Source organism: Manis pentadactyla, chromosome 5 (genome assembly GCF_030020395.1).
Source record: "Manis pentadactyla isolate mManPen7 chromosome 5, mManPen7.hap1, whole genome shotgun sequence".
Taxonomy (NCBI): Eukaryota; Metazoa; Chordata; class Mammalia; order Pholidota; family Manidae; genus Manis; species Manis pentadactyla.
Genome location: NC_080023.1, coordinates 103233762 through 103377940, shown reverse-complemented (window position 1 = coordinate 103377940; position 144179 = coordinate 103233762). Strand labels below are relative to the sequence as shown.

The 144179-nt window shown below is 37.8% G+C and overlaps 1 protein-coding gene and 1 pseudogene across 1 annotated transcript; both read left to right on the top strand.

Annotated features, from left to right (window-relative positions):
- The first annotated feature begins 30359 nt into the window (after positions 1–30359).
- LOC118930979 (heterogeneous nuclear ribonucleoprotein A1-like 3) lies at positions 30360–35961 on the top strand (annotated as a pseudogene).
- Positions 35962–92897: 56936 nt separating this feature from the next.
- QRFPR (pyroglutamylated RFamide peptide receptor) lies at positions 92898–141886 on the top strand. Its single transcript, XM_036922993.2, has 6 exons — positions 92898–93598; positions 129626–129784; positions 132615–132676; positions 136223–136458; positions 137930–138027; positions 138768–141886. The coding sequence occupies exons 1-6, from the start codon at positions 93259–93261 to the stop codon at positions 139106–139108; spliced, it is 1236 nt and encodes a 411-aa protein (XP_036778888.2). The 5' UTR covers positions 92898–93258; the 3' UTR covers positions 139109–141886.
- The last annotated feature ends 2293 nt before the right edge of the window (positions 141887–144179 follow it).

The window sequence follows — 144179 nt, the reverse complement described above, 5'->3', positions numbered from 1 at the left end:
CCTGCAGCAATGTTTTCTGTGGTATTTCAATAGTGACTTCCATTACCTTCCTTTCTTCCCTACATATTAGCTGGAATTCTTCTTCAAGGAACATTTGTGCCTTCTCCCTCACTTACTTACTTTTTCAATTTTTAAAATATGCATGACTCATGAATATTTATTCTATTCTTTAGTTTATAGTAAATATAAATTTAAGTGCACTATTCTTTAAAATGTACTTTTAAAATTTAAGTTTTCATTTGTTACAGAAGCCGTATTTTATTTGGCATGGAATCTGCTTGCTCTGTATGATCTTTGTCTTTCTGCTAAGTCCCCTTGGATGGGGTACTATTTTTCATTTAGGCTCATTGGGATTCAAATAAAGTTGATGGAAAAACATAATTATTGTGTAGATAGTGGTTGTTTTATATTAATAATTCTGAGCTTTCACTTAACTAAATAACACAAAGGTCTTTGTATTCACTTTTATATTGGTATACTCCCAGGTTATTATTAATATTTAGAATAGATAAATATGAGGCTGGGGGCTCTATATAAAAAGCTAATATATATTAAAGCTAAAATAGTCAATAAACATTTTAATGTTATATTCTGACCAACATGTTGAATTAGTAGGACTGCCGGCTCTCTCCCATCCCCAAGATCATCGGAAGAGGAACTATGAAGAAAACAGTAGGAAACAGAGAATTTGGGAGAGGCCCCTGGGGCAACCAGTGTAGAGCTGAATTAGTTGTCCTGGGGGTTACAAGGTAGTCAGGAAGGGGTGGTAGAAACACAGAAAAGGAGAATAGTTGGAGATCTGTTCTTGCGTCCCGCTGGTCTCTCCCATGGGACCAATGATACCTTCTCCCATACCTGCAGCAAATCACACCCTGGTCCTCGTATTCTTGGGAGTAAAATCGGGTCACTACAAAAACCCCATACTTAAGAGGAGACAAGAAGTAAAACTGTAGTTTAATCAACTTGGTTTTGTCACTTCCCTAAACCTCCAAAACTGACAATATACCATCGTAATATACAGTATAAAATATGAGTCTCCTCTACAAAGTGTGAAGCCTTGACCTGAGGAACTGTTTTGTGGAGTAAGGCATGATGGCTGTGGCGTCCTGGTGGTGGAGGCTGTCTGCCCTGGGACTCATCCATGCTACCCCATCCCCACACAGGCACATTTTGAGCTCACTGACAAGAACTGAGGCTTGGCTTCCCCCCATACACTGCCTGACAGAGTAGCACATTCTCTAGGGGAAAATGTATTTTTATGACAAAAGAAAAATGACATACTAGATTTCATATTCTATCAGAAGGAGAAACATTAAAACAGATGAGCTAAGAATTTAAAATTAGACCAAAAAGTCTGCTAGGAGAGATAAGGAGACATGTCCCTAATATGTAACTAGAAAAAGAAAACAGAAAAGAATAAAGTACAAAATTAGGTATAAAAATATCTAAAGGAAAAGATATAATAGATAGGCTAGAGAGCAAGATGGATATGGTTGAGGAACAAATTAGCAAATTGGAAGATCAGATACAGGAAATTTCCCTGAAGGAGAAGACAAAGTAAAGGATTTTTTTTCCATGTAGAAACACTAATCTCTGGATAATATAAATCCCAGAAAGAGGGAGAAAGAAAAATGGAGAGAAGGTAGTATTTGAAGAACTAATGGAGAAAACTTTCCTGGAATTAAAAAAAAAAGATGAAGACCTTCAGAATGAATAGATCATAGGGGGTAAAGGAGAAGCCACACCTAGCAAACCACCCATAAAGTTTAAGAACAAAGACTAAGGAGATCATATAAAAGCTGACAACGTATATACAAAGTAACGAGTATCACATTTCCAATAATACACTGAAATAAGAAGACAATATCACCTTTGCAAAGAATTAAAGGAAAAGAAATTTGAGATTAGAATTGTACATCCATTAAACTATCGAAAGTAAGAACATCACAAAAATATTCTCAGGTCTATAAAGCATCAGAAGCTTTGCTACACTGAGACTTTCATTGAAAATGGTTTTTGATGAAAAAATAAGAGATGATTCAAATCCAGGAGAATGACAAGGAAAAACCATATACCTAATATATTTTACTTGATAAAGTTTATCTTTAAAATAAGTATCCAAGACCAAGAAAAAGAAAAAATTATCTGTAATAATCCAGAATGAAAAGTCTAGAAAACATCAACATGATGTGACTTGGGGAAGAGGGGAGAAAAAGGGATGTGGAATTAAACTATTGCTTTTCTCTTAATATGGTGTCAGTGTAAATCAAAAGTTATTTAGATATAAGATAGAATTCAAAATTAACAGAAAATGGGAGACTAAAGAAATATATACATTTATCCTCTGCTCCTCTCCTTAAAGGGACATGAGACTTCATCCCCTCTCATTTTTGAAGTTAGTCCTATAGTTTGCAAGAATACTAAAATGGGAATGGAAGTGACATGAATCACTCCCAGCCAAAAACCTTTAATTTTCAGGGTGAGACACCGCAATTTCCTTTTCCCTGTCTCAGCAATTGATGATGTTTGTGTTGAGATGGAATCTTGGTCAACCTGGGAACCTGAGTGGCTATGATGTGCAGAGCCCCACTGCCCACTGGTAGACTTTGTTGGCAGCAAATAAACTCTGTACATAGAAAATACGGCCTTGGAGTTGGTGGTTAATGCATTGTATCCGAGCCTCAACTGACTAATTCAAGGAGTCTAGATCTATCTTTAGGACCGTTCCACCCATTTGTTTCTATTCTTCAAAGGCTGTCCTAGAAAAGAAATTGTGGTCTTGCCAGGTCCTCTCCCTAGTTATCCAACTTCAGAGACTGCCTGATGTAGTGTTGGGCTATAACTAGAAACTGTTTAGATACTTTTCCAAGGAGCATGTGAGCTCTTCCTCAGCCAACAGGTGGCAATGAACTTCTATCCTTAATAACTAAAAAGCAAAAGAAATTGAGGGGACAACTAGAAACATAGTATTATGTGCTTTATGAGATGCAACAGGTCTCTGGATGAGTTCCCCAGAAGAGCTGTGTGACAGTGCCGTCTGGAGGGGACACTGAGCAAGAAACAGGGAATTGGCTGTCTTAGACTGAGTAGGGGCCAAAGGTGGGACTGGAGAGAATTCTTGGGAGCCACTGACCAGATGAATATTGAAAGAAATGAACATTAGAAGATTCTGCTGCTGGTGGGATTACTTGCTGCTAAGGATAATTGCTCAGGTACATTGCTGGAAACATCCAGCTGAAGCAGTTGTCTCAAACGAATGTACAGATCAATCACATGGGGACCTTATTAAAATACAGACTAATTCAGTACATCTAGAGTGGAAGTAGGACAGGACTGAACATATTTAACAGGTTCCCAAGTGATGCCAAAGCTGATGGTCCTCCAACTGCACTTTTAGTAACAAGGAACTGGTGTAATTGTTCTGTACTATGGCTGCTTATTAGAATCAGAGAGCTTTAAAAATTATGATGCCATCCCTGGATTTAATTGGTCTGGGAGTGGCCCACCATCAGGTTCTGTAGGTGCTCCCAGTGCAATTCTGATGTGCAGCTGGAGTTAAGAACCACTGAGCGAAAGCCTGTTTGTTGGGGGTGCTCTTTCCAGTAGGGACAGCATCAAGGACATGGTCAGACATTGCTTACCCTGTAGTCCTTTCTCACAAGGTTCTGCACTGTCATTTGTAGGGGAATGTAGATATTTCTAGCACTTCAAAAATAATGATAATTGCAATTAGTGATGACATTTCACGTACACTTATTATATGCCAGCAACTTAACAAATTACATTAATTATCTCATTTAATCATTACCAAACATTATAGGGTAGGAAACATTACTATACCTATTTATAGATGAGGAAACTGGGATTTAGAAAGACTAAGTAACTTTCCTGAAGCCACAAAGCAATTTAATTAAGAACTGGAAATAATACCAGGCAATCTAAAACCTGAGACCATATGCTTAATCATTCTACTGCTTAGTCCTTTGCAGTAAGGGAAATACATAACCATTTTCTCTATGAAACTCCATGGAGACAAGCCCATAAACTGTAGGTTGGGACAGAAATACCCTACAGAGAAAGTCTAAACACCAACTAGGCCATTGTGGGAAAGAATAAGAAATCTCATATTCTAAGTACTTCTTATGAGCCAAATGTCTATGGAATTGTGTAATTAGCCTTCTTCCAAACATTGGCCCCTCCCTGCCCCATGTTTCCATCTCTTTCCAGGTGACTTTTTCAGAATCATGTGTTCCTAGTTATTTGGGGAGGAGAGTTGTTTCTCATATCAAGCAACACACAGTAGGCTGCTTCCTTGGGATGACATTGCTCCTGCCAGTCTCAGGTATCTGGTCATTGTATAATTTCTTCCTGCCTAGAACTTTTCAGTATGCTCTTCTGGGTGCTGAGGGGCCTGGGGAAACAGTACACCACCCTTTACTTAAACAAGCATAGTGACTACATGAAATATCCAAAGCATGACTTTCCAAAACAGGGCTGGCACAGGAAATAGACTTTACCAGGCAACTACTGAAGAATAACTAGAGGAAATTACAAGAAGAGAGGGAAACAACTTAACTTTTGATGCTAAATAAGATTGATTCTCACCAGCCAAGGAAAAGTTAAGCCCTTTGGGATCTTCTCTTGGGTATATCAATTTTTGAGGCTTAGGGTCTTCCTGCTTTGTCTCTCTTCAGAAATATCATCTCTTTGTTTTCACAGAATTAATCCTCAATCAAGTGCAGAAAAATCTTATTGTCCTACCCTGGAATACTTTTCTTAGAACCCACTTCCTCTTATCTTACTCCCAACCAGGACTATGGGACTCAATAACCTATGACAACACTTCCCAGAAGATCTGGTTCCTATTCCAAAAACTCTTGGGATGGGTGGGGTCTGGCCTTCTCCAATGCCCTCTGCTCTATGGATTTGATGATGTATTGTCACCTGCTTCTGTGGCTTCCAGATCTACTCCTGACTCTTGTGGTAATCCTTGCATAGCTGTCCAACTCTCCATTCTCCTATCCTCCTCTCCCATACACACAGACAACCTGCAACCTCTCAAGTGAAAACAGTATTTCAGAATGCAGTGTAAACAACAGCAAGACAAAGGAAACACCTTCCTGCAGGGCATGCCACAATAGGCAATCTTCTGCTAATTAAGGGTAGTAATATATAAAGATTTCCCTTCCCCAGTAAGGAGATCCTTGCCCACAAAATCATGCAGAGCAGTTTCAGTTCCATTTGCTTTCTCCCTACCACCTCTTCAGGGCATGATAAACAGGTCTTATTACAAAACTTAACCACAAGCCTCCTCTCAGAGAAATGCTACATTTCCTGAGAAGACCAAACCACACTATTTTGTTTGATAGAAATGTTTCTTGCTAGCATACTGGCTTTTTTGATACAGCTTGGAGAAAGAGCACCTATTCAAACAGTCTCTGTGCTATCATCATTGGAAGAGGATATGCTTTAATTTTAATAGCAGGTTGGGAAGCTGCATGACAAAAATTGAAGACTTATTTCAGAGACAAAGATTGAACTTCTTTCCACTATTAGCTATCTCTGGGACCTGGGACAACTTATTTTACCTTTCCATTTTCTTGTCCAAAAGGTTGCTAATAATTTTATCTTATAAGGAGGACTGATATCAACAAAATAGCCAAATAATATGTTCCTGGCATCCTTCCCTTCCCAACAATTTAGCATCCATCCACAGAAAAAGTGGAACTGCGAAGGAGCCAGAAAATAATTAGTAAGATGTTAGTAGCAAGTTCTCACCTATCAATAATTACCCTTCATGTTGATGGACTGTATTTTCCACTCAAAAGGCAGAGTGGCTGCATGGATAAAAAAACAAGACCCAACTATATGCCGCCTACAAGAGACTCATCTCAGCTATAAGGACACATATAGACTCAAAGTGAAGGGCTGGCAAAAGATATTCCATGTGGAAACCAAAAGAATGTAGAGTCAGTTATACTAATGTCAGAAAAAATATACTGTAAGCTAAAATGATAAAATCAGATAACGATGGTTATTAAACAAGGGGCCCAAGTAATCAAGGAAATATAATAATTATAAATACATATACATCCAATATGAGAACATCTAAACATACTGAGCAAATACTAGCTCAGTATGCTAGTTCTGAAAGGAGCAATAGACAACAATAACAGTATGGAACTTTAATACACCACTATCAACAATGGGTTGATGTTCCAAACAGAAAAATCAGTGGGCAAGGAAACAAGGAAACATTGGACTTGAACCATAGTTTAGACCAAATGGACTTAATAGACATATACACATTTCATACAATAGTAGAATACACATTCTTCTCAAGTTCACATGATATATTCTTCAGGGTGATCATATGATAGGTCAGAAAATAAGTCTTAGCAAATTTAAGAAGACTATTATCAGACCAATGATCTTTTCTAACCATAATTATGTGAAACTAGAAATTAAACAAGAAGAAAGCTGGAAAATTCACAAATATGTAGAGGTTAAATGAAATGTGTCAGAAAACCACTGGATCAAAGGAGAAATCAAAAGGAAAATCAAGAAATATTTTCAAAGGAAAACTGAAATACAATGTATCAAAATTTTTGAGGTGTTAAACAAGCAATTCAGAGAGGGAAGTTTATAGTAATAAAGACCAAATCCAGAAACAAGAAAGATCTCAAACATCACTTTACATCACAAGGAGCTGGAAAAGAAAGACCAAACAAAGCCCACAGTAGAAGGAAGGAAATAAAGATCAGAGCAGAAATAAATGCAGGATATAAATACATAAAATATATAAATATAAATCAGAAATAACAATGAAGAACAGAAAAATAATAGAAAAGATCAATGAAGCAAAAGGTTTTTTGAAAGCAAAGAAAATTGACAAACCTATCACCAGACTAACTCAGAAAGACAGCGAGCTTGAATAAATAAAATAAAATGAATGGAGACATTAAAACAGATACCACAGAAATAGAAAGAAGCATAAGAGACTACTCTGAACAATCATTCACCAACAAACTAAATAACCTACAAGAAATAGACACATTTCTAGACCTATGCAACTTACCAAAACTGAATCATGAGGAAATAGAAAACCTGAATACACCAATATTGAGTAAGGGGATTGAATCAGTATTCTAAAACCTCCCCCACATAAAAATCCCAGGACCAGATGGTTTCACTGGTGAATTCAATAAAACATTTACAGAAGAATTAATGCTAATCCTTCACAAACTCTTCCAAGAATTTGAAGAGGAAGGAACATTCCCAAGTTTGTTTTATAAGCATTACCCTGACAGAAAAACACAAGATAAGGATCCTGCAAGAAAGGAAATTATACCTTGATATCCCTGAGGTACCTAGATGCAAAAAATTGCAACAAAATATTAGCAAACCAAATTCAACAAAACTCACCATGATCAAGTTGGATGCCAGGATGGTTCAACATAGGCAAATCAATAAATGTGATATACTACATTAACAGAATGAAAGATAAAAACCACATGATAATCTCATTAGATGCAGAAAAGTCTTTGTCAGGAGAAGGTGGAATACAAGGTAACTATGATAACCCTCCATGTATACACAAAGGAAGCAACTACATCAATACAACTAACTCTGAAAATGACCCAAAGAATTCAGAGCTGACCATTTATACCTGGTGAAGAAGGGAAGACCACATTGAGAAGGATAAAGGGACAGAGCCATAGTTGATTGGGATCCAAGCCTTCTCCCCATCCCAGCCCACAATGGTAAGAAGAATGGAGTGGGGAGGAGATAAATGCTTAGGAACCTGGTACACCTGGCCCTGGGAAGATGAGTCCTCATTGTACTGGACTTTGAAGATTGGTAGGACTGGAAACCAAGGAGAGTTGGAGCACTGTTGGGGGCCAAGACTCTGGTCACTTGTGGAGGACTGGCATATCCTGTTGTACCACAGAGACCCAACACAGAGGCAGGAGTTTGGAAGATTTCCTAGCCTTGGGAAGGGTGCTGGAGAGGTGGGGCTCTGAGTGGTTGCTCTCCAGAGGAGAAAGGGCAGGGGGACACTTTTCCAGCCCTCTCTCCATTCAATTGGCCAGATGCTTGCAGGAGCCAGCTCTGAAACTCTCTGGCTGCTCTACTGACTCAGCCCCAAGCATGCCTCTATGGACCTGCCCCACTCAGAGTGCTCAGTCCAGCGGGAGTCAGTCTTTACTGAAGGGCAGAAGGCAGCCCCACCCACAACACAACCCAGCAGAAATGCCACATGTCACACAAAAGGCACACAGAGGCTAATATTGGCGTACACCACCTAGCACACAGGCACACAGAGTCTAGCTATGGTGACCTGCCATTCCTAGCAGACAGGCAAAAATGTGGACCCCATTAATGGCCCAAGAATAGCAGTCACAGCTTGGCCACAACAGAGAACTGGCTCTGGTGAGCAGGGGTTTTGTGCTTCCTACTATATAAAGCTACATTTTCAAGACCAAGAAGCATAGTGTATCTATCTAATACAAAGGAAGAGACACCGAGAACCAGATAAAATAAGGAGGCAGAGGAATATGTTCCAAATGAGAGAACAAGACAAAACACTGCAAAAATTACTAAATAAAGCAGAGATAAGCAATCTTCCTGATAAAGAATTCAAAGTAACCATCATAAAGATGTGTGAACTGGGAAAAATAACTGACAATCTCAGCAAGAACTTCAAAAAAAAGACATAAAATATGAAATATAAAAAGGAGCTATTCAGAGCTGAAGAATACAATTACGGAAATGATAACTATAATAGATGGATGAACAGCTGGCTAAAGGAAGTAGAGGAATGGATCAGTGAGCCAGAAAATAGAGTAGTGGAAGTAACCAAGTTGAGGAACAGAGAGAAAAAAGAATTTACTAGGAAAGCTATGTGACAACTCCAAATGGAACAATATTTGCATGACAGGGGTCCCCAAAGCAAAAGAACAGTTACCTACAAGGAAAACTCTATAAGGCTATCAATAGATTTCTCAGTAGAAACTTTACAGGCCAGAAGGGAGTGGCATGAAATATTCAAAGTGCTGAAAGTGAAAAATCTACAGCTAAGATTACTCTACCCAGCAAGGTTATCATTCAGAATTGAAAGATTAAAAGTTTTCAGATAAACGAAGGTTAAAAGAATTCATTACCACTAAACTGGCCTTAGTGGATATTTTAGAAGGATTTCTTTAGATGGAAATATGTTTTTCATCAGTGAAAGTAAACCTACAATAAAAGCAGTAGACTAATCACAAAGCAAGTATGAAGCTCAAAAACAAAAATAGTAAAATCGATGATACACAAAATTTCAAGGGATACACAAAATAAAAAGATGATGATGCCATCATATATATAAAATGTGGAGGAGGAATAAGAATAAAATAGTACTTCTAGAATGTGATTGAAATTAAGTGACCATCAACTTAATATCAACTGTTTTATATATGTAGGAAGCTATATATGAACCTTATGGCAACCACAAACCTAAAGCCTACAATAGATAGACAAAAAATTGTTTTAAAAATGCTATCACAACACTAAAGAAAACTATCAAATGACAAGAAAGGAACATATGAGAGAAAGAAAGGAATAGAGAGGAACTACAAAAACAACCAGAAAACAATTAATAAAATGGCAATAATTACCTTTAATGTAAATGAACTGAATGCACTACTCAGAAGACATAGGGTGGCAGAATGGATAAAGGAACAAGACCCATCTATATGCTTCCTACAAGGGAAAAAAAAGGAGTGGCAGTACTGTAAAAACACAAACACATAGAGGGTAAAAGACATGCTTCCAAATAACCAGCAGATGGATGAACAAATCAAAGAGTAATCAAACAATACATGGAGACAAATGAAAACAGAAACATAATGGTTCAAATATGTGGGATGCAACAAAAGTGGCAATAAGAGGGAAGTTCATAGCAATACAGGCATACCACAAGAAACAAGAACAATCTCAAATAAATAACCTAATCTTATGCCTAATGGAACTAGAAAAAGAACAAACAAAGCTCAAAGTTAGTAGAAGGAGGGACATAATAAAGATTAGAGCAGAAATAAATAAAATACAGACTAAGAAACAATAGAAAAAAATCAATGAACCCAAGACCTGGTTCTTCAAGATACACATGAAGACTCATCAGGAAAAAGAGAGAGGACAAAGATAAGCAAAGTCAGAAATGGAAGATAAGTCACAACCAACACCACAGAAATTCTAATGATTGTAACAAAATGCTACACAACCAAGTGGGATTTATTCCAGGGATGCAAGGATAGTACAATATCTGCAAATAAATCAATGTGATATACCACATCAACAAATGGAAGGATAAAAACCATAAGGTAATTTCAAAAGATGCTAAAAAAGCATTTGACAAAATTCAACATGCATTCATGATAAAAACTTTCAACAAAGTGGGTACAGAGGGAACATACCTCAACATATGAAAGCCATATACAACAAACCTAACAAAGTCAACATCATACTCAATGGTAAAAAGCTGAAAGATTTTCTTCTAAGATCAGGAACAAGAATGTCCACTCTCAGCATTATTATTCACTATTATAGTACTGGAAGTCCTAGCCACAACAATCAAACAAGAAGAAGAAGAAAAAGGCATCCAAATTGGTAGGAAATAGGTAAAACTGTCACTGTTTGCAGATGACATGATACTATAGATAGAAAACCCTGAAGACCTCACCAAAAAACTATTAGAAACAATTAATAATTCAGCAAAGTTGCAGTATACAAAATCAATATACAGAAACCTGATGCATTTTGACATATTAACAATGAAGTAACAGAAAGAGAAATCAAGAAAACAATTCCATTTACAATTGCATCAGAAAGAGTAAAATACTTAGGCATAAACCTAACCAAGGAGGTCAAATACCTGTATTCTGAAAACTATAAGACACTAATGAGAGAAATTGAAGTGGACACCAATAAAATGAAAACCTATTCCATGCTCATGGATAGGAAGAGTTAATACTGTTAAAATGGCCATCTTGCCCAAAGCAATTTACAGATTCAATGCAATCCCTATCAAAACACCAATGGCATTTTTCAATGAACTGGAGCAAATGATCTTAAATTTTTGTGTAACCACAAAAGACCAAGAAAATCCAAAGTAACCTTGAGAAAGAAGAGCAGAGCTGGGGGTACCATGATCCCTGATTTCAAGCTCTATTACAAAGCTACAATAATTAAGACAGTATGGCATTTTCACAAGAATAGATATGTGGATCAATACAACAGACCAGAGAATCCACAAATAAATCCACATCTATATAGTCAATTAATATATGATAAAGGAAGCAAGAATATACAATGGGGAAAAGACTGTCTCTTCAATATGTTGTTCTGGGCCAGCTACATGCAAAAGAATGAAACTGGATCACTGTCTAATACCATACACAAAAGTAAACTAGAAATGGATTAAAGACCTAAATGTAAGACATAAAACCATAAAATTCTTAGAAGAAAACATAGGCAGGAATCTCATGAATATCATCAGAAGTATTTTTTTTCTGGATACATCTCTCCAGGCAAGGGAAATAAAAGCAAAAATAAGTGGGATTACATCAAACTAAAAAGCTTCTGTTCACCAAAAGACACCATCATGAAAACAAAAAGGTAACCTACTGAATAGGAGAATATATATCTCCAATAAGGGCTAAAATCCAAAATATATAAAGAACTCATACAACTTAATACCAAAAAACAAATAACCCAATCAAAAAAATGTGCAGAGTACCTGAGTAGACATTTTTATTTTTCCAGAAAAGACACATAGATGGCCAACAATCACATGAAAAAATGCCCAACATCACTAATCATCAGGGAAATGCAAATCAAAACCGTAATGAGCTATCACTTCAAACCAGACAGAATGGCTACTATCCAAAAGACAAGAAATAACAAGTGCTGACTAAGATGGGAGAAAAAGGAACCCTCCTCCACTGTTGGTAGGAAGGTGAATTGATCTGGTCACTATGGAAGGCAGTATGGAGGTTCCTCAAAAAATTAAAAACAGAAATACCAGATGACCCCATAGTTTAACTCTGGGAATTTACTCAAAGGAAACAAATTCACTGATTCAAAAAGATATGTACTTCTATATTTTTGACTCTATTATTTACAATAGTCAAGAAACAGAAGCAACCAAAGTGTCCATCAATAGATGAATGGGTAAAGAAGATGCAGTACATATATATAATGGAATATTACTCAGTCATAAAAAGAACAAAATCTTACCATTTGCAACAACATGTGTGGACCTAGAGGGTCTAAGTGAAATAAACTATTGAGAGAAACACCAATACCATATGATTTCACTTTTATGTGGAATCTAAAAAATAAAACAAAATGAACAAAACAGTATAGACACAGAGAAGAGACTGGTGGTTACCATGGGGGAGGGCTTGGGGTGGGTGGGTGAAATAGATAAATGTGATAAAGTGACAAAAAAATTTCAATTATAATATAGTCACAGGGATAAAGTACAGCATAAAATATAATCAATAACACTATTTTCTTTCTATATTGACAGTAACTATACTTACTGGGATAATAATATAGATAACTGTTGGATCATTATGTGTATACTTGAAACCAATATATATTGTATATTAAGTATACTTCAATTAAAAAAATGATGTGCATGTTAGTGTGTATGCATTTGTATGTATATACATATATGTATATATATTTATATTGCCGAATATTATTAAGCCATAAAAAGAAGGAAATCATTCCATTTGTGACAATAGGGATGGACATTGAGGAATTATGCTAAGTGACATAAGTCAGAGAAAGACAAATGCTATGTGATCTCATTCATATGTGTAATCTTAAAAAAAATAATAAAGCCAAAATTATAGGAACAGAAAATAGAATGGTGGTTGCCAAAGGCTGGGTGAGGAGTGAGTGAAATAATTATACTTCATCAGGTATGAGGAATAAATGAGATATGCATATAATTTGCATGGTATATAGTTGACAAATATAAATATCAGTGTCCTTCTTTGTCCCTTCTAATTTATGGGACATTTCTAAGTATTTTCTAGGATTTGTATATGGAACTTTTGTTTTCTTATAACAACATCCTGATATGAAATCAAGTCATGCTAAACAATTTCTATGGATTTGGTACAATAATCCCTATCTCACAGGTTAGGAAACTGAGGTTAAAGTGATGCATTCCAAGTTATTCAGAAGGTATGAGTTTGCACATAGAAACTAACAAAGGAGTGAGAGGCACAAGACAAGTAATAGCAAAATGGAAAGTTTTTAAAGACTGTGAAAGAAAAATAACCTTTTTAATTATGGGCTCCTGAAAGACTAGAAGCTATGTAATACTGATTTCCTTGAATAGACCAAAGCACTCTGTATGCGTGTGCCCTTTAAGTTTTAATACCTGGGATCCAGTCTTGCTCCATCTGAAGAAAAATAGAAAACATGGCCTTGAGGGAAAACTTGAATGTAACCAAAGTTAGCAAGACATAGTAGGGTTTGTAAGTAGTTTAGGATATATTTTGTACAGACATAACACTAAATATCCCCCCAATAAGCTATATTTATATTTTGTTAATATCTAGGTTTTAATATCAGATTTTTACTTCTAAGGAAATAGAATCTAACTGACTAGACTTTTCTTTAGAAAATCTATTTTACACCACTTACCCAAGTGCTGGGTGGCTCTGGCCCAGATTTTTGGCAGAGCACTTACTTCTGGTAATGGCTTTTCCAAGGAGGATTCTAGTTACCTGGTCAAGAATTATCAGAAAAACTTGCTCTAATCATGTCAGGATGAAATAATTATTATAAGTGCTGCCTCTGCTGAGTTGTCCTGGACAGGTATTTCAGAGCTGATTCCTCACAAGTGCTACACTTTCTGAACATTAAGATTTTTCCATAGCTGTTTTTCTTTATGTGCTTACAAAAGAGAAATGTAGTTTTTATAAAGAAAGATTTGGCTCAAAATTTAAATAGCTGTTGTTCATTTTCATGGGGATCCTTTAAATTTCTCTAATACTTTAGAAGGGGATATGAAAGACTAGAAGCTACGTAATACTGATTTCCTTGATTAGACCAAAGCACTCTCTGTGTGCGTGTGCCCTTTAAGTTTTAATACCTGGGATTCAGTCTTGCTCCATCTGAAGAAAAATAGAAAACATGGCCTTGAGGGAAAACCTGAATTTCTTTTAAATTTCTTTCTTTTAAATATATGTTTGTAAAAATTAACACATTTAGTGACTGACTTGATGTGGAGAGGGAATGCTTACAGCCCAGCTTTCTTGGAGGCTACATGGCTTCAGTGATATAAAAGATTCTAAATTGACCAGTTTGTGGAATGGATTTTCTTAATTGGTCAACCAAGGAAACACATGAGAGTTTCCCCTTCCCAGGCCTGAGGAAATATCACAGGGGATCTGGTGGACTATCAAGTGTATCCAAAAAGTAGAGACTAAATTCCATGGGGGCCACCATCCTGTGTTTTATTATAGTTCTGAAATTCCCTTACGTTTAAAGGTTTTATTCCTGCTGTTTGACTTGCTAGCACAGTTGTTCTGTAGGTCGTATATGTCAAATCACTGAATATTTCTGCTCACTGTAATCTGTGTCTTTAGACTGAGACAGAAGAACTTCAGCTATTTTCTAATCCAACTGTGGTATTTTATAGGTGAGAAATTGACATAACTAACCAGCCCAAAGACCCACAAGCAGCATTTTAGTGATAACCAGAACCTGGCTTGACATCTACTGCAATGCTTTAATTTCCATGCCATGGTATCTCTGACTTAGTTGCAGATGTTTGCAAATACAATGGCAGGTGATTAAATTTGGATATTAGAGCCCTACTTTCAGAGTAAATAGTGGGAATTAGTACTAGTTTCTGAAATTCAGAGAATCTATTTAGGACTGATGAAGTAATTGCTTAAAAGGAATATATTTTCACACTTAAGTTTATTCCACAGCTCTAATAAGAATCAATCAGTTATTCTTGCAATTATTATTACATCTACCACCACTTGGTAAGATGGTAATTGTTCTTTGTAATGCTTCTTTTGCCCAAACATATATATTTTTCTTTTGATAAAGTTCTACCTACTTTTGAGTTAAAATACAAACTTCCTTTAACTTGTAAGGAAACCTAGCAGTATTCTGTTGTTTAGTGACGGAAATCATAAATCCTTTAATATTCCTCTCAGAGATATGTCAACTTCCTAGGATCTGAGATTATTTTAAGTACTTTATATAACCAGGATGTCCCCAGGCTTCCTCAAAGAGAGGTTATGAATGAGGCCACATTAACAGTACAGATCTGAATTTCCTCGGTTCATTAATTCGCATCTGCGGCCTAGGCTTCAGCCCATCGCTGAGGCCACCTCTGCATCCCTTCCCTGTCTCCAGGGTGTGTCTTAATTGTCCTCCAATGTGGCCTCCTCTCAGAGCAGAAGGGGGAAGAGCTTCCCTCCCACACTCAAGTCTGTGTTACATTTGGTTTTTCAGTCCCCCAAAACAACACTTGGTTATCCAAAATTTGATAAAGTTCCCCAGAGATCTGTTAGCTGCTTCTCTGTCCTGTCCTGTGGAGTTGAGGGACAGAAATGATCCATTTTCTCCATTTCTCAGTCTCTCTATCCCAGGAACCAGCACAGGTCTTGCCTATATGCATATCAACTAATGTGGATAGGTACTGGGGCATGTGGTGCTGTCAGACCTCAGGCTTCACTGGGGCCACCTTTCTACACCGAGATTAGTAACTGCCTGTTAATTTAGGATCATGATGACTGACTGTTAAGTGGCAGGAATCAAATGCCTTCACAACAGACCCCCAATCTTATGAACTCATTTTAGCTTGTTATTTAACCACCCTCACTTTTACCCATGACTATAAATTAACATCTTTTAAGTAGGAAACATTAAAAAAATTACTTTATTGAAAATACCTTTAAAATAGTGGAATCCAAGACAAAAATTACCCAATATCCTATTGTGAATTAAAAGCATTGTTTTCATTTGCTCAGGTTTCCATCCAGTGCCATTTTTAGGCCCTTTGTGACATGTTATTACACATAGAGAGGTGCAGAAGGAAGAACGCTGTGGGATCAAGATGTGCTTTGACTCTATTAATTTGCACATTTTTTTCCAAACAGAATAAATAGTTTGGGAACTTCCTTTTCTCTTTCTTAAACTCTAGCTCCCAAAGATATGAAACATATAGACTCCTTCTAACACTTCTTTTTAAGCCACACATTTATAACTTTTTCTTAATAGCTATATAGCCTGACTTTCCAAGGAACTGCTTGTGGCCAGGCTGCACTGTGCATGTCTTTTCTCAGCCTCTGGGTGCCTTCTCTGGGATCCTGGCTCCTCCTAGTTACAAAAAGGCTGATCTTGGTATGTATAATGCATAATATTAAAAAGTGTTACTTCCCTCTTCAGTTTCTTTTATTCTGTCTTCATATTTTATGCTATTTTGAGATTCTGCAGCTTTGTGTTCTCTGCAGCTGTGTCTCTCAGGTTTTCTGTGTTCCTCTCACAAAAGCTTTTAAATGGCCTTCATCCCTACACTCATCTCAGAGGAAGAAGTGACTTCTTTGGTAACTGGTTTGTTTCTGACATATTTTGTTGCAATGTCTTATTTCTACTTTTTTGATATTTAATTCAAATACAGAAGACTTTTGAGTTGACTAGAAAAATAAAGTGAAAGGGAAAACATTCACTTGTCCTTATAACACTATTCAAACATAGAATCTGGCAAACACCAGTCATATCGATGCATAAGGAAGTTACACTCTTTGCTCTCCCCCATGGTACAACCTGAGGTGGGGATGGGGTGGGTGCAGCTCTGAGTAAATGCAGTTTAGTAAGAGAAGGTGTGGGATGTTTTCAAGAATATAGGCAGGCATTCAGCCAGGTTCTGGGAGTCAGGGAATTCTGCTCAGTCTGAGTGTCAGCTAAGTGGAGACCCAAGAGTTGATTTAGGAATTAGCTTGGCAAGGTCAAAAGGACTGTTCCTGGAGAAAGATACTCAGTGTGAGAGTAAGCATGACAACTAATTTCTGAAAGGAGTGCAGTGTGGCTGAAGCATAGATTGTGAGGTAGAATGGTAAGCAAAGAAGGGCCTGGTAAACAATGTTCAGAGGATAAGGAGAAACTACCTCTAGTAGAGAAACAGAAAGTGTTATAAGTAGGGAAGTGACAGGATCACTATTTTTTTGCACTGAGAATAAAAAGTGGGAGGCAAAATGATAGGAAACTTTTAAGTAATCTAGGTAAGAGATGGTGGTAGTGTGAACTAAAAAGGTGGCAGTGGTGTTGGGAAACAGTGAATATATGCTAGAGAGATAATTTGACAGTAAGATTTACAGGACATAATGACTAATTATACATATAAATGAGGAAGAGGGATTTTCTCAGGTGACTGATGGGTCTCTGGCTTCAACAAATAGGTAGATGTTGATGCCTTTCTTTGAGTCAGAAGACCTGAGAAGAGTGAGTTTTGAATTTAGTTTGGGAAATGCTGAAGTTTATGTATGTGAAGGATGGAAGTGCAGATAAGCAAATAAAAATCCGGAGCTCAGGACTGGAGGAACAGATGTGGGGATTCTTAACAGTAATTGGTACAAATGCACAATTTCAAATCCCAAAAGCTCTGAAAACTGAAAGTGTTGAAGTTTCATGCAAATGCATTTTTAAGCAAAAAGCCTGAAGAACTTACACTTAAAAAAAATCGTTATCCCAATATTATGATTATTTATCCCTTAATTGTAAAAATGTTAATATATTCAGTTATGTATTCATTGCTGCCCAAATCCTGGTTTTAGTAATTTACAGCACATGTAAGTGTTTTAGATTTCTAAAATCCAAAAAGAAAATGTGAATCCTGAACCATCTGATCTCAAGTGTTTCGGACTATATTTAAGTCCTGTGAGTGGGTAACATTCCTGAAAGAGTATGTGAAACTGTCATTCCATATCCATTCCAAACTTCACCCTGTCTTGCAGAAACTTCAAAGTTAGAATTCCATTTTCTTCTTGGAAGCTCCCGTTTGGAATGTAATATCACAAAGCAGATGCAATTCTGCAAGATTCGGAAGATGAAAGTGAACATGGATGTACACTCCTTCACTTGGCTGCTGGGGAGCAGGCTCACAGAGAGTAGGAGAGCCTAGCTGCAGTGGGAATGACCTGAATGTGCTGCTCCTCATCACAGGCACTCATGACTATGGTAGTAGAGAAAGTTATAAATATCAACTAAAGCCTTGTGAACAGTTGTAGACATAAGGCCTATGGTAGCTACTCATTAATATATAATTTAGTATAATGAAGTATAAAGCATACGTTTGTGTGTATATAGTTTTCTTAGTCCCCTTTCTTTCTTCCTTCCCATTTAATACTTTATAATTTTATCTCTAGGTACAGGATAACAAAGGAGTACTGTGACTGGACTGAAGAACTGCGTGTCACACCAGGGTGGATTCAGTGGCTCATAGCATTTGGGGTCTCCCCTGTGTGAGGGAAGAGGAGCTTGTGTATGTAGCATAGTTACATCATGTTTGGTGGGAACATGTTTTTACTACTGTTGCTTTTCCAACTTTGAGGAATAATTGACAAATAAAAGTTGTACATATTTATGGTGTGCCACATGATACATACATATATATATATATATATATATATATATATATATATATATATATACACACACATTGTGAATTGATTACTATAATCTAGTTAACAGATCCTTCACCCCACACAGTTTTTCTTTTGTGGTGAGAACATTTAAGATTTATTTCTAAGCAAATTTCAAGTATATAATACAGTATTATTAACTATAGTCACTGTGATGTACATTTGGTATCAGAACTAATTTATCCTGCATAACTGAAAGTTTGTTCTCTTTGACCAACATCTCTCCATTTTCCACACTTCCCAGAACCCTGGCAACCAACATTCTACTCTGTTTCTGTGAGTTTGACTTTAGTGTCCACATATAAATGAGATTATGCAGTTTTTATCTTTCTGTGCCTGGCTTATTTCATTTAGCATAATGTCCTTTGGGTTTATCCATGTTGTCACAAATGACAGGAACTGACAGTATTCCTTTATTTATTTATTAAAAAAAATTTTGTTACCATTAATCTACTATGACATGAAGAACATTATGATTACTAGAGTCCCCACTTCACCAAGTCTCCACCACAAACCCCATTACAGTCACTGTCCATCAGCATAGTAAGATGCTACAGAATCACTACTTGTCTTCTCTGTGTTCCACAGCCCTCCCCATTCATCCCCCTCACATTATACATGGTAATCGTAATGCCCCCTTTCTTCTTACCCGCCCTTATCCCTCCATTCCACCCCATTCTCCCCTGTCCCTTTCCCTTTGGTAACTGTTAGTCCCTTCTTGGTTTCTGTGATTCTGCTGCTGTTTTGTTCCTTCAGTTTTTCTTTTTTCTTATACTCCGCATATGAGTGAGATCATTTGGTATTTGGCTTTCTCCACTTGGCTTATTTAACTGAGCATAATACCCTCTAGCTCCATCCATGTTGTTGCAAATGGTAGGAACTGTTTTCTTCTTATGGCTGAATAATATTCCATTGTGTATATGTACCACCTCTTTTTTATCCATTCATCTACTGATGGACACTTAGGTTGCTTCCATTTCTTGGCTATTGTAAATAGTGCTGCGATAAACATAGGGGTGCATATGTCTTTTTCAAACTGGAGTGCTGCATTCTTAGGGTAAATTCCTAGAAGTGGAATTCCTGGGTCAAATGGTATGTCTATTTTGAGCTTTTTGAGGAACCTCCATACTGCTTTCCACAATGGTTGAACTAATTTACATTTCCACCAGCAGTGTAGGAGGGTTCCCCTTTCTCCACAACCTCACCAACATTTGTTGTTATTTGTCTTTTGAATGGTAGCCATCCTTACTGGTGTGAGGTGATATCTCATTGTGGTTTTAATTTGCATTTCTCTGATAACTAGCGATATGGAGCATCTTTTCATGTGTTTGTTGGCCATCTGAATTTCTTCTTTGGAGAACTGTCTGCTCATCTCCTCTGTCCATATTTTAATTGGATTGTTTGCTTTTTGTTTGTTGAGGTGCGTGAGCTCCTTATATATTTTGGATGTCAAGCCTTTATCGGATCTGTCATTTGTGAATATATTCTCCCATACTGTAGGGCACCTTTTTGTTCTATTGATGGTGTCTTTTGCTGTACAGAAGCTTTTCAGCTTAATATAGTCCCACTTGTTCACTTTTGCTGTTGTTTTCCTTGCCCGGGGAGATATGTTCAAGAAGAGGTCACTCATGTTTATGTCTAAGAGGTTTTTGCCTATGTTTTTTTCTAAGAGTTTAATGGTTTCATGACTTACATTCAGGTCTTTGATCCATTTTGAATTTACTTTTGTGTATGGGGTTAGACAATGTTCCAGTTTTATTCTCCTACATGTTGCTGTCCAGTTTTGCCAGCACCATCTGTTGAAGAGATGGTCATTTTGCCATTGTATGTCCATGGCTCCTTTATCAAATATTAATTGACCATATATGTTTGAGTTAATGTCTGGAGTCTCTAATCTGTTCCATTGGTCTGTGGCTCTGTTCTTGTGCCAGTACCAAATTGTCTTGATTACTATGGCTTTGTAGTAGAGCTTGAAGTTGGGGAGTGAGATCCCCCCTACTTTATTCTTCTTTCTCAGGATTGCTTTGGCTATTTGGGGTCTTTGTTGTTTCCATATGAATTTTTGAACTATTTGTTCGAGTTCGTTGAAGAATGCTATTGGTAATTTGATAGGGATTGCATCAAATCTGTATATTGCTTTGGGCAGGATGGCCATTTTGACCATATTAATTCTTCCTAGCCACGAGCATGGGATGGGTTTCCATTTGTTAGTGTCTCCTTTAATTTCTTTTAAGAGTGACTTGTAGTTTTCAGTTTATAGGTCTTTCACTTCTTTGGTTAGGTTTATTCCTAGGTATTTTATTCTTTTTGATGCAATTGTGAATGGTGTTGTTTTCCTGATTTCTCTTTCTATTGGTTCATTGTTAGCGTATAGGAAAGACACAGATTTCTGTGTATTAATTTTGTATCCTGCAACTTTGCTGTATTCCGATATCAGTTCTAGTAGTTTTGGAGTGGAGTCTTTAGGGTTTTTTATGTACAATATCATGTCATCTGCAAATATTGACAGTTTAACTTCTTGTTTACCAATCTGGATTCCTTGTATTTCTTTGTTTTGTCTGATTGCCGTGGCTAGCACAGGGACCTCCATTTTTAAGTGGGGAAAGAGGAAGATCTTTTCATTGCTCTATGCTTGAGAGACCAGGGGATTGGCAAGAATCTCCCCCTCATACTTCACTCTCCTCAGGCTTGCCTTTCAAGTTAGGAAATAGTGAGAGGGACAAAACAGAAAACAAAATGAAAAGGGATACAGATCCCAGACAGTAATGAGCTGCTAGTTAGTACTGATAGGTTTTTGTTTTTGAGATACAAAAATATTGAAAATATTCTAAGTTTAAGTCATTAACTTTAACACATCTTACGTTTATGGAACATATTCTAAGCATCTGAGATCAGATGGAGAGACAATAGGAATATATATGATTGCTCTTTTTACTGTAAAAAATAAACTAAAAAATGAAAGTTGCTTTAAAGATGTTATTTTTCACATCTTTAAGCAATGCATAACAATGAATAAAAACATGAGTTTTTTCACCAAAGTGTACAGAACTGAATTAATGTGCCAGTTAATAATCTTTAGTCTCAAAAGAAATGAATTATTCCTATAATAATTTAGGTTGGAAGGGTTTTGATAGACTTCATTTTAGTTTTGTGTTTTTGGATTCGTAAACATACTGAACTGTTAATCAAAATTTTATCAAGTCAGAGATTATGTAGTCACAGCCATTAAGTTCTTCCCACAGAGAAGAAAGCATCGTATTTAATTTCTGATTGCTCCTTTAATATTTATCACAGCTTCAAGTATGTTGGGACCACAGTTGGACCTTGACTAATAGTCTTTGAATGAAATGCATCAAAAATGTTTTAAGAATAGCTCAACTCAAAATAAATTTAAGCAGAATTAATTAATGCATTAATTTAATACATTTAAACAGAGTTGCACAATCCATAAGGTTGAATGATCAAATCCCTGTGTAGGTTCCAATAGCCATTCCCAGCTGAAGGTCCACAACTTTGAACTAGACAAAGTTGTAATTTTCAAATTTTATTTTCATTTTGTGTATTTTGTCCCAAAGGCTTAAAGATTCTGTTGTAATGATTTTCCCCTATTTTTCTATGGTAGAATAGGGAAGGTTTTGATATTCATTCAAATACTGATATTTATTTTCCTTTTACACCTTTAATTTCTAATTCTATACAGTCTACATTGGTCATCTAAACGTAGGTAGGAAGATGTTTGGTGAGGCAGGCAGGATTCATTGAATAACGTTTGTTCTGTGATTAGAGAATTAACAGATTATTGGAATTAGAGATCAGTTCCCAGGAGGTACAGGAGATAAAGTCATTTATTTCCTATGCATTTTGAAATTTGAGCTTTCTTTCCCCACCATAGTGCTTTCTTTCCTCTTCCTAGATCTTCTGCCAGCCTCTTTCCCACTTCAGCAGGGGAGGCAGTGTGGTAAGATGGAAAGGGCTTTGGGGACCACACAGACCTGGGTTTGAACTGGATTCTGAGACTTGGTTATTTCAGCTGAAAAGAAAATAATACTTTCTGGCTTGAGAGAGAGGGAATGTATGTAACCTCTGACACATCATAGACAATAAATGTCAGCTATTAATATTGCACATAATGCAGATACTCTTTTACTTAATGTAATCCATTTCTCTGCCTCAAGATTGCCAGCTCACATTTTTGCTTCCCAAAGCATAGGAATTGTTAGTATTTAATCCAAATTTTCTGAACTCTTAGAATGTATTATTATCTAGCAGTATTTTACCTCTAGTAATTAAATTTCTGATCATTAATTTATCTGCGAGTTATTTTCATTAACAGAGAATGAGTATATTCCTATCCTTAAGGATTATCTGAATTCAGTGAACAAAATAGACTTTGCTGCCCTAAGCAGAAGAGGATGATAAAATATCTTTAGGGAAGAGAGATGAGAATAGATTCTCCTTTTCTCTTTCTAAATTGTAAATTTGGAACAGATATTTTGGAAACAGTTTATTCCCCCCTCGGATGTAGAAATGGTAGCCTGGTGAGCTGAATTGATTTAACTTGTAAAACTAGCTCTAGGAAGTTCCCTGCTAGAGCCAGATGACCTCCTAGTTTGGTTCCAATACTAGGGTTGACAATAGGCATCACACTGTCTACTATAGGTGGTTCTTTCTTCCTGTTTAATACATTTCCAAAGTGTGACTTAGAGATCAAAATGGGAGTAGGCGCTAGTCCATCTTTGATCCCAACATTTGTTATATGCTCCAATATTCTGCATAAACATCCTTCACCTTTTTGAGAATCACAGATTAATTTAGAGAAACCAAAAAACTCACTGGTATCCCTTTTTTCCTTCAAAGCTGTTTGTTTTTATCTTCTTTTGTCCATGGCTGCCTTGACTGTTCTTTTAGCCAAATGTCATAGCACATGTGAATATTGTGAATGTGAGAATGTTCTTCTTGTGGCCATGAATGGTTATATTTGCTTTATTTTGATTTTTATTAGTGGGCTGGTAGGTCTAAACTATGCTCACTTTTTCACATACAAATTCTCTGAGAAAGCTCAACTGTTTTCTTTTTTTATTGAAGTATCATTGACATACAATCTTATGTTGTTTTCAACAGTGTAGGAGGGTTCACGTTTCTCCACATTCTCACCAACACTTGTTATTTCTTGCCTTTTGCATAATGGCCATTCTAACTGGTGTGAGTGATATGATATCTCATTATGTTTTTAATTTGCATTTCCCTGATGATTAGTGATGTGGAGCATCTTTTCATGTGCATGTTGGCCATCTATATTTCTTCTTTGGAGAAATGTCTGTTCAGGTCCTCTACCCATTTTTTAATCAGGTTATTTGCTTTTTTGGTGTTGAGTCCTTTGAGTTCTTTATATATTTTGGATGTTAACCCCTTATTGGATAAATTGTTCATGAATATTCTCTCCCATACTGTAGATTGTCTTTTTGTTCTACTTATGGTATTCTTTTCTATATGGAAGCTTTTTAATTTGCTATAGTCCTACTTATTCATTTTTAAAATTTTGTTTCCCTTGCTTGAGGAGATGTGTCCAGGAAAAAATTGCTCATGCTATGTTCAATAGATTTTTGCCTATGTTTTCTTCTAAGAGTTTTATGGTTACCTGTCTTATATTCAGGTTTTTTAAAATCCATTTTGAGTTTACTTTTGTGTATAAAGTTAGACAGTAATCTACTTTCATTCTCTTGCATGTAGTTGTCCAGTTTTCCCAACTCCAGTTATTGAAGAGGCTGTTTTTTCCCCATTGTATATTCGTGGGTCTTTTATCATATATTAATTGATCATATGTGCATGGGTTTATATCTGGGCTCTCTATTCTGTTCCATTGATCAATGGGGCTGTTCTTTGCCAGTACCATACTGTTTTGATGATCATAGCATTGTAATATAGCTTGAAGTCAGGGAGCATAATACACCCAGCTTGGTTATTCTTTCTTAGGATTGCTTTGGCTCTTCAGGGATTTTGGGGTTCCATATGAATTTTAGGATTATTTGGCTCTACCTAATTGAAAAATGCTGTTGGCATTTTGATAGGGATTGCTGAATCTGTAAATTGCTTTGGGCAGGATGGCCATTTTGACAATATTAATTCTTCCTATCTATGAGCATTGGATAGATTTCCATTTATTTGTGTCTTAATTTCTCTCATGAGTGTCTTACAGTTTTCAGAGTGCAGGTCTTTCACCTCCTTGGTTAGATTTATTCCTAGGTATTTTATTCTTTTTGATGCAATTGCAAATGAACTTGTTTGCCTGATATCTCTTTCTGCTAGTTCATTATTAGTATATGGGAACCAAACAGATTTCTTTGTATTAATTTTGTATCCTGCAACTTGGTTGAATCAAGTTATTAGTTCTAATAGTTTTTTGGTGTAGTCTTTAGGGTTTTCTATATGTAATATACAGTGTCATGTCATCTGCAAATAGTGACAGTTTTACTTCTTTCTTACCAATTTGGGTGTTTTTTATGTCTTTATCTTGTCTGATTGCCATGGCTAGGACCTTCAGTACTTTTTTGAATAAAAGTGTTGAGAGTGGACATTCTTGTCTTGTTTCTGAATTTAGAGGAAAAGCTTTAAGCTTTTGCCATTGATTATAATGTTAGTTGTGGACTTACCATATGTGACCTTTTATTATGTTGAGGTAAGTACCCTCTATACCCATTTTGAGTTTTTATCATCAGTGGATGTTGAATTTTGTCCAGTGATTTTCAGCATCTATTGAGATGATCATGTGGTTTTTATCCTTTTTGTTAATTTGATGTATCATGTTGATTGATTTATGAATACTGTACCATCCTTTCTTTCATCCCTGGAATAAATCCCACTTGATTGTGATGGATGATCTTTTTAATGTGTTTTTGAATTTGGTTTGTTAATATTTTGCTGAGGATTTTTGCATCTATGTTCATCAGGGATATAGGTCTATATAATATTCTTTGTTTTAGTGTTTTTGTCTGGTTTTGGTATTAGAGTGATGCTGGCCTCATAAAATGAGTTTGGAAGTATTCTGTCCTTTTCTACTTTTTGGAATACTTTAAGAAGGATGAGTATAAGCTCTTTAAATCCTTGGTACAATTCAGCTGTGAAGCCATCTGGTCCTGGAATTTTGTTTGTTGGGAATTTTTTTGATTACCAATTCAATTTCTTTACTAGTAATTGGTCTGTTCAGATTTTTTTTCTTTCTGGTCAGTCTTGGAAGGTTCTATTTTTGTAGAAATTTTTCCATTTCTTGTAGGTTGTCCAATTTACTGGCATATAATTTTTCATAGCATTCTCTAACAGTTCTTTGTATTTCTGTGGTATCTGTTGTAGCTTCTTTTTCATTTCTGATTTTGTGTCCTCTCCCTTTTTTTTCTTGTTAAACAAAAGAGACACACCCCTAGCCAGACTTATCTTTTCAAAGAATCGGCTATTGGTTTTATTGATTTTTCTATATTGCTTTAGTCTTCTTTATTATGTCTCTCCTTCCACTAACTTTGGGCTTAATTTCTTCTTTTTCTAGTTTCTTTAGTTGGGAATTTAGGCTGTTTATTTTGGATTGTTCTTGTTTCTTGAGGTAGGCCTGTATTGCTATGTACTTTTCTCTTAGAACTGCTTTTGTGGCATCTCACAAATTTTGGACTGTTGTAGTTTTGTTTTTGTCTGCATATATTGCTTGATTTCTGTTTTAATTTGTTTATTGATCCATTGATTATTTAGAAGTATGTTGTTTAGCCTCTGTGGGTTTTGTTTTCTTTGTGTAATTTATTCTAGTTTCACTTTATTGTGGTCTGAGAGGTTGCTTGATACATCAATCTTTTTGAATTTACTGAGGCTCTTTTTGTGATGTAGTATGTGATCTGTTCTAGAGAATGTTCCATGTACACTTGAGAAAAATGTGTATCCTGCTGCTTTGGGATGGAATGTCCTATAGATATGTGAAATCCATCTGATCTAATGTGTTGTCCAGTGCCTGTTTCCTTTTCTATTTTTATCTGCTTAATTTGTCTGTTCATGTGAGTGATGTGTTAAAGTCTCCTAAAAGGAATGAGTTCCACTTATTTATTTCCCCCTTTAGTTTTGTTAGTATTTGTTTTGCATGTTTAGGTATTCCTATGTTAAGTGCATAGATATTTAGAATGGTTATATCCTTTTGTTGCACTGATCCCTTTATCATTATGTAATGTCCTTGTCTCTTGTTACTTTGTTTTGAAGCCTATTTTGTCTGATATAAATATTGGTACTCCTGTGAAAGCACAATTGTTTCTTAGGCAAAAGTAGCTGTTTTCTCTTTTTCTATGCACAAAAGGATAAAATGCACTATAAATTTAAGATCTAGTTTAAATAAAAATCTCTGTAGCCCATAAAAATATCAAAATCAATGAAAGAAACAGGTTACTATTAGGTGGAAGACATAGGTTCTAGTCTTATATTTTTTTCTGTGACCCTATATTTTGTGTAATATCCAAGTTTCAGCATAAAACAAGGTGACAGGACAAGTAGTCCTGAAACTTGTTCAGATAGCAGTTTCTGGAAATCAGTGTACTTTTGTCAAATGCAGATCTATTTAATTCTATCAAATTGATGGGTAACAAATTTATAATTAGGTTATATACTAATAAATCACAAACAGTAAGTAATTTAATGAGTCCACTCAATCATAGAATAACACTTAATAGATGAAGAAATGATAACATAACCACAAATTTATGGAAAATGTTAAATAGCTTAAAATACAAATGTTTTATCCCCAATATTAAAACCCTTTGTCCAATGTATTGAAGCCTATGATTCTAAAGAAGCACTGTTTAAGAACCTCTGGACTTTATCTCCAAGCTTTAAAATGTCTAGAATCCCTTGTGACCAAATGTTATTCGTTCTGATTCTAATTGCTTTTCAGTTTGGAGATACCACGTAGGTATTTTATAACTTTCTATAAACACTAACTCAAAGCTTTGAATGAGCTAATCACTCAAAGTAGAAATTCAGGTATAAATTATGCTCTGGAGTAAAGCTTCTGGAACACAGTGATATCTTCCAGTGCTGTTCCAATGTCACCATGGAAACATTTCTTCCCACAGAGGAATGTAAAGGTGCACCCCAGGGTCTGCATATTCTGAGGCCTATTACAGGTGCCTGACATCTTTGAAATCTGGATCCTGTCTTTTAAAATTATTCAAAAAATTACAAAAATTTGTAAATTATTTAGGAGAAAAAAAGCTTACAGATGGAACTGAATTCAGGTGGCTATATTCTTTTCCCAAGACCCATTACTCCATAAGTGATTGGAGGTAGGAATGCACATCCTCAATTTGCCAGCCTCATCTTGGCTCAGGACCCCTTTTTATCTCTGACCTACTGTCAAAATATCACTGCAAGGACAGAAAATTTCAACTCACCTACAGTAAGAACACTGGTGGCTGTGTTATAGACTAATTGCTGTGAGCCGGGAAAATAAGATCATTAAATGTCAAGTTTTGTGTTCAGATTAAAGTAGGCTGCCTGCATCGATGCGATGACTCAGTTCCTAAGAGACTCATTATGTTGTGTCAGGATTGTCACTTTTAGTGGGAATGAAAATACAGTTTTCCAAACAAGGAGGATCCTTTTCTCCTGAATCCTGGGTGAAAGGGCTCTAGTAAGAGACATAAAGGAGGGAAAGGATGGTAAAAGAGCACATAAATTAATATGTGTTCTCTTTTCCAAGATAGTATTTATAAGACAATCCCAGTTGCTATTGGGATACTTTAAGTCTCTCTAAAACATTACTGATTGTTCAGACAGCTGAAATAAGTGCACCTTATTTTGAATTTGATAATTTATGTTGCTTTTATTTTACTTTCATCATTCATATCTATATTTTCTTATTTACAAAAAGGGAGAAATGAGAATAATTGCCTGTTTACCTGTTTCGCAAGTTCAAGATTAAATTAGTACACATAAAGAAAAGTATGTCCTAGATTAGTATGCTTCCACCATCACCACAAAATTTCTTGCCTCTATGGACTTTTATAAGAACCATTGTTTCATTCATTCAACAAATTTAAAGTTCCTATGATCTCTCAGAGACTGCTGTAGGTAGTGGAAAAACAGGTATGTAAGATGAACGAAGCCCCAGCCTTCAAGTAGTGGACATACCAGGGTCAGGAAAAGGCACATACAATACCAGGTAGTGATTAGTGATGCATAGGAAAGTAAAGCAGTATTAAAGTGATAGAAAGTGACTAGGCAAGGCTATTTAGAAAGAGTGGTCCAAGAAAACCTCTTAAGACATGCTATCCTGGACATCAGTCTTGACAATGATTACATGGATTGGACACCAAAAGTAAAGGCAACAAGAGCAAGGCAACAAATGGGACTACATCAGACTGGAAAGTTTCTGCACAGCAAAGGAAACCATCAGCAAAGGGAAAAGGCAATATACAAAATGGGAGAGAATATTTGTAAATCATATCTGATAAGGAGTTAGTGTCCAAAATATATGAATGAACACTAACTCAATAGCAAAAAACAAACAATTCAATTAAAAATGAGTAGAGGATCTGAACTGGCATTTTTTCCAAAAAAGACATACAGATGGCCAACAGGCATATGTAAAGATGCTTAACATTACTAACTAAAGAAATGCAAATCAAAGCCACAATGAGATAGCACCTTACACCTGTTAGAATAACTACCAAAAAGACAAAAAGCAGTAAATGTTGGTAAGGATGTGGAGAAAAGAGAACTTTTGTGCACTGTTGTTGGGAATGTAATTTGGTACAGCAACTATGGGAAACAGTATGGAGATTCCTAAAAAAATTAATAGAACTACCATATGTTCCAGAAATTCTACTTCTGGGTACTTATCTGAAGAAAACAAAATCACTATCTTGAAAAGATATCTGCACCCCCATGCTGCATTATTCACAGTATCCAAGACATGGAAACAACCTAACTGCCCATCAATAGACAAATGGATAAAGAAAATGTGGTGAATACATACATGGTGAATTACTCAGCCATGAAAAAGGAGGAAATCCTATCCTTTGTAGTAATGTGGATGGACATTGAGGGCAATATATTAAGTGAAATAAGACTAGGAAAGACTAATACTGTATGACTTCACTTTTAAGTGGAATTAAACAACCAAACAAACTCACAGAGAACAGACTGATGGTTGCAGAGACAGAGGGAAGAGGAGGGAGGAGGCATCAGGCAAAATGAGTGAAGGTGGTCAAGATGTACAAATTTCAAGTTAAAAGTTCTGGGGATGTAATGTAAACATGTAAGAAAAATAGATACATGCTATTTGAGCAGCAACCTGAAAGAAGTAAGGGAGAAAACCTGGTGGAGACCTGAGGAAAGTATGTTTCTGGCTCCAGGGAACACACTTTATGTAGTCAAAGAAGAGCAAGAAAGCACTGTGGCTGGTGCAGAGTAATCAAGAAGGCTGGTGGTAGGAGATGAGCTTGGAGGGATGGACAGGCCCCAGACCCTGCAGGGCCTTGGAGACCTTTGGTAAGGACTTTGGATTTTAAGTATGATGGGAAAATATTGCAGAAATTTGAGGAGGGAAGAGATGTGATCTTATTTACACTTTGAAAGATCACTTTAGTTGCCATGTACAGACAATAGACTATGGGGAAAAATCAAGGAGACAAGCAGTGTGAAGAGTCTAGACAAGAGACGATGGTGGCTTGAACTGACCTGGAAGCTATGAAGATGATGGGAAGTGGTTGAATTTGGTACATATTTGAAAGTAGAATACACAGATGAGTTGGGTAGTGGCCCATAAAAAAAGAAAGTTTATATCCTAATCCCTGAAATTTGTGAATATTATCTTACTTGAATAAAGTGCATTTGTAGATATAACTAAGGGTCTCTAGATGAGATCCTTCTGGATTGTCTGGGTATGCCCTAAATCCAATGACAAATGTCCTTATGAGAGGCAGAGGAGGAGCAGACACACAGGAGAGAAGAGAGGGCGGCCATATAAAGGTGGAGACAGATTTATGCAGCCACAAGCCAAGGAAAGCCTGGAGGCACCAGATGCTGGAAGAGACGAGGAAGGATTTTCCCTATGGCTTTGGAAGAATCATAGCCCTACCAACCCCTTGGTTTTAGGTTTATGGCCTTCAATCCTGTGAAATTATTTCTGTTGTTCTAAGCTAAATTTGTGGTAATTTAGTTCAGTAGCCCTAGAAAACAGGCTGGTAAACTGGATATAGTTTATGAGTCTGTAGCTCAGGAGAGAGGCCAGGGCTAGAGATAGACATTTGGTAATTCTCTGTAGATAATTACATTGGAAGCCATGGTTCTGAAAACAATCAGCAGGGAATCAGTGTAGATAAAGACGAAGGAAGTGTTGTCTATTCCTGGAGTACTCCAACATGGAGGTCAACAAAAGAAGCATTACTGGTAGAAGAAGAAGTTATGTGGATGTGGAAGGAGAACCAGGAAAAAGAGAGATGTCACCGAAACTAAGAAAGTGTGTCAGGGCATGATCAAGCAGCTTTATAAAATGTACCAAAATGTTGAACAGATGAGGACCAAGACTTGACCATTGGATTTGTTGTGGTGGAAGATATTCATGCTCTTGTCAAGGATGGTTTCAGAGACAAGGCAGAAATGATTTTAAGAGATTTCCCAAGGTCACCAGCTAAAGAAGATGCAGGGCTTAAAGCTAGAAAAGTTTAAACATTGTTGAGTCTTGTAGGTTTCATTCTGCTTTGTTGTGCAGCTTGAAAAGAAGTACAGTCAAGTAGAACTGGCATAAATGCTACTTACCCAATGTATTGATGTAATAGTCATCATCATGATCATAGCTATTGTTTATTGAATGTTTACTGTGTGTTAGAGCCTGTGTTGAATGATATAAAAACAAACATATGTAATCTTATTCTTCCATCAACTTTGAGAAGTAGGCTTTATTACAGTTCTACAGATGAGAAAATCAACTTCATGGATTAAATGTTTCAGCATATTTAAAACCTCCAACATCAGATGATTCCGTATGTAAGGTCTGAGGCTTTTTTGCATTACTTTTGGTTAGGGAATTGTTACAGTATCTATTATTGGAGAAAGAGAGAGTCCTTACTTTTCTTCCAGTGCCATAACTCTAGAGGGAAAATATTGAAAAAACCAAGATATACCTGAAATACTTACTGTTCTACTTGGCAGGTGACAACTGAAAAGATGCTAAAACCCATAAGGAGAAAATGTTATGAAGTAATTATTGTGTACCAGGCATTGTGTTAAATGTTTTACATGCATGAATTAATACAACTAGTGCTCAATGAGACGTAGACTATTTAAGTGTTTTAGCCAAGGACCCATATCCAATAAGAAGTAAGACTGAGATTTAAATCTATGTTGGTCAGGTTTTAAAATCCATCCCCTTTACCACAAACTACTTAAATATCCTAGACATTGGAATATTGGTTGTTACCATGGAAGGGGATATTAATTTGGGAGGGAATCTGTAATGTATCTGGTCTTATACTATACCATTCTAGCATGTTGCTTATGTTCTTTTAGATACATCCTGTATTTTAGATAAATGTCTAATGTTTTCCTATCATTTAAGGTTCTGTTCATCATTATTCCCTTTGTTTTAATTCTATTTATCCTTGAAAAACCAGTTCAACTGCTAACCGTTGTATGTATTCTTCCTTGACCTCTCTGAGAGGTGCCTTACTATTTAATAGTCTATAATTTTCTTAATAGAAAGTACCTCTAAGTGCCTCATACTGGGATTATATACCCATATGTTTAAATTTGTTTTAATTTATAATTTTTTTAGAGACATAGGCTGTCTTGATCTTTGTATATTGTCAAGAATGTCTTTTACTCAAATGGTATTCTATTTGTGGACTTTATTATTTTGGAAAGAATTCTGAATCTTTTAAGTTGTGATTAAATGCAATCATGCTTTGACAGACATGTTTCTTATAGGGTTAGCCATAGGGTCAGCTCTTTTTAGAACAGATTATACCAGTGACTCCCAAATTTTAATGTGCATAGGAATCTACTATGGATCTTGTTAAAAATGTAGATTCTGTTTCTGTAGGACTTGGGATTCTGTATTTATAATAAGCCCCCAGATTATGTGAATGCTGTTGATTCTTAGGCCACAGTTTGAATAACAAAAAGATTTCTATCCTAATGAAGCACAAATAAAATCACTCTCAACAATTAAGAATGCTGCATCTACCTGAATGGTAAAACCCTATTTTCCAGACAGGCTAACCAAATTCTCTTTTGTTCCCAGGGCAACCTGTACTTAGACAAGGAAAAAAGAACATATTATATTTAATCTCACAGAGTAGATGTTCAATTGCTACCTGAAGGACTTTAATAAGGAATAAAAAAAAGCACCACTGAATTTCATCTTTGTGTGCACTGTATTTGCATCTTAAGAACAACTAATTCAGTCAAGAGGACTCTTAAAATCTTGGATTAAGATTGCTAATAAAGTTTTGTGAGTGAAAAGATTTGAAATTTAAAATTTATAGTGTGATGAGAGATACTAGTATTACATGTTTCTCAACTTTAATGTTAGAAAAGGCATAATTGAAGTATTTAACAGTTTACTTGAATACTAAAATGATTAAGACCATGTTGACTTTCAACTAGACTATCCTGGCAAATAGGCTTTCTCAAGAATCTGACAGATTTCTTTTCCCTGGCATTGCCATGCTAACTACTGACCAAGACTTGGAAGACATTTTGTGCTGCTCAGTGGAATGTAATGATATGTCAGTACACTGAACAAAACCTAGACAACATTCAATGGAAACATCTCTTTCTTTTCTATATTAATTTTGTCTTATTAAACAAATACTCTTAGAGGGCATCTAAATTAATGATGTTCTGGGAATTCTGCATATAGTTTTACCTACTTCTTAAATATAAGAGATTTAAATAGACTTTTAATACATTAGAATGTTTAATGTAGCACTTAAATATGAAATTTACAACATGTTTTTAAAGACATATAGAATTGCATTGCTTCTATCTCATATTTGTAACTATGAGAGTCTTACTGTAAGATTAGATAAAATAATGGTACCTGCCTAAATTTGAATCTTTTGATTTCTTTCTTCTCTGAAGATGGCCTATAGTCTCATAAGTAGGTCACTTACAGAATAACTAGGAAATAAATTATGTAAGTTTTATTTTTAAAGGAGAAATAATCTTCCAAGAACTGAATAGTTGACTTTGGAGATGAGGGTAGAGTGATGTCAATGAGGGAATCCACAGAGGAAAGGAGAAGTGGGCACAGTGGAGTCACGGTAGTAACAGAATACAGAAGGCATCAATTAAGGTTCACCTGCAGAAGCAGAAGGTTCATCTCAAGTTGGGAAATACTGGAAATATATCTAAGCCCTGGTAGGTCTGAGAAAGGACTACTAAGGAGTCAAAAGGAAGGGGCTTAGGAGGTGTGTGGATTAGAGGCTGCATCTTGAGAAGCACTTCTAATATGGGCCATAACAACTCTCCCATTGTTCATGACTCTGTAATGTGACTTTGGCACTCCTCCCATTGGCAGGGACAATCTTCAGTCTGGGTGCCTACTGTAACTTGCTTTGGGAAATAACACGAGGAGGAAATGAGACTATGTAACCTCTGAGGCTAGGCATTAAGAGACCCCACAGCCTGCATTTGTGCCCTTTTGGGGTTCTGAGTCATCCTGTAAAGAAGTCTAGCCACCCCACTGGAAACTACACAAAGACAAAATGGACCTGAATTTGGAAGGTCATGAGAAGAGAGAACTTTGAGAGGATAGAGTGCCACAAGGAGAATCCCTAGCATCCCAAACATCCTAATTGAGGTGGTCAGAGCCATTTTGGATCCTCCAGTTCAAACTGCACTTGCAAGGGTGGGCTCAGTGGATACTTTGTGAAGAAGAGACAATTGTTGCGACTGAGCTCCTTGTTCCAGCTGATCCACAAAGTCATGAGGAAATATTTCAACCGTTAAGTTCGGGGTGGTTTGTGACGCAGTAATAGACAACCACTACAGGAGAGTACTGCTCCTGGAACAGGCAGGGAACTCAGACGGAGGAGGTAGCTGTGGGTGTTCAATGGCAAAGGGGGAAAAAAGGAGGTGATAAAGGGTAAAGATAAAAGATCCAGTGAAAACAAGATAGACTCAAAACTAAGAAAAATACAGAACAGCAACAGTAATAACAAGAACAATAAGAACATTTATTCAAAAAACTACACTCCTTCCCGCCCATGAACACCACTGAGTAAGGGTCATTGAAGTGTCCCCTCCCACTGCCGTCATGTCTAAGTCAGTGTCCTGAAGAGGCCGAAGGCTGCCGAAGCTCTTCGCTGAAGGTCTAAGCTTTGGAATGACCTATGGAAGTCTGAGGAGCCGTTCTGAGGAGTGGGGTGCGCTCACGGGCTACATGGTAACGGGAGACCCAAGCACTGATTGGTCCCGAGGCCGTGGCTCTGTCACCTGCAACACCGCGGGAGGTGGAAACAGCCCTGGGCGCGAGGCTGCACAGGGTGGAGGGGAGAGTCATGGAACCGAGGAGGGCTGCCTCCAGAGAAGATTCTCAACACCCGGGGCCCACCTAACGGTGAGAAAGATTTTCATTGGTAGCATTAAAGAAGACACAGGAGAACGTCACCTAAGAGATTATTTTGAGCAGTATGAGAAACTTGAAGTGATTGAAACCATGACTGACGGAGGCAGTGGCAAGAAGAGAGGCCTTGCTTCTGCGACCTCTGATGACCATGGCTCTGTGGACAAGACCGTCATTCAGAAACACCACACAGTGAAGGGCCACAACTGCGAGGTAAGGAAAGCCCTATCTGAGCAAGAGGCAGCTAGTGCTTCCTCCAGCCAAAGAGGTCGGAGGGGTTCTGGAAACTTTGGTGGTGGTCGTGGAGGTGGTTTGGTGGGAATGACAACTCTGGCTGTGGAGAAAACTTCCACGGTCCAGGTGGCTTTGGTGGCAGCCGAGGTGGGGGGATATGGTGGCAATGGGGATGCTGTAATGGTTTGGTCACGATGGAAGCAGTTTTGGAGGTGGCAGAAACTACAATGATTTTGGCAATTACAACAGTCAATCTTCAAATTTTGGACCCATGAGAGGAGGAAACTTTGGAGGCAGAAGCTCAGGCCTCTATGGTTGTGGGGGCCAATACTTCACAAAACCACAAACCAAGGTGGCTATGATGGTCCCAGCAGCAGCAGTAGTTAGGGAAGTGGCAAAAGGTTTTAATTACTGCCAGGAAATGAAGCTTAGCAGGAGAGGAGAGCCAGAGAAGTGACAGGGCAGCTACAGGTTACAGCAGATTGGTGAACGCAGCCAAGCACAGTGGCGGCAGGGCCTAGCTGCTACAAAGAAAGTTTTTAGACAATACTCATGTATACAGGCAAACAACTCAATGACTGTATTTATGATTAATTGTATAACAGGTTATTTTAGTTTCTGTTATGTGAAAAGTGTAAAGCATTCCAACAAAGGGTTTTAATGTAGTTTCTTTTTTTTTTTTGCACCCATGCTATTGATTGCTAAATGTAATAGTCTGATCATGATGCTGAATAAACGTGTCTTTAAGAAAAAAGAAAAAATTATACTGTATCAACATTAGAGAGAACACTTGAAGTAAGGAACTGAATTAGTCACCCCCAAGTCCCCTCTTGCTATTGCTGGCCCAGGAAAATACAAAACAAACATGAACAGAAAACAATAGACACTGAACACCCACTAAACATTCTATAAAGCAGAAAATGATTATCAAAACATTTTGGTGAATAACCTAACAGAAGAAAAATATGACATAGAAAATTAACAACTTTTCAAAATGAACTTAATATCTCTGAACAAATAATCTTTCAATAAAGTGACTAGAGAGGGAATATACCTCAAGATAACAAAGGTTGTATGTGCAAGCCCATAGCTAGCATTATACTAACAGTAAAAAGCTGAAATCTTTTCCTTTAAGGTCAGGACCAAGATAAGGATGTGCCATGCTTACTACTTTTATTCAACATAGTACTGCATATCCTAGCTAGAGAAATCAGGAAAGAAAAGGCATCCAAGTCAAGAAGGAAGAAGTAAAATTGTCTCTATTTGCAGATGACATTATTTTATAAATACAGAAAATCCTAGACTCCACCAAAAAAGTTAGAACCAAGCAACAAATTCACTAAACTTACAGGATACAAAATTAACATATGAAAATTGGTAGCATTTCCATACATTAATGAATTATCTAAAAAAAAATAAACAATCCCATTTCAATAGTATCAAAAACCATGAAATATTTAGGACTGTGTTTAACCAAGAAGGTAAAAGTCTCTGTACTGAAAACTATAAGAATTTGATGAAAGAAATTGAAGACACAAACAAATGGAAAGACCCTGTTTATATGGATTGGAAGAATTAATATTATTTAAATGTCCATACTACCCAAAGTCAAGTACAGATTCAATGTGATTCCTATCAAGATTCCAGTGGCATTTCATACAGAAATAGAACAAACAACCCTAAAATTTGATGGAACCATAAAAGACTCCAAGCAGCCAAAGCAATCTGGAGAAAGAACAAAGCTGGAAGCATAACACTTCCTGAATTCAAAATGTATTACAGAGCTAATCAACACAGTATGGTAGTGGCATAAAAACGGATACAGAGACCAATGGAACAGAATGGAGAGCCCAGAAATAGGCCAATGCATATGTGGTCAACCATTATTTTACAAGAGCCAAATACTCAATGGAGAAAAGACAGTCTCTTCAATAAATGGTTCAGGGAAAATTGGATATTCATATGTAAAAGAATGAAACCAGAACCCTATATTTCACCACTCACAAAAATTAACTTGAAATGGATTAAAAACTTAAAAGTTAGACTGGAAACTATAAAACTCCTAGAAGAAAACATAGGAAAAAAATTTCTTGACATAGATCTTGGTGATGATTTTTTTTGGATAAGACAACTAAAGCACAACAACAACACAAGAAAGCAAACAAATGTGACTACATTAAACTAATGGTTTTGCTGTCCTCTGCACAGCAAAGGAAAACATCAACAAAATGAAAAAGTAACCTACAGAATGGGAGAGAACATGTGTTAGTCATATACCTGAAAAGGGATTAATATTAAAAACATATTAAGAACCTGTAACTCAACAGTAGAAAAAAATACAATTTAAAAATAGGCAGAGGATTTGAATAGACATTTTTCCAAAGAAGATATTCAATTGTCCAACAGGTACATGAAAAAGTGCTCTACATCACTAATCACCAGGCAAATACAAATCAAAATCACAATGAGATATTACCTCACACCTGTTAGAATGGCTATTATCAAAAAATAAAATAAAAAAACAAGCAATAATTAATCCTGAGAGGATGTGGAGTGAAGGGAACCTTGTGCCCTGCTGGTGAGAAACAAATTGGTACAACCACTATGGGAAAAGTATGGAGGATCCTCAAAAAATTAAAGACAGAACTACCAAATGACCCAAGAATTCCACGTCTGGGAATATATTCGAAGGAAAGGAAATCACTATGTTGAAGAAATATCTACATCCCATGTTAACTTCCTTATTCAGAATAGCCAAGACATGGAAACAACCTAAGTTGTCCATGAATAGATGAATGGATTATAAAATGTGACAGGTTATATATCATATATAATAGAATATTTAGCCATAAAAAGGGGGATATTTTGCCATTTGGAACAACATGGGTGGACCTCGAGGGCATTATGCTAAGTGAAATAAGTTATACAAGACAAATACTGTATGATCTCACTTATATGTGGAATCTAGAGAAAATAAAAACAACAATGTCTACATAAACTCATGGAAAAAGAGATCAGATTTGTGTTTACCATAGGCAGGGGGTGGGGGAATTGGATGAAGGTGATCATCAATTACAGAACTCCAGGTAAAAGATAAACTAGTACTGGGGATTCAATGTACGACATGGTGACTATACCTAACACTGCTATATGGTATATTTGAAAGTTGCTAAGAGAATAGATCCTAAAACTTCTCTTCACAAGGGAAAACTTTAAATTTTTGTATCATTGAAAAAATGGATATTAATTTATTGTAGCAAACTTCTCACAATATATGTAAGTCAAACCATTATGCTGTATACCTTAAATTTATGCAGTGCTGTATATCAATTATGTCTCAATAAAACTGAGAGAAAAATTTATAGAACTGAGGAACCATGGGGTGGGGAAGGCAAAGAAAAGAAAGTGCTAGAAATAGGGAAGAAGATCCTGTATATACATATATTATATAAAATTTGAGTCCCTGAATAGGGAAAAATACAGTTAGAGAGAATACTTTAAACTGTATTTAAAGAACATTTTTCTAACACACACACACACACACACACACACACACAAAATCTACATGTTGAAACTGCCACATCTCTACTAAATACCTGACATTATGAACCAAGAATTTCAGTTCTTACTCATATCCTGGTAAAATGATTGAACTTTAAAGATAAAGACAAAAGAACACCTGGGCCACCAGGCAAATAGACCAAGTTACTTAGAAAGGAAAGAAATCAGGTTGGTGTGAGACTTTTTCAACAGCAACATACTAATCAAACAATAGAATCTGTGTAAAGGTTATAAACAGTTTTAAACATACAAGAACTCAAGGATGTATTTTATCTACATGCTCTTTCTAAGAATCAACTAGAAGATGAACTTCAGAGTTGATCAGGGAGATTTCTATAAGAAATTACATATAACATAAATATTATATTCTTTGACAACTGAAAAAATAAGAAAAGGAGAAGATGGAATTAGCTCATGAATTGGCCCATAAATAGATGACAGCTAAGTCTATTATCTTTAAAAAATATTTTTTAAGAGTAAAAGCCTAAGAAAAAAAGTAATGAGGGAATTATATAAAAGCATTAGTATAAAGGACATCACTAGAACAAAAATACACATGTTCATTAAAAAAAAGAATCAAAAGTAAACTAGAATAAAATACCATTTAGTTAAAAGCAAACACTAAGTATAACATGAGATAAATGGAAATATTAAGATAAAAATTAGTCATTAGTAAATGCAAATGGATTCAATTTACCTATTAAAAAATAAGCTTGGCTTAAAAGCAAAATCCAACTCTATGCCATATACAGGAAACACACTTAAAAATAAATTATTCAGAAAGGCTAAAAGTAAAAAAGGCAAAAAGTAAAGATAAAGGAATAGAAAGCATATCAGACAAATGCAAAAGAAAATAGGGTTTAGAGTCTTAAATTCTAACCAGATAGAATGTAAACAAATTGTTAACAGAGACAAAGGAGGATTTATAAGGCTGAAGCCCCCAATTAACAGTGAAGAAATAAAATTATGAATATCTATGCCCATTTAACATAGAAGCAATTAACATAAAGCAGAAACTATAATAGAAATACCCTAAAACTTAGTGATTGCACTACTTCTTAGTCCAAGACAGGTCAAGTAGAAAATAACTAAGATGTAGATTTTAAACATTATGAGTAAAGGAGGTCTTACAAATATGTATAAAATTCTGAGAAAGAGAATATAACCTTTTCTAAGTGCACATGGACCATTGAAAAACTTTACCATGTGTTAGGTCACAAAGAAAAACCTTGATAAGTTCCTGTGGTAGAGGAGCCCCCAGAAGATGTCCATGCCTGATTCCCTAGAACCTGTAAATATATTACATTACATGGCAGAAGGACTCTGCAGAGGCGATTAAGGTTATAAGTCTTAATGTAGAGAAATTATCTTGGGTTATCTGGGTGAACACAATCTAATCACATGAGCCCTTAAAAGCAGAGAACTGTCTCCAGCTGTAGTAAAGGATGTGGCAGAAGGAGAATTCAGAGAGATTCTAAGGATGAGAGAGATTTGACCTGCTATTGCTGGAAGGAGCTACATGGAATGCATGAGAAGAAGCATGGGTAGCCTTTGGCCTACAGCCAGCAAGGCAACAGGGAACTCAGTTCCTCCAACTTCATGGAATTGAATTCTGCCTGCAATCAGAATCAACTTGGAGGCAGATTCACTCCCAAAACCTCTTGACAAGGGCTCAGGTTGGCTGACAATTTCAACCTTGTGAAACTTGCAACAGTGAACCCATCTAAGCCGAACTGGACTTCACCTGCAGAACTGTAAGAAAATTAATTTGTCCCATTTTAAAATGGTAAGTTGGTAGAAATTTGTTATAGCAGCAGGAGTAAAGTTCCAAAAAGCAGAAATAATTGAAACAGTTCCTGGTCACAAAATGTAATAAGATTATTAACTAATAAAAACAAATAAAACTTTTGGTTCAGAAGGCAAACATAGCCCAAACTGTAAACTTCTAAAAATGAAAAATGAAAAATTTACATATCTGAATCCTTAAAGCACTTATAAAATAATTTATAGCCTTAAATACTTATGTCAATAAAACTGAGTTCAACATCTAACTCAGAAAGTAAACAAAAATAACGGACATCAATAAACTGAATGGATAAAATAAGTAAATCTGATCCTTTGAAAAACTTTCCGTAGAAATCACTGATTTTCTTAATCAAGAATGGGGAAAAGTACAAATATACAAAATAAATGATAAAGGACAATGCCATTAAAATAAAGGAGACTTACTAGTTTCATAAACTACTTTGTGTAAGTCTAAGTAAGTAGATTTGATAACTTACATGAAACTTTCTAGGAAAATATGACATATCAAAACTGACCCTTAAAGAGATACAGTTTTAAAAATCAATTTCCCTGGAATACATAGAGAAGATTATCAAAGGGCTACTGTCTCCCTCATAAGTGGCAGTCCTCTATGGTTTTCAGGGAAATTATATGACATCTCTAAACACTAGATAATCCAAATGCAAATTAATCTTTTCAAGATTAAAAAAATGAAAAGAAATATGTCAGTCCATTTGGGCTGTTATGATATCATAACAAAGGTATCATAGACTGGGTGGCTTTTAAACAACATAAATTTAATTTTCACAGTTCTGGAGGCCAAGAAGTCCAAGATCAAGGTGGTTGGCAGATTCATTATCTCGTGAGACCTCACTTCTTGGTTCACTTGGTTCCTGGTTCACAGATGGCCACGTTCTCACTGTATCCTGTAAAGGAGTTCTCTGGGGCCTCTTGTAAGGGCACTAATTCCATCCATGAGGGCTTTGACCTCATGACCTAATACACTGCCCCTAAAGATCCCACTTCCTAATACCATCATATCAGGGGAATAAATTTCAATGTATATATATATTCTGGAGCTGAGGAATGTAATGAATGAAATAAAGCATTCAATAGAGAACATAGGTAACAGCCAGACCAGATGGAAGAATGACTTGGATGACTGGAATAGAAATAATTCATTTAGAAGAAGAGAGAGAACAAAGATTTTTTAAAAGTGAATTAACCCTATGAGAACTACTGGATATATCAGAAGGGCAAATGTAAGAATTGGTGTACCAGAAGGAAAAGGGAAGGAGAAGATGTAGGCAGATAATTTATTTAAACTAATAATAGCTAAGAACTTAACAAACCTGGGGAGGGACTTATATACAAGTCCACAAAGTTAATAGAACACCCCATTACTTCAGTGCAAAAAGACCTTCTCCAAGACACATTATAACGAAGTTGTCAAAAATCAATGATGAAGAATATTAAAAAGTAAAGTAACCTAAAAAAGAACCCCCATTAAGTGACCTGATCTTTCAGCAGACACTCTAGGGGCCAGGAGAAAGTAGAATGAAAGATAAATTGCCAGCTAAGAATACACTATCCAGCAAAATTATCCTTCAGATACAAAAGAGAAATAAATAAGGCTTTTCCAGGCAAACAAAAGTTGAGAGAGTTTACCACCACTAGACATGCCTTGTAACAAATGCTGAAAGGAGTTCTTCCAGCTGAAGTGGAAAGACACTAATCACAAAATCATGAAAGTACACAGTATTTTAATCACAACTATAGTATGAAGGTTAAAAGAACGTTAAAAATAACTATAGCTACTGTAATTTGTTAGCAAATATATAGTATAAGAGGTAAAATGTGATATAAAAATATGAAAGGGGAAGAGTAGATGGGTGGAGTCTTTATAGGTAGATGAAGATAAGTTGCTATCAGCATAAATGGACTGTTTTGTTGATAGATATTTTATGTAAGCCTCATGGTAATCACAGCAAAAATCTAGATTCACAAAACACAATTAAAGGGGAGACTAAGCATACATAGTACTATGGAAAAACACCAATTTATAAGGTAGGCAGAAATAGGGGAAAAGAAACAGTACAGATACAAAACAAATAGAAGGAAAACAATAAGGTGGCAAAATTAAGTCCTTACATCAATAATTACTCTAAATGTAAATGACTGGAATTCACCAAAAGTCACAGAGTTGTAGGATGGCCAAAACAAAGCCCAACTACATGCTGCCTACTGAAGAATCATTTCAGCTCTAAAAGCACACATAGGCTAAAAGTGAAGGGATGAAAGAAGATATTCCAGGGAAGTAGAAACCAAAAGAAAATGGGCTAGCCATACTTATACCAGACAAAACAGTCTTAGATAAAAAAGTAATAAAAAATGAAGGTCATTTGTAAATACAAAATATATCAAGAAGATATATCATAAATATATACACATCCACATTCATGCACCTAAATATATTAAGCAAATACTAACAGATCTGAAGGGAGAAAGAGGCAACAATACAGTAATAGTAGGGGACTTCAATACTCCACTGTCAGCAATAGATAGATCATCCATATAGAAAACCAACATGTTGGAATTGAACCATATGTTAGATCAGACTTTAGATTTCATATATGCACATATTACACACATACACACATATTACACATATACACATACATATTACATATCTACACATATATGTGTATAGGTATATAAAACATCTCATCCAACAGCAGCAGAATATACATTCCTAAGTGCACACAGAACATCTCCAGGATACATCATATGATAGGATATGGAACAAGTCCTAGCAAATTTAAGATTGAAATCATGCTGACTACTTTGCTGACCACAGTGGTGGAAACTAGAAATCAATAAGAGAAAAACTAGAAAAGCCTATAAATATGTGGAAACTAAACAACACTTCTGAATGCCCAAGATGTCAAAGAAGAAATATAAAGGGAAATAAGTTCTTGGATCTTATGAAAATGGAAACACAACATACAAAATCCTATGGGACACTGTAAAGAAGAAATATAAAGGGAAATAAGTTCTTGGATCTTATGAAAATGGAAGCACAACATACAAAATCCTATGGGACACTGCAAAGAAGAAATATAAAGGGAAATAAGTTCTTAGATCTTATGAAAATGGAAACACAACATACAAAATCCTATGGGACACTGCAAAAACAATTCTGAGGGGAAATTTTATAACAATAAATGCATATATTAAGACATTAAAAAGATCTCAATCTAACTTTAAACCTTAAGGAAGTAGAAAAGAGCAAATTAATCCCAAATTATTATTAAAAAAATGAATAAAGATCAGACTGGAAATAAATGAAACAGATCAGAGAAACAATAGAAGGGATCAGCAAAGCAAGCTGGTTTTTTAAAAAGAATTGATAAACATTTAGCTAGACTAAGAAAAAAGGAAGACTCAATATTAGAAATGAGAGGAGACATTACAACTGATACCACAGAAACACGTAGGATCATAGAAGACTATGAACAATTATATGCCAACAAATTAGATAAATTAGAAGAAATGGATAAACTTCTAGAAACATACAACCTACCAAGACTTAAAGAAACAGAACATCTGAACAGACCAATGACAATTACAGAGATTGAATCCATAATCAAAAACCTCCCAACACTAAAAATATGAGGACCAAATGGTTTCACTAGAAAACTCTACCAAAATTTAAAAGAATCAACACCAGTCCTTCTTGAATGTTTCCAAAAAATTGAAGAAGAGGGAATGGTTCCACATTCATTCCACAAGGCCAGCATTACCTTGATATAATAGTCAGATAAGGACACTACAGGGAAATTGTAAACTAATATCCCTGATGAATATAGATGCAAAAATTCTCAACAAAATACAAGCAAACCAAATACAAGAACACATTAAAAGGATTATATACCATAACAATGTAGGATTTATCCCTGGGATTCAAGGATAGTTCATCATGCATAAATCAATAAATGTAATTCATCACATTAAGAGAATGAAAGATTTTTTAAAGACCACATGAGCAATAGATGCAGAAAAAGGATTTGACAAAAATACAACATGAGGTTATGATAAAAACTCTCAACAAGTTGGATATAAAAGGAATATACCTCAATATAAAAAAGGTTATATACAACAAACCTACAGATAACATTATAGTCAATGGTGAAAAACTGAAAGCTTTTCCTCTAAAGTTAGTAACAAAGATGCCCACTCTCACCATTATTATTCAATGTAGTTCTGGAGCCCTAGCTAGAGCAATTAGGCAAGAATAAATAAAAGGAAGGGGGCGGAAGATGGCGGCGTGAGTAGAGCAGCGGAAATCTCCTCCCAAAACAACATATATCTATGAAAATATAACAAAGACAACCCTTCCTAGAATAAAGACCAGAGGACACAGGACAATATCCAGACCACATCCGCACCTGAGAGAACCCAGCGCCTCGCAAAGGGGGTAAGATACAAGCCCCGGCCCGGCGGGAGCCGAGCGCCCCTCCCCCCACTCCCGGCGGGAGAAGAGTAGGCAGAGCGGGAGGGAGACGGAGCCCAGGACTGCCGAACACCCAGCCCCCGCCATCCGGGCCAGAGTACAGGGACCTCGATACTGGGAAAACAGGGCAGCAAGAACAGTGAGCGGGCACTAGAGGCCGGGTGTTGGAGGACATAAGAAAAGTGCGCGACCATTTTTTTTTTTTGCTTTTTTGCTGTTTTGTTTTGGCGAGCGCTTTTTGGAAGTCTTAAAGGGATAGGGACCCCAATACTAGGGAAACAGGGCACAAAGACCGGTGAGCAGAGGCCTGAGGCTGGCACCGGAGAATAAAGAAAAACGAACGACCACCTTTTTTTTTTTAATTTAAAATTTTTTTTCTTTCTTTTTTTTTTTTGGTGGTCGTTGTTTTGTTTTGGCGGGTGCTTTTTGGAAGACTTAAAGGGGCAGGGCGGGTCACTTAATCCAGAGGTAGGGAATCCAGGGATCTCTGGGCACCCTAACCCCTGGGCTGCAGGGAGCAGGGAGGCCCCTTACGGAGATAAATAGCCTCCCAGCAGCTCCTGCTCCAACGCAACTCCACCATTTTGGAGTAGCTGCCCGAGCCAGGCCATGCCCACAGCAACAGCGGAGATTAACTCCATAGCAGCTGGGCAGGAAGCAGAAACCCTGTCTGCGCGCAGCTGCGCAGCACAAGCCACTAGAGGTCGCTGTTCTCCCAGGAGAGGAGGGCCACAAACCAACAAGAAAGGAAGTCCTTCCAGCCGTCACTCGTCCCAGTTCTGCAGACTATTCCTATCACCATGAAAAGGCAAAGCTACAGGCAGACAAAGATCACAGAGACAACACCAGAGAAGGAGACAGACCTAACCAGTCTTCCTGAAAAAGAATTCAAAATAAGAATCATAAACATGCTGACAGAGATGCAGAGAAATACGCAAGAGAAATGGGATGAAGTCCAGAAGGAGATCACAGATGCCAGAAAGGAGATCACAGAAATGAAACAAACTCTAGAAGGGTTTATAAGCAGAATGGATAGAATGCAAGAGGCCATTGATGGAATTGAAATCAGAGAACAGGAACGCATAGAAGCTGACATAGAGAGAGACAAAAGGATCTCCAGGAATGAAACAATATTAAGAGAACTGTGTGACCAATCCAAAAGGAACAATATCCATATTATAGGGGTCCCAGAAGAAGAAGAGAGAGGAAAAGAGATGGAAAGTATCTTAGAAGAAATAATTGCTGAAAACTTCCCCAAACTGGGGGAGGAAATAATCGAACAGACCACGGAAACACACAGAACCCCCAACAGAAAGGATCCAAGAAGGACAACACCAAGACACATAATAATGAAAATGGCAAGGATCAAGGACAAGGAAACAGTGTTAAAGGCAGCTAGACAGAAAAAGGTCACCTATAAAGGGAAACCCATCAGGCTAACATCAGATTTCTCAACAGAAACCCTACAGGCCAGAAGAGAATGGCATGATATATTTAATACAATGAAACAGAAGGGCCTTGAACCAAGGATACTGTATCCAGCACGACTATCATTCAAAAATGACGGTGGGATTAAACAATTCCCAGACAAACAAAAGCTGAGGGAATTTGCTTTCCACAAACCACCTTTACAGAACATCTTACAGGGACTGCTCTAGATGGGAGCACTCCTAGACAGAGCACAGCACAAAACACCCAACATATGAAGAATCAAGGAGGAGGAACAAGAAGGGAGAGAAGAAAAGAATCTCCAGATAGTGTATATAACAGCTCAATAAGCGAGCTAAGTTAGGCAGTAAGATACTAAAGAGGCTAACCTGGAACCTTTGGTAACCACGAATTTAAAGGCTGCAATGGCAATAAGTACATATCTTTCAATAGTCACCCTAAATGTTAATGGGCTGAATGCACCAATCAAAAGACATACAGTAATAGAATGGATAAAAAAGCAAGACCCATCTACATGCTGCTTACAAGAAACTCACCTCAAACCCAAAGACATGTACAGACTAAAAGTCAAGGGATGGAAAAATATTTCAAGCAAACAACAGTGAGAAGAAAGCAGGGGTTGCAGTACTAATATCAGACAAAATAGACTTCAAAACAAAGAAAGTAACAAGAGATAAAGAAGGACACTACATAATGATAAAGGGCTCAGTCAAACAAGAGGATATAACCATTCTAAATATATATGCAACCAACACAGGAGCACCAGCATATGTGAAACAAATACTAACAGAACTAAAGGGGGATATAGACTGCAATGCATTCATTCTAGGAGACTTCAACACACCACTCACCCCAAAGGATAGATCCACTGGGCAGAAAATAAATAAGGACACAGAGGCACTGAACAACACACTAGAACAGATGGACCTAATAGACATCTACAGAACTCTACATCCAAAAGCAACAGGATACACATTCTTCTCAAGTGCACATGGAACATTCTCCAGAATAGACCACATACTGGGCCACAAAAAGAGCCTCAGAAAATTCCAAAAGCTTGAAATCCTACCAACCAACTTTTCAGACCACAAAGGCATAAAACTAGAAATAAACTGTACAAAGAAAGCAAAGAGGCTCACAAACACATGGAGGCTTAACAACACGCTCCTAAATAATCAATGGATCAATGACCAAATCAAAATGGAGATCCAGCAATATATGGAAACAAATGACAACAACAACACTAAGCCCCAACTTCTGTGGGACACAGCAAAAGCAGTCTTAAGAGGAAAGTATATAGCAATCCAAGCATATTTTAAAAAGGAAGAGCAATCCTAAATGAACGGTCTAATGTCACAATTATCGAAATTGGAAAAAGAAGAACATATGAGGCCTAAGGTCAGCAGAAGGAGGGACATAATAAAGATCAGAGAAGAAATAAATAAAATTGAGAAGAATAAAACAATAGCAAAAATCAATGAAACCAAGAGCTGGTTCTTCGAGAAAATAAACAAAATAGATAAGCCTCTAGCCAGACTTATTAAGAAGAAAAGAGAGTCAACACAAATCAACAGTATCAGAAACGAGAAAGGAAAAATCACGACGGACCCTACAGAAATGCAAAGAATTATTGGAGACTACTAGGAAAACCTATATGCTAACAAGCTGGGAAACCTAGGAGAAATGGACAACTTCCTAGAAAAATACAACCTTCCAAGATTGACCCAGGAAGAAATAGAAAATCTAAACAGACCAATTACCAGCAACGAAATTGAAGTGGTAATCAAAAAACTACCAAAGAACAAAACCCCCGGGCCAGATGGATTTACCTCAGAATTTTATCAGACATACAGGGAAGACATAATACCCATTCTCCTTAAAGTTTTCCAAAAAATAGAGGAGGAGGGGATACTCCCAAACTCATTCTATGAAGCTAACATCACCCTAATACCAAAACCAGGCAAAGACACCACCAAAAAAGAAAACTACAGACCAATATCCCTGATGAACGTAGATTCAAAAATACTCAACAAAATATTAGCAAACCGAATTCAAAAATACATCAAAAGGATCATACACCATGACCAAGTGGGATTCATCCCAGGGATGCAAGGATGGTACAACATTCGAAAGTCCATCAACATCATCCACCACATCAACAAAAAGAAAGACAAAAACCACATGATCATCTCCATAGATGCTGAAAAAGCATTTGACAAAGTTCAATATCCATTCATGTTAAAAACTCTCAGCAAAATGGGAATAGAGGGCAAGTACCTCAACATAATAAAGGCCATCTATGATAAACCCACAGCCAACATTATATTGAACAGCGAGAAGCTGAAAGCATTTCCTCTGAGATCAGGAACTAGACAGGGATGTCCACTCTCTCCACTGTTATTTAACATAGTACTGGAGGTCCTAGCCACGGCAATCAGACAAAACAAAGAAATACAAGGAATCCAGATTGGTAAAGAAGAAGTTAAACTGTCACTATTTGCAGATGACATGATACTGTATATAAAAAACCCTAAAGACTCCACCCCAAAACTACTAGAACTGATATCGGAATACAGAAAAGTTGCAGGATACAAAATCAACACACAGAAATCTGTGGCTTTCCTATATACTAACAATGAACCAACAGAAAGAGAAATCAGGAAAACAACTCCATTCACAATTGCACCAAAAAAAAATAAAATACCTAGGAATAAACCTAACCAAAGAAGTGAAAGACTTATACTCTGAAAACTACAAGTCTCTCTTAAGAGAAATTAAAGGGGACACTAACAGATGGAAACTCATCCCATGCTCGTGGCTAGGAAGAATTAATATTGTCAAAATGGCCATCCTGCCCAAAGCAATATACAGATTTCATGCAATCCCTATGAAACTACCAGCAACATTCTTCAATGAACTGGAACAAATAATTCAAAAATTCATATGGAAACACCAAAGACCCCGAATAGCCAAAGCAATCCTGAGAAAGAAGAATAAAGTAGGGGGGATCTCACTCCCCAACTTCAAGCTCTACTATAAAGCCATAGTAATCAAGACAATTTGGTACTGGCACAAGAGCAGAGCCACAGACCAATGGAACAGACTAGAGAATCCAGACATTAACCCAGACATATACGGTCAATTAATATTTGATAAAGGAGCCATGGACATACAATGGCGAAATGACAGTCTCTTCAACAGGTGGTGCTGGCAAAACTGGACAGCTACATGTAGGAGAATGAAACTGGACCATTGTCTAACCCCATATACAAAAGTAAACTCAAAATGGATCAAAGACCTGAATGTAAGCCATGAAACCATTAAACTCTTGGAAGAAAACATAGGCAAAAACCTCTTAGACATAAACATGAGTGACCTCTTCTTGAACATATCTCCCCGGGCAAGGAAAACAACAGCAAAAATGAGTAAGTGGGACTATATTAAGCTGAAAAGCTTCTGTACAGCAAAAGACACCATCAATAGAACAAGAAGGATCCCTACAGTATGGGAGAATATATTTGAAAATGACACATCCGATAAAGGCTTGACGTCCAGAATATATAAGGAGCTCACACGCCTCAACAAACAAAAAACAAATAACCCAATTAAAAAATGGGCAGAGGAACTGAACAGACAGTTCTCCAAAAAAGAAATACAGATGGCCAACAGACACATGAAAAGATGCTCCACATCGCTAATTATCAGAGAAATGCAAATTAAAACTACAATGAGGTATCACCTCACACCAGTAAGGATGGCTGCCATCCAAAAGACAAACAACAACAAATGTTGGCGAGGCTGTGGAGAAAGGGGAACCCTCCTACACTGCTGGTGGGAATGTAAGTTAGTTCAACCATTGTGGAAAGCAGTATGGAGGTACATCAAAATGCTCAAAACAGACTTACCATTTGACCCAGGAATTGTACTCCTAGGAATTTACCCTAAAAACACAGCAATCAAGTTTGAGAAAGACAGATGCACCCCTATGTTTATCGCAGCACTATTTACAATAGCCAAGAATTGGAAGCAACCTAAATGTCCATCGATAGATGAATGGATAAAGAAGATGTGGTACATATACACAATGGAATACTACTCAGCCATAAGAAAAGGGCAAATCCAATCATTTGCAGCAACATGGATGGAGCTGGAGGGTATTATGCTCAGTGAAACAAGCCAAGCGGCAAAAGAGAAATACCAAATGATTTCACTTATCTGTGGAATATAAGAACAAAGGAAAAACTGAAGGAACAAAACAGCACCAGAATCACAGAACTCAAGAATGGACTAACAGGTACCAAAGGGAAAGGGACTGGGGAGGATGGGTGGGTAGGGAGGGATAAGGGGGGGGAGAAGTAGGGGGGTATTAAGATTAACATGCATGGGGGGGGTAGGAGAAAAGGGAAGGCTGTACAACACAGAGAAGGCAAGTAGTGATTCTACAACATTTTGCTATGCTGATGGACAATGACTGTAAAGGGGTTTATAGGGGAGACCTGGTATAGGGGAGAGCCTAGTAAACATAATATTCGTCATGTAAGTGTAGATTAGTGATACCAAAAAAAAAAAAAAAAAGGGGGCAGTTCCTGTGTGGTAACCTCCAATGAGTTCTACACAAGGGTATAAAGGGCATATAAAAGTGTAGGCAAAGGGTCTGTTTGCGTCTATACAGAAGATCAAAGCCTAATTGGGCTACCCCGAAAATGAACTAAGATACGATATGAAAGAGAACTTCCAACATCAGCACTCTCTGGAAGACTCATGCCAGAAGATGATCATCAAAAAACCCCAAGAAAGATCCACACACTGCTACAGCTGTAGATGCACTCATCCCACCAGCTCCTGGACTTGCCATGGGAATGAGGAAGGAGATATCTAAGCTGGCCTGTGCATACAGTAAAACAACAAATTTGACTGGATCTATACTGTTGGAACTCAACCAAGAATTAGGAGAAGTGCAAATTGTAGCGCTCCAAAATCTTACAACTACAGACTATTTACTGTTAAAAGAACATAAGGGATGTGAACATTCCCCAGGAATGGGTTGTTTTAATTTGTCTGATTTCTCTCAGACTGTTCAAGTTCAGTTGGACAATATCCACCATATCATAGATAAGTTTTCACAAATGCCTAAGGTGCCTAACTGGTTTTCTTGGTTTCACTGGAGATGGCTGGTAATTACAGGTATGCTTTGGTTACATAACTGTACTCCTATTATGTTAATGTGTGTGCGCAATTTAATTAGTAGTTTAAAACCTATACATGCTGAAGTTACTCTACAAGAAGATATGTCAAAGAAATAATCAATCTTCCCATGTTTTCTTCCACCTGCTACTTCTATAGCTTTTCTTCTTCCTTCCTAATTACAACCCTTAAATAGAATTCGTGCCTCATATCAAATTTACCGAGTGTCATAATTCTTCCAAGTGGTAAAGATACCTCAAGACAAATGCTGGGCATAAAAGCCACAGGGCATAAATATGCAAAGAAGTAAAAAGCTAACCTTTTCAAACAGTAAGGCTTCTCTCTCACTTACCAACTTAACATTTCCCTGTATGGCGCCGGAAGATGACTGGTTAGCCAGAGACGGGTAAGATTCCTCAAGGGAGGAACAACCTAAGACAGGCACAGTCGCAGTGGGGCCATCAGGTGAGAAATTGGGGATCAACAGCGGTGAAGCTTAGAACCTCACACCACCTGTTGTGAAAGAAATCTTCTGCATCCGTGGATGTTTTATTGCCCTTGTCTAGCTTGGATTAACACTTAGTCTACAGACACACACCTGATCATCTACATTTGCTCTCTTACAACACTAAACTATGTTTTCTACCTTTATCTTGTATCTACCTACCACTTCAGCATTTTATTAAAAATAATAATAATAAAGAGAGAAATGTGGTATCCACATATAAATCAAGTATAAAAATCAAATGAGTATTCATATTTGAACTGACTGTTTATAGTTCATAATGCATGAGCAAAACCGAAAGTTTCTGTGATGACTGCCCTTGTACTGTTCACTATGTAACTTATTCATTATGTAAGAATTTGTTCTCCATGTAAGAACTTGTTTGTTATGCCTCAGAAGATTGGAGACTGACGAAAATTAGGCTTGGTGTGGATTAATGATTGTGCATTGAGCATTGACTCCCCTATACAGAATTTTATTGTCGTTAACAACCATTTGATCAATAAATATGAGAGATGCCCTCACAAAAAATAAATAAATAAATAAATAAATAAATAAAATAAAAAAGGATAGACTTCCAATGGTAAAATAAATAAGTAACCGGAATGTAATGTATAGCATAAGGAATATAGTCAAGATATTGTAACAGCTTGGTAGGGTGATAGCTGGAACCTAGAATTATGTATATAAATGTTTTATCACTGTGTTGTACACTTGAAACTAATGTAATGTAATACTGTGCGTCAACTACCCTTCAATAAAAAATAATTATTTAAAAAAAAAAAAAGAATAAATAAAAGGTATTCAAATAAGGAGGCAAGAAGTAAAAACTGTCATTATTTGTTGATATAATTTTATATATAGAAAATCTCAAAGATTCAACAATTGTTGGGACTAATTAATGAATTCAGCAAAGTTGCAGGATATAAAAATCAACATACAGAAATAAGTTGCATTTCCACTAATAGTGAGACATTAAGAAAGAAAAAATGATCCTATTCACAATAGCATCAAAAACACAATTAAATAACAAGGAATAAACTTAACTGAGGAAGTGAAAGATTTGTACTAAAACTATAAGACTTTCTTGAAAGAAGTTGAAGACACAAATGGGAAGACATCCTGTGTTCATGAACCAGAAGAATTAGTATTGTTGAATGTCTATACTACCTAAAGATATCAACAGATTTAATGCAATTCTGATAAAAATTTCAATGACATACCTCACAGAGACAGAAAAAACAATTATAAAATTTGTCCAGAACTACAAATACCCTAGACAAAACAATCCTGAGACAGAATAAAGTGAGAGGCAAACTTTCTGATTTTAAACTATACTACAAAGCAATGGTAATAAAAACAGATTGATACTGGCATGAAAATACACAACATAGACCATGGAAACAAAATAGAGAGTCCAGAATTAAATCCCTGTATATATAAACAATAATATTTGACAAGGGGGCCAAGCATACCTGAAAGAAAGGGTAATCTCTTCAACAAACAGCGCTGGGAAAACTGGATAAACACATGCAGAATAATGAAATATTTTTGGATCCCTAAATTACACTACTCACAACAATTAACTTGGAATGGTTTAAGAACTTAAACTAAAAACATGAAACCATAAAAATCACAGAAGAATAAGCTCTTCAACATTGATCATGGCAATTATTTTTTTGGATATGACAATAAAAGCACAAACAAAAAACAAAAACAAAAAATGGGAGTACCTCAAACTTAAAAGCTCTGCACAACAAAAGAAACAATGAAATGAAAAGGCAATCTATAGAATGGGAGAAAATTTTGGAAACCATTCATCAGATAAGGGGTTAATGTATAAAATATATAAAAAGCTCATCCAACTCAGTAGAAAAAAACAATTCATTAAAAAAAATGAGCAGAGGAATCAAACAGACATTCTTCCAAAGAAGACACACAAAGGGCCAAAGTATACATGAGAAAATGCTCAGCATCAGTAATTATCATGGAAATACAAATCAAAACCACAGTGTTGATATCACCTCACACCTGTTCGAATGGCTGTAATCTAAGAAGAGATAACAAGTATTGGTAAGGATGTGGAGAAAAAGAAACTCTTGTACATTGTTAATCTGAATGTAAATAGGTACAATCATATGGAAATCAGTATGGAGCTTCCTCATATTAAAAATAGATCTACCTTATGACTTAATAATTCTACTTCTCGGTATATACTAAAGGAAATGAAAACAATATAAAAAAGATAGATGCGGATATTGGATGAAAGATGGTGGTGTGAGAGGAGAGACAGAGGCTTCCTCCTAAAACTGGATACAATTAGAAAATATAGTTGGTGCAACTAATCCTGAAAGAGCAACAGGAAAGGGGACGGCGTCAGACTACACACATCTGGAGAAAAGAGCAGACCTCACCAAACGGAGTAACGTACCAGAGCTGTGGCTCCGCGGGACCCGAGCCCTTCACCCACACCAGCTCACCAGCGGGAGGAAGAGAAACAGAGCAGGGAGGGAGTGGAAGGCTTGGGACTGCTGAATACCTAGCTCCGGAAATCTGCTCTGGGAGCACAAACCTACATTTCATGGTTCCTTCATGAGACTCGCATGACTACCAGGTTCGAAAGTTAATACAGGCAGAGTTCCTAGGGAGAATGGGATTCCAGCTGCTTGTGGAAAGCAGGGATCCATACCTGGTTGACCTGGGACAAAAACTTATACCTGTGTGACCCGCCCACTGGTTCAGGCAGTGGAGACAGGCACAGCAGCCGGGAAGCGAGGAACAGCTCTTTCCTCCCCCCAGGCACCAACACCGCTCCCCTGCGACCTCCGACATTGCTTCAGGTGCTGAGCAGCTCCAGAGACTACAGCTTCTGGACACTAGGGGGCGCCATATACAACCATGAACTGCCAAAGGAACCTTGTCCAGAGTAAAATAGTTAATACAACTCCTGAGAAAGATTTAAATGATATGGACCTCATGACTCTTCCTGAAAGGGCGTTCAAAATAAAAATCATCAACATTCTAATGGAGGTATGGGAAAACATTCAAGGACTCAGGAATGAATTCAGGTCAGAGATCCAATCATTGAGGAGCACATGCAGGGTATTAAATGCAGTTTGGATATGGTGGAAGAGACAATAAATGAAGTAGAAACTAGAGAAGAGGAATACAAAGAAGCTGAGGCACAGAGAGAAAAAAGGATCTCAAAGAATGAAAGAATATTGAGAGAACTGTGTGACCAATCCAAATTGAACAATATTTGCATTATAGGGATACCAGAAGAAGAAGAGAGAGAGAAAGGGATAGAAAGTGTCTTTGAGAAGGTAGTTGCTGAAAACTTCCCCAATCTGGGGAAGGAGAGAGTCTCTCAGGCCATGGAGATCCACAGATCCCCCTACACAAGGGACCCAAGGAAGACAACACCAAGACACATAGTAATTAAAATGGGAAAGGTCAAGGATAAGGACAGACTGCTAAAAGCAGCCAGACGGAGAAATAAGATCACATACAAAGGAAAGCCCATCAGGCTAACATCAGACTTCTCAGCAGAAACATTACAGGCCAGAAGGGAGTGGCATGATGTATTTAATGCCATGAAGCAGAAGGGCCTGGAACCAATATTACTTTATCCAGCAAGATTATCATTTAAATTTGAAGGAGGGATTAAACAACAATTTCCAGATAAGCAAAAGCTGAGAGAGTTAACCTCCCACAAGCCATCTCTGTAGTCTATTTTGGAGGGACTGTAAATGGGTTGAATGCACCAATCAAAAGACATAGAGTCACTGAATGGATTAAAAAACAAGACGCGTCTATATGCTGCTTACAAGAGACTCACCTTTAACCCAAGGACATGCACAGACTAAAAGTCAAGGGATGGAAAAAGATATTTCATGCAAACAATAGGGAGAATAAAGCAGGTGTTGCAGTACTAGTATTAGACAAAATAGACTTCAAAACAAAGAAAATAGCAAGAGATAAAGAAGGACATTACATAATGATAAAGGGCTCAGTCTAACAAGAGGATGTAACCATTATAAATATATATGCACCCAACACAGGAACACCAGCATATGTGAAACAAATACTAACAGAACTAAAGGAGGAAATAGACTGCAATGCATTCATTTTAGGAGACTTCAACACACCATTCACTCTAAAGGACAGATCTACCAGAGAGAAAATAAATAAGGACACAGAGGCACTGAACAACACATTAGAACAGATGGATCTAATAGATAGCTATACAACTCTACACCAAAAAGCAACAGGATACACATTCTTCTCAAGTGCACATGGAACATTCTCCAGAAGAGACCACATACTAGGCCACAAAAAGAGCCTCAGTAAATTAAAAAAGATTGAAATTCTACCAACCAACTTTTAAGACCACAAAAGTGTAAAACTAGAAATAAATTGTACAAGGAAAGCAAAAAGGCTCACAAACACATGGAGGCTTAACAACATGCTCCTAAATAGTCAATGGATCAATGACCAAATTAAAATGGAGATCCAGCAATATATGGAAATAAATGACAACAACAACACAAAGGCCCAACTTCTTTGGAATGCAGCGAAAGCAGTCTTAAGTGGAAAGTATATAGCAATCCAGGCATATTTAAAGAAAGAAGGAATAACAAACCCAAATGAATAGTCTAATGTCACAATTACCAAAATTGGAAAAAGAAGAACAAATGAGGCCTAAAGTCAGCCGAAGGAGGGACATAATAAAGATCAGAGAAGAAATAAATAAAATTGTGAAGAATAAAACAATAGAAAAAATCAATGAAAAAGAAAATAAACAAAATAGATAAGCCTCTAGCCAGACTTATTAAGAGAAAAAGAGAATCAACACACATCAACAGAATCAGAAACAAGAAAGGAAATATCACAACGGACCCAACAGAAATAACAAAGAATTATTAGAGACCACTATGAAAACCTATATGCTAAGAAGCTGGAAAACCTAGAAGAAATGGACAACTTCCTAGAAAAATACAACCTTCCAAGACTGACCAAGGAAGAAACACAAAATCTAAACAAACCAATTACCAGCAATGAAATTGATACGGTAATCAAAAAACAACCCAAGAACAAAACCACCGGGCCAGATGGATATACCTCAAAATTTTATCAGATATACAGAGAAGATATAATTCCCATTCTCCTTAAAGTTTTCCAAAAAATAGAAGAGGACGGAATACTCCCAAACTCATTCTATGAAGCCAACATCACCTTAATACCAAAACCAGGCAAAGACCCCACCAAAAAAGAAAACTACAGACCAATATCCCTGATGAACATAGATGCAAAAATACTCAACAAAATATTAGCAAACTGAATTCAAAAATACATCAAAAGGATCATACACCATGACCAAGTGGGATTCATCCCAGGGATGCAAGGATGGTACAACATCTGAAAATCCATCAAAATCATCCATCACATCAACAAAAAGAAGTACAAAAACCACATGATCATCTCCATAGATGCTGAAAAAGCAATCGACAAAATTCAACATCCATTCATGACAAAAACTCTCAACAAAATGGGCAGAGAGGGCAGGTACCTGAACATAATAAAGGCCATATATGATAAACCCAAAGCCAACATCATACTGAACAGTGCAAAGCTGAAAGCTTTTCCTCTGAGATCGGGAACAAGACAGGGATGCCCACTCTCCCCACTGTTTTTCAACATAGTACTGGAGGTCCTAGCCACGGTAATTAGACAAACAAAAGAAATACAAGAAATACAAGTTGGTAAAGAAAAAGTCAAACTGTCAATATTTGCAGATGACATGATATTGTACATAAAATAACCCTAAAGACTCCACTCCAAAACTACTAGAACTGATATTGGAATACAGCAAAGTTGCAGGATACAAAATTAACACACAGAAATCTGTGGCTTTCCTATACACTAACAATGAACTAATAGGAAGAGAAATCAGGAAAACAATTCCATTCACAATTGCATCAAAAAGAATAAAATACCTAGGAATGAACCTAACCAAAGAAGTGAAAGACCTATACCCTGAAAACTATAAGACACTCTTAAGAGAAATTAAAGAGGACACTAACAAATGGAAACTCATCCCATGCTCTTGGCTAGGAAGAATTAATATAATCAAAATGGCCATCCTGCCCAAAGCAATATACAGATTTGATGCAATCCCTATCAAATTACCAACAACATTCTTCAACAAACTATAACAAATAGTTCAAAAATTCATATGGAAACACCAAAGACCCCGAATAGCTAAAGTAATCCTGAGAAGGAAGAATAAAGTGGGGGGGATCTCACTCCCCAACTTCAAGCTCTACTACAAAGCCATAGTAATCAAGACACTTTGGTACTGGCACAAGAACAGAGCCACAGACCAGGGGAACAGAATAGAGACCCCAGATATTAACCCAAACATTTGTGGTCAATTAATATATGATAAAGGAGCCATGGGCATACAATGGGGGAAATGACAGTCTCTTCAACAGATGGTGCTGGCAAAACTGGACAGCTACATGCAAGAGAATGAAACTGGATCACTGTCTAACCCCATACACAAAAGTAAATTCAAAATGGATCAAAGACCTGAATGTAAGTCATGAAACCATAAAACTCTTAGAAAAAAACATAGGTAGAAGTCTCTTGGACATAAACGTGAGCAACTCCTTCATGGACATATCTCTCCGGGCAAGGGAAACAAAAGCAAAAATGAACAAGTGGGACTATATCAAGCTGAGAAGCTTCTGTACAGCAAAGGAAACCATCAATAGAACAAAAAGGTGCCCTACAGTATGGGAGAATATATTCATAAATGACAGATCCGATAAAGGGTTGACTTCCAAAATATATAAAGAGCTCACACACCTCAACAAACAAAAAGCAAATAATCCAATTAAAAAATGGGCAGAGGATCTGAACGGACAGTTCTCTAAAGAAGAAATTCAGATGGCCAACAGACACATGAAAAGATGCTGTACATCGCTTGTCATCAGAGAAATGCAAATAAAAACCACAATGAGATATCACCTCACACCAGTAAGGATCGCCACCATTCAAAAGACAAATAGCAACAAATGTTGGCAAGGTTGTGGAGAAAGGGGAACCCTCCTACACTGCTGGTGGGAATGCAAATTAGTTCAACCATTGTGGAAGGCAGTATGGAGGTTCCTCAAAAAACTCAAAATAGAAATACCATTTGACCCAGGAATTCCACTTCTAGGAATTTACCCTAAGAATGCAGCAGCCCAGTTTGAAAAAGACAGGTGCACCCCTATGTTTATCGCAGCACTATTTACAATAGCCAAGAAACGGAAGCAACCTAAATGTCCATCAGTAGATGAATGGATAAAGAAGATGTGGTACATATACACAATGGAATATTACTCAGCCATAAGAAAAAAACAGATCCTACCATTTGCAACAACATGGATGGAGCTCGAGGGTATTATGCTCAGTGAAATAAGCCAGGCAGAGAAAGACAAGTACCAAATGATTTCACTCATATGTGGAGTGTAAGAACAAAGAAAAACTGAAGGAACAAAACAGCAGCAAAATCACAGAACTCAAGAATGGACTAATGATACCAAAGGGAAAGGTACTGGGCAGGAGGGGTGGGAATGGAGGGATAAGGGCGGGGAAAAAAAAGGGGGCCTTATGATTCGCATGTATAATGTGGGGGGGCATATGGAGGGATGTGCAACACAGAGAAAACAAGTAGTGATTTTATAGCATCTTCCTACACTGATGGACAGTGACTGTAATGGGGTTTGTGGGGGGGGACTTGGTGAAGGGGGAAATCTAGTAACCATAATGTTCTTCATGTAATTGTGGATTAATGATAATAAAATGAATAATAAAAAAAAGCTAGATGCACTTTCATGTTTACTGCAGTATTATTCACAATAGCCAAGATATGGAAGCAATCTAAATGCCCATCAACAAATGAATGGATAAAGAAGTTCTGTGTGTGTGTGTATGTGTATGGTATATACAATGGAATATTATTTAGTCATGAGAAATGAAGACATCCTGCCATTTGTGACAACATGTATGGATCTTGAGCACAATATGTTAATTCCACTTATATGTGGAATATAAAATTAACACATTATGTTAATTCCACTTACATGTGAAATATAAAAGAGTCAAAAAATCAAAACCAGAGAGCAAAATAGTGGTAACAGGAAATGGAGGGTAGAAGATTAGGACAGATGTTTAAGGGCACAAACTTGCAACAATTCATAAAAAACCCTAGAAATTCAATGCACAGTGTAGTGAATATAGACAACACATATTATAATCAAACTCTCTAAGAGACTGAAACTATTCTAATTACTAAAGAGAAATAATTATGTAAAATGATATTGGTGCTAATTATTGCTACAATGGTAATCCTGTTATAATACACTTCTCAAATATGTACACAATGTTATATGTCAAATATGTTTCAATACAATTTTTTTAAAAAGTGGAAGTTCTTTACACTCTTTCTCTAACTCCAAGCCTTAAAGTCAATCACTTAACTATTTGAATGCCCCTTAAGCTGTTCTTTTGTTTCTTTCCTGAACTGGCATTATGCCACATATTTTGATAATTTTATATCACTGACAAATGGTTCTCTTTCATTTTTTAATAGCTTCAATATTTCTCTATTTAATGATTTCCTTGATAGACATGTAGGATGCTTGTATATTTATTTTCCTGTCACAATCAGTGATGCAGTGAACATTCATACAAATACACATGCAAAGATATAAACAATTTTTTATAGAGCATAACTGTAAGTACAATTGTTGAATAATTTTAAAAAGTTACTTGCCAGAAGAGTATCAATTTGTACTCTCAAGAACCATTGGTGAGTATATCTTTTCTCCAATAATCTATGTCAAAATATTTACATTTTATAACTCTGATGGGCAAAAAAATGTGTAATTGGTATTCAATTTTTTTTGTAGGAGTAACCATTGCTAGATATCCTTTGCCAATTTTTTAATTGAGTTGTCTCTTTGCATTGATTTTGTACCTATTGTTTTTGGCATATTTTAAATCTATATGTATAGGTTGTCTCAACGTACATATGTTATATTTGTTGCAAATATATTCCACCTGCCTATTTTTCCCATTTATTTTTCTTATGAAAACTCTGTGTACTGTTTCCTAATCACATCCCTTTACCTTCTCCCACTCCATTCATCTTGAAATTTCTCATTCCTTGTTTTTTTGTATGTTAGTTTTATCACATCTATATGTATTCCTAGGCAATATGACACTAAATTTTGCTTGTCTCCATAAACACAGAACAATGCTGTTCGTATTCTTCTATACCTTGTTTTTACTCAATGATATATTTCTAAAATTTAATTTTTAAGAGAAGTTGAGACTTCTGGCAAAAAAATGGTGGAGTAGGAAGCAAGGCAGAAACCTCCTCCCACAAGGAAGAAACTTCAGCAACAACAACCCTGAAAATGACCTGAAGACTGCAGAACAGACCATTTATACCTGGTGGAGAAGAGAAGACCACACAGAGAAGGGTAAAATGGCTGATCCTTGATCCACTAGGACACAAGCCCTTCCCCCATCTCAGCCCACAGGCAGGAGGGAGAGAAACAGTAGGGAGGGGATAAACACTCAGGAACTCTGCACATCTGACCCTGGAGATCTGCTCTGGGAACATGAATCTACATTGCATTAGGGTTTGGTGACTAAAGGGGCTGGACACAAGGGAGAGTTGGGCCACTCTGGGAGGATGAGAGTGCTGCCACTTGTGGAGGACAGAGATACTCCCTTGGTCCTGCTGAGACCCAACGCAGAAGCAGCAGTTTGAAAGATTTACCTGAAGTGGGAAGGGTCCCAGAGGTGTGGGGGTTGGACAGAGCTCTCTCTGCAGGAGAAAGGGCAAGTGGGTACTTACATCCCCAGCCCTCCCTCAGCTCAATTGGTCAGGAGTTCCCAGGAGCCAGCCCAAAATGCTTCATCTCCCTTGCTGCATTCCCCTTGCTGTGCTTCTCTGTGTACCCACCCACCTGCCCAGTGACTGGAGCCCAGCAGCAGTCAGACTTTGCTGCATGGCAGGCAGAGGGAGGCTTTCCCAGCCCTCTCTTAGCCCAACTGCAGAGGTGCCCACAGAAGCCAGTTCTAAATGCTCCTTCCTCATCACTGGCAGTCCAGTCCTGCATGGTGCTCCTTTGCACACCTGCCCTACCACCCAGTCATCCAAGCAGCACAGCCATCACTGCAGGACAAGCAAAGGGCAGCCCCACCCACAATGATTCCAGCAGAAGCACCAAAGAAGTGCTCAATTCAAAAGGGCCAACTCATATAAAAGTGTAGGCAAAGTGTCTGTTTGTGTTTATACAGAGGATCAAAGCCTAATTTGGCTACCCAGAAAATGAACTAAGATATGATATGAAAAAGAACTTCCAACATCAGCACTCTCTGGAAGACTCATGTCAGAAGATGATCATCAAAAAACCCCAACAAAGATCCACGCACTGCTACAGGTGTAGATGCACTCATCCCACCAGTTCCTGGACTTGCCATGGGAATGAAGAAGGAGATATCTAAACTGGCCTGTACATACAGTAAAACAACAAATTTGACTGGATCTATACTGTTGGAACTCAACCAAGAATTAGGAGAAGTGCAAATTGTAGCGCTCCAAAATCTTACAACTACAGACTATTTACTGTTAAAAGAACATAAGGGATGTGAACATTCCCCAGGAATGGGTTGTTTTAATTTGTCTGACTTCTCTCAGACTGTTCAAGTTCAGTTGGACAATATCCACCATATCATAGATAAGTTTTCACAAATGCGTAAGGTGCCTAACTGGTTTTCTTGGTTTCACTGGAGATGGCTGGTAATTACAGGTATGCTTTGGTTATGTAACTGTACTCCTATTATGTTAATGTGTGTGCGCAATTTAATTAGTAGTTTAAAACCTATACATGCTGAAGTTACTCTACAAGAAGATATGTCAAAGAAATAATCAATCTTCCCATGTTTTCTTCTGCCTGCTACTTCTATAGCTTTTCTTCTTCCTTCCTAATTACAACCCTTAAATAGAATTCGTGCCTCATATCAAATTTACCTAGTATCATAATTCTTCCAAGTGGTAAAGATACCTCAAGACAAATGCTGGGCATAGAAGCCACAGGGCATAAATATGCAAAGAAGTAAAAAGCTAACCTTGTCAAACAATAAGGCTTCTCTCTCACTTACCAACTTTATATTTCCCTGTATGGCCCCGGAAGATGACTGGTTAGCCAGAGACGGGTAAGATTCCTCAAGGGTGAAATAACCTAAGACAGGCACAGTCGCAGGGGGGCCATCAGGTGAGAAATTGGGGATCAACAGAGGTGAGGCTTAGAACCTCACCCCCCCTGTTCTGAGAGAAATCTTCTGCATCCGTGGATATTTTATTGCCCTTGTCTAGCTTGGATTAACACATAGTCTACAGGCACACACCTGATCATCTACATTTGCTCTCTTACAACACTAAACTATGTTTTCTACCTTTATCTTGTATCTACCTACCACTTCAGCATTTTATTAAAAATAATAATAATAGAGAAATGTGGTATCCACATATAAATCAAGTATAAAAATCAAATGAGTATTCATATTTGAACTGACTGTTTATAGTTCATAATGCATGAGCAAAACCGAAAGTTTCTGTGATGACTGTCCTTGTACTGTTCACCATGTAACTTATTCACTATGTAAGAATTTGTTCTCCATGTAAGAACTTGTTTGTTATGCTTCAGAAGATTGGAGACTGATGAAAATTAGGCTTGTGGTGGATTAATGATTGTGCATTGAGCATTGACTCCCCTATACAGAATTTTATTGTTGTTATCAACCATCTGATCAATAAATATGAGAGATGCCCTCACAAAAAAAAAAAAAAAAGGGCCAACTAAGGTAAGCTGCCACTCATGGTACACAGATCAGCAACTCCTAGCAGATGGGCAGAGGGGCAGCCCTGCCAACCCAGAAGCACCACTGCACAGCTCACAAAGGGCCTCTGCTGACAGAGATCAGCCCAGACAGGCAGGAAGGTGGCCCAACCCATAGCCCACCAACAGTAACTGTGGTTCCACCATAAAGGAGGACCAGGCACAGGTGAGCAAAAGCCTTGAGCTTCTGGACACCACAGGACGCCATATTCATAAAGCCATTACTCTCTAGGAAAAGGAGGCAGAATGAATATTTCTACTACAAAGGAAGAAACATAAAAAACCCTGACAGAAATGAGGTAGCAAAAGAATCTGTTCCAAATAAAATAACAGGATAAGACACCAGAAAGAGAGCTAAATGAATCAGATCACCAATCTTCTTGATACAGATTTCAAAGTAACAGTCATAAATAAGTTCACTGATCTGTGGAAAAGTTGATGATCTCAGGGAGGACTTCAACAAAGAGACCAAGTTGAAAAAGAGCCACTCAGAACTGAACAATACAGTAACTGAAAAGAAAATTACAATGGAGGGAATGAATAATAGATTGCTACAAGTAGAGAAGATAGTCAATGAGATGGAAATGAGAGAACAGGAAAACAACAAAGTTGAGGAAAGGAGAGAAAAAAGAATATATAGACATGGGAGGAGGCTAATATAGCTGTGTGATCAATCCAAATGAAACAATAGTTCCCTAATAGGTATACCAGAAGAAGAAGAGAGACACAAGGAGTAGAAAGTCTCTTTGAAGAAATAAATGCTGAAAACTTCCCCTATCTGGGAAAGAAATAGACACTCAGGTGCTGGAAGTACAGGGAACTCCTAACAAAAGGAACCCCAGGAAGGTAACACCAAGACATGTAATAATCAAAATGACAAAGATGAAGGATAAAAAGAGGGTCCTGAAAACAGCTGGAGAAAGGCAAAAAAATTACTTATAAGGGCAACCCCATAAGGCTATCAGCAGTTTATTCAGCAGAAGCTTTATAGGCCAGAAGGGAGTGGCATGAAATATGTAATGTATTGAAACAGAAGGACCTTCAACCAAGAATCCTCTAGCCAGCAAGGTTATCATTCAGAATTCAAGGAGAGATTAAAGGTTTCCCAGATAAACTTAAGTTAATTCACCACCATTAAAACAGCCTTACAGGATATGTTAAAGGGACTTCTGTAGATGGAAATGTTCTTAAGCCTAAATGTTTTTCACCAGTGAAGATAAACCCACAGTAAAGGTAGACCAATTACTAAGCAAGTATGAAGTTAAAAAAAGTAGTAAAATCAACTATACATAAAATCAGTAAGGGAATACACAAAAACTGTATATTGTGACATGTAATACATAATGTGAGAAGGGGAAAGAAGAAAAAATAAGTACTTTTAGACTGTGTTCAAAATAGAGTGACCAAATATAGACTGTTACATACTTTAGGAAACTACATATGAACCTCATGGTAACCACACACCTAAAGCCTGTAACAGAAGCACAAAAAATAATAAAAAAAATTCAATCATAACACTAAAGAAAACCATTAAAGAAACAAGAGTATAAAAGGAAAAAAGGAAGAAAAAGGAATTGCAAAAACAACCAGAAAACAATAAGATGGGAACAAGTACATTCCTATCAATAATTACCTTAAATGTAAATGTAAATAGATTGCACCAGAAGTCACAGAGTGGCAGAATGGATAAAGAAATAATATGCATCTATATGCTACCTACAAGAGACTTATTTCATACCTAAAGATGTACATATATTGAAAGGGAAGGGATAGAAAAACATATTTCAGACAAATAATAGGGAGGAAAAAGCAAGAGTAGCAGTACTTGTATCAGACGAAATAGATTCAAAACAAAGAAAATAACAAGAGACAAAGGACATTACATAATGATAAAGAGATCAGTCCAACAAGAGGATATAACACTTATAAGTATCTATGTATGTACCTGACATAGGAGCATCTAAATATGTAAAACATACTAACAGAACTAAAGGGAGAAATAGATAGCAACTCAATAATATTAGGGGACTTTTACATACCACTTACATCAATGGACAGATCAACCACACAGAGAAAAAATAAGGAAACAAAGGCACTGAACCACACACTAGATCTGATGAATTTTACAGAACATTCCACCCAAACGTAGACACATATTTACTCAAGTGCACATGGAACATCCTCCAGAATAGATCATGTATTAGGACACAAAAAGAGCCTTAATAATTCCAGAAAGATTGAAACTGTTAATAACAATCGTTTTCTGATCACAAGGTTATGAAACTAAAAATAAATTACAAAAATAAAAAATACACAAACACATGGAGGTTAAACAACATGCTTCTAAATAATCAATGGATCATGAACAAATCAAAGAAATCAAGCAGTACATGCAGACAAATGAATACAAAAATACAACAGTTTAAAATAAGTGAGTTGCCACAAAAGTGGTTCTAAGAAGGAACTACATAGCAATACAGGCCTACCTCAAGAAAAAGATCAATCCCATATAGTCTAAATTGACAACTAAAGAAACTAGAAAAAGAATAATAAATGAAATCCAATGTTAATAGAAGGAGGGACATAATAAAGATTAGAACATAAATAAAGTAAAGAAGAATAAAACAATAGGGAAAAAAATCAATGAAACCAAGAGAAGTTCTTTAAGAATATAGATAAACTCCTAGTCAACTTATGAAGAACAAGAGTACATAAATGACCAAAATCAGAAATGAAAAAGGAATAGTGAAAATGGGTACCACAGAAATACAAAGAAATTTTAGAGAATTCTATGTAAAATTACATGCCAATAAATTGGACAACCTAGAAGAAATGGATAAAATCCAAGAAAAATACAACCTTCTAAGACTGACCCAAGAAGAAACAGAAAACCTGAACAGACCAATTACTAGTAACAAAATTGAATTGGTAGTCAAAACATTCCCAAACAAAATCCAGAACCAGATGGTGTCATTTAAGGAGCTGAATTCTACCAAGTATTTAAAGAGCAAATAGAGTATCTCAAACGGTGGAAAAGGAGGGAATACTTCCAAACTTATTCTGAAGCCAGCATCACTCTAATACTAAAACCAGACAAAGACTACAAAAAAGGAAATTTTAGACCAATATTTCTGATGAACATAGATGCAAAAATCCTCAACAAAATATTAGCAAACCAAATAAAAAATACATTGAAAGGATCATCCATCATGACCAAGTGGGATTTATTCCAGGGATACAGGGATGGTATAATATTAATAAATCAACATGACACACATTAACAAGGGGGATAAAAACCAAGTGATCATCTCAATACATGCTGAAAAAGCATTTATTCAGCATTCCCTCCTGATAAAACTCTCAACAAAATGGGTATGGAGAAAAGGTATCTCAACATAATAAAGGTCATATACAACAAAACCATAACTAACATCAAATAGTGATGAAAAGCTGAAAGCTATTACTCTAAGATCAGGAAAAAGGAGGATGTCCACTCTCACCATTTTTATTCAATATAGTACTGAAGGTCCTAGCCATAGCAATCAGATAAGATAAAGAGACAAAAGGCATCCAAATTGGTAAGGAAGAAGTCAAACTCTCACTGTTTGTAGAAGACATGATACTATATAGAAAACCCTAACAACTCCACTGAAAAACTATTAGAATAACTAATTCAGCAAAGTTGCTGGACACAAAATTACTACACAGATATCTGTTTGGTTCATATATATTAACAATGAATTAGCAGAAAGAGAAATCAGGAAAACAAGTCCATTTACAATTGCATGAAAAAGAATAGAATATCTAGAAATCAATCTAACTAAGGATGTGAAAGACCTCTACTTTAAAAGCAGTAAGACACTCTTGAGAGAAATTAAAGATAAATAAATGGAAATCATCCCATGCTCATAGATAGGAAAAATATTGTCAAAATGGCCATCCTGCCCAAAGCAATTTACAGATTCAGTGCAATCCCTATCAAAATATCAACAGCATTTTTCAATGAACTAGTGAAAATAATCCTAAAATTCATAGGGAACCACAAAAAAACCACAAAATAGCCAAAGGAATCCTGAGAAAGAAGAACAAAGTTGGGGAATTATACTCCCTGACTTCAAGCTCTATTATAAAGCTACAAAAGTAATCAAAACAGTATGGTACTGGCACAAGAACAGACCCATAGATCAATGGAACAGAATAGAGAGCCCAGATATAAACCCATGCATATATGGTCAATTATATATGATAAAGAAACCATGAATATACAGTGGGGAAAAGACAGTTTCTTCGTAAATGGTGTTGGGAAAACTGGACATCTACATTCAAGAGAATTGTAAGACAATGGATTATTGTCTAACTCCATACACAAAAGTAACCTTAAAATAGATCAAATATGAAATGTAAGTCATGAAACCATAAAACTCTTAGAAAACATAGGCAAAAGTCTCTTGAACATAGCATGAGCAATTTTTTCCTGGACACATTTCCTTGAACAAGGGAAACAAAATTTAAAAAAGGAAAAGTGGGACTGCAACAAACTAAAAAAAAGCTTCTGTACAGCAAAGGACACCAACAGCAGACCAAAAAGGCAACTTACAGTATGTGAGAAAATATTCATAAAAAATTTATCTGATAAGGGGTTAACATCCAAAATATATAAAGAACTCACATGCCTCAATACCAAAAAAAAACAAAAACAAAAACCCAATTAACAAATGGGTGGAGGACCTCAACAGACATTTCTCCAAAGAAATATAGAAGGCCAACAGGCACATGAAGAGATGTTCTACATTGCTAATAGTCAGGGAAATCCAAATCAACACCACAGTGAGATATCACTTCACACCAGTTAGAATGGCCACTATCCAAAGGACAAGAAATAACAAGTGTTGGCTAGGATGTGGAGAAATGGGAAACACTCCTAAACTGTTGGTGGAAATGTCAACTGGTGCAGCCACTGTGGAAAGCAATATAGAGGGTCCTCAAAAAATTAAAAGTAGAAATACTGTATGACCCAGTAATTCCATTTCTAGGAATTTACCTGAAGAAAACAAAATCCCTGATTCAAAAAGATATATGAACCCCTATGTTTATTGCTACATTATTTACAATATCCAAGATATGGAAACAACCAAACTATTTATTGATAGATAAATGAATAAAGAAGATGAGGTTACATATACACAATGGGATATTATTTAGCCATAAAAAAGAAAGAAACCTGCGTTTGTGACACCAAGGATGGCTCTAGAGCGTATTGTGCTCAGTGAAATAAGCCAGGTGAAGAAAGACAAATACCATATAATTTCACTTATTTGTGGTCTCTAAAAACAAAATGAACAAAATAACAGTAGACTTATAGACACTGAGAAGTTACTGGTGGTTAATATGGGGGATGTGTTGTGGTGGGTAAGTGGGGAGGGTGAGGAGTATAAAGGGGCACAAAAATTCTCAATCATAATGTAAACTGGTCACAGGGATTGTAGTACCATATGGAGAATATAGTCAATAGTTCTGTAATATCTTTCTATGTTGGCAGTATCTGCACTAATTGGGGGAAGATTTAATAATGTGGGTAACTGTTCAACCACTGTGTTTTATACTTGAAACCAATATAAGATTGTGTATCAGTGGTACTTCAGTTAAAAAAAAAATAAGAAAAAATCTGTTGATTTAGAAATCATGCAGAAAGCCTGAAAAAAGAAGCTCAAATGGGATATAGGGGAAGCCTCGCCCAAAGAAGCATCGCACCATAATGCTTCTATTGTTAAAACAGTGAATATGGACACATAAAGAGACAAACCACTGGAGTAGAAGACAAAGTCAAGAAATAGATCCAGGTGCATATGGAGATTTAGTACTTTATAAGTGTGGACTTTTAATCAATGAGGTTAGAACAAGTGGTAGCTGTTTGGGAAAAGAAAAAGATTTATACCTCACACTACAGATTAAATCTCAAGTTGACCTGATAAATGGTAAAAAAAAAATCATGTAAGTACTGCAATAATACAAGTGAATTTCTTATTTCTTGGAATTGAGGAAAGTTTATCTAAATATGTCTCAAAATTATAATCATAGTAAAAGTAATACATTATTGGCACTACATATACTTGCCTTGAAGACGTTTTACCCATTTGCCTTGAATACAGTAATTTTCAATATAAGCCATGATACAAAATGTAAAGAAATATCACTCTATTCAATTTTTCTCCTACTCTTTTTCTTCAAATGCCAAATACTTAGCCTTTTGTCAGACTTTATATTTTAATTTATTTTTTATTAAGGTATCATTGATACAATCTTACGAAGGTTTCAGATGAGCAATATTGTGGTTACAACATTCACCTCTATTATCAAGCACCACCCCCCCACACACTCCATTGCAGTCACTGTCCATCAGTGTAGTAAGATGCTATAGGGTGTCAGACTTTATTTTTTGCAAGAAGTTAAAAATCAACTGGTTAGACCATTCATAAGCAATTAACAAGCATTACATAAGTGAAACTTTACTTTTGCAAAGAATATCTTTTTGTTCCTTGACAATGCCAAGATACTCATTCAAATGAATGCAATTCCTAAGGAGAGTGTCATTGTAAGAGTTTTCATTCTTTTACTTAAATGTTCGAATTTATATTTAACATTTTTATAATTAAAGTATAAAAATTTCACACACATACTGCTCACTGAGAAACAAGTCATGTTCTAAGAAAATTGTCTATAAATTTTTAAAGGAAAGAATTTAAATGAAAAAAAGAATTTTTTGTAGCAAAGAGACTGAACTATACAGAAGCTAAAACAATTATTATTCTACCACCAGAACAAAATTTAAATTTTCAGGTTGTCTTAAATATTCTTAGTTCTTAGGCATTGGCAAACTGTATGTTGAGCTGAATGTTGCCATTATTTCTCAGAAAATTTTGGTTTAAAATTTGAAAACGTTTTCCCTATATAACCTCCAGTGCCATTTCAAGGCATGGTGTTACCATACGGTCCGTTAAAAGTTTAGAATTAGATTTAGGACTGTGATCACTCAACAGAAACACAAATTGCTTTTAAGAGAGTTGAAGAGCGGTGTGGCATTAGGCTTCTAGCAACAATTGTTTGCTAGAATGTGACAGAATTAGGAGAAGCCATTCAAGCCATATGGGCTGTGAACAGAAGATAGAATAAATGTTTCTTCAAATTTGACACAGATCTTCATTTTATGTCCTGATAAACCCTCATAAGTTGTAAATATAAGTTGAAAAATCCATTAATACATCTAACCTACCTTACCTACCTTAAATGTGCTCAGACTAACCAACCTTAAATGTGCTCAGAACGCTTACACTATCCTGCAGTTGGGCAAATATCATGTAACATAAAGCCTATTTTATAATGAAGTGCTGAATGTCTCATGTAATTTACTGAATACTGCACTGAAGTGAAAAACAGAATGGTTTCATGGGTACAGCATGTTTATAAGTGTATTGGTTGTTCACTTTCATGATTGTGTGGCTGACTGTGAGACATTATCATACCTCTAATATGAGTTAGACCACAAATTGCTAGCCTTGGGGAAAAAAAATCAAATTTTAAAATTCCAACTACAGTTTCTTCTGAACTCATCTTTTGCACTTTAAGAAAGTTGAAAATTGTTAAGCTGACTTATTTTAAGTCAGGGACCATCTGTGTATCAAAATGCTTATACCCAGGAAAACACTATTATGGCTACATCTTGAAATCAAGGTAGAGGTAAACTTTATGGCCCAAAGTTTTGTTTCTTACAAAGCAATCTGGTTGTTCTGATAAAGGAAAGATGTCTTATTCCCCAGACCATGTAAGTACTGTGTATGTTTATAAGCAGTGCTCACCACCAATGAGACCAGCTGGCTGTGACATGTCATTTTGCCCTAAATTGGAAATAAGACTATGGGAATTTTCAACTAAATGAACTTCAAAGTCCAAATGGACTGTAAAAAGAAATAGGAAATGTTGTTAACTCACCACAGATGCTCTTTAAAATCCAATTAAGGAGGAAGCATCTGTCTGTAGATAGAACTGTAAACAAATATGCAGAACCAATGCAGGAACACTGATAACACCTGACCTTCCAGATGTGCTGACCGAAGTCTCACAACTCTGCCTCTTACCCCAAGCTGGCAGTTCTTGCTGATTTCAAAAGTTTTACCCTACTAACAAGTAAACTCTAAATTCTTCTTGATTCTTTCAGGCATACCTAAAGTACAGCAGAAGTGGGCTCTCTGAGGCTGCTTAGAAATGTAGAAAATGCTGGAAGTGTTTGAAATTCTCCAGTTTCTATGCAGTGTTTATTCTCCTCATGCTCATGAAATTACTCACAATTATCTTCCCACTTTGGAAATTCACTATGTGTTCAGATTCAGTTTCAACCACAAGCCAGTTAACACAGCAGCTGAGTATAAGTAAGTTCAATCCAACACATCAGCTATTTCCTTTGACCAAAGTGAAATCTCTAGGAGGTTGGAAAGCAAATCCTGTTTAGGTTACAGGGCCTGATTCTTCCTTGCCCACTTCAAAAATTCAGTGCTGATTAGCAGAATCAGTTCAGGTGGTTCTAAAGCTCAGGACAACAGACAACTTGTTGGGACCACTATGAAGGATCAGAGTCTTAGGTGGGTAACTAGAAATGGAAAAGGAGAGGAAAGTTGGAAGCAGCAGGGTGGTTCTTAGGAGTGTCAGCCACCAAGGGATGTCATTAGCATCCTTAGCAGGTGGAGGTCTCCAGGGGCGAGGGTTGGATGCCAGACACTAAGAAAACCTACACAATTGGTAAAACAGTAATAGCAGGAATACATTTTACTATCACATAAATTAAAATACCTTCATCTTCCCCTGTGTTTGCCTGGTCATTCCTTTTTACTAAAAAGGAGTTCACAAGTCAGGTAATTTTGTGGATGAGTGTATGTATGTTCATGTACACAAATGCATGCACACATACAAGGATGTTTTAGAACCTAAACTTGGCCATGTCTTGACTATCCAGACTGGACATCAAGAAACGAATTTCTCTGTTGATTTGCATTAATTATGGTGATTCACTGGCCTGAACCTAAAACAATTCAAAGCCAGGTGCTTGGTGAGGGTAAAACTATGGGGGCTCTCTGGCTTGGTTTTTCCAGTTAAGCCCACCAAACACTACTTCTTCCCCCAAGTAGGATGGAGGTAGGGGTGGATAACAGCTTTAGTCTTCTGGTACTATTTGCTTATTTGGCAAGCTCACAGAATGGTAGAATTCATATTTTTTATTTAATTGGATTCTTATCTGATTTTTTTTACAAACTTGTAATTATAGTCTTTGTATAAAGTATACAGCTCAAAATGAAAGGTTTTATTTACCTCATTTTTCCCCACTGCTAAGCAGTAATTGCTACATTTTATATATAAAGCAATTCAATTTAGAATTTTAAAAAGTAGTGCAATAAAACTTAAAATATACTGCAGCCACGACTCTGAGAAAACAAGTGTTTAACATTTCCAAATTAACTTTGTATTTTGTGAGTTCAAAATCCAACTTTAAGAACATGTCCATGAACATAGAAAGAGACCAACACTTGGACTTTGGAAACTCAAATGATGATGGATAAAATTGGGAGAGGCTCTATAGACTTCATGCCTAGGCCCCCCTCCACTAGTTAATCTATTATTTATAGTAAGTCACTCTCTAGGTCTTAGTTTCCACAATTTTAAATAATAGTAGCTAACATTTGTTGAGTATTTATCACTGCTGTGGCACTGTACAGAGACTTTATATGAAAGAATTTGACAGCCCATGAGGTAAATACCATTACATTTCTATTCTGTGGTGAGGAGAGAGAAGGATGGAGAGATGAAACAACATGCTCAATATTCACAAATAAATGATAGCTCAGATTGAACCTAGGCAATGGGACTTCTTCATACCCTCAATAGCTATGTGTGAAAAGGTAGAGAATGCCTGACTGCCCCCTTACAGAGTAGATATGAAAACAAAATTAATAGTGTACATTTTAATATATATATGCATAACTTTAAGTTTTAAGATATAAGTCTTGATTCTCAAAGGGTATTTTGGAACATAGTGATAAAAAAATGCTCTATCTTCAGCGTTTGATGAGATTTCTAGTTTCTTTATATGTCCACCACAATATCATATTCTCTAAGTAAGAATCAGAGCTTGTTATAAGAATCAGAGTTTGTTAATTTAGGATGATAATGGCGTGCTCGGTATTTAGAAGTGGACTAGAGAATACAAAAAAGAATGTGTCGCATATTTCTGTTTTACTTCCAGTGTTGTAGGAGTCCAGCAGTTATTACCAGAGGCAAAAAAAATTGGAGAATGAATAATGACCTAATGGGGAAATTTTATGTCTAAAAAATTTAATGGGATGGGTTAGGTAATCTAATTAGCACTGCCTCCAGCTGGCCTGATACCACAAACTTTCAGTACACATTGCTGTAAGCTCTGTAGACTGGCAGTGGTGCCCTCAAAACCTCTCAGATCATTTATTTGCAGCTCAAACCTAAGAATTCACTCAAGAATTTTAAAGGAAAATTTTATGTTTTATAAATGTAATCTCCAATTTTGAAGTAAGATTTTTAATACACACCTACCCTCTACCCTGCAAATTTGGGTGGAAAGAGAGGAGCAAAGGGAGTGGAAGAGGTCCTGCAGTAGCAGGTTCCAGGCCAAATGCTTTTCTGGAACGATCCTTAGAAATCTTGGGGCCTGTGTCCACTGAAATTCTTATGATTATTGTATAACACACACCAAAAAAAGATGAAAACAAAAAACCCAAGTGGGAGGGTGTCAAACTTTTCGGGACTCCCAGAATCCACAGTGCTGTTGCACATTCCTTTCCCACTTCTCCAGGCAGAGTAACCAGAGGAATGGGCTAGACCCATCCTTCTACCATGATGATCCTCAGCTGCTTTCTAAGAGAGTGTCAACAGCGTCTTGCCGCTAAACCTGCTCAGATAGTCCCTGGCCCATCAGAGAGAAGGTGCATAACCCACTAACCGGAACGCTTTAGGGGCAGAATACCACTGGGTAAATCCGTGAACTCTTTGACCCCAAGATCTAAGGTAAATACAGATCCAGGTGAATTTGGCCTTCAGCTTCTATGTGATGTAGAAATACTGGCCCAGCAGGGCTGTGGGGCCCTAGTGACATTTTATTTTTCCTGGTGACAGACACTGGCCAAGATCTGTAACTTAAAAAGCTGTATCTGCCCTGGGCTTTGTCAACTCCAGAAAACTGAGAAACATAGACTTCTGCAGTTTCATATCTCTTCTCCAAACTGAAAAAAAACTAAGTAAACACAAAACCAGACAAGCAAACAGCAAACTAACTGGCCAAACAAAAACAAACACTGGATAGAGTTGGAGGATGAATGGATAAATCTCGTGTGCTATTTGGTTTTCTACAAATTTAAGGTAGTTTATTTATAGCCTATTTCCAGATATGAGAGTAACAGGTATATGATGCCCTCTGAGTCTTAACTGTATCACAGTCTTCTAGATGCCCTGTGGGTGGGCTAGTATAACAGTCCTCATTCAGGTAGAGATAATCCTGGCAAAACATGTTTTTGAATGAAACACTGTTTATCTTACTTGCTCCACTTTTGAATGCCAGAGTTGAGACGTTAGTTATCAGATAGGATATGCCTGCTTCAGGTGTACACATACAATAAAGTCAGAAAAGAATTGGTAATTTGAGGCTTGATGAAGATTTACTTACTTAAGAAGCATTTGGATAGCAGTATGGAGGCATTCTTCTAGATGGCTTACAAATTTCTTTAATCTTCATAAAAGCTTTTTGAGTCTGTATTTTACAGATGAGGAAACTGCCTAAGTTTCCTCAGGGGGTACATAGCAGAGCCAGGATTCAAACCTGGGAAGTCTGATTCAGTCGTGCTGCACTGCCTCTTACTGGACATGCTGAGACTAACTGTAAATATATTCTGTGATAGGAATTATACACATTCAGTCATACAAGTGATATAAAGAAGTCCATACAGTAGACGTGGATGGCTTCTACCTTCTCACTAAAGAACTGGCCATAGCCTTTGATCAGTGCAGCTAAAGGTTGCTTTCCTTATGTCCATGCCTGTCCTATGCACGTCAGAATTCCCAATACAAATCATAGAGAACTTCACTGCTTTTGTTTACTCCAAATTTGGTAAACAAATTTCTTCATAAAATGTTGCTTCCTTCTAAACACTGAACAAAATTCTGGCTGGCTGCCTTGCTTACTAACCTCAGGAATTGTGCAGCTCTCTAACTCTTGAATCTGAACACCCAGTGTCTGCTTGCTATTCTGTGGCTGTGGTCTCTGCAGTCACTGGATTCTGCTGTGCTAATGGGTGATGCAAACACTTTAATCTCCTTTTGTCCAAAAACACCCACAAAACCCCAAAAAAACCTATTTGCTACTCAGACTCTGAATAAAAATGCATTTCACATTCTATGATACTCTGGCATTTTTCTGGAAAATGTAGCATCGGTAACTATTTTTGTGGCAATGACTTAGAGTGGCCCTGGGGGAGAATCTCTGTTGAAACCAGTAGCGTGTGGGCTACACTATTGTAGGAACTATATTAACTAATCATAAATTACATATTACCCTCATCATAAAACCACCCACAGAAATAAGGAAGGCTTCTGAGTGCAGTCTTTCTGTGAGTGCACACACCATTCTGACACGACTTTTCCCTCTTGTGGCTCCCTTGACAAAGCATCTGCCCAGGTGACCCCTTGCTCAATCCATTTAGTGATTATTTGTTGGTTTACATACTTTTTACAGTTGTTCTTATAGTATGAGAAGCCATAAAACAAGCATTATAGACTCAACACTATCACTTCCCAAACTGGGTCACAAAGCTAATTCTTTCAAGTTGTTTCTATGTCTGAAGTTTGATTAGCTGTTATTAGTGGATAGATAGACTCATTTATTTAAAAAACAATCAATAATTAAATGAAATGCTCTTATTACTTAAAGAAAGGGAGTCATCATTTATATCAGTGATTCCAAACTTAATACCCATTAGAATCACCTAGGGAGCTTTTACACTATCTGATGCCCAGGTTGCATCCAAATTAGTTACATCAATATCTTGGAGGGGGGCAAAATCATGATCATCTCCATAGATGATGAAAAAGCATTTGACACAATTCAATACCCATTCATGATAAAAACTCTCAACAAAATGGGTATAGAAGGTAAGTACCTCAACATAATAAAGGCCATATATGACAAATCCAGAGCCAACATCGTACATAACAGTGAAAAACTGAAAGCTTTACCTCTAAGATCAGGAACAAGAAAGGATACCCACTTACGCTGCTTTTATTCAACATAGTACTGGAGGTCCTAGCCACGGCCATCAGAAAACACAAAGAAATAAAAGGCATCCAGATGGCAAGGAAGAAGTCAAATTGTCCCTGTTTGCAGATGACATGATATTGTACATAAAAAACCCTAAAGAATCCACCCCAAAACTACTAGAAGTAATAACTGAATTCAGCAAAGTTGCAGGATACAAAATTAATACACAGAAATCTGTTGCATTCCTATACACTAATGATGAACTAGCAGAAAGAGAAATCAGGAAAACAATTCCATTCACAATTGCATCAGAGAGAATAAAATACATAGGAATAAACCTAACCAAGGAAGTGAAAGACCTATACCCTGAAAACTACAAGAAACTCTTAAGAGAAATTAAAGAGGACACTAGTAAATGGAAATTCATCCCATGCTCTTGTGTAGGAAGAATTAATATTGTCAAAATGGCCAACCTGCCTAAAGCAATCTACAGATTCAATGCAATCCCATCAAAATACCAGGAGCATTCCTCAACGAACTGGAACAAATAGTTCTAAAATTCATATGGAACCACAAAAGACCCTGTTATAGCCAAAGCAATCCTTATAAGGAAGAATAAAACAGGGGGGATCTCACTTCCCAACTTCAAGCAACTTCAAGCTGTACTACAAAGCCACAGTAATCAAGACAATTTGGTACTGGCACAAGAACAGACCCATAGATCAGTGGAACAGACTAGAGAGTCCAGAGATTAACCCCAGCATAGATGGTCAATTAATATACAAAAAAGGAGCCATGGTTATACAATGTGGAAATGACAGCCTCTTCAACAGCTGGTGTTGGCAAAACTGGACAGCTACATGTAAGAGAATGAAACTGGATTACTGTTTAATTCCATTCACAAAAGTAAACTTGAAATGGATCAAAGACCTGAATGTAAGTCATGAAACCATAAAACTATTAGAAGAGAACATAGGCAAAACTCTCTTGAATATAAACATGAGCAAATTTTTCATGGACATATCTCCCCAGGCAAGGGAAACAAAAGCAAAAATGAACAAGTGGTACTATATCAAACTAAAAAGCTTCTGTACAGCAAAGGACACCATCAGTAGAACAAAATGGCATCCTACAGTATGGGAGAATATATTCATAAATGACATATCTGGTAAGGGGTTGACATCCAAAATAAACAAAGAGCTCACATACCTCAACACCCAAAAAGCAAATAACCCGATTAAAAAATGGGCAGAGGATCTGGACAGACACTTCTCCAAAGAAAAAATTCAGATGGCCAACAGGCACATGAAAAGATGCTCCACATCACTAATAATCAGGGAAATGCTAATTAAAACCACAATGAGATATCACCTCACACCAGTAAGGATTGCCACCATCCAAAAGACAAACAACAAGTGCTGGCAAGGATGTGGAGAAAAGGGAACCCTCCTACACTGCTGGTGGAAATGTAAACTAGTTCAACCATTATGAAAAGCAATATGGAGTTTCCTCAAAAAAATAAAAACAGAAATACCATTTGACCCAGGAATTCCACTCCTAGGAATTTATTCTAAGAATACAGGATCCCAGATTCAAAAAGACATATGCACCCCTATGTTTATTGCAGCACTATTTACAATAGCCAAGAAATGGAAGCAACCTAAGTGTCCATCAGTAGATGAATGAATAAAGAAGATGTGGTACACATACACAATGGAATATTATTCAGCCATAAGAAGAAAACAAATTCTGCCATTTGCGACAGCATGGATGGAGCTAGAGGGTACTATGCTCAGTGAAATAAGCCAGGTGGAGAAAGACAAGTACCAAAGGATTTCGCTCATCTGTGGAGCATAACAACAAAGCAAAAACTGAAGGAACAAAACAGCAGCAGACTCACAGAACCCAAGAATGGACTAACAGTTACCAAAGGGAAAGGGGTTGGTGAGGGTCAGTGGGAAGGGTGGGATAAGGGGAATAAGATACATTACGATTAGCACACATAATGTAGTAGGGGCACAGGGAAGGCAGTATAGCAGAGAGAAGACAAGTAGTGACTCTATAGCATCTTACTATGCTGATGGATAGTGACTATAATGGGGTAGGTGGTGGGGACTTGATAATGGGGTAATCTAGTAACCACAATGTTGCTCATGTGATTGTACATCAATGATACCTTAATAAAAAAAACATCTCAATGGGGGGACAAGATGTCACACATCTTAAAGTTGCCCAGGAGATTCCAACATGTAGCCAAGTTAAGGAACTCTGGGTTTAAAGGGAGATTGGTAAAATAATATGTAAGACTTATCATAACAGGAAACCCTTGTTATAATATGCCTGCTATGTACTAGGCACTGCTGTAAGCATTTTATGAATAAAAGCCCATTTAATCCTCACTCGAACCCTGCAGTACTCGTTATTTACAAGTTACAGTTGATGAAAATAAGAGACAGTAAATAAGGTGACATGCCCAGAGTCACCCACTTTGTGAGTAGAAGAGTCATGAATGTTGCCCTATTTGGCTCTTAACCTTAATATTATTCTGCCTCTTATTTAATTTTTATGTTTTTAAATGGAGTAGTTGTAGCAGCAGGCATTCATAGGCACACATCAAGTGCCCTTTGCTTACAAACCAGACTGATGATAATACAAATCCTCCTAAATAAACGCCAGCTCAGTAGTATCTGCTTGATCTAAACCCAGTTTTTATTGTTCTACCCTCAGAACAAACCTCCTTTCTCATTGTTTATATAATGGAAATTAAACCACGTACTATGTACTGGGACTTTATCTTAACACCATGTGTTAATATTGACAATGTACATTCCTATGAAAATTTTGTTAACATAATTGTCATGCCTTTCTTTCTTAAATGAACAAGTGATTCTCTCCCCATCCCTCCAAACTCAAGCCAACAAACAAGCCTCTTTGCTCCTACCCGCAGGCCCACTGTCACAGCGCTCATGAAATGCTCCCTAGCAGCCCTGGCCTGCATGGCAGGTGTTCTTACCCCATGCTAAGTGCCTGGCCAATGTGCTTCATTTACCACCTTTCAACTTTCTCAACACTCAAGTTCAGCACAGAAACAAATTGCTCATGGGTCAGCAAGACCCAAGGAGAGTTACTTACCTCCTCCGATGTGCAGCATGAGGGAGAAGGGCTCTCCCAGCCTTCGGCTCCAAGAAGGGGTATCTCTGGTTGTTTCCTTCTCTGTGGAAACCACATCCACCCTGTGTATAATGTCTGGCAGGCTTGCTGATACGAGACCCTTGAGGACCTACAGCTGAAGACATTTAAATGCAGCTGCTGCCAAGTTAGCCTGGCTGGGGACCCTGAGCATTTCCTCCATGAGGGGTATGAAACAGTCACTCTGTGAGGTCAACATTTACATAGTCATTGATCCTAGTCTGACCTTAAGTCCTTTCTCAGATAGGCTGTTGACTTATTTCTGTGATCATATCCTTCTTTATACCTTAGTTTTAAGAACTATGTCTCGGTTTTTCTCTTCTCCACATTTACCTGTACATTCCAGCCTGTGATGCAAGCCCTGATTTGAGATAAGGGTCCTTTCTTATTCCCTTTCACCCTCTGGGGTCAGTAGTCTGAGCCCCTAATTCCAGCCCTTAGCCTAGACTGGCCACCTACTGCTGTGTCTCACTGGTGCCCACAGCCTGCTCTCCTGGCCCTAGGCCTATTGCCAGGCCACTCAATTTGTCAATCTTCCTAGATGTTTTTCACTTTACTGCTGACTGCTTAGACTTGGCCCAGTGACCTCCACTGCCCTAGGGTTCCTGTGTGTTCTGCTTATTGGTCTTTTCTAGCCTGACCCATCCTAAGTGCCATTTGAGCCTGAAGTTTGGCAGCATTCTCTCCAGTAGAGCTGGGGTTTGTGATAAATTATTTATGTGCACATGGAATTTTATTTTACTGAGCTGTGTCACAGGCTTCTAGCAGTTTTCCCCCACCAGTCTCAGGATGGCTGGTACAGATTTTTCCTTTAATAAAGTGGGTAGGCCCTCTTAGTATAATATTTTAAAAATCACATTACCTCCTCTGATGTTCCAACAGGGCACACCTAAATGCAGGTGCACGGTGTTACCGAGGTTCTCATTCCTCAACACACATGCCACATCCCTTATCACTTCTGCCATCCATGTCTGGCCCCCACCCCAGGTTTATCCTTCCTGTCACCTCTGCTCACTCCTCCATATATCCTTCATTTGTCAGTTTCAATATCTATCTTTCAGGCTGTGGTTTCAATACCCATTTTTGTGGCTGTAAATTAGTCACCTGAATCACTTTGTCATTTTACCAGAACCTCTGCAGATGGGGCCTGGGTATTGTCGGTGTCAAGGGCTCCCCAGATGATTCGATGTGCCTCTAAGCCCAAGAACTTCTGATTTAGGAGAATTTAGGTTTTTGTTCAACCAGGCCAAAAGTCTCTGCCTGTATCTAATTTATCATTTTATTTCTAATACATAACTGCATGAGGCATATCTTGGGAACAATATGTTTGATGAATAAATAAACAGATATTCTGAAATACATTTGTGATTTTTCTCAAAGGCTAGAGGCTGTGATTCTTGTTCACTAAATCCAATTGACTAGCAACTTTAAACAAATACATGCCAAGCATTCTCTTATCCAATTATAAAATTTTAGGGTTTGACATTCCTGGTTGCTCTACTTTGAAAATTTCAAAGTATTTACCTACTTGTATATTCATTGTAGGAAAACTTATAACCAAAACAAAGTAACTAAAAAACATCTGCACTTATACCACCCAGAAATAACCACTGTTCTCACATATAGTAAATTGAATCACACCTTATTTATTCAGCAATATATTGCATGAAATCCTTGTTTTATTAAAACATAAATTATAGGCAAGTCAGTTAATGTTAGGGTGTTTAAAACCTAAATGGAAAGGTTCCCTTCAAGGACCCTAAGAACTTTCTAACATTCAGCTACAACACTCCTGTGCTCCACTCATGGTCAAATCCTAAATAACATATGTGTTTGAAAGAAATAACTTTTGGAGACTGAAATAGAAAGTTACTCTCTAGGGACCACATCTAGGGACAAAAAAAGAATTTTAACACAATGACATTTCCTGACTATTTTGAGTCTTAAACTCATAACATTCTTTTTAATCTATGCTTTTTAAAAAAATTTTGACAGAAGGAAATCACAATGACTAATGTTTATCAACCACTTTTTGTTAGGCACTGAGCTAGACACTTTACAGTAATTATTGTGCTTACTGCTCTCAATAGAACCATTAAATGGGTATTATAAACCCCAGGTTATAAGTCAAGGAAACTGAGACCTAGATAAAGTCATTTGGGGCTTCTGCAGTTAGTAAGTGACAGAGCTGGGCTTAATGGAAAAACAGTTTATTCCCTGACCACAGTGTTCTGCTGTTCAGCAACACTTAAAAAGAGGTCTGACAAAACTGTTCTTACTAAAAACCTGTGCTCATAAACTCCCATTATTAAGTTATTACAGAAATTTACTGGCCTCAAATTTATAGTTTAAAATCCCCATTTTCCTTCTTGAGGAGATTAAGAATTTACCCTGGTCCAGTGCACACCATTTCTCTTGGTCTTTTGATTTCCTAAAGATTTTCAGTGGCAATTTTTCAGCCACCACTGGTTAAGTCAGTCCCCCTCATGCTTTACAGTTACACAGTCTGTTGCTGACCTCCGTGCAGAATTGAGGGGTCCACTTAAATAGGACCACTTAAATAGGGTCCACTTAAGTAGGACAACATAGCTGTTCTTAACAAATCCATTAACTGGTAGATATGTTGTATCCAGAGCACACAGATCTTTTCTCAATGAACAGCAGAGATTACCTCATTTATCTCAGTTTAGATCCATTTCCTGTATGTATGGGTTCCTGTCCAAAGCCTGACAAAGAAAAATCATATTCAGGGCTGGTTATTTTTTTTAAATTTTATTTTGGTATCATTAATCTACAATTACATGAAGGACATTATGTTTACTAGGCTCCCCCCCTTCACCAAGTCCCCCCCACATACCCGTTCACAGTCACTGTCCATCAACATAGTAAGATGCTATAAAATCACTACTTGTCTTCTCTGTGTTGCAAAGCCCTCCCCGTGCCCCCCCTGCCACTATACATGTTAATCGTAATGCCCCCTTTCTTTTCTCCTGCCCTTATCCCTCCCTTCCCACCCATCCTCCCCAGTCCCTTTCCCTTTGGTAACTGTTAGTCCATTCTTGGGTTCTGTGCTTCTGCTGCTGTTTTGTTCCTTCAGTTTTCTTTTGTTCTTATACTCCACATATGAGTGAAATCCTTTGGTACTTGTCTTTCTCCACCTGGCTTATTTCACTGAGCATAATACCCTCTAGCTCCATCCATGTTGTTGTGAATGGTAGGATCTGTTTTCTTCTTATTTCTGAATAATATTCCATTGTGTATATGTACCACTTCTTTATCCACTCATCTACTGATGGACATTTAGGTTGCTTCCATATCTTGGCTATTGTAAATAGTGCAGCGATAAACATAGGAGTGCATCTGTCTTTTTCAAACTGCAGTGCTGCATTCTTGGGGTAAATTCCTAGAAGTGGAATTCCTGGGTCAAATGGTATTTCTATTTTGAGCATTCTGAGGAACCTCCATATTGCTTTCCACAATGGTTAAACTAATTTACATTCCCACAAGCAGTGTAGGAGGGTTCCCCTTTCTCCACAGCCTCGCCAACATTTGTTGTTGTTTGTCTTTTGGATGCTGGCCATCCTTACTGGTGTGAGATGATATCTCATTGTGGTTTTAATTTGCATTTCTCTGATAACAAGTGATGTGGAGCATCTTTTCCTGTGTCTGTTGGCCATCTGAATTTCTTCTTTAGAGAACTGTCTATTCAGCTCCTCTGCCCATTTTTTAATTGGATTATTTGCTTTTTGTTTGTTGAGGTGTGTGAGCTCTTTATATATTTTAGATGTCAACCCTTCATCAGATCTGTCATTTATGAATATATTCTCCCATACTGTAGGATACCTTTTTGTTCTGTTGATGGTGTCCTTTGCTGTACAGAAGGTTTTCAGCTTGATATAGTCCCATTTGTTCATTTTTGCGTTTGTTTCTCTTGCCCAGAGGGATATGTTCAAGAAGAGGTCACTCATGTTTATGTCTAAGAGATTTTTGCCTATGTTTTTTTCTAAGAGTTTTATGGTTTCGTGACTTACATTCAAGTCTTTGATCCATTTTGAATTTACTTTTGTGTATGGGGTTAGACAGTGATCCAGTTTTATTCTCTTACAAGTAGCTGTCCAGTTTTGCCAGCACCATCTGTTGAAGAGACTGTCATTTCCCCATTGTATGTCCATGGTCCCTTTATCGAATATTAGTTGACCATATATGTTTGGGTTAAAGGTTGGAGTCTCTATTCTGTTCCACTGGTCTGTGGCTCTGTTCTTGTGCCATTACCAAATTGTCTTCATTACTGTGGCTTTGCAGTAGAGTTTGAAGTTGGAGAGTGAGATCCCCCCCACTTTATTCTTCCTTCTCAGGATTGCTTTAGCTATTTGGGGTCTTTGGTGTTTCCATATGAATTTTTGAACTATTTGTTCCAGTTCATTGAATAATGCTGTTGGTAGTTTGATAGCGATTGCATCGGATCTGTATATTGCTTTGGGCAGGATGGCCATTTTGACGATATTAATTCTTCCTAGCCAGGAGCATAGGATGAGAATCCATTTGTTAGTGACCTCTTTAATTTCTCTTAAGAGTGTCTTATAGTTTTCAGGGTATAGGTCTTTCACTTCCTTGGTTAGGTTTATTCCGAGGTATTTTATTCTTTTTGATGCTATTGTGAATGGAATTGTCTTCCTGATTTCTCTTTCTATTAGTTTATTGTTAGTGTATAGGAAAGCCACAGATTTCTGTGTGTTAATTTTGTATCCTGCAACTTTGCTGAATTCTGATATTAGCTCTAGTAGTTTTGGAGTGGAGTCTTTAGGGATTTTTATGTACAATATCATGTCATCTGCAAATAGTGACAGTTTAACTTCTTCTTTACCAATCTGGATTCCTTGTATTTCTTTGTTTTGTCTAATTGCCATGGCTAGGACCCCCAGTACTATGTTGAATAACAGTGGGGAGAGTGGGCATCCCTGTCTTGTTCCCGATCGCAGAGGAAAAGCTTTCAACTTCTCACTGTTCAGTATGATGTTGGCTGTGGGTTTATCATATATGGCCTTTATTATGTTGAGGTACTTGCCCTCTATATCCATTTTGTTGAGAGTTTTTATCATGAATGGATGTTGAATTTTGTCGAATGCTTTTTCAGCATCTATGGAGATGATCATGTGGTTTTTGTCTTTCTTTTTGTTGATGTGGTGGATGATGTTGATGGATTTTAGAATGTTGTGCCATCCTTGCATCCCTGGGATGAATCCCACTTGGTCATGGTGTACGATCCTTTTGATGTATTTTTGAATTCGGTTTGCTAATATTTTGTTGAGTATTTTTGAATCTACATTCATCAGGGATATTGGTCTGTAGTTTTCTTTTTTGGTGGGGTCTTTGCCTGGTTTTGGTATTAGGGTGATTTTGGCTTCATAGAATGAGTTTGAGAGGATTCCCTCCTCTTCTATTTTTTGGAAAACTTTAAGGAGAATGGGTATTATGTCTTCTCTGTATGTCTGATAAAATTCCGAGGTAAATCCATTTGGCCCGGGGGTTTTGTTCTTTGGTAGTTTTTTTATTACTGCTTCAATTTCTTTGCTAGTAATTGGTCTGTTTAGATTTTCTGTTTCATTCTGCGTCAGTCTTGGAAGGTTGTATTTTTCTAGGAATTTGTCCATTTCTCCTAGGTTTCCCAGCTTGTTAGCATATAGGTTTTCATAGTAGTCTCTAATAATTCTTTGTATTTCTGTGGAGTCCGGTGTGATTTTTCCTTTCTTGTTTCTGATTCTGTTGATGTGTGTTGACTCTCTTTTCCTCTTAATAAGTCTGTCTAGAGGCTTATCTATTTTGTTTATTTTCTCGAAGAACCAGCTCTTAGTTTCATTGATTTTTGCTAGTGTTTTATTCTTCTCAATTTTATTTATTTGTTCTCTGATCTTTATTATGTCCCTCCTTTGGCTGACTTTAGGACTCATTTGTTCTTCTTTTTCCGATTTTGATAATTGTGACATTAGACCATTCATTTGGGATTGTTCTTCCTTCTTTAAATATGCCTGGATTGCTATATACTTTCCTCTTAAGACTGCTTTTGCTGTGTCCCACAGTAGTTGGGGCTTTGTGTTGTTGTTGTTGTTTGTTTCCATATATTGCTGGATCTCCATTTTGTTTTGGTCATTTATCCATTGATTATTTAAGAGCGTGTTGTTAAGCCTCCATGTGTTTGTGAGCATTTTTGGTTTCTTTGTACAGTTTATTTCTAGTTTTAATCCTTTGTGGTCTGAAAGGTTGGTTGGTAGGATTTCAATCTTTTGGAATTTACTGAGGCTCTTTTTGTGGCCTATTATGTGGTGTATTCTGGAGAATGCTCCATGTGCACTTGAGAAGAATGTGTATCCTGTTGCTTTTGGGTGTAGAGTTCTATAGATGTGTATTAGGTCTATCTGTTCTAGTGTGTTGTTCAGTGCCTCTGTGTCCTTACTTATTTTCTGTCTGGTGGATCTGTCCTTTGGAGTGAATGGTGTGTTGAAGTCTCCTAAAATGAATGCATTGCATTCTATTTCCTCCTTTAGTTCTGTTAGTATTTGTTTCAATATGCTGGTGTTCCTGTGTTGGGTGCATATATATTTATAATGGTTATATCCTCTTGTTGGACTGAGCCCTTTATCATTATGTAATGTTCTTCTTTATCTCTTGTTACTTTCTTTGTTTTGAAGTCTATTTTGTCAGATACTAGTATTGCAACACCTGCTTTTTTCTCCCTATTGTTTGCATGAAATATCTTTTTCCATTCCTTGACTTTAAGTCTGTGCATGTCTTTGGGTTTGAGGTGAGTCTCTTGTAAGCAGCATAAGGATGGGTCTTGCTTTTTTATCCATTCTATTACTGTGTGTCCTTTGATTGGTACATTCAGTTCATTTACATTTAGGGTGATTATTGAAAGATATGCACTTATTGCTATTGCAGGCTTTAAGTTTGTGGTTACCAAAGGTTCAAGGTTAGCTTCTTTACTATCTTACTGTCTAACTTAACTTGCTTATTGAGCTATTATAAACATGGTCTAATGACTCTTTATTTCTCTCCATTCTTATTCCTCCTCCTCCATTCTTCATATGTTGGGTGTTTTGTTCTGTGCTCTTTTTAGGAGTGCTCCCATCTAGAGCAGTCCCTGTAAGATGCCCTGTAGAGGTGGTTTGTGGGAGGCAAATTCCCTCAACTTTTGCTTGTCTGGGAATTGTTTGATCCTTCCTTCATATTTAAATGATAATCGTGCTGGATACAGTAGTCTTGGTCCGAGGCCCTTCTGTTTCATTGCATTAAGTATATTATGCCATTCTCTTCTGGTGTGTAGGCTTTCTGTTGAGAAGTCTCATGATAGCCTGATGGGTTTTCCTTTGTAGGTGAACTTTTTTCTCTCTCTGGCTGCCTCCTTTAATACTTTGTCCTTGTCTTTGATCTTTGCCATTTTAATGATTATGTGTCTTGGTGTTGCCCTCCTTGGATCCCTTGTCATGGGAGTTCTGTGTACCTCTGTGGTCTGAGAGGCCATTTCCTCCCCTAGTTTAGGGAAGTTTTCAGCAATTATTTCTTCAAAGACACTTTCTATCCCTTTTTCTCTCTCTTCTTCTTCTGGTACCCCTATAATGTGGATATTGTTCCATTTCAATTGGTCACACAGTTCTTTTAAAATTCTTTCATTCCTGGAGATCCTTTTATCTCTCTCTGCATCAGCTTCTCTGCATTCCTGTTCTCTGTTTTCTATTCCATTAATGGTCTCTTGCATCTCATCCATTCTGTTTTGAAGTCCTTCCAGAGATTGTTTTATTTCTGTGTTCTTCCTCCTTAGTTCTTGCAAATTTCTCTGCAAGTCCATCAGCATGGTTATGACTTTTGTTTTGAATTCTTTTTCAGGAAGACTGGTTATATCTATCTCCCAGGTTCCTTCTCAGGGGAAGATATAGAAGATGTCAAAGCTGCCTGGGTTAGTCTTGTCTGGATCAAATTTTTTTGCCTTTTCATGTTGATATGTGCAATGGTGAGCTATTGACTTTCTAACAGCTGGGAGAGCCAAGGCTTTCCACTTGCTCCTGGCCTTTCTTTACTGGGACAGCTGCAACCCCTAGTGGCTCGTGTTGGGCAATTGCGTGTAGACTCGGTCTCTGTATCTTGCCGGGCTGGTATGGAGGAAGCTCCCTTGTTGTTATCATGACCAGCCTCAGGCCACTTTTCTGCTATGGTGGGGCCCCGGAGGGGTAATGGACGGGGGGCTGTTTGGCTGTTTACCTCTGTGAGGGGTCTCAGAGCTGTTGCCCAGGGTGTTAGTGCGCCTGGAGTTCCCTGGAATTTCCAGCTGCTGGACTGTGACCTGGGATGCTTCCATCCAGTTGTGCGGTCCCTGTCCCTTTAAGACTTTCAAAAAGCACTCGCTTTTCTTTGTCCCGGGGCGCCGGCTGTGGGACCCGCTCTCATGTCTTACTGTCCTGCTTCCCCAGTTTCCAGCACCCCATGCATGCACTGTGTGTCTGCACTCCCAGTGTGGATGGCTAGGGCTGAGTGTTTAGCAGTCCTGGGCTCCCTCTCCCTCCCCATTCTGACTGCTCTCCTACCACCGGGAGCTGGGGTGAGAGGCTTCGGGTCCCACCAGGCTGCGGCTTGTATCTTACCCCTTTCACCAGGCACTGTATTCTCGCAGGTGTGGATGTAGTCTGGCTGTTGTTCTGTGTCTTCTGGTCTCTCTTTTAGTGATAGTTGCATTTGTTGTATTTTCAAAAATATATATGTTTTTGGGAGGAGATTCCCACTGTCCTACTCATGCCGCCATCTTGGCTCCGCCCCAGGGCCGGTTGTTTATGAGACATGAATGGTTATACATTCCTTAAACTTTCTCCTACCAGGTCAAATCACCAGAAAGCAGCATCCCTGAAGGTCATTATGCTGGCTTTCCATACAAATCATTTTATGGAAGTACAGTTTGAATTATGCCATCAACTTGCATCAAGGTGGTTATTACAAATGGCTGTGTGCAGCATGCCCACTACTATGGAAGACATCATGCATTATGTACTTCAATGCTTCTTTTGTAATAAAGATGGTTTTGCCAATGAGTTTCAACCCCGGGCAAGTTTGTTATGGATTTAGTGTGGCCAAAGAAAATGACAGCAAAACGTTCTTGGGGTGAAAGGGTTATACCCAGCTTTATTTCCAGGTGGCAGGTCAGTCACTAAAATCTCGTTCACTCAGAGCGAGTCTGCATGCAGCAAGCCAGTCTCTGCCTCTGGGCCTCTCTGTCCACACAGCCGTTCTCTGGGCCTCTCTGCACAGTCCTCCCGCACAGCCATCCTCTGGGCCTCTGTCCTTGGTGCTGCTATCACTCCAGCCTCTGCTCTGCTCTCCTGCACCCTTGCAGCCCTGCCACCGTGTTGTTCCCAGAGCCCTGAGCGGAGCTCTTTTTATAGAGACAACAGCCATGTATTGCCCACAGGTGTGCAGTGAGCTAGTCAACCAGGGTCAGGTGAGAATCCTGGCCATAGGAACTCTCATTTTATCCACAAAGACCAATGTGGTAAATTCCTCCCAGAGTTCAGAGCCAGAACCATTGGTCTCTTCTGACATACCACTGTGCTCCCTTTCTTTATTAGATGATGAAGACTGCAATACTCCAATATAATTATCTTTTGGCCCTGACTCCTTAGTTGTTAGGAAATGGATAGCTAAATATTCTACTCAGTTGCTGTATATTCCTGGAATATAGGTTTGCTGGCATAAGTACCTGCTCAGTTTTCTTCATTACAAACCTTGTGTTTCTAGCCCCTCCCTCCCTCTCCTTTCAGTTTTGTGAACAAAAGACATTTCTATCAGCCAGGAAGTTCCAAGAGATTTAGGAGCTCATGTCAGGACCTGGAATTAAAGATCAAATATTAGAAAAAGATGCTCCCAGTGCTCTTCTCTCTTAGGAAATTACAAGCGTTTCAGTAGCTCTGAACTGGGGGCACAGACTAATGTATGTTTTCTGTTATTTTATAATACCAAAAACAGACAAGGATAGTACAAAAAGAGAAATTTATAGACCAGTATCTCTTATGAGCATAGACATGAAAATCATTAAAAAATAATAGAATTTAGCAATATGTAAAAATTATTACATACCATGACCAAGGGGGGTTTATTTCAGATATTCAAGGATGGTTCATGTAATCCACATTAACAGGCCAAAGAAAAAATGCCAAATGATCATATCAATTGATGCAGAATTAGTATCTGACAAAATTCAACATCATTTATGGTAAAGTCTCTCAGTAAGTTAAGAACAGAGGGGAATATCCTCAAGTCCAAAAAAAACATGTGTAGCCAATATCATACTGGTGGAAAAGCCTAAATGCTTCCTCTGAAGACTGGGGATAAGGTAAGGATATCCATTCCCCTCACTGCCACTTAACATAGTACTGGAGTCTGTAACCATCATAATAAGGCAAGAAAAGGAAATATAAAGCATACAGATCAGAAAGGAAGAATAAAACCCTCTCTTCTTAAATGACATGACTCTTTATAGAGAGAAATCCTAAGAACTCTGAAAAATAAACCCTCCTAAAACTAAGTGAATTCAGTAACTTTCCAAATCAACATACAAAATAAATCACATTTCCATACATTAGCAATGAACACATGAAACTGAAAATTAGAAATACAATACCATGTGCAAATGCTAAAAATATATAATAATAATAAAACTGCTGGAAGCTGTAAATGATGTTGAAAGAAACCAAAGAAAAACTAAATATATGGTAAGACATACTCTATTCAGAGATTGGAAGGTTCAACATAATAAAGATGACTCTTTCTACCAAATCCCAGCAAGATTTTCATACACACATACAAGATCATTGTAAAATTTAGATGAAAAGGCACAGGCCCAAGAATGTGTCAAATAATTTTGAAAGAAGAAGAATAAAGGGGACATCACTCTACCTGACTTCAAGATTTATGTAACTAATTATATAACATTGACCTATATGTCTATCTGTATTCCAACATCCCACACTCTTGAATACAAGATTTACATAACTATGGTTTAACTATGGTTTGTATATTTAGGTTTTTAAGAAATTGCCACATTACTTTTTAGAAAGACTGTGCCATTTTACATTTCCATCAGCAATGTGTGAGAGATCAACAACCAAACTTCTTGGCATTTCTCTGAGAAATGAAAACGTATGTCCAAACAAAAACCTGTACATGATTTTTCATAGCAGCTTCACTAATAATAGCCTCAAACTGGAAACAACCAAAAGCCCTACAACCGGTGAATGGTCAGCATACTATGTATTTCCTCAGCAATAAAAAGGAACAAGTACTGATAAACTTGCAGGTTGGATAGATCTAAATGGCATTATGCTGAGTGGGGAAAAAATCAATATGGAAAGGTTTTATACTGCATGATTCCATTTATATACCTTTTGTCAAAAGCATAGAGATGGAGAACAGATCACTGATTGCCGGGGCTTAGAAGTGGTGAAGGAAAGGCTGGAAATGACTCCAGAGGAGTAGCAGGAGGGACATCTTTGTAGTGATGGAATAGCTCTCCACCATGATTTGGGTGGTGGTTACAGGAATCTACACTGGGGATAAAATGGCACAGACTTATACACACACGTTGCACCTAGTCAAATTCCTGATTTTGTATTGTACCATGATTAAGTAAGACATAATGGGAGAAACTAGGTGAAAGATACAATTTCCTGTGTGCTATAATTATTTTTGAAAATAGAGAAACAATGAAAGTAAATCCTGTTTTGCCTTGGGTAGCTATGACCCTGTGGAAAAGCCCAATATTCAAATTTACACATAAGCAAGACCTGGGGCAAGAGAAAGGCGGCAGGGAGTGGGCAGCAAGGGAGGTGTTTCCCGCGCGCTGCGGGCGGGAGGCGGCGTCCGCACGGCCGACTTGCAGCCCCCGCCCTTGTTTTCCCCGCGCCGCGGGAGGCTGCAGAGCCAGAGGCGCCGGACCCTCGCGCGGCGCCCCTGCGTCCCCGACGGCCGCCTAAAGCCCTCGCCTTAGGGAGGAGCAGGGAAGAACTTTCTTTGAACCGCGAACATTTTTGGTCATTGGGGCGGTCTCCCATGCTTGGGCTTCCCGCCTTTTGATTGCGGGTTTGATCTGCGCCGTTCTCCTCACCCCGCAGCTCCCTGAGCGCAGCCGGGAGCCCTCGCGCGCGCGAGTGCGGGCAGAAGCTGTCCGGGCGCCGGGGGCTCCGGGGCGCGCGGCATGCAGTCTCTCAACATCTCCCGGGAGCAGTTCTCCCGGCTTCTGCGGGACCACAACCTGACGCGGGAGCAGTTCATCGCGCTGTACCGGCTGCGGCCGCTCGTCTACACCCCCGAGCTACCCGGGCGAGCCAAACTGGCCTTCGTGCTCACCGGCGTGCTCATCTTCGCCCTGGCGCTCTTTGGCAACGCGCTGGTGGTCTACGTGGTGACCCGCAGCAAGGCCATGCGCACCGTCACCAACATCTTCATCTGCTCCTTGGCACTCAGCGACCTGCTCATCGCCTTCTTCTGTATCCCGGTCACTATGCTCCAGAACATCTCCGACACCTGGCTGGGGGGTGAGTCCGAGCTGCTTTTTCTCCCTTAATCCCCAGGTTCCGGGGTACCCTCCTCCCCACCTCAGCAGCCCCACATTCACACCCTCTCTTCCTACTTCCTCACCTTGTGCTCTCTACCGAATGAATCCAGTGTCCTTTCCTAGAACTTCCTCACTTGCCCCCATTTGGAGATAAGTTTTTTTGCCACTTTTGATTCCATCCACCGTCTGTTCTTGTAGTTTAGCGATGGAGTTTAGGGAAACGCTTAGGAAAGGCAGTAAGGTTAGGAGTCCACGCGTCTCCAGTTACTTCGGCTCCCTTTTCCTTAATTACCAGGATTCTTTCTATTTAAAAAAAATAAAAGTACGATAAAGTATTTAAAATAACAACCCCCAGATCACTTCAATCCCTCAACCTCCATGCTCCCTCCCCAGTTGCCTGAGTGGCTTCCAGACAGGTATTTGTTCTCCAAGCAATATATGTGGGCTTAAAACTTTTTAAAAAGAAATATAATAAATACATTTGCAGGAAAAAAAATACCTTAGACTAGTCCTTCCTTTTAAAAACTGGATTAACAGATTTACAGCACGGTAAAGGAACACAGAAAACATAACTCATTCATGAAGGAGAAGAGATTTAATTTCTCCTTCTTCCTGAAGGGGAGTGGAAATGGCAGAGAAGCCATTCGGAGTCACTGAGTTGGGAGTAGTGATGGTGAGCTGTATTCTCACCAGTGCTTATGGTGTACGGTGGGGGAGGAAGCACTGGCTATATCCCCATTGTCATGGGAGGCTGTATTTTTGTGATCACATCAAATCTTAGAAAGTGGTTGGAATTATATAAAGAATGTGAGAGAAATGGGTCATTATGCTGTCAAACCCTGTCATTTCCACCCCTTTGCTAATTCCTTTTAATTTCATGGAGGGTGTTTCTTTCATGCCACTATTACCAACTTGAGATCTCCAATTTATTTCACTGGTGCATTGCTTTTTTTTCCCTCTAATTTGCACTGAGTTTATTGTTAGTGAATCAAGGATGCTAAAATCTTTGATTGCCGTCTCATCTGTAGTGCAAATATTTCCAAAAATGCTACACTTTAGAGTACATGGAATTAGCCTGAAAGTGACACATAATACAGAAAATTATGAGTTGATTTATATAGATTATAGACTTTGTATGTGCTCTAAGGACACCATTGCACTTGGGTATTTTAAAGTTGCCCAGTGGAACTAGCTCCATAAAATTAATGGGAAGACTTTTGATTATCATATATAACTTATTTTTGGAGAAAAAGGCACAGGAGTTTTCATACCCAACTTCTTGTGAAGACACACTTATGAAGCCTGTTTGTATTGCTGCATGATTGTAGCTCCATTTGTAAAGATGAACATAAATAGCTAAGCAAGTGGGATCGTATACTGGGAATCAAAAGACCTGGGTTACTATTTTGGCTCTAACACATGTTAATCCAACCTGTCTGGGTCTCAGTTTTTCAATAAATATTAGGAATTCTAGAAGGCTGGAAGTGGAATGAGGCAGCTGTTTAGCCCCTCGCTGTATTGCAGAAGGATGTGTGGGGAAGCCTGAACATTCACCATCCCTCCTGAGGACTTAGGCGGACACTGCAAAGGTTTTTATCAAACTGTTTTCCTTACTTCCTAGTTCATGGAGGACATTTCATTTCAGTTTCTAAATGCTGAAAAGGGGTAATACATTGCTAAAGTATTTTACAGGGTTCGTTTAGGAATCAAGTGTATTAGTAAAAGTGCTTTGAAAAAAATTGATCATTCCATGTAAGGTATTAATTCTGTTAAGAAGTGTTTCATTGGAGGTGGCATATGTTTGTTTGGGACCAGATTTATAGAATAAATATTCTTATAAATCAAGTAAGCAACACCAAATGGAAGTTCAGGGGTAAGGAAAGAGCTTGCAGAGGTAGTGGAGATACAAAGCAAATTAACTTGTCCTTAATAAGATAGGATGGTAATTGCAAAATTCCCTTGACAAATTAACAAAAGAGTTCAAAGGCATGTAATCTAAGAGTAGAAAATTAAGCCACAATTTATTATTTCTTGAAGCTATTGAGGATGCCAATCATGGTAAAGCCACTGGTAATACAAGATGAATAAAGCTCATCTATGCTTTTGTGGACCTCAGAGAACAGAAATACTCCAAAACGTGCACAAATAGAATTTGATAGAAGAGTGTCTCCTTTGCTACGGGAGCATGAAAGAGTCAGGAAGGCTTCAACAGGGTGGAATGTTTGAGCTGGAACTTGAAGAATAAGTTAGACTGTTTTCAGCAGAGAAAGAAAGATGGATATGTTCTAGGGGTCAACCCAAAGTCTGGAGGAGAGAAAAAAAGGTAATTCCAAGAACACTACACTGTAAGGCATTTGAAGATTATACAGTTTGTATGTGGGGCATGGTAGGAAATGAGATAGAAAGGTAAATTAATGCAACTGGGGAGGAAAAGTTTATTAAAATTTTTATAAAACCTAAAATATGAATACTCAAATTCTTTAACCGGTAAAGTAGGAAACATAAACACCAGGAGGCAACAGTGGCAGAAGGAAGACTGTGCCTCCTTGAAGGGGAAGATTGCTGCAGGCAGGGGTGTGCCCGGTGTTGTTGCATCTTTTTTTGCTGCTGTAGTTATAGCTTTGTTATTATTTTATTTTCAGAGAAGCTGGGAATACAGATTTTTATCATATTGGCATTTAAATCAAATTTAGAAAGTTAAATGCAATTGAGTGAACAAAAACCTCTTTGTGGGTTTGGCGAAAAATAATTCATGAACTTCCAGTTTGTAACTTCTCTACAAAGCCTTTCTCTCAAACGTTTCTGGCAATGACTGTTTTTTTTTTCTTTTTCTTTTAGTTCACTCATCTCCCTTGCTAGGCACCAAAGCACCTACTGGGTCAGAGCCTACAATATGACAAGATCCTCAGGTGATTGATACGCACATGAAGGTCTGAGAAGCACCACTTTAAGTAAAGGTTTTCAGACCTGGCTGCACAGAGAATCTCCTGAGGGGAGTTTTTCAATGATCTGTGCCAGCAGCCATTCAGACTAGTCCACTCTGCCTCTGGAGCCAGCTTGTACTGACTTACACGGTCCATTGTGCACATCTCTACCCAGTTCCTCATTCAGGGACATCAGGTTGTTGGCTTGAAATTTGTCCTGGTGGGAGTATTTACACCGTGGAAATCTGCAACTACAAATTAGGCCTTAAAACACACACCCACTCAGTTGCTTTCCAGCATACCACTGAGGAAGGACACTGAGTTTCCTTTTGTACAGTGATGACACCATGAATGACAGATGAGACCAATGTATCCATAAACATTTAGTTTATGTACCTGAATTATACTCAAGTCAGGAGACACAACTGGTCCCTGGCATCCAAGTGCTGGCCAGCATAGAGACAAGCTGGTGCTCCATCCTCTGCATGCCTTTAATGCCATCCCAGCATCAACCATCTTTGATCTGCCAATTGACTCACCCTCACATTACTCCCCAGAACGTCTTCCAACATGGAGCTAGCTGGAATGGAGATTCTATTCCTCCAAGAATAACATGGAGCATGTGCTTATGACTTTTACCACTAATGCGAGGATGGAGTTGTGTTGCTGTAACAATTAGGAGTCAGATCTTGGAAGTCTGTCTTTATTCTACTCTTTGATCTTTTTGGTCTGATGCCAGTAATAAACTTGTGCATTGCACTCTTGGGGCCATGGAATCTACCTCTCCTCATCTTCATCCTGCTTCTCCTTATTTTGTCTCTTTCTTCCTTCTCCTTTCACCTCTTTCTTCAAAATATCTCAGTGTTCTTCTAGATTCACTGGCTGAGTATGTGTTGTATATTCTGGCTCAATTCAGCGCAGCAGGTTTTGTTTCTGAACAATGCCCCAGAACTCTTTGTTCTCTTCTCTAGGTTTCCATAAACTTCTTTCCTTCTTTCTTTAAGTTCTCCCTTTGGATGGTTCTCACACTTCCTCTTATTTTTTGAGTGCATGTCCACTGAAGCTTAGTATACAAACTCTTTTCTTTCATCATTCATTTCTGATGGAACAGTCAGGACTCTCCTTTCTTTGCTGTTGATTCGGAAACCAGTATCTAATCATTATCTTAAGCCATAGTCTCTCATCTGATCTGAAGGCCAGGTGTTACACATCGGCACCTTATCAGCACCCAACAATCTCTCATCCTAGCTTGTCCCTCTTTCAGGGTCTGAACTATTATTAATAGTACTATGAGTCATTCTTGTCCTCAGCATTTCCGTGGGGATGTGCAGTGCACACTGGGTACCAAAGTTGTTGAGAGAGCCGTGTCCTTGTGGAATAACCAGGCTTTAGTTAGAACAAGAAGGGTGAGGGCACATTCAAAGAAAAGTTGGAGAATGCAGGGGTTTCTGTTGCTCTCAGGGTTCCAGAGTGCACAGTGGAGAAAGCACAGTGGAAGTGTCGGGGTGGGGTGTTGCCTCAGATTATGGGATGTTCAGAGTCTGGATTGGGTCCAGGGGCAAGGGACTCATGGTGACTGAGGTAATTGTAAATTGCAGGCATGAGGATCATTAATTCTGAAGACCTCCCAGAAGGAGAAGGAAAATCAGTTCTAATTCTAGCCTCCTTTATGGCTCTCACTCAGCATTAATAAAGTGAGATGAGGAGTGCCTGAGGGAGGGCTGGAGTGATGGCCTTGCTGGGAGGCTACAGGCTCTGTGGCCACTTCAGTTTTGCTGGGGATGCATTAACAGCCAGGCAAAAGGATGGTCTCCCCAGGGACCCTCAGAACTGTGTGGCTCTTGCTGTTGTGGGCAGTGAAAAGAATCTTCTAATGGTGACTGGCAAAGTGACTAAAAACAATTCCTAAAAAGGGGCTCCAAAAACACTCTGAGTGATGGCAGCACACTGGGAAATGTGCACATTCACCTATACTCAGTCACTGCACGCAAAGACTACTCGGTTGGGTGAGGAAACGTAAACATTAATTTTCTCAGCAGCTGATCTGAAAATTACTCTAAGAGCATTGATTTTTAGTCTTGGCCATACATGGAATCAGCTGGGGAGTTTTTTACAAAAATGATGCCTGTCCCTACCCCTAACGGTTCTGATTTAATTGGTCCGAGTGTGGTATCCAGGTATCTGATTTTCGTTAAGTTCCCCAACAGAAAACATAATAATTGTCAGCTAAAATTGAGAACCACTGATGTAGTGTGAATTCTGACAGCACCAAGACTTAGGCCATTAGGAAGGTTAGAAGAAATAATGGGTGTAAAGTGCTTAAATAGAACAGTGCCTGCTTATGTAGCAGCACAAGTTAGATATGTATTATATTTTTAAAAAATAGCAATTGGAGTTAGAATACATGGAAAATGCAAAAACAGGTTGCATAAAATGGAGTCTAACATGGAACTCTGAGGCAATTCTTTTATTGTGTGCCCCTTATTACATTGTTACTAATGCCCTTAACCTTTGAGGAGTTTCCCAAGAAGGATTTGGAAAGAAGTCAGAGATGATGACTTCTTTGTTGGGTCATAAGATATACAGAGAAAGACCAGAAGAGTCATTCTCTTGGTTCTGGAGAATAGAACTCGAATTCTAACTTAGTACATCCGTTCACAAGGTTTTCGGTCCATTTTTCCTACAGTGCCAGGGGCTAGTATAAGTGGGTGACAGTCAGCAGGCTCCTAGACTTCATCAGAGCATCTCCCTTCTCTCTTTAGTAGATAGGGTTTTGCATAAGATTTCACATGAAAAACAAAAGGCTTTTACTGGAAGCAAGGACTGGGAGGGAGGAAAAGAAAGAACATTCACCATGCACAGCATGAAAAATTTAGGTGTGATTTTGGAGATTTTGGGCTGATAAGTTGTGAAATGAGTTAGTAGAGGAGGTTGTTGAACTGTTATTTAGTGAAAAGATCTTAATTCTTTGGACCAGTTCAGAGCAGAGGGATTACACTGGAACTTCTCCAAGTCTATTTTATTATTTGGTAAGTCGTTAGGAAAACATCACTTATATGTACTACAATTTTCCCTTTGCTGTAGCATTTCACACAGTTCAGAGTTCCTGGGATAAGCTTTAATATGGTGAAACTGATGTAAAATCAACAGTATTATGGAAATTTTAATAAATCTTTTAATAGGAATGATGAAAGCTATTGACAAAGAATAGTCTCATTAAAGAAGAGAAGGATGTAAGATAAAAGAAATGAAAGGAAGGCCCAACAGCAATAGTAGTTTGGAAATAAAGTAAAAAATTGTGCCATGGATGCTGGCCTCTGGGTGATCTTCCCTAGAATCAATTATGTACATACTTCAAAAAGAAAAGATGTCATGGGTCAAGAAAATCACTTAATTTTCTTGGGAGATGGGAGTGTAGATTTATTTAACAGCAACAGAATTTACATAAAAGGTTCTCTTTACTTAGGACAATTACATTTTACAGTTAAAATAAGGACATGACAGTATTTAGCAATGAGAAAGTTTGAAAAATTTTTATTGTGAGCTTAGAAGGCTTAAAAAGAATCCCCTTTTAAATTTTCTTTTCTAAAATGTAGCTCAGTATGTTCTTTGACCAGTTGTTGGTTTATTAGGATTCTTGTTTACAAACAGAGAAACCCAACTTAAACTTACTTAAGAAAAGAGGAGAATATTCTGCTTCATGGAACTAAAAAGCTGAGGGTTAGGTCGAGCTTCACACTCAGCTGGGTCTGTGTCTTCCAAAAATGACTCCAGGGCTTTGCCATTCTCCCTCTTTATACCCAGCTTCATTTGCTTTTATAATGGTTCCCAGAGCTATAAGCTCACATTTTCTTTAAAATTCCCTGTTTCAAATTAAGTGTGTATCTACAGATGAATGGAGAAACAAAATGTGTATATATGCACAATGGAATATTACTCAGCCATAAAAAGGAATGAAATTCTGGTAAATGAAATAAATCAGATGCAAAAAGACAAAATTTTATATAATTTGAGCTATCTAGAATGGGCAAATTCATAAGAGACAGAAAGTAGGTTAGACTTTATCAGGGGCTGAAGGGAAAGGGGAATGAGGAGTAATTACTTAACGGATACAATTTCTGTTTGCAGTTATGCAAACATTTTGGAAACAGTGGGGCTGGTTGCACAACATTGTGAATGTAATTAAATGCCACTGAATTTATATATTTAAAAAGGTCAAAATTGCAAATTTTATGTTATATATATTGTACCACAGTAAAAAAAAATTGGAATAAAATGAAACTCCGTATATCAGAAGATAAGAGAGGATCCTTCCTGTTAGCTGCAGAAAATTTTGGAAAATTATCGTTATCTTGGCATCATTCTCTTGCCCATAGAACCAATCACTGTGGCTCAATCTTTAAAATCCTCTGTTCAGGACTTAGTCATGTGGAAGTAGGGAGGGCTGGCTTCACCCCACCTGAGTGACTTGGACTGAATGAAGCACTCTGGGGAAATGCAGGGAGATAGTTCCACCATGGCATCCTGGCAACCTTACTCATCTCCACATAAGTCATGTAGGCAAGGCTTAATCACTGTCTGAACTGAGTTGTGGGAGAATGCCTGGAAATACCTCCAGTACCAGTTCAGCAAAAGCTTGGTGAGTAGCCACCGAGAGGCAGTTTCCTTCCCAGTCTCATGTGAGACGCACTGTTTGTCATCCAACTCCCAAATTTGGTTTCACTTGAGCACAGGACTTCCCACCATACTTGCACTTAAGGTCCAACTGTGGGCTTTCGTGTTCATCTGTCAGATTGCTTGGCTGTAGTTTGAGAGGAGTTCCTCCTCAGCAGAGAGACCCACTGCCCATGCTCTTGGTCATCTGGTTTGGGATCCTTCAGGTTTGGGATCTTCCTGTGGGGCTAGGGACACAGGGAGCCGACACCATGTTAATCCTGACTTCCTGTCTGTGTAAGTAATAAACTTCTTTGGGTCCTATTGACTAAATCTAGTAGGAACACCTCGGTACCCGTTAACCACCACATTGCTGCTTGGGAGTGCTTGGTGTTTGGCAGGATGTTCCTATGAAGGAGGACATGCAAGGCAGGTGCACATGCGTAATCAAGGTGCTCACATGTGTCTACTGGACTGAGTTCAACTTACAGGTACTGTAAGTTCCTTGAACACATGTTCTTTGTCTTTGATTTCTGTGATGTCCTCCCACAGGGCTTAAGCCCTAGAATAGGTTTTTCAGGATCAAGCTGAACCAGAGTTTTGAATAGTCTCTCCTACTTACCTCTCCTGGTCTTGGACGGATCTTGGCATCTTCTTCTGCTGCTCCCACTATGTTTACGCACTTGTTGATGGACCAGCCTCCATGCTGCTGCTTTCCCTTAGTGCTGGAGAAATGCATTCTCCCTCTGCTAAGGGATTATTGAAAGGTCAGTGAATGGAGTCTGGGAGCTCATCTTAGCAGTTCCTTCTCAGTCTGCATCCCTAAAAAAGAATTCAGCAGAAGCTGAACTTCTTGTTTGCTTTCCTTTCTTAAAACTAAAGATTTCCAATGGTTAATTATGAAGTATTCAAGCAGGTGTTTATTGTTATCTCTGCAAAACTAAATTTGTTCTTCCCTTGGCTGGGGTTCTGAGAAATACATCACCTATAGTACCAGAAAGATTGCAGATTATTATGGACTAATGGAATTCTCCTTAAAAGCTAATGTTTTTTCAAAGCCTGGGAGAACAAGAAGAGATAGACAGTTTGGTGCAGTGAAATGTACATGTACTTTAGAATCAATAATCTTGAGTTCTAATCCTGTTCCACCATTTATGAATTACTGCATTAACTAGGTTCTTAGTTACATATCCTTGCATTACATCTGCCTCTATTAGGAAACCAAGCAGAGAAGTTACAAAATGATGGATGGTGCTGCCCCAGTGTGGTCTATGCAGCAGCAGAAACCACAACAAAATGCCAGGTTTACATCATGCTGTGTTTCTTCAAAAATATTCATGCATATCCATTTATTATGCTTTCCCATTGGATTTCAGTATTAAGTGTATGGTATTTACATATATGTCCACCTATAAAATCCTTTTACCTATAAAACTTGAAAGTCCCTTTCAATGTGTATGTGAAAAAATATTAACATAATTTTAAAGAACTTTTCCCTGTGAAATTGAGATGCATTTAATATCTGCAATGTTTTAGGTTGACAAACACAATATTTGACATTGGGACAATTATTTAATTTCTCTTTGTTGTAGTTTCCTCATTTGTAAGCTTGGGGAAACCTGTCCCCACTTTACTGGGCTGCTGGGAAAATGAATGACCCCAGTGTAAAGGACCTGGCACTTAGTGGGTACCCAAGGAAAGGAAGCTGATTGTTGTGCACCGCTGCAAAGCTTTCCTACTAAAATATTAGCTGCATTTGTGTGTCCAATAGACTTATAGTCAATGATGGTGATAGAGTTAAAAACTGGAGTTGCAGTACTAGTAATATCTCAAATACATACAACATATATTAATTCAAAACAGCTATAAGTAATCCTGCCCATTTATAGCTGATTTTGTTAATAAAATCTTGAACAATTGCTATGAAAGTATTTACTTCTATGCTCAAACTAATCATTTGTACCCAGAAGAAAAGAAAAGAGTTCTTGTTTCCAGTTACCTCAAAAGCCTTAGTACATGCCTAGAGGAGAATTAAGAGGTAAAGAATTTGTTGGGGGTGATACAGACTGTGTAATTCCTTTTAAGGCTCATATATCTTCCCAGGACACTCTAGACTGTAGGCACGATGTTGCCACACAAGTATTAATACAAAGTCATCACACTGACTCGTGCCCTTGTCTTGTAATGCCAGCTCTCTAGGTCCTTCAACAGCTTTTGCCAGACTCCCCAGTGGAGCCTCCCTTGATTAGGAACATATATCCCAGTTATCCTGTGGGCATTCTTGCTGTGCAACTCATGCTGTCTACCTCAGGGCAACGTAATTTGGCCACCAGAGTCATGGCCACTGTGAAACAATGACATCAGTTCCTTTGACTGTCATGTTGCTAGTACAGATTTACTGAGATCTGGGCAATTCTGGGAGCTAGAGCCTTGCTCTTCACCATAAAAAAGTGGGATTATGTGGATAAAATGAGAGTTCCTGTGGCCAGGATTCTCACCTGGTCTTGTTTGGCTAACTCACTACACATGTGTGGGCAATACTTTGCTATTGACTTTATATAAAGAGCTCCGCCCAGTGCTCTGGGCAACATGGTGGCATGGCTGCAAGGCTGCAGGAGCACAGAGCAGAGGCTAGAGTGGTGGCAGTGCTGAGGACAGAGGCCCAGAGGACGGCTGTGTGGGCAGAGAGGCCCAGAGGCAGAGACTGGCTTGCTGCATGCAGACTCGCTCTGAGTGGATAGGATTTTAGTGATTGACCTGCCACTGTGGAAATAAAGTTGGGTATAACCCTTTCACCCCAAGAATGTTCTACTCTCATTTCTTTGGTCATACTGAATCCATAGTGAACTTGCTTGGGGCTGAAACCCATTGGCAAGACAGAATACTAATACTGATAAGAACATCAAGCTCATAATATAGAGCTCACTATGTAACATGTATATTAGTATCCCCATTTTACACAGGAAAAAATGGAGGCACAAAGACCTGGTGTTTATGTACTAGTTATTTATGCTGCATAGCAAACTACTCTAAATGCAGCGGATTAAACAAACCCTTGTCGTATTTGCTCATGATTCAGCCGGCCAGTAGTTGTGACTTGGGTCAGCTGGGCAGTTCTTTTGCTGGTCTCAGCTGAGATCACTCATGAGCCTACATTCATCTGCTGGCCTCATAGAAGCTTATTGTTGACCTCAGCAGGGACAGGCTATCTCTGTCCCATGTGGTTTCCTTCTTTGGCAGGAGCCCCCAGAATTGGTTATTTGGAGGCACCACATTCCAGGAGAGTGAAAGCAGAGGCTTCAAATTCTGTTTCAGGACTGGAAATTGCACAAACCTCACTTCTGTGATAAAGCAACTCACATCACATGCCTAGATTCAAGGAGTGGGAAAATAGGTTCCTCCACCTGATCAGAGAAGTGGTGGTCACATTTCAAAATGGGGAGATGGGGCTTGCAGACAGTGATGGAAAAATTTGAGCCTTTTTTTCCCCCCAACAATCTATCATATTAACTAAATTGCCTAAGTGCATGTGGATAGGAAATGGTGGTGCTAGGATTTGAGCCCAAAAACTCTGCTTCCATGTTGGGGTTTAACCCCAGTGGCTATATTGGAATGGGGCACTGTGAGTAAAATGAGAGTTCCTGTGGCCAGGATTCTTACCTGGCCCTCGTTGACTAGCTCACTGCACACCTGTGGGCAATACATGGCTATTGACTCTGTATAAAGAGCTCCACCCAGTGCTCTGGGCACAACACGGTGGCAGGGCTGCAAGGCTGCAGGAGAGCAGAGCAGAGGCAGAGTGGTGGCAGCACTGAGGATAGAGGCCCAGAGGACAGCTGTGTGGGACAACTGTGTAGAGAGGCCCAAAGGATGGCTGTTTGGGACATCTGTGCAGGCAGAGGGGCCCAGAGGATGGCTGTGCAGACAGAGGGGCCTAGAGGCAGAGACCGGCTTGGTGCATACAGACTCGCTCTGAGTGAATGGGATTTTAGTGACTGACCTGCCACCTGGAAATAAAGTTGGGTGTAACCCTTTCACCCCAAGAACGTTCTGTCAATTTCTTTGGTCACATTGAATCCATAGCAAACTTGCCTGGCACTGAAACCCATTGGCAAACAGGCACGCTTCTCTTTCTGCAGTGCATTATGCTTCATCACCTGTTTGTGCCCCATTTGTGCACAGTGCTGCCTACACGTTTGCTCCTAATCCTCAGATACAGTTTGGGACCTGAAGGACAAATTTCTGAAATGAAAAACTTGCCATGGTCTTTTTCCTCAGAAACATTCATGAGAGTGGACTTTTGCAAGTTGACTCTAACTAGCTCTACCGAGTGGTCTAAAAACACTTGGACTCCCAATACACACATACTTGTGGAAGTCCATATTGACTATATATGATGATGTAACTGTCAAGCTATCCTACAGATGAAACAACATGCTTGGCTTTTTTAAATTTTTCCTTTATTGTGATGTCCACAAACAATAAAGGATTTATTTTAGTGAGAAGGAATTTTATTGGATAAAGTCTAACCTAACTAGGAGTATGAACCTAATTCAACAGTGATTTCCTCACGGGAGTTTGAGGAAGAACCTGTGGTAGTGTATTTTTAAAGAAGAGTTTTACTTTTTCAGAGCCTTGGAAATTAAGCAATAGTCTAACACTTAAAACAAATGAAAAGGGGACTTAATGAAATAAAACATCACTCCAGGCAAGATGTAGATCCTGTTAGAATTCTATATTATAGAGTCCTTCTATATAAAATTTAGATCTTCACACTCTATTTCTAACATTCTAATAAAACAGCTGGTTAATTCAGCTAGTATATTATTCAAATTGGATTTGCAGTGTTGAGGAAATAACACATCTGAATTTTATGACTTTGAAGACACAGTCTATTTGTATATTTTTGGTCTCCTCCACTAGAATGACCATAGGGAGTTGTCAATAAATACTTTCAGTGAATTAATGGATATCATTTCACTGTTGTACTAATACTTGAGACTTTTCAGGAATCAGTTGTATTTATTTTTGCAAAAGGCAGAATGACATTGTATTTATTTTCTGTGTCTATTGTATTTTTGCTTTTTTGGTACAAGGAACAAAGATTCAATTTACCTCAGATAATTGGAGTTAGAGCAAGACTGTTTCGTAGCACTAAAGGAGAGAGGGGCCTCTGTCTTGCCAATGGGTTTCAGCCCCGGGCAAGTTCTCTATGGATTCAATGTGACCAAAGAAATTGACAGCAACATGTTCTTTGGGGTGAAAGGGTATATTACCAGGCTTTTTCTCCCAGCGGGAGGTCGAGCATTAGCGAATCTGCCTCCGCCCAGAGCACTGGGCCAAGCTCTCTATATAGCACAATAATAGCTTATTGCCTAAAGGTGTGGAAGCAGTAGTCTAGCAACAGGCTAGTTACATCATCAGGTGGTTTAAGTTCAGTGAGGATCCTGGCCATAGGAACCCCAGCTTCCCCATAGCCTCCTTTAAATTTAAGGGTGGTAACAGGTAGATCTCACAGAAACTGAAGTGCAACCCAAATAAGCAGCTGTGTGGAGCTCAGCATGAAGAGTTCAGGCATTCCAGGGCTTGGCCATGACTGTGACCTTGTTCCACTTCAGGAGTGGACAAAGACCAAATTATTAAGTCTAATTGTTTTTGCTACCATAATGCTTAATCCCTTTGGTGTACTTAGTCTTTTTACCTTCTCATATCTTCTGCCTTCTGCTTTTCTCTTAGAAGCCTGAATTAATCCTAATGCTCCAAGTGGCCCAGGCTAGGTACACTGCCAAATTTAAACAATTAGTTTAGCTATCAACACTAATGCAAAATAATTTTGATCTTTATTTATAATGTCTCAAAGGAATTTTAAAAGATATCAATTCATTACTGAAAATAATATTTCTTAAAACCCCTTTCTTCCATTCTATTCAGGTTTTTTTCTAGTTCACTTAATAGTGTTCCACAGAACTCCCCTCACCCTGTGAGGCTCATGTGAAGTTCAGGACTCCCCAGACCTGAGACACAATGTTGGCACACTAGTGTTAATACAACCCCCTCCCACTAACTCTTGCCTCCCTCTTGTGATGCCGGACCTCGAATTCCCTCACCTCCTTGTGCCAAGCTCTCCTCCCACCCATGGGACCTCCCTTAATTATGAACATAGGCTCCAGGTACCTTGTGGACATTCCTGCTGTCTAGTTCCCTTCCTCCACCCTTACCAGCCTGTTCTCTTTTTTCCTCTTCACCATTCTATTTCTATTCCCCTTCCCTATCTCCTTTCTTCTCCCTCTGTCTTTTTAAAAATCTCTATCTTATTCATTCAAATATCCCATCCTGATATCCACTGTCTCCTGTTCCATACAATCTGGTCAATGAAATGAGGAAATATCTGGCAAATATCTTAGTTAAGGAGTGAAGGGTGGAGGAAAGAAGCTAGGAAAACTCACATTCATAAATTTTAAATTTTATCCCTGTTACATTTGCTTGTCTTTAGGTTTTCTGCTTTCTCATAACCCCTATGACCCCCACTCCTGCTTGTGACTTTTCTTTACCTTCTTTGGTTTCATCTTGTGCTGTACATTTGTTCTGTTGCCTGAGTCTAACCCCGAAGAGAAGGACTCCAGTTGACTTAGACTTTGGGTCCAGTATGGTCAGGTCAGCCAAGAGCTAGCGGGGAAGGGGTGGAGTCATGTGACCCACACAGGCCTCTCCTTCCACAGAGTTGGAGGGGAAAGGCAGTGTTGCAGCCTGGCAGGGTTGGCTTGTGAAGTAGGATGTAACTTTGGCTCCTTTTTTAGGAAATCCCTGGAGGTGTAGAATGCACTAGGCTTGCATAGACTCCAGAGATGTTTATGGGCTAATTTGTTTCTTTTAAATTTACCTATGAAATTCATGAGTTTTTGGAAGAATAGTCCTCTGTGATATATTTGCAAAGTTATTTCAATAACAATGATGAAAATTTTATGTCAGATGATTATGAACCTCGCTTAGTTATCTAAACTGGATTTGCTTTTTATTCTTGGCAGACTTCATTTTAAATGGTCTTTCCTGTAGTAAACATGGCAAAGAAAGACTTTCTCTGTGGCTAAAACAATTCTATCCATGTGCCCCTTTTTCCTCCTGGAGAAGCATATGTAGAAAAAAAAAACTTTTAAGGGAGAGAACTGGGGAAAAAACACCCACATTTTTCTATTGTCAGAAAATCTGACTGTATGAGAGCGGGATTTGATTATCTTCCATTAAAAACCTTAAGGAAATCTCTAGCAGAAATATTATCAAGTGGAAGGCATATAAGCCAAAACTGTACACTGAGCTTCTTGGGTTCTGCATGGCTTTTTTATATCTTTCGGCATATTTCCATTCTAAGTAGTGGCAATATAGAGAATTGCAGACAATTGAAATTATTTTTTTAAGTTCCCAATAAAAAGGTAAGTAAAAATTGGCTGCTTCATTACTAACTAGAAGATATCTGATTTTGGAACAAATGGTACTTGTTCCTTTTAATTTGAAAAGGAAAAGTTGCTCAGTATGGGGGAAAGAGACTGAGGGAATAAGAGGCTGTTCCTTTGCTAAAATAGCTCTTCCTCCAACACAACACATCATTAGCCCAAGCGCTCATGGGTCCCACTTGTGGCCTGGTTACCTTGGTAAGAAAAATATTTGAGTCAGGAAATAGTGTTCCATAGGAGTAAAACAGAAAGTCTTCAATATATTGTGCACTTTTCGTGCTACTTAGAATCAGGTGCAGGGACCAACAACATTAACATCACATGGAACCTTGTTAGGAATGTAGAGTCTCAGGCCCATCCTGAACCTACTGAATCAGAATCTGCATTTTAACAGAATTCCCTATGTGTTCCTTCTGCAAAAGGAAGTTTGAGATGCAGTGGTCTATAATCCACCATTGTTGTGTTCTACTTTTGCTTCTGAAGAACAGGGCATAGAATCTGACCAATGATAATAGGCCACCACTGAGCACTTTTCATTAGCAAATAGACTGGCTAAATCTCTCTTTGATTGGCTGTTATAATATAGAGGCAGTTACTACAGCAACCAGGCCTTACAACTTTAGAGCTTATTTTCCCAAGTCATCATTATACCAAGGAAGGGTGCAGAATTTAATACACACTCAGCTTTACTTGTCTGCTTGATTTATTGAGGACCAAAATGCAACTGATCCAAATTAAATGGGTGGAAATATTTTCAAAATAAATAAGCTTTTATGAGATGGTTTACTCTGATTTTTGGAAATTACAATTTTCCTTACTAAACCTCTGGGCTATTGAGTGCTTTTTCTCCTTTCTGTAGCCTATGTCTGGATTTTGAAAGTGAAATCAATGGGATGTTGTCGAAGTATATTCTTTGAATAGATTCATTCTGATAGAACTTTTTCATTTGTTCATTTATTCATTCATTTACTCATCCAACTAATACCTATTGAAGGCCTAGTATGTGCTAGCCACTGCGTTGAATTCGGCATATAAATGTGAACAGTACACAGTGTAAATTGTGAAAGGTCTTGAGAAGAGACACAGCAGGTTTCCTGGAAAATAGAAGTAGTTCTGTATGCCTGGAGTTTAGTTTGCAAAGGGGAGGTGGGGAGAGATGAAGCTGGAGAGAAAAGGGAGACACATCTTGAAGAGCCTTCTAGTGTCATGGTAAGGAGTTTGAACTTCATTTAGAGCAGAGGCATCACTCCTCTAAGGCAGTGAATTTCAAACCAGAAGTTGCAATAACATATTGGTTAGTTGTGAAGTCATTTGGTGAGTCAGAATTAGCAATTAAAAAACCCTGAAGTATATTAGAATAAGGAATATCAAAGAGCATTTACATAGTAAACTTTTGGTTTTGTGTATACACACACAGTAAAAAATGCTTTTACATACCTGTGTGTGTATATGTAATGTAAAGGTATTTCTTATTGTGGTCATGGTCAAAACCACTACCGTGAAGGGAGCTGAGTTAGAGCAAGCACAGTTGGCCAGAAGGAAATCACACCATCAGAACTCCTCTGTGCTGGGATCATGGTCCACGGCTACCTAGTGGCAATACTTGGTTTCCACCAACTCTCAGAAATGGCTTACTAACCTGGTGATGAAATTTGTAAGGAACACTTCATTGAAAAACTGATTTACCTGTGATTAGTTGCTAATAAAATAGGAAGTTTCTGTCCATCCTGGAATGTTTGGTGTGGATGAAATTGAGACAAAAGCTAATTGTGTAGATTAGCTCTTACACCAAAAGATAAGCCATGGCTGAGTGGAGGGATGGCTGTTTTACATACGATTTTTGCCTAGGGCCTCCTAGTTCTCTGTTTTTATTACTGCGGTAAAATCAAAGCTGTTTACTGAAAAAACAAATGTATCATACATTCTTTCTGAATAATATATTTCTATTTTTGGACTTTGTTAAATTCAGAGATTACTAAATTGCTACATAGGAGCTCCACTACTAAAGGAAATTTTAGATAAATGTCACCCCAACAAGATTTGAAAAAAATAGACTGGGACTAGATCTTGGAATTCCTAGTGCACACATTTCCCTGTTGTTGGGAAGATAATCTTAATACCTACTTAGAAGTACCTGCTGAAAATTTAACTGATGGCGACTATTTCCATCTTCTGATAGGACTCATCTGATGTCTTGGTTATGGCTTGAAAAAGTTTCTCTTGAAAAAATTTCCATTTCACCTTATCGCTCCTGCAAAAAATATTTATTTACTTCTTTCTGTCTCTCTCCTGCTCAGCCCCCAAATTTCTCTCTCATTCTAGCTTTCATAACCTCTGTTTTGGATCTCAAGTTCATAGCTTTGAGTTAATATCATTCTGGGCAATGACCTTCTCTTGTTTTAATGCTTATTTTCTTTTTTTTTAAATCTTATTTTTCTGCCTTCATGCATCTCCCCCTGTTGGTAACTGCCTAATGTGTTTGTTCACTATCCTTAAATTTGTTTGTATCCTTATTATTTATGTTGTACAGGCATGCATTTTTACTTTGCTGAGTGGTGTTTTCAACATCTATCCATATTGGTATGTTTATCTAATACTTTTACTTTTAGCAGATAATTTATTTATTTATAGTCCACATTTGTATATGATGTAAGAGAGGCATCCTGGTTTATTTTTCTCTATGTAGAGACCTGGTCTTCTTTATACCATCTATAAACAGCTCATAATTTCTCCATTGATTTGTAGTGCCAATTTAACTATAAATCCATTTCCCATCTTCCTAAATTTCTATCTTGAAACATTATCTAGTTGTCTATGCCCATTCTAGTGCAAAATGTTTATTTCAAAGGCTTTTAGCCCATCTACTTATTGCACAGGGAAGATCACCCACTCTTTTGGCCTTCTTTTTCAGAGCTGATTAAACTATGTATAACTTATTCTCCCATATACATTTTAAAATGTCAACATCCTAAAAAAAGAACCCTTGGAATTTTGATAGATATCGTATTCAATGTATATCTTGTTTCAGAGATAATTGATATCTTTGCAATGTGAAGTCACTGGCCAATATTAAGTCATGTTAATTTTGAGAGGTAAAACAGAATAATGGTCCCTCAAACACATCCACATCCTACTCCCCACAATCTATGACTATATAACCTTATATGGCAAAAGGGATCTTACATGGTAAAAGGGCCTGGTGATGGGGAGATTATCCTGGATTATCTGGCTGGGCCCAAGTAATCATAAGGGTACTCTTAAAAGGGAGTCAGGAATGTCTAAGGCAGAGAAGATGTGACAACTGTGTCAGAGTGATGCAGGGCCATGAGCCAAGGAATGCAAGTGGTCTCTACAAACTGGAAAATACAAGGAAACATTCTCTTCTAGAGCTTTCAGGAGTGCAGTTCTGAGGATCCTCTTTAAATATCTTATGTCCAGAATTGTAAGAAAAATTGGTTTTCATTTAAACACTAAGACTGTGATAATTTGTTACAGCAGGAATAGGACACTAACACAATCACCCTGTGCATATAGGATAACTCCATTTATCTAGGATTTGTTTGATGCTATTCCTTGCTAACTGAAACCTGACATGTTCAGGTATTGGGTGAGCATGTTCTTCGGGAAGGTTGGGACCCCTTCTCTGCTCCAGGAGATGCATTTGATTAATTTAGACCAATTTTTTAGTTAAATTCTCCTTGCCAATAATGAGTTTACATTGGGCATGCAGCCGATTTCGGCTTTAGGGCCTGAGGTTTTTCTCATTTTTATAAAGGGCTTGCAAAAAGGATATACTTTCCTTTCCTCCGCTGTTCTCTGATATTGTTTGAGATGCAATGTTTGAACATACTGTAGTCATCTTATATGTATAAAGGGACAATCCTAAGAACAAAAAAAAGCCATCCTGAGGAGGACAAAGGAACCCAGAGGAAAGCCCAATCTGGGCCCAATCTGTCACCTGTGGGATTTGCCACGTTGTTATTGCTCCACATCTGGAATCCCTTCTGTGTGAAAGAACACATTTCCCTTATTTCAACCAGTTGACTTGAATTTTCTTTGCAGTCCGAAACAACCTAGTTAATATATAGAACAGACACATACAAAGAAAATGAAGCTCATTTATTCCAACATCCCAAGGTAATTATGATAATTTTAAGTATGACATTTCAGTTTCTTCCTATGTATATTTTTAGCAAATCGGAACATTCTAGCTTTTGGGTGTGTATGTGTGTGTACATGTGTGCACATGTATGTGTCATTTGTTTACCACTTGATTTCAGTTAGTTTTCTATTTCATTTTAAAATGTCCATTGGAAAATGATTTAATCATTTGCATTATCATTGACATATCATAACTTATGTAGCCATTCTTCTATTTTTGACATTAGTTTGTACTAATCTGAGGTCATTGTATGTTGGTGAGCAATTGGGTACATAAATTACATGAATGTTGCTAAAATTTTATTAAGCATTTCTGGAGAAGGACTTCATAATACATTTTGTTGCCTGATAACCTTCACACTAAAATTTTTTTTCTATTGCTTACCCTGACCTTTTTCATTTTTTTTCCTTATTTATTAAAAAACAAAACAAACTCCCCCCCAAAATTCCCTAAAATCTCCTTTATTACTTGACAGTGAGTTATTTTAACATTTTTAACATAATGAAACCACATTACTTCTGCTTTCTGCTTTATTACTCAGATGTTTAACCTGGACTTATTTTATTCTATTATTTGAATGTTTAATTAATGCCATTAGTGGAGAGTAAAAAAAAAACTCAAATTACTTTCCTAAAATAGTATTTGTAGCTATTAGAATAATGAAAATTAGAAGCTAAATACCAGAAGAGACATAATTTTACTCTGGTGAACTTATTTTCTGGCACAAATACAAGCTCAGGAGGTTCTTAGAAAATAACTGAAGGAAGCACTGTGAGGAGCTCTACCAAATTAGTATGAGCTTTGGCTCCACCAGGAAAAACCTCAATGTATTGCAATTTGTCAGCCCCCTAGTACAGACCTGTTCATCCTAAATCAGCCTCTCCAGGCACAGCTCCAGCCCATGTACACAGAGAAGCCAGTTGTCTTTCATGTTACCCTATTCCTAAATATGCAAAGACAAGGATCATCAGACAGTGGAAGTAAGTTTGCAGAATGATAGAGAACAAGACAAACAGATAAGTGAAACTGAAAGAAATATATTATTTATAGATGAATTTAGAAAAAAAACTCTAACTGGTTTTTTTCATATTTACAGACATGTCCTGAAGAATTTCTCCTCAATTGATATTTTCCCGGGGAGATTCCTTTTGGTTTTTGAGTCTCAAATTTCTACAATAAATGTGTCATTCAACACAATTTTTTAGATGGTGTTTACATAAGAGAAATTTATGCTTCTAACTAACTAAAACATTTTAAAGAAAGTGATATAGAGGAAAATTCTCAAGCTATATCCCAAATACAGTTGGTAGAACATAAAGATCAGAGGGATGTTCTGAAAAGCATGCATTGTGTCCACAAAGGGATGTGTGGGCTGAATGTTGCAGACACTGAGAGAAGTATTATATCATTTTACACATTCTTTGCAATTAAACCATTCATGGCAAATGTTATTCTCACCAAGACTGGTATTGAGAAGAGATCAATGAAAAAAATGAATTCTTGCCTGCACTCTTGGCTGGGCTGGAATAGCAGATCACCCCCTCCCCATGTAGAGAAGGGCTGGCTCCTTCCCTTCCCACCTGTGACACAATCTGAACAGCTTAAAAGACCAGGAGGAACATGGTGGGACAGAGGCAGGAGGATCCCCCTTACATTATGGCTATAGTGAGGATTAGTTAGACAACTAAGAAATTATCCCAGTGGGTGACACATTAAGGACAAATTATACTGTCCCACAACACTGGCAGGTCCTAGGAACAGCATAAATGGAAGTCCATGTAGCATTAGGCTAAATGACTAAATATTATTAACTACGGTTAAATATGTTATGTTCTATTTTTCTATCTTGAAAAATATGCATGTATATGTGTGTATATGTACAACTACATATTTTAAGTGACTTAACACTAAAACAATACCAGTGAGTGAAAAAAAGATGAATTCTTTAAATGCTATGCTGAGAAAGTAAGTACTGAACTTGTTCAGAATATCAGTCTGAAAAAATTAATCACACAACCTGAAACACATTCAGTTAAACCACTAGACTTGCTTGCTGAAAATAATTTGTGGAATATACAGATAATTATATTCTTGTACTTGGTAGAGATATTATCACCTGATATTTCTTAGAGCATCATGCAAGTAATTGACCTCTTCTCAATACCAGTCTTTTCAAAACATCTCTCTGTGATTTTTATGTTCTACCAACTGTATTTGGAATACAGCTCAAGAATTTTCCCCCATGTCATTTTGTTTAAAATGTTTTAGTTAGTTGGAAGAATAAATTTTTCTTATGTAGACACCATCTAGCTAAAACTTCATTCTGAAGTTTTTATCCTAAGTGTCAACTACCTCCCCTAAAGATCTCTTCAGGAGGCTCTACCCCAGCACAAAAGTGATAAGCAATCTGCCAATTTCTTAGTTTCATAGTTTGCTTAAAATTATCCCTTGGAATCCAATTTACCCATGATATCATTTTCCATAACCAATGACAATTACACTGTAACCTTCCCCGTCTTTCAACTTTCTTCAGGTTTCCAGTCTTATTTTTTTCATGAGTAACAGGTCATCCCAGGTAATTGCCTGTTTTTGTTGCAAAATTTACCTGCATTTTACTAACATATTTATTAATTTCTGTGTTCTAATTGTTTTGCCTTGTTGGAAAAAAAAATTCATGATGCACCATGAAAATGCTGCATACACAGTAGCATGCATACAAATCATTTGATAACCAGTAAATTGTTTGCAATCAGAAGCAATATTTTAAACATTTTACACAGTAAATGATGGTTTTACTGTTTTAGTTACACTTAAGGAAATCTGTTGGGAATTTAATTTGGCATTTTAAATGATGGGAAACAGGCTGCCAGTGCATATTTTCACACTGAATGTCTCATAAATGCTGAACTGATGATAAGTGGGAAATATTTAGATTTAAGAAGATACTGACCTCAATCAAGGGAAAGCTTTTCTGAAAAGAAACATTTTGAGAATAAAGAAAGCTTTTTAAAGTGGAAATATGATTGTTGCATTTACATAGAAATTATAAGACCTGGAAGACAAAGACAAGTAAATATAATGTGGAGCAAAAACACACAGAATAGGTAAAACAAAAACATATATATGAACTAAAGATATAAACACAGGAGGATCAATCCAGAAATTCTAACACCTGATTAATAGGAGTTCACAAAAAATTCACAAAGCACAGAGATTAAGAAGTTAGAAGTCTCTAAATTCAAAAGGTATATATATAAGGGTCAAAGGGAAAGAGTAAAAAAATGTTTCAATATATTCCGATGATATTTCAGAATGCCAATTACAAAGAGATTAATAATAGATTCCAAATAGTAAACCAGGATACTTATAAAGGAGCAGAAATCAGACTGACAATATAGACATGTTAGTACCAAAAATGGATGCTAAAAGTCAGTAAAGCAAGGTCTTCAACATTTCAAAAGAAGATGATATTGAATATAAATTCAAATTGTAGCCATTTTCAGATATGCAAGAACTTGAAAAGGTTGCTTTAATATATTTTGAAGAGATTATTAAAAAAAATTCATGCAAGAGTAAAATATGAGAAATAAGAAGCCATGAAATTGAAGAAATAGTGGAAAAGGAATCCACTGAAAATGAATTTCAAGATCACAGCTATAAAGTATTCTCTCAAAAACACACAGAAAATAAAAAGCACAGACATCAAAATTGGAAGTCAGTAGTGTTTCCTAAGGAAGTCTTAAAGGACAAATGCTGAAATTTATTCCAAGCAGTATATATGTTATATGAAAAGTTGAGATATCATAGTAAATAATAATTGATGATGATGACAATAATAAATGTAGCTAACACTCATGAATGCACTTTCATATAGTGTCAGGCACTGTCCTAAACATATTATTATTTCATTTAATCCTCCAAGAGTTCTTTGAGGCAAGTATTATTAACATCATTGGATTTTATAGATAAGAAAACCCCAAACACAGTGAAGTAAGGTTAATTTGCTTTAGTTCATACAGTGGTGGATCCAGGATCTACACCCTGGCAAGTCTAATTCCAGAGTTCATACTCTAAACCATTATACTGTGTTAGAGAAGGTACATGTTTCTTCTTCCAACTAGAGAAATGAAATGCAATCCAAAACCTCAGAAAAAAATAAATAAACAAAAATACTCTTTAAAAATCTATGGTCCAGATATCAAGCACATTAAATATGGCATGCTTTAGAGCAATAAATAAATTCACAAGGGTTATTACTATAAAATCAGAGAAAGAGAAATATATTTAGAACATGCATATTAACTTCGTAGTTATAATATTTAAATATTCGTAATAATGAAAATAATGTATGTAATATTTTATAATTAAAATGAGACCACATGCAGAAGACTTAATATGGTTGTGAAACAGAATGAAAAGCTGTCAGTATTAATAAAGTAAATGTAAAGATATAGCTGATAGACATTTGAAGAAAGGGAGAAAAGGAGTTAAGGAGTTGTGGTATGAAAAAGAGGAAGTTAAATATCTTGCAAAGTGGGGAAGAAGATAAGCTGTTGGAAGTTGATAGACCAATGAATTGGGTTCTAAGTGTATTACTTAATGAGTCAAAGATGGAAGAAACTACATGCAAGAATTGAGGAAATACATCTCCCCAAAATCTTTCTAAAGTTATTAAAGAGAGTGTTATAAGAAAATTAAAACGTGAGAGAAGGAGAGAAGGAAGGTGGTAAAAATGAACTAAAAGCCCATCAGTCCTAGAAGAACTTATGTATCAGTAAGCCAAGAAAAGGCTATTATAAAGCAATTTTTTTGGACATGTAAGGCACCTGAAAGAATTAAAAGTAAGTAGCTATCAGGAGTAGGATGACAGGCAAGTGGGGGTGGGCAGAGACGGAATAAAACTACCTATATTTGCAGGTGAGATTATTTTCTTCATAGACAATCTCAAAGAATCTACAAAAAACCTCCTAGAATAAGTGAATTCAACAAGGTCACCATACACAATGGTATGTCTTTTTATTTATTTTTATTTTGGTATCATTAATCTATAATTACATGAAGGACATTATGTTTACTAGGCTTCCCCCTTCACCAAGTACCCCCCACCTCCCTGTTCACAGTCACTGTCCATCAACATAGTAAGATGCTGTAAAATCACTACTTGCCTTCTCTGTGTTGCACAGCCCTCCCCGTGCCCCCCCACAGCCGTCCCCATGCTCCCCCACACTATACATGCTAATTGTAATGCCCCCTTTCTTTTTATCCCACCCTTATCCCTCCCTTCCCACCTGTCCTCCCCAGTCCCTTTCCCTTCGGTAACTATTAGTCCATTCTTGGGTCCTGTGCTTCTGCTGCTGTTTTGTTCCTTCAGTTTAATTTGTTCTTACACTCCACATATGAGTGAAATCATTTGGTACTTGTCTTTCTCTGTTTGGCTTATTTCACTCAGCATAATACCCTCTAGCTCCATCCATGTTGTTGTGAATGGTAGGATTTGTTTTTTTCTCATGGCTGAGTAATATTCCATTGTGTATATGTACCACATCATCTTTATCCATTCATCTACTGATGGACATTTAGGTTGCTTCCATATCTTGGCTATTGTAAATAGTGCAGCAATAAACATAGGGGTGTATCTGTCTTTTTCAAACTGGAGTGCTGCATTCTTGGGGTAAATTCCTAGAAGTGGAATGCCTGGGTCAAATGGTATTTCTATTTTGAGCATTTTGAGGAACCTCCATATTGCTTTGCACAATGGTTGAACTAATTTACGTTCCCACCAGCAGTGTAGGAGGGTTCCCCTTTCTCCACACCCTCGCCAACATTTGTTGTTGTCTGTCTTTTGGATGGTAGCCATGCTTACTGGTGTGAGATGATATCTCATTGTGGTTTTAATTTGCATTTCTCTGATGACAAGCGATGTGGAGCATCTTTTCATGTGTCTATTGGTCATCTGAATTTCTTCTTTAGAGAACTGTCTATTCAGCTCCTCTGCCCATTTTTTAATTGGATTATTTGCTTTTTGTTTGTTGAGGTGTGTGAGCTCTTTATATATTTTGGATGTCAACCTTTCATCAGATCTGTCATTTATGAATATATTCTCCCATACTGTAGGATACCTTTTTGTTCTATTGATGGTTTCCTTTGCTGTACAAAAGCTTTTCAGCTTGATATAGTCCCATTTGCTCATTTTTGCTTTTGTTTTCCTTGCCCGGGGAGATATGTTCATGAAGAAGTCGCTAATGTTCACATCCAAGAGATTTTTGCCAATGTTTTTTTTTAAGAGTTTTATGATTTCATGACTTACATTCAAGTCTTTGATCCATTTTGAATTTACTTTTGTGTATGGGGTTAGACAGTGATCCAGTTTCATTCTCTTACATATAGCTGTCCAGTTTTGCCAGCACCATCTGTTGAAGAGACTGTCATTTCCCCATTGTATGTCCATGGCACCTTTATCGAATATTAATTGACCATATATGTTTGGGTTAATGTCTGGAGTCTCTAATCTGTTCCACTGGTCTGTGGCTCTGTTCTTGTGCCAGTACCAAATTGTCTTGATTACTGTGGCTTTGTAGTAGAGCTTGAAGTTGGGGAGTGAGATCCCCCCCACTTTATTCATCCTTCTCAGGATTGCTTTAGCTATTCGGGGTCTTTGGTGTTTCCATATGAATTTTTGAACTATTTGTTCCAGTTCATTGAAGAATGATAGGGATTGCTTCGAATCTGTATGTTGCTTTGGGCAGGATGGCCATTTTGACGATATTAATTCTTCCTAGCCAGGAGCATGGGATGAATTTCCATTTGTTAGTGACCTCTTTAATTTCTCTTAAGAGTGTCTTATAGCTTTCAGGGTATAGGTCTTTCACTTCCTTGGTTAGGTTTATTCCTAGGTATTTTATTCTTTTTGATGCTATTGTGAATGGAATTGTCTTCCTAATTTCTCTTTCTATTAGATTATTGTTAGTGTATAGGAAAGCCACAGATTTCTGTGTGTTAATTTTGTATCCTGCAACTTTGCTGAATTCTGATATTAGCTCTAGTAGTTTTGGAGTCGAGTCTTTAGGGTTTTTTATGTACAATATCATGTCATCTGCAAATAGTGACAGTTTAACTTCTTCTTTACCAATCTGGATTCCTTGTGTTTCTTTGTTTTGTCTAATTGCCGTGGCTAGGACCTCCAGTACTATGTTAAATAACAGTGGGGAGAGTGGGCATCCCTGTCTTGTTCCCGATCTCAGAGGAAAAGCTTTCAGCTTCTCGCTGTTCAGTATGATGTTGGCTGTGGGTTTATCATATATGGCCTTTCTTATGTTGAGGTACTTGCCCTCTATACCCATTTTGTTGAGAGCTTTTATCATGAATGGATGTTGAATTTTGTCGAATGCTTTTTCAGCATCTATGGAGATGATCATGTGGTTTTTGTCTTTCTTTCTGTTGATGTGGTGGATGATGTTGATGGATTTTTGAATGTTGTGCCATCCTTGCATCCCTGGGATGAATCCCACTTAGTCATGGTGTATGATCCTTTTGATGTAGTTTTGAATTTGGTTTGCTAATGTTTTGTTGAGTATTTTTGTATCTATGTTCATCAGGGATATTGGTCTGTAGTTTTCTTTTTTGGTGGGGTCTTTGCCTGGTTTTGGTATTAGGGTGATTTTGGCTTCATAGAATGAGTTTGGGAGTATTCCCTCCTCCTCTATTTTTTGGAAAACTTTAAGGAGAATGGGTATTATGTCTTCTCTGTATGTCTGATAAAATTCCAAGGTAAATCCATCTGGCGCAGGGGTTTTTTCCTTAGGTAGTTTTTCATTACTGCTTCAATTTCTTTGCTGGTAATTGGTTTGTTTAGATTTTGTGTTTCTTCCTTGGTCAGTCTTGGAAGGTTGTATTTTTCTAGGAAGTTGTCCATTTCTTCTAGGTTTTCCAGCTTCTTAGCATATACGTTTTCATAGTAGTCTGCAATAATTCTTTGTATTTCTGTTGGGTCCGTCGTGATGTTTCCTTTCTCATTTCTGATTCTGTTTATGTGTTTTGATTCTCTTTTTCTCTTAATAAGTCTGGCTAGAGGCTTATCTATTTTATTTATTTTCTCTAAGAACCAGCTCTTGGTTTTATTGATTTTTTTCTATTGTTTTATTCTTCTCAATTTTGTTAATTTCTTCTCTGATCTTTATTATGTCCCTCCTTCTGGTGACTTTAGGCATCATTTCTTCTTCTTTTTCCAATTTTGGTAACTGTGACATTAGACTATTCTTTTGGGTTTGTTCTTCCTTTTTTAAGTATGCCTGGATTGCTATATACTTTCCTATTAAGACTGCTTTCGCTGTGTCCCACAGAAGTTTGGGCTTTGTGTTGTTGTTGTCATTTATTTCCATATATTGCTGAATCTCCATTTTAATTTGGTCATTGATCCATTGACTATTTAGAAGCATGTTGTTAAGCCTCCATGTTTTTGTGAGCCTTTTTGCTTTCTTGGTACAATTTATTTCTAGTTTTATACCTTTGTGGTCTGAAAAGTTGGTTGGTAGGATTTCAACCTTTTTGAATTTACTGAGGCTCTTTTTGTGGCTTAGTATGTGGTCTATTCTGGAGAATGTTCCATGTGCACTTGAGAAGAATGTGTATCCTGTTGCTTTTGGGTGTAGAGTTCTATAGATGTCTATTAGGTCCATCTGTTCTAGTGTGTTGTTCAGTGCCTCTGTGTCCTTACTTATTTTCTGTCTGTTGGATCTGTCCTTTGGAGTGAATGGTGTGTTGAGCCTCCTAAAATGAATGCATTGCATTCTATTTCCTCCTTTAGTTCTGTTAGTATGTGTTTCACATATGCTTGTGTTCCTGTGTTGGGTGCATATATATTTATAATGGTTATATCCTCTTGTTCGACAGAGCCCTTTATCATTATGTAATGTCCTTCTTTATCTCTTGTTACTTTCTTTGTTTTGAAGTCTATTTTGTCTGATACTAGTACTGCAACACCTGCTTTATTCTCCCTATTGTTTGCATGAAATATCTTTTTCCATCACTTGACTTTTAGTCTGTGCATGTCTTTGGGTTTGAGGTGAGTCTCTTGTAAGCAGCATACAGATGGATCTTATTTTTTATCCATTCAGTGACTCTATGTCTTTTGATTGGTGTATTCAGTCCATTTACATTTAGGGTGATTATCGATAGGTATGTACTTATTTCCATTTCAGGCTTTAGATTCGTGGTTACCAAAGGTTCCAGGTTACTTTCCTTACTCTCTAAGAGTCTAACTTAACTCACTTAGTATGCTGTTACAAACACAATCTAAAGATTCTTTTCTATTTCTCCTCCTTTTTCTTTCTCCTTCATTCTTTATATATTAGGTATCAGATTCTATACTTTATCTCTATCCCTTCACTGACTTTGGGGATAGTCAAGTTAATCTTGCATTTGCCTCACAATTAGCTGCTCCATCCTACTTTCCATGATTTTACTACCTCTGGTGTCAGCCTCGGAACACTTCTGTCTATAGCAGTCCATCCAAAATAGACTGCAGAGATGGTTTGTGGGAGGTAAACTCTCTCAGTTTTTGCTTATCTGGAAATTGTTTAATCCCCCCTTCAAATTTATATGATAATCTCGCCAGATAAAGTAATCTTAGTTCCAGGCCCTTCTGCTTCATGGCATTAAATACATCATGCCACTCCCTTCTGGCCTGTAAGGTTTCTGCTGGGAGGTCTGTTGTTAGTCTGATGGGCTTTCCTTTGTATGCGATCTTATTTCTGCCTCTGGCTGCTTTTAACAGTCTGTCCTTATCCTTGATCTTTCCTGTTTTAATTACTATGTGTCTTGGTGTTGTCTTCCTTGGGTCCCTTGTGTAGGGGGATCTGTGGATCTCCATGGCCTGAGAGACTATCTCCTTCCCCAGATTGGGGAAGTTTTCAGCAACTACCTCCTCAAAGACACTTTCTATCCCTTTCTCTCTCTTCTTCTTCTGGTATCCCTATAATGCGAATATTGTTCTGCTTGGATTGGTCACACAGTTCTCTCAATATTCTTTCATTTTTAGAGATCCTTTTTTCTCTCTGTGCCTCAGCTTCTTTGTATTCCTCTTCTCTAGTTTCTGTTTCATTTATTGTCTCCTCCACCGTATCCAACCTGCTTTTAATACCCTCCATCGTGTTCTTGAACGATTGGATCTCTGACCTGAATTCATTCCTGAGTTCTGGGATGTCTTTCCGTACCTCCATTAGAATGTTGATGATTTTTATTTTGCACTCCCTTTCAGGAAGAGTCACGAGGCCCATATCATTTAAATCTTTCTCTGGAGTTGTATTAACAATTTTACTCTGGACAAATTTCCTTTGGCGTTTCATGCTTGTATATGGCGCCCTCTAGTGTCCAGAAGCTCTATTCTGGAGCTGCTGAGCCCCTGAAGTAATGTCAGGGGTCGCAGGGGAGCGGCACTGGGGGTAGGAAAGAGCTGTTTCCCGCCTCCTCGCTCCTGTGCCTGTCTCCACTGCCTGAGCCAATGGGCCGGGCACACAGGTATAAGTTTTTGTCCCAGAGCAGCCAGATATGGATCCTTGCTTTCCACAAGCAGCTGGAATCCCAGTCTCCCCAGGAACTCTGCCTCCAACCTGGTAGTCATGTGAGTCTCATGAAAGCACCATGAAATATAGGTTTGTGCTCCCCGAGCAGATCTTTGGAGCTAGGTAGTCAGCAGTCCCAAGCCTTCCATTCCCTCCCTGCTCTGTTTCTCTTCCTCCCGTCAGTGAGCTGGGGTTGGGTAGGGCTTGGGTCCCACGGAGCCACAGCTCCGGTACGTTACCCTGTTCGCTGAGGTCTGCTCTTTTCTCCAGGTGTGTGCAGTCTGACGCCATCCTCTTTCCTGTTGCTCTCTCAGGATTAGTTGCGCCAATTAAACTTTCTAATTGTATCCAGTTTTAGGAGGAAGCCTCTGTCTCTCCTCTCACACCGCCATCTTTAATCTCTGTTAACCTAACTTGGAGTTTTGATAGAGGTCTTTTTCCGGAGGCCCTCGCTCTACTCTAAACCCACAGTCCCTGTCTCAAATCCACTTTGGAGTTTTATAACTTCATTACAATTGTGGATGACTTTTATGGTGGAACCCCATCAAATTAAACTAGGTACATTAGCTGCTCCAGTTGAAGCAGGGTTGGAGCTTAGTGGACCCTCTCCCTTGTCGCATCTGCTCTAGCACCCCTGCAGAAACACAGGCCTCTGTGGGAGTGCTAATGGGAAGCCCCCTATCTGGATCATCTTTGGATTGGCCTTCCTGTTGGAGAGTTCCATGCTTCTGTTCCTCTGTGGTTGTCAGCCACAGCTTGTATAACAGTTCTGATTTTGACTATATTTAATTGGTTGCCCACTCTTCTACTATAGGATATGGTTAAGGGGCATGAGGTAAGACTCTTGATTTGGTAAATTGTTCATTAGCAGCTGCTTAAGAAATATTTGGACAAAACTGGGAACTTACAGGCTATACTGGGACAGGGAGCATAGATTGTTTGAGTATGGCTTGTTTTTTTTGGTGCAGGAAATGAAGGTAGTTATATACCAGATTGTTTTATAATATGTTAAATAATTATTTCAAATGGTGGTTATATTAAGTAGTCTTTCCTTTATAAAACTACAAATGTCTATTCATGTTTTTGTTTACCAACCTTGGAACAATTTTTCACAGATTGGTTATTATCATTAGGTACTTTCATGCAATTATAGCTCATCATATCATTTTCTAAATTAGTAATTGTTTTCAATCTTTTCTACATATGAATACTCTGTTCTTTTCACTCTGTCCTTTCTACTTGGATCCTTTTTAAAGTCACTGTTACACTAGGGTGAAAACAAATAGTGGCCAGATTGTTCTCAATTTCCAAACATAATTTTTAAATGTAATGAGGTCTTATTTCTATTTGAGTCATCGACATCTGCACTTTGTATGGTGGGAGGTGAGGGTGGTTATGGGTAGATAGGAGATTGGGCACCATTTATGTCCAGAACACAGTTCATTTTCTAAAAACTAGATGTCTTGCCAATGGGTTTCAGCCCCAGGCAAGTTCACTATGGATTCAGTGTGACCAAAGAAAATGACAGTTAAACATTCCTGGGGTGAAAGGGTTATACCCAACTTTAACTCCATGGTGGCAGGTCAATCACTGAAATCCTGTTCATTCAGAGCGAGTCTGCATGCAACAAGCCAGTCTCTGCCTCTGGGCCTCTCTGCCCACACAGCCATCCTCTGGGCCTCTGTCCTTGGTGCTGGCACCACTCCATCCTCTGCTCTGCTCTCCTGCAGCCTTGCAGCCATGCCACCGTGTTGCCCAGAGCACTGGGCGGAGCTCTTTTTATAGAGTCAGTAATGACACATTGCCCACATGTGTGTAGTGAGCTAGCCAACCAGGGCCAGGTGAGAATTCTGGCCACAGGAACTTTCATTTTATCCACACTAGAGTTGTATGAATAGGTTAAAGTTGGAAATAGAAAGCAATAAATATTAGACCAAACCATTTGTACCTAAACAAGCAGGCAATGGAGACTTACTGTAGTTCCTTATACAAGAATCAGACATGGTAGAAATGGAAGCAATAAAGGAGGCAAGCTAATAGTAGTATTTGCAGTGTCATCCTACAGCTAGCAGCACACACAGAAGGAAAATTAGCCAGAATATTCTACATTTTAGGAAATGTACCTTCCAGAGCAGAGGCAATAAAAGTGAGTTTATCAAATAATTTACTTGGTTACAAGCAACAGTTGATAACTAGATAGCTTAAGAAAAGGGGTGCACTGGAAGGGTGTGGGAAAGTCCCAGGATCAGTGTGAAGCTGGAGGATGGGGCCAAAGCCCACAGTCACCAAAGGTACTCCAAGGTCAGCATAGTAACTAAGCAGTGGTCTTGACAATGGGTTTCATCCCTGGGCAAGTTTGCTATGGATTCAATGTGACCAAAGAAAATGATAGCAAAACATTTTTGGGGTGAAAGGGTTATACCCAACTTTATTTCTAGGTGGCAGGTCAGTCACTAGAATCCCATACACTCAGAGCGAGTCTGTATGCAGCAAGCCAGTCTCTGCCTCTGGGCCCCTCTGTCCTCACAACTGTCCTCTGGGCTTCTCTACACAGCCATCCTGCACAGCTATCCTCTGGGCCTCTCTGCCTGCACAGCTGTCCCACACAGTTGTCCCACACAGCCATCCTCTGGGTCTCTGTCCTTGGCACTGCCACCACTCCAGCCTCTGCTCTGCTCTCCTGCAGCCTTACAGCCCTGCCACCATGTCGAGCCCAGAGCACTGGGCGGAGCTCTTTATATAGAGTCAACAGCCATGTATTGCCCACAGGTGTGCAGTGAGCTAGTCAACCAGAGCCAGGTGAGAATCCTGGCCACAGGAACTCTCATTTTATCCACACAGTGGTCTGTAGAAATTGCAATGCGGTGAGCAACAGAGCCACACTACTTCAGACTTTCCTTCCATCACTGCACTCTTTCAACAGGTTAAAAGAATGAAGTAAATTTGGTACATGGGGAGGTGATCCATTCTTTGTGAGAATCTATCCTGTTCCTGTCTTGTCGTCTCTAGTAGGGCCTCTCACCTAACCTGCCCACACAGGTCATGTGCTAGAGGAAATTGTGTTGCTATTTAGGAAATGCAGGTGGATGCTGGATAGTCCAAAGAAGAAATCACCACTCCAGGCTCTAAGGAGCACAACACTGATGTTAAAATAAAATAATCCCATAAGGAAAAAAGGAAAGGCCATCCCAGGAAAACAGTGCCCTAGGTAAGGTATTTGAGGATGATCTGTTTAAAATTTCCACTTAGGGAAAGAATTTTTATAAAGGGCCCATTCCTGCTGAATAGTATAGACCTATACAATTCACACTGGGAAGTCTGAAGTGTAGAACGAGCTGACTGAGGAGTTACTAGAAAGATTTAGAATAAGGAGCTGAAAAAGAAAGGTAGGTCTGTGATAGAAATTTAATGAGGGGCAGAGGAAAAAAACAAGATCTTCAATGGCTATTTTGCTCCAGTCTTCTAGACCTCGAAAAATAATTTCTAAATTTAAAAGGGCTAAGCAAAGATGGTTAGAATGAAAATAAAGATTCAAGATAAATGACTAGATAACAACAGAACATCTACCTATTTTTAAAAGGACTCAAATCTTTAACATAGATAAATTATGTGCAGTAATATTGAAGAAATCTGTAGATGTGATCAAGGAAACACTGACAGTAATTTCTTAGAAAACTGGTTGGAGAAATGTCAGAAGCAGTGAGATGGGTAAATGTCTAGATTCATAAGAAAGGTAAGATGACACATTAGAAAATTACAACTTGGTGCAAAATTCTCAAGTGGATTATTAAACAGATGATTTATGAGCACATAGACAAGGAAATTGCCACACAGCCTGGGTGCATTAAATAAGGATGACATAGTGGAAAGAAGTAGAGTCAGATGACCTGGGCTCATGCCCTTGTTCCATCAACAAACAGCCGGTGGACATGAGCAAATCACTTTAACTCCTTTACCTTAGCATCTTTATCTAGAAAATGTAATAGAACTGGAAGTCCTTTAAAGGACAGTTTACCTTCAAAGAATCTATCAGGTCCAAATGTACCAAAGTTACCTAAACACTTTTAATCAGTCTTTCTGATGATAAAAGAACTGTCATTTATTAAAGAACACATCCTGTACTGGGTGTTTATCTCATTTTATAAAGTACTCACATTGGTCTTAACAGGTGGGTATTATTAATTCCTTTTCATAGATGAAGATATTGAAGCTTAGAGTCTAATAGATCAGATGAATCAGGATCAAAATTTGTCCTAATATCAGGAAGTCAGTTGGCCAATCTCAGTATTCAAACAGTAAAATGTTTCAGTATTGAAAGTAGATTCCTGGATTTAAACTACCTTGCTGGACAAAGAAGGGTCTTAACTTTGAACAGGGTTGGGACTTGGAGAACTGGAGCAGAGGTGAGAGTGGGTGTGACTGTTCTTGGGTTGCCATTTGGAGCTTCTAACAAGGACTACAAGGAAATAGGTGGAGTGGTAGCTAAATTTTTATTGCCATTGTCGCAGGAATCTTAGATAACAGAAATTTTCTATTAAATGGACCCAATTCATTGTAAGTGGAGTTCAAGTTCAAAGGAAACCAACCATTTGAATATTCTAGCACAAAAAGATGATGTAAATTTCAGATGTAATTTTAGTTACAGTCACAGAAGGTGTATTCGGATCCAGGGAAGCAATATAGTCCTGCAGTTTCTGCCCTAGCCAGGCCTCTTCCTGAATGTGGTGGGTTCCCTTCTGGACCATGCAGTTACTAGCTGAAAAAGGTCCAATGGAAGGCACCCACGGAGTTAAAAAAGGAACAGCTGGGACAACTAAAAGATGTTGGAGTGACATGAAAGCTTTTTTGAAATATATGAAGAGCTGCTGTTTGGACAAAACTCTCAGAAAGCAAAACTAGAAGTGGGTGGAATTATTGAAAACACTTTTTCCAATGAGAGGCTCTCCAAAGTTGAGTGGAGGCACCTTTAGAGGCTTACAGCTTCAAGTCTCTCATTCTTTGCAATTCAATGAATGTTGATTGAGAGCTTTCCGTGTGCCATTCTAAATGCTTATGTCAGTGAAGACAACAGACGAAAATCCTTGCTCTTGGAGTGTTTGCATTCTTGTAGGTGTGGAGAAACTTTCAGTACACAATGAAACAAATCAGTAAATTTTGTAGTGTGTTGGACGGTTAAAGAATTATGGTAAAAGAGTAGAAAAAAGAAGAATAGACGAGGTGGAAAGGGAATGGGATGTATATAGTCATTATAGCAGGTTGGCTTCATTGAGAATGTGGCATTTCAACAAAGACGTCAGTGAAGGATACGAGGGAGTTATCTTGGGGAAGGGCATTCCAAGAAGAAGGAAGAGCCATGAGTAGACTTGAGGTGGGAATGTGACAGCAAGGAAGCCTCGTTTGCAAGTAGTTAAGCGGAGCTTGGCAGAGTATTTGTGAGAGAAAGGGAAAAGAGGATTTCTTTGTTGGTGAGAGCTTGGACGACATGGATACTGAGATCTCTTCTAACTTTCTGTATTCTCTGAGCTTCTGATTCTGTGATTGTCCAGAATAATTTGGTAGCAATGAGCAGGATGGATCCAAGAGCAGAGATGTCAGACCAGGCTGACAGGTACGAATGGCAGAGGAGCAAGGTAGATCATATAAACATTTAAAAATATTGGCAATGCATTCGAGTATTTAAAAAATATTGTGTAAACCATTCAAAACATGGTTACACACCAAATCTTTCTCTAGGCCCCCCAGTTTGAGACCTTTGCATTAGAGAAAAAGGATATCAGTTAAAAGGATGTAATCCAGATATATAGTCTTGGACAGGAAGCCAAAGGAAAAAAAAGATAAAAGAAGATTTCTGGGAGTCTTTGATGAGAAGTATTGCTTTGTTGTGATTTGACAGGGAACCAAAAGGAAAGAATCAAAGATTACTCTGTAGCTTGGACCTCAGGAGACCAGTTCACACCGACTTTGCTCTTCCTCAAACAAAGGTCACATTGATCATTTTTCCACCTATTATCAATGGCCAAATACTTACTTGTCATCTCATTGTCCTATTATACATAATCACATATAATTTAGGAACTTAGAATCAACTTGGAGAGAAAATAGCCAGTGCAACTATTCTCAATTATATTGTGTCCATAATATAATTACAGGCATAAAACTTTTGAACAGAGGCTCATAATTAATTAACTGACATCATTACAAAGAGCAAGATAAAACTTTTATTCTTTTTGATGTACCACTTGTCCTGTTCCCTTGCTGCAGGTGCCTTCATTTGCAAGATGATGCCATTTGTCCAGTCTACTGCTGTTGTGTCAGAAATTCTCACTATGACCTGCATTGCTGTGGAAAGACACCAGGGGCTTGTGCATCCCTTTAGAATGAAGTGGCAATACACCAACCGAAGGGCGTTCACAATGCTAGGTGAGGATGTGCCAGTGGCAGTATTAATGCCTTTTTCATTACAGAACATAGAGAGTTTCTGCAAAGTGAAACATAATGTTGAACTAGAGGAGTAGCTTCTTGTTTAGCTTGTAGGTGTTGGTGTATAATTTGAGGGTCTCAGTCCTCCCCCATTTACCTTCACCCTCACACCTTCTTTCCTTTAGGCCTAACCCAGCACTGCAAATCTGCCATTTCCAATTTACTTCTTCAGTTTAAGTTTTAAACTTTTAAGAACTACTTTCAGCTGATCTAAAATAACCTGTCAGTAGAATACCATACTAACATTATTAGATTAGTAGACTGTCATCCTGAGGTAAGAGGCTGCTAGGCTACCTATTAAGGTAGGTAGATTCTGATAGGGAGCAAGAAAGGTGTTTTTAGGAAAGCAGAGAACAGGGGTGCTGGTGAGTACACAATAGCAGAAGGCCTCAGCGCCCATGTGAACACTGGGTACGGAATGCTGGAGATGCCTGACAAAGACAAATTCCACCCTGTTCATGATTTTGCCTCAGGCAGTCCTGAATCCTCAGCCTTCTGAGTTAGCAAGTCACAAGTGTGTACCTCTTGATAAACAGTAAACTGGAAGCAATGTCCTGAAGTCTAGCACACTAAAATGGAAGAATTTCTCTATTCAGTATTATAATTGAGCTATTAAAACCCTTAATGTGTTTCACAGTGGTTTGAATGTATTATAGCTAAATAATCAGAGGTTTCAGAAGCAACTAATATGATAATGAAAGAAACAATTTTTACTGATATCTCATTTGAGAGGAATGAGCAAACATTTATTTCTGCTGTAAGAATTCAGTCAGCATGGGATAGTAGAATTACAGAAAGAACTCCTGAAGGCTTTGCAATGCCAAAGTCACTTTAAATAGTTTGAAATGAATAAATGAACCAATAGGGGGAAAAATTCATTAGTTTTAGTTAGTTATTTTCAAATTTAGTTATGTCCTCCTTACAAAGAATTCAAAGACCTCTTGGCTTTTAATAATTGACATCTGTTCATCATCAGAACATCTGAAAACAGCATGTGGATATGGAAAGAGAATAAGGAAGGGAAAATGTGGAGGATGGGAATTATTTAAAAAGGAAAGAGGAGTAGATTGAGTTGACATCTGAGAGCAAAGCTGATAATAGACAGTCAAGGCAGTTCCTGCTCAAAAAAGTCATAGGAGACAAAGACGGTTTTAAAATAAGAAGGGCCATCTCTCTGTGGGGCTTTCTTACAGTGTTGCCTGACATCTCCTTCTAGTTCTGTTACACCAGGAACCAGCCGTGTCTATTGTGCCTCCTTCTAGTTGAGACTTCCTCCAGGCCCCACCCAGCAGAGATCTACTGGACTCTCTTATCCAGAAGGGCTCCCAGATTATATCAGTAATTTTCATCTAACCCTGGCCATTCTGTCCCTGAACTGGCAGTAGACCCATGAGGACTGGCAATGAGCTAAGCCAATTAGACTTAATTCCTCCAGAATTTCTATGAAAAATTAAAAAAATTATTGGACATGGGATAAAATGATTGGACATAAGGTACCATAATAAGATCATGATTGGACTAGAAAAGAATAGATGCATATGGCAGTGGGAAGAGAGAGAGAGATTTTTAGGGGTGGGGGTGGAGATTTGTGAGCCTTAGAATGACCTTGAATCATTGAATCATAATGACTTTCTATAGACAGTGCCAGTTCATATGTTTCTTTAAATAAACCCCAATTATGGCTTAAACAAGTCTCAGTTCTTGCAACCCAAGGCAATGCCCTGTTTTCCTAATGGTTCCCCTCAATACAGAAAGAACATGCTGAGTTTGAGCTGGAAATATTCCTTAAAATTGAGGTTGGGGCTCTTAGTTCTGGCTTCTTCCTAGTCTCTTCAGATTTACTTTTGTTCCTTGCTGACATAACATTAAAGCAACTCACTCAGCAAACTGAGGGAGGACAAGGAATTTGGAAAGAGCACTGTGTTTCTGATGTTATAAGTGTTTGTTTTGTAAATAAGAAAATAATGCCTATCTTACTATGCTTAATATAAATGTGCTTTAAATTTTAAGAAGAATTTATAGAGGGTGAGTTATATTATGTATAAGTTATTCATCCATTCAACAAACAAATAGAAAGTGCTTGATCAGCACCTACTGAAGGCCAGGAATAGTCCTTGGAATATTATTTGGGGAAACAAAACAATAAATGGCATTGCCCTTCCCCTCAAAGAGCTTAGAGGAAGTTTGAGAAAAAATGGTAACAGTCACAAAGGTGCCCCTCTAGAGAGCACATAGAGACAGTGGGGAATTAGTGGTCAGCTCTATCTGGAAATGATGGTGCCTTCACAGCTTTCCTAGAGAAGGCAACTGTTGAGTCAAGTCCTGGAAAATGTGGAGATGGGGTGCCCGCCCAGACCATGGAGCGGCACAATGCATTCTGGGACGTGGGGGCTGAAACCAGCTCTGTACGTTCCTCAGTAGAGGACTCGGGTGTGAAGAACGTGGACAGAATTGTAAGAGAAGACAGAGAGGCAAGTGAGATTGTAGTGACCCTCAGGGACCATGTTAAGGGATTTAGGTTTCATCTTAAATGCAATGGAACACTATTATTAAGGAGTTTCAAATGTTTAAACATGCTTCAGGAAGACTGTTCCAGCAGAAATTTTGAGGGTGATGAAAGGGTAAAACTGAGACTATGTGAGGAGGCCGTTACACTGCTCCAGGGCAGAGATGATGGGGTGCATTGGCTATAAGGAGCCTTTAGGGCTAGAGGATGAAGTGTGGATATATTTTGCCAAGACATATTCTGATAGTTTTAATGTTTTTGCAGGTGTGGTCTGGCTGGTGGCAGCTGCCGTGGGATCACCCATGTGGCATGTGCAGCGACTTGAGGTAGACTGGGGCTGGGGTTGGTAATCCTATTACTGAAATGCTTCTCAGCACTCTCAATATAATCATTTTCCTTCCTTCAAGAGCATTACAGCAAATGTATATAATCTTAGTAATTAAGAGGTTTTTCAAGTTGAAAAAAATAATTTGTTTTAAGATTTTTTTCCTCTGTTTTATCTAGCTCTTTTTGATCATATATTGTTAAGACTTTAATACTTAAAATAGAATTTACTAGGGTAACTTGCTACATTTTCCTGCCAGCTGAACATGCCTTTGGGAGAGTCCTCCAGGGTTGTGTTACATTTTAAGAGTTAAATGGTTGCTTGAGATTTTTCTTTTAAGTCATATAAAAATATTGTAATCTTTTGTCTACCTGTTAGTTGATTCTACTTCACAAGTTCTTTCTTACCTGCGTCCTATTCATTGACAAACTGAAGTTTGAACTGAAACATGTGAGGGGATTATCTCGTCCAACCTTTCTCCTCCCCTCACACCTTTGTCAGACGGGCCCAGCCCTGCTGGGTGATTCACAGTGAAGGGAACATCCTGTTTTTTTGATGACTCAGTCTGTCTATTGTGGGTGCACTTTAGCATTATTTTCAAAGACAGTAGAGGATTGCTCACAGACTCCCAAAATAATTTTTCAAACCATGTATCCTTTTGTACCTTTGTAAGTTGACATAAGCAAATGTGAGACTAGTGGGCATGCAACGTCCATTGGCAAGGATAGCAAATGAGCCTACAGGCAAAGATACATTTAAAACATGGCTTGACTTTTGATGTAACTGGTGTATGGGATGAGCTGGACTCCACAGGTGAGAGCAGAAAGCAATTTTATTGTATTTGCTATCTATGAAAATGCCATGGATGAAGCCTTGAGCTGGCCCTATAACTCTTCCTGTCACTCAGATAATAAAATTCCTCCAGTCATTCTCAGTCACCAGAACAGCGTTGGTTTGTTTATTAATATGTGCAGTCCAGTGTCACAATCACAGAAGTCCATACTTTCAATCAGTATAAAACATCTCCTTTACCCCAGCTTGAGCCAATTTGAGGTCTGGAATCCTACTATATGGAGAGGAGATGTGGTCCCCTTCTTTCTGCTCCCTTTACCCTGTGTCTCTCTTTCTCCTCCCCCCATTTAACTGGCTGCCTCTGGCTCCTTGGTTGCTGGCGAGGTGACCGGGGAGAGGGAGACGCAGTGTCCTCTGGTTTCACAGCTCTCTGTGTGTGTGACTGGTGCCCATGATTGATTCTTTACTTCATGGGATTTTCAAAGATAACATCACTGAGGCTCCTGATGGCTGCTCTCTTCTCCAGCAGGGTGCTCATGAAAACCCTTAGCTTCCACACACAGCTATGCAGGGCCAGGTCCTCTCTCTAAGGGTGTCCTTATCTCCAGCGGGAAATCCACGCTGATGGAGCCCTTTTATAAATGACTCAACCCAGTTCCCAATTATGGGGTCCATTTCTGGCCCATAGAACATAAGTAGACCTGTCCATTTTTAAAATAAAATTATTTTATAATGTGCTTTAAACATATAAACTCATTTAGTTTACAGAAAATGCATATAATCTAATTGGCAAAGCCAAATTCAGACAGATCAGCCAAATCAGATTTTCTTTCTGTTAGTAAAAAGTATGATTTCATTTTTCAAATCAAATAAACATATTAATATGCATCCCACTGCCACCTTCTCACTCTTAAATACATTAGAGAGAGTTCATGCCCTCATGCAGAAAAGCCTGAATCTCTCACCTGGATGAGACGAAGCACCACTGGCTTCACCATTTCCAACCATGTTCTTTTTGCTTTGCTCTCACTGGGGTCTCTTGAAGGAGTGATGTGTTTGACAATTTTCAGGTTATGGAAGCAATGAGTTGTTTAAATTAAAATTGTCATTACTTCAGCCCCTTCACTATGAAATATGTGACTTTGCTATATCCTAACACCTGTCAAAACACCTTTTTTCTAATGCCAACCCTTTCCCTGAATAGAAGTATACTTAATCTATGGAAAAGCAACAAGCCCTCTGATGGATTTATGGTGCCTTGATCAAGGTAGCCTCACTGATATGAGTAATATGAACCACCTCTTCCTTTGGTGCCCCATGGTAAGATTTGGGTTGGGTGAAAGATATGACTTGTGTGAATTGGGAGAAAGGATTAGGAAACAGGAACTGGGAATATAGACCCACATGACAGTTCAACCCCAAGCATTCTCTCAGGCAGTGGACTTTTCTAGAAGTGTATGGTTGGAAATAGAATATGATCTGAAATTGGCTCTCATGAGACCCTCTGAAGGCCTTTGCTTGTTCTCAGGGCAGTGTGCACCCACTTGGAGATGCAGTCTAGCTTTGTGCTTTAGGCTGTATCAGCATGTGACCCCTCCATGTTCGTTAGCCTTTGTGGGCTCTGCCTATGTGGAGTCAGGTGAATTTCACTTTAATATCCCTATTCCCAGGAGTTTTGTGTCTTGAAATTACCTTCAACAATTTTTTTCATTTTTGGTTGTATTTTTAGATAACACTTAGATCAGAACTTGAGTTTTCTTACCTTTGATGAAAGGTAAGAAAGCTTCTTCCCCATTCCATTGACTTGCAACATTGGTGTTAAAATTTGCTCAGAATGGAGACAGAAATATGTCTAAGATCCGAATATTATTTATCTGAAAAACTCTAGAGTGAATAGAACAACAATAGTTTTGCAAAATTCCCTCTTTTATTCCTATTATTCAGATAAATGACTTTTGAATATACTTTAAGTGTTTAGTTTCTCTCTTATTACCACTTGCTATTATTATTAATGTAATTAATAATATGTTGAAGTCATGGATCTGTCAGAAATAGTATTAATATATTAATAAATAAACATTGCCTTTCTATAAAATATGTTTACCTCAAAGGCTTATAATTGAATCTGAATATTTATAGATTGGCAGTAATTTGAATCCAAATTTCTCATCTTAAAGTCTAAAAGCTACCAGTTGCCTCTCTGAGATCTTTGCAAGCAACCTGATCATTACAATCCAAAATGGCAGTAACAAAATACAGATTACTGGTACTTATCAATTCGAAGAAGTCTGGTGCTTTGTCAAAATTTGTCTCTTCAACAACTGAGGAAGGAAAATAATGGAACATTAAACTAGCTGGAGTTCTGCCCAGAATGTTTTTTCATACATATTTTGGTCATTGTAGTGTATTCTTCTTCTGGAAAGTATGAATCAATACTTTGGTCAAAGATTGTAGCTCTTCCATTGAATAGAAAACATGGCTATAGTGTAAAAAGTTGAGAAAAATTAAGTGAACAAGCTTAAGGACTGCAATTCTATTTTGAATAGAAAGTACAAAACTTTAAAGAATTTAGGCTGTGATGTGGAAAAACGACACTTAACAAAAGAACGATCAGAATTGTATCTCACCTGAAGTACGTAACCCATGGTAAATACATAAGGACATGAAAAATGCTGCATTACAATAGTCCTTGGCCACTTTCTGTTCTTTTGATGCTGACCCTGGCATTTCTAATTGAATTATTCTTATCTGAAAGGTTAAGTATGACTTCTTATATGAGAAAGAGCACATCTGCTGCTTGGAAGAGTGGAACAGCCCTGTGCACCAGAAAATCTACACTACCTTCATCCTTATCATCCTCTTCCTCCTGCCGCTTATGGTGATGCTCATCTTGTATAGTAAAATCGGTTATGAACTTTGGATAAAGAAAAGAGTGGGGGATTGCTCGGTGCTTCGAACTATTCATGGAAAAGAAATGTCAAAAATAGCCAGGTCTGTTTAATGAAATATTCATCTCTGCTTCAAAGAGTTTTAATTAGTTGTGCTGCAAGGACAGGGGCCAGGGATCTCAGAATTCCAGGGCAATTCAGTCCAAGTGTCATTGCTAATTCAATTTAGGGCATGGACTGACTTTAAACTTTGGAGATTGTTTGTATGGCAGGAAGAACCATTATCACCAGCTCCCAAATCAAAGGTGAAGCTATTGTTATAGATAGAAACTCACTTGGAATTTAGAAAACTGTCACATTTTCATCCTTATGTCAATTTGACATGGTAGGGGGAGCTGTGGTGCTCTCCCCGCTCTGCCACACCCTGGCCACGTGACGTAGGTGACTCTTACTCCCGAGGCCCCTGCTTTCCCCAGGTGCACCAGGGAGCGCAATAATATCCATCCTTACTTCCTTGCACCCGGAGATGATGATAAAATAAATGAGATGTGTATGAAAATCCTTTGGAAATCAGAGTATGCTATTTACATAATTACTGTTTTTTATTTTTACTTAAGGCCTTTGATTTCTGATCATATTCATTAATAGAGATTTTAAAACACAGCTTTCTGCTATGGTACTTGAAGTCCATATGGCTTATTTTATACTCTACACTGAATGGCTATTAAAAACAAACAAAACCTAAGGAGATGTTTTAGAGGTCTGATGAAATTTTAACATTTCTTCAAGTGTACAGTGACCTCTAGTGCCCAGTTTGTATAAAGAAATTCTCTCAGTGTACAGGGTGCCAGACTGTTCAGCCCTTGGGACTTATAGCTGATTTAGGTCTTCCACTTCCTTGGAAGAAAAGACTTATCTGTCGAAATAGCAAATAATGAATATGACTTTTTTATAAACTAAAGGCACCATGCAAATGTGTAGATCTCTTGCAAGTGTTAATCTTTACACGAGTAATGGAGAAAACTAGTTTGAATTCCTGGTTCAAATTATATTATTTATATATGCAATAAAAGATTATATTTTAACTCTCTTCTGAGGGCTTCCCATATTTCTCCATGACAAGCATGAGTGCTCTTCAAAATACAATTGAGTAAGAGCTTAGGCTCTAAAGTTAGATGCCTAAGTTTAAACCCAAGCTAGTATTTATAGTTTAAGTCCCTTACTAACCATCTGACTTTGCAAGTTACTTAACATTCTCTGTGCCTCAGTTTCTGCATCTGTCAAATGGTTTGTTGGGAAGATGAATGATAATCCATGTCGAGCACCTAGCAGAGTGCTAGACCCATAGTGAGCACACAGCACAAGAGTGTTTGTGAGAAATATAGGCATGAAGGTAATAAAAATGGGAAAAAAATTTAAAAACTCCCACAATTAACCTATCATGAGCTTTATTAATACTTGAAATATTATGGTTGAGAGGTCTAGGCTTAAGTGTTTATTTAATAGGTTTGCTATCAGTTTGTCACACTCACCAAGGAGAAGTTAACTAATACAATGTATCTTTGTGGGTCCAGGAAGAAGAAACGAGCTGTCGTTATGATGGTGACAGTGGTGGCTCTCTTCGCTGTGTGCTGGGCACCTTTCCATGTCATTCACATGATGATTGAGTACAGTGAGTACTTGTCATTCTCATTTGATGGACGTTAGTTCATTTCCTAGACTAGACAATGAACCATTGAAATTTATTGCTATTCACTTGGATAATGAAATATCAAACATCTAATAGGTTTCTTTCATGTTTTCAGGACTATCAGATCATTACATGGTAGGTAATTATGTGTGACTATGACCAAATCATTAAAAATTGCAGAAGATAAAGAAAAGCTTTTGAGATTCCCCTTCCACGCTATGCCTTATGTTCTCCCTAAGCCATTTACACATTGTGAGAAGTGTGACATCCTGTGAGTGTTCTATATTGAAAACCTTGACTTGAACCAATGAATTTAATAACACTTAGGATTTCAACCAGACCCTCAAAGATTCTCTCTGATAATCTGAGACTTAACATAGTTTCTCACATGATTGTATTTCTATAACACAAGTAAACATTTGAAATGTAACTGCTGCAACAGTTTACAAGAAGCTTGGAATCACGCCGAAAGGCAATAAGCATCCTAGTATCTGCTGGGCACCGGGCTACGCTGCTATGCCTAGACATTCTAAGAATGAGGACTCATTGCAAAGGTTATTTTCCGTCAGACGTTAGATGACTCTCCCCAAAATGATCTTGAGAATTTTTCACACCTTTAACCACTTGTGTAAGTGTTGGTGTTTAGGAAAGACAGATAAGAGACAGAAATTTTATTTTATGCTCATTAAAACAAATATGCACTCTATTACTTTTTATTATAGGCAATTTTGAAAATGAACATGATGACATCACAATCAAGATGACTTTTGCTATAGTGCAAGTAATTGGGTTTTCCAATTCTATCTGTAATCCCATTGTTTATGCATTTATGAATGAAAACTTCAAAAAAAATTTTTTATCTGCAGTTTGTTATTGCATAATAAAAGAGAACTTATCTCCAACACGCAAGCATGGAAATTCAGGAATTACGATGATGCAGAAGAAAGCAACATTTTCCCGGAGAGAGAACCAAGTAGAGGAGACCAAAGGAGAAGCATTCAGTGATGGCAACATTGAAGTCAAATTGTGTGAACAATCAGAGAGGAAAAAACGTCTCAAATGACATCTTGCCCTGTTTAGTTTCTGAACTTGCTAAGAATTCTGCTTTGGACAGTGGGCATTAATTTTAACAATGTCTTAATGATTAATGCCATTCATAAGTTAATCTGAGGAGAAAATTATTTTCATCAAAGGTCGAACACTTTTTTATTGTTAGAATGATGACAAGAAAAAAATATGACATAATACAATTTTGAAAAATTAGAAAGCCATCCTTGTAGATTATAAAAGTGGATTAAAAAAATCTTGTACAGAAAAAACTGTTCTTGGCTAGTAGTTGTCCCCCATATACAGTCAATGTGATGTGACTTTCTGTGTATTTTTAAATTGGATGAAAAACTAGCTTAAAAGTTATATCTTCTTTCTTGAATAAGTTTAGCAGTTGAACACTATAATGTAGTTTTTAGGACACTGTTGAAGCTTGGTGATACAATCCCTTGCAAATGAGGTCTGTCCAATAATCATTAGGCCAAGGAAGATGGAAAAGCAGCACAATGACAGATAAATAAGATTTAGAGGCAGATGCTTGGGTTTGAGCTTCTTATAGCCTTAGCAGTTACCATGGCTGTGACAACTGGAAAGTCACTTACCCTCTTTAGGCCTCTGTTTCTTCCTGTGTATACTGGGGCTGTACTTCCTGTAATTCACAGAACTGCTGCCAGAACAAAATGAGACACATGCAGGAAAACACTTTGTACTCTAAAACAGCCTCATGTTCTAATGTTCCCCACGTCTCCCCTTTCTGTTCCCTTTTCCTTCCTGGGACTTGCCTTCAACCCTGTCCAACTTCCCACTCATGCCTATTTTGTAACTGGTTTCGAATTTTTCTGGGATTCTCATTTATAGGTTGGCTATAGTATATTTAGACCAATCTATCTCAAATACTTATATTTTTAAGCTCTTTATTTTCATCAGTGGGGTGAAAGACTTTTTTTTCCTGTTTTGAAATTTTTATTTATAAACTGGATTTCTACCTTTTAACATCCATATGAGTGCATATTCTTTTTTTTAAATTTTTTATCAAGGTATCATTGATATACACTCTCATGCCGCCATTTTTACTCTCCGGAAGTCTGGGGTGAAAGACTTTTTGTTATGTAAAAGGACTTTTAAGTATAGTTAGTAGATGAGAGAGAGAATCAACTCCAAGCCAATGAAATATTACTATGTTCAAGACTGACCCTATAGGGAGTGGGGCTGGGAAGAACAGTAGAGTCCTTCACCTACATTCCTTACCAAATCCCCTTAAATTCAGCCCCTCTCTTTTCAGTCTTCTCTTACTCCCATACGGACCCAGTGGCCTCCATGCCAGTGCCCTGAGCTTCCCCTTCAACATCTGAGATTCCCAAAGTCCGGTCCCAGCCTCATGGCCAGTGTTTCTTCTGCCTCCAGTTTTCCAGCACCAGAAAAGATGAGAAGCTCAACAATACTCAGGGTATTTCACTTACAAATTCACAGGGTATTTAAGGTTTGGACCAGAGAACTCAGGCCACTGGGATCTTTTAAGATACAGACTTTTAATTTTATATCTGTGTCAATGTAAGCATGGATGAAGAAAACAAGACACTGTGTGGTATTAGGAAAAATGTTAACATGTCACAGGAAAATTAACAAAGTCAAGAGAGGAAAACTGATGATTTGTTCTGGGTTTAAATGAACTCATTATGAGCTATTTGTGTACACTGTCTTCTTGTTGTGCCTAATTACCTGTAGCAAGACAATGATTATCATTAAATCGTTAAACCATTAACAACTAATCAGATTCACTGACTTTAATTATCCTTATGTAATCTGCAAATATCTTTATGACTCTTTCCGTATTTGATGTCCATATGCACTAAATATGACTTAGTGAAGAACAGCTAAATCAACACTGTTACTGACCATTTAATTATTAATACTTGAGGATTTAAAAGAATTCCTAAACATTGCAGAACTTGAGCTAAAGCATTTAGATATTAAAGAATACTTTAAATATTTACTGTAAAATGTTCAGACATCCTGTGAGAGCATTTTCTTCAGGAGGGGGTGCGGCTCACATTGCATTAATGCTATTTAAGAAACAAAATTAGTTACGGAGCATTTTTGTTGTAGTTGTTCTGTGTATATAAATCCTTTTTCTCTGTTATGGAAGTTTAGAGGAGAAATCTGATCCAATCTATTACTGAGAAACTTCCACTATTAGCCAAAGAAGCTTTGAATCCAGTCTGGACACTGAGTGCTGACAGTGGTTTAACACAGCTTATGAGTCCATGGAGAGTTCTGCTGTGGATTCTCAAAAGAAGCCCTGGTTATGGCCTTTCTTTCTCTTTTTCCTGACTTGACATTCCTCTGAGTCTTTTGACCCCTTTGTCCTCTACCCAGGCATCTGCTTTTCCCCCTTTTATATCTCTGCCCTATGTTGTCACTCATTTTATTCTATATGTTTTTCTCTTATCTGCTGCTTGGAGTGAGAATTGTAAAGGGCTGTTTAGATCCAGGAGGTAGGATTCAGGAGAGGTACAGACAACAGGTGTTCCACTTATTAGCATTTGGGTAAAATGCTATAAAATCAGTGAAAAGATATGTGCCACTGCTTAGACCCTTAAGTTTTTTTATTTCATCAGGGATCATTATGCCAGAAAGAGCTCTGTATCTTTTCTTCCACTCCACCAAAGAATGCCGTTTCTCTTACTGTATGGTATGGATTGGGATACCAGCATTACACAGGCTAGTTTGACTGAAAACTAATTTCTAAGTCTAAAACAATTTTAAAAAGAAGAACCAAGTGGCAGGGCTTATACTATCCTCTTATATAATAATATATATTATTGTATGTAAATAATAAATTGTATATAAATGTATATATTAGACAATATTTTATTTTATATACTATAAAAATTGTATACAAATGTATGTATTATAAAGTATTTTATTTTATCATATAATTCTATTATAAATTATTATAAATTGCAACTTGTTATAAATCACAATAATCAAGCAAGAGTGTGGCATTGGCCTTAAGGTAGACATGTAAATAAATGCAAAAGAATAGAGATACCAGAATCAGATGCATACATATGGTCAGTTTATTTTGACCAATGTGGCAACATAAATACAATAGGGAAAGGAAAATCTTTCAAACAAATGGTTCTGGAACAATTGGATATCCAAGTACTAAAAATAGGATCCTGATCTCTATACTGTTCACAAAAACTAACTCATAATGCTTCATAGACTTAAATATGAGTTAAATCTGTATAGCCTCTAGAATAAAACATAAAAGAAAACCTTTGTATCCTGGATTAGGCAAGGGGAAGTTTTCACAGACAGTGCACTGAAAGCAGGAAGTCTAAAAGAAAGAATTGTTAAAATTAACTCCATCAAAAATTTTTTTAAAAAAAGAATAAAAGGAAGGAGAAAGACCTGTACCAGAATGTTCATAGCAGCTTAATTCAAAATAATCAAAAAACTAGAAACAACCCAAATGTTTATCAACTATTGAATGAATGAACAAATTAGTGTAAAGTGTTCCAACTAAATATGACTCGGCAATAAATGGAATTATTGATACACGCAGCAACAAGGGTCAGCTTCAAAAGCATATGCTAGTGAAAGAAGCCAGGCAGAACAGACTGTGTACTCTACAATTAGCCATTTATGTGAAAAGAGAAAACTCAAGGGATAAGCAAGTGGTTGCTGGGGGCTGACTAAATGTAGATAATTGAATGTAAGGGCATGAGAGGTCTTTTTGAATGATAGAAATCCATATCCCAGTTCTGATCTTGGCTGCTTATATATTTGTCAAGATTCACTGAAATGAATACTTAAAAAGGATAAACTTATTGTATGCAAATTATGTTCAAGTTTTAAAAATAGATAAGGGAATTACAATTTGCAATGTAAAAATGCCAGATTTTTATATTGGTTCCTTGAGTAGTACAAAGTCTGCAGTAGGAAAAGCCTAGTGGAAGCCGTTGAAACTGTCCCACCACAACCATCAGCAGCCCAGAGAGTAAATCAAAAAGAATATTGCTTCCCAAGGTAACAACAGAGATTAATACTGCTATGAAAGATTTAAATGATGCAACATATGTACTCATCATATCCCCATTTAATTCACCAATCTGACTCCTGCAAAACCTGGTAGATCATAATGAATGACAAAGGACTACCATAAACTTAAGTCACAGCTCTAAGTGCTCCTGTTGGGCAGATGTGATATTTTTACTACAACAGGTCACCACCACCTCTGATAGATTGTATGTAGGTATGTGTCAGGCAAATGCATTGTTTTCAGTGCCCAATAAAAGGAATCAGCAAAATTTCATGTTTATGAATTTATATTTCACAATTTAGTCCAAAGGGACAGGAACTGTCTGGCTGTTCCCCAGAAGATCATTTTGGTCCATTATATTCATGATATTTTATTACTTATATCTGATAAGCAAAAAATGATAAGGACTCGGCTTTCCTAGTTATATGGGCATGAGAGGATGGGAGATAACAGAGAAACCTTCAAAAACTTCAGAGGCTGCCACATTTGTGAAGTTTTTAAGGATCTAATGTTCTGAGAAATGCCAAGACACACCTTTCAAATTCAGTAATAGATTTTTGTACTTGGAACCTCCCACCACCAACAAAGAAGTACAATACTTGGCTGACCTCTTCAGGATTGGGAGGTATTCTATTCCCTAGGGAATATTGTTGTGACCTGTTTATTGTTGAAATTATAGGCTACTAGTTTTGAGTGGGTCCCAGAGCAAGAAGGGGCTCTGCAACAGGTCTAGGTTGCGCAGTCCTGTCTCCCCCAGCTCACGCCTATGGTCGCATGTTTGCTTGGATTATGAGTTACTATAGATCCAATGGATTAGGTTGCAGTATGAAAGAAATGAGATAAAATGGTATAAAAATGCTATATGAATCATTAGAATTCTGAGAGCACAAGAATGAATGAACTGATCTGACTGCTAGTCTGTTGTCACCACATCAGAATCCTTGGCTGCTGCCATGTTTATAAAACTGTGTTGACTCAGGAAAATCTAGATATAAAGTAACTACTTCTAAAAATAATTTTTGATTAACTGACAAAGGCA

Coding starts and splice junctions, on each gene's coding strand:
- QRFPR (XM_036922993.2), top strand. CDS start 93,259: ATGCAGTCTCTCAACATCTCCCGGGAGCAGTTCTCCCGGCTTCTGCGG. Junction 93,599..129,625: donor CTCCGACACCTGGCTGGGGG/GTGAGTCCGAGC, acceptor CCCTTGCTGCAG/GTGCCTTCATTTGCAAGATG. Junction 136,459..137,929: donor GAAATGTCAAAAATAGCCAG/GTCTGTTTAATG, acceptor TTGTGGGTCCAG/GAAGAAGAAACGAGCTGTCG.